Consider the following 144,179-nt stretch of genomic DNA (forward strand, 5'->3'; position numbering starts at 1 on the left):
GCTGTGGGTTCTCCTCGAACAAAAGAGATGCTGATCGCCCGCCAGGATTGGGCAAGAGAACTTTTTTCTGTTTCCTTTGCGGTCATCAAACTTTTGGGGAGCAAGGGGGTGGGGGATTGGGAATCGGCTGGAAAGGGGTTGACTGGGAGGAAAGGGAGGGGCCGGAGTCGTGTGTAGCAAAGGGGTCGCAAGTCCATCCCCCCCCAACCCCGCTTCCTTTTTCTATTTTATTGGGGTTGGCGGCGGGGAGGGGGGGGGGGTGAGGACATTGCGTCTCCTGTGGAAAAAAAATCTCTGCTCACTGGAGTGTAGTTCGAGGGGGAGGGTAAAACCATAAAGTAGGCACCACCTTGCAGCTGTAGGAATGTAGACTTTGCCGTCCCAGGGCGCGGCTGGCTTTCCTTCTGTTCCCTTTCTTTGGTTTACTGGGCACTGAATGGAGACTCACTTTCTTTGCCTTCACAGCTTCCTGTTCAAGACTTCTCCCCTTCTAAACGCTGTGCCTGCCCGGTTCTGAGGACCTTTTTAGCTGGGGGGCAGGAGGGAGAAACGATCCTTTTAATGAGCTTTTACTTAGTACCAGGAGTTCTGCGGGGCGCTTGACGGATCCGGGGGAAATTCAGAGAACGAGGTTTCTTTTGAAAGGACAGAGCAGCAATTTGCTTTTTTCCAAATATGCAAGAAAGTCTTCTTTTCCCGGGGATGGGATGCCTGTTACTACTGAAAGCTGAAAAGTTGGACCGACCTCGGAGAAAGATCGTGGTGTCCTTGCCCATGTTCACCGCGCCTGTTACACAAAGCAGAGATCCTTGAGTCCTTAAAAGCTGAGAAAAGACCATTTCCAGTCTTTCCTTCCTACAGTCCCTTCCTTGATTTTATTTGGCATTTTCGTTTGGTGGACATCGGTCTCATCACAGAATTCCCCTCCCCCAGCCCCGCTGCCAGACTTTTTTTTTTTTTTCCAAATGTTACTTACTCCAAGAATATGGAAAGTTCCCATTTAAGATTTCCCTTTCTTTCCCTCTAAAGGCACAGGGTAGAAAGGGAATCTGGGAAGTCTCTAGCATTTAGCAACTCATCACATCAGTCCTTTTTACAGACAAACACAAGTCCCACGTGCTTTTTCAAGATCTTCAAAAGGAGTCCTCAACTTTCTTCAGTAACTCCTGAGCGATCTAAACTCAAAGCTTTGCCTCCTAGTTAGGTTCCTAGTGCAGACCTCCCGTTTGCTTTGAGAATCTGTGAAAGCTGCTAGCCAAATATGTTTGTTTCTGCGATTACTTTTCTCCAAAAGTTCTGCCTTCAGCCACTGCCATGGAGTAATTTGAACTCTGGTCTATAAAATGCCGAACACATCAAAGACACAAAACTAACATTTGCTTTTATTAACACAGGGAATTAAAGGGGGGGAAAAACACACACAGCAAATATCAGTTTCCTACAAGTAGTGTAAAATAACTTCTTGAGGCATCTTTGTGACCAATTTTGCAAGTTGAAAGAGTGCCACAGATTTCCCCAAATTTAGAGTCCCGTCTGGGTTGGAGGTTTTTTTCTGTTGTTTTTTTCCCCCCTGATTTCTCATCATCACTTGACAAAGCAGTTTTCTTTTTCAAATATAAAAGGGCCCCTTGTAAAATTCTTAGTAAATTTCTGGGAAGCTGGGTGTTCCTTCCAGAGGGACCGGTACCTGGAAATCAGGATGTAAGCAAGATAAACCTGAAGCTAACGCTTTCTTAAAATACGTAGATTCTGTGGAAAGGAAATAAGTGGTTAGAAATGTATTTTGTCAACCAAAACCATGATAGTTTGATATATTTACTGTACTCAAAATACATTAGAATAATATACACAAGAGAGCTTGGAGGAAAAAAGCCCAAGTGACTTACATTTCAGAAGAAACTGATATTACAATCCATTGAAATATGATTTGCTTAAGGATACGGTATATTTCTAATGTCTCATAAGCAAAAATATAACAATATACTGACTGAATTTTATAGAAATGCTTCAGAGTTCACCCTTTTACTTGAAAGTGGCTCTTCTTTTTTCTTAAACTTTGGAGACAGAAACATTTTCTTAGATAGCAAGGCTTGTCACAGTATTCTTTCATTATCAAAGTCCCTTGTAATTGTGTAAGTCTTTATCTCTAACTGGAGAGATAATTAAATCTCTCCACTCTGACCCTGTTCAAACTAGGCATGCCTCGTGTCCAAGATTCCCTTGCACTCCCTTAAGAAATCTGAAGACTATCTTGACAGGATGGGTTCTTCAGCAAATGGTATACTCCTGTTTGTAGGATATATCATTGGATTTCTTTTTCTCATCTCAATTTGGAGAAGGAAATGTGACAAAAGATACAGAAAGTAGATTCCGTAGGTGCCTGGGGCTGGGGCTGGGCATGGGAATTAGCTGTCAATGGGCACAGGGAATCTTACTGGGGTGATGAAAATACACGTGCTAAAACTAGATCGTCACGGTGGCTGCTCAGCTTGGTAAAGTTACTGAAAATCACCGAGTTGTGCACTTAAAATGGGTGAATTTTATGGTATGTAAATTACACTCCAAAAAAGTTTTCAAAACATTGATGGAAGCGTAGGGTTTCTTTATTCTTTTTTTACTTGTACCATCTTCTGATTTTGTTTCAGTGACATGCACTCAAGTGGCTGCAGCATATGCAGGGTGCCCTCATTTCTTCATTTTTCTAAGAGGAAGTTTGCCTTTAAAACAGTAGTGGATTCTTTCTTCTACACCAGTAACCGCTTACGAAACCTACTGTTTGTGTGACGCCACGCATGTGGTAGAGACAGAACAAATCTTCATTTATGACTGTGCCTTGTTTCTTCTTGGACTTGCCATCGAGATAGAATTTTCTCAGAACTTAGGTAAACTTAAACGTTCAGTAACAAAAAGGAGCACATATATTTGTGAGTTTGGGGGTGTTATTTGGATGTTTTGTTATTGGAGAAGGTTAATGAGGCGCATGTGCAATTATGGAAATCTGAAGTGAATTGACTTCATTTGTTGAAATTATGGTTAAGCACAAAACACATTTATCAGAGCCAGTCATTTAGATTGAAATCAAAACAACATAAGAGATAAGTTTTAAAAGCCAGTTTTGTTTCTAAGAATGGCTTTTCTTTAAGAGGAGTACACACATGAGAGACAATACCTGTCCTAGTCAAATCCCTTGCCTATTGAAAAAAAAAATCTTATTCCTGATACAAAGTAACTTCTTGACCCCAAGGGTTACATTTAAATGAAGGTGGGCTGTTTTTCCTGAAAACCTTTGGCTTTTATCCTGTTCTTAATCTCTTTCAGTTCTGTTAGAGGGGAGGCCATTGATTAGGTGACCTTTGGAACTTTCTGCCTTAAGAGCCTGCAGTGTCTTTTTACTATTTCATGGTCTTCTGTGGGTAGGTTGAATGGAGATAAATTACAGTAGTTTTGTTTCTTATCTTGATTTTATTTGGGGGGCATGAAATCCTTCCTATCTTCCCTTGAAAACAGCCGAGCTTGCAAAACTGCTACTCATTAAGCACAGGTGCGAGAAGGAAAAATAAACTGCCCCATGGACAGCCCTCATGGGTGGAATGTCTGAACAGTTGTCTAGAATTGACAGGGCCTTGCAACCAGGGGGAAAAAATACTTGATAAGGGCTTTAAATTATGCCTTGAAAGCTAGCCAGTTTTCACTTAATCAGCATTTCATTTATAGTTTAAGTTACTTTATTATTTAATCAGCACTTTTAAAAGCCTTAATCGGTGTCCTTTGTTTTTTAACAGAAGTGCTCTTTTTTCTCATTAGAGTGATGTAACTCCCAAAAGGCTTTGCAAAGGAATCTTATTCATCCAGCAAAGTGGAACAAACTACTGGGTAGCTGGCCACTCACCCAGAACTGTATTATAGAACATTTCAGCTTTCCAAGATAGGTAGTCGTTTCTTAGAAATTTTTTATTTCTGTGTGCTGTTTCTCCTTTTTCCAATCTGGCTTTATTTTATGTAGGTGGATTTAAAAGTTTATTTTGAAAGGCTGAAAAATTTTTTTTAAAACGTAGAAGATTTTTGGGATTTAAATTATTTTCTATCTTTTTACATTCACATACTTTAAGCATCTTATATGCAGCTAACTTTGAAGGTTGCATCAGGTGCTTAAAAACAACCATAAACATTATCTCTTAAATAAACTTTTATACCAACAATAGACTACTGTGGTATAGATGAGCAATAGACACTCTTTCTGTTGATTAATTAGTTATTAAAAACTAAGGACATATTCAACTGAATTATAGCAATAAAAGCATAATTACAACTATCCCTAAATTTATGCCAAACCATTTTCTTGATAAATTTGATATAGTCTCTCATTAGCTGTGAAAATTTTACTGAGATGGAATGGATATTTCAAATCATTACAATGTTAAACATGAAAAATTAAGGCATGCATAAGCACCTGAACAAGGTCATAAAGGTTTCAGTACCTGCGGAGAAATACATCTAAACAGCTAGATTTTATTAAGCACTTTCTCTGAGCCAGACCCGGTACCAAGTACTTTATATTCAGTTTTTCATTCAACCATCAACCACCCTGTGAGGTAAGTACTATTATCCTCTCACTCTTACAGATGAGGCTACAAGGCTTAGAAAAATAGCTAGAATGAAGCTTTCTGAATCACCAGCCTTGTAGAAATTGTAGTATCACTTAATGATCTCCTTGTGGAATAAAAATATGAGCAAAGCAATTGGCTAAAGGATTTTGTGAATGACTTTTTCAACATGAGACTAATGGATTCAGAAGATGTCACATAGAACTCTGCTAACTGACATGTTACCAGTTTTCCCCAGTTGTATCCAGGGCCATTCTTTTGCGAAACAATGTCCTTCAAACAACCTGTTTTGTTTTGGTACTTTGATTGCTACCACTGACCCTCTACTAGACCACAAGCTTGATGGGGCAGAGTCTCTGTCTTGACACTTTTGAATGAAAGGAAAGAAGGACAGATGATAAACACTCAAATTTACAGTTAATGATTATTTATCCAGCCAGTCATACCACTAAGCGCTCTGCATATGTTATTTTAGTTTATCCTCAAAGCAACTGCCAGAAATAAATATCCATAGCCCCATTTTACTCTTTGAGACTCAGAAAGCTTAAAGATGGTCCTTAAGCTTTTTCAATGAAAGAGGGACAAAGCTGGAACTTAAAGTCTAGACACAAAATTCATGTTCTTTACCAAGACATTCAAGGCTTCCCCCAAAGATTTTGCCCCATTTAAGTTATAAGAAATCTGAACAAATTCTCTGGCGGTTACTATTTTCTTCCCCCAGATCATGCTGTGTCCTTCACGGCCTTGCTCTGCATCCGGGGCTGACCCCTGGACTGTTTGGCAGACTCTTCTCCCTGCTGCAGGGGAAGAGGACAAAGCGGTCAGGGTGTTTCTTCTGAAGCCTGGTTTTAGGGCCACAGTTCTGGTGGCAGCTGCCTCTGTGTGAAACGTGCATGCTCAGTGGGAGCCATATTGCCCCCAAGAGGAGGAAAATTGGTTGTTGGTGGGAGCGGGGGAGTGGGGAGTAAAAAAAAAAAAAAAAGCCTACCAACCCTACCTGATAAAATCTTATTCCTTAGTTGTTAATTTATCTCATCAGGTAGAATTTAAATTAGATTAGTTTTTCTTGGGGGTGGGAATAATAACTAAAAAGAAATGGGGGGGAATACGGTCCTGGACCAACAGCTCTTGCCAGGCTGTTCTCTGAAGCTCCAGTTCTGAAGCTCCAGTTCTGAAAAACTCCAGAACCGAGTTTTTCAACATAGGTACACAATATATCAAATTCAAAAGTATTTTCCTTTACTCATGAAAATCTTTGTCCTTTAATTGTCTCTTCTGTTTAAAATTTGGTTTTTAATTAGAGACTAATGAGAATTGTTTAAAGTTACAACTTAGAGAACTGATTTGAAAATTTTGGTAAATTGTGATTCTGTTTGTTCCCAAATTATAGTAGACAATTTAAAAAATTTTAAAACATAGATATATTGTTTTCTTCCAATTTTTTAAAGCAGCTTCATTGAGGTATAGTTGACATATAATAAACTGCACAAACTTAAAGTATGCAATTTGATACATGTTGATATATATATGTGTATATATATATATATATATATATATATATATATATATATACATATATATATATATATATATATACACTCAAGAAATGATCACCACTATTAAGAAAGTGAACAATTGCCCCCCAAAGTTTCTTTGCACCCTTTGGCAATCCCTCCCTCCTGATTTGCCTATCCCCAGGCAACCACTCATCTGTTTTCTGTCACTATGGATTAGTTTGCATTTTCTACAGCTTTATATAATTGGAACCACACAGTATATACTCATTTGTACTGACTTTCACTCAGAATAATTATTTTAAGATTCACCTACACTGTTGCTAGTATCAATAGTTCATTCTTTTTATTACTGAGTAGTATTCCATTGGCTATACCACAATACGTTTATCCATTCATCTGCTGAATGAGTAGTTTCCAGTTTTTGGTGACTAGAAACAAAGCTACAATAAAAATTGTGTACAAGTCTTTGTATGGACATATACTTTCTTTTCTCTTGGGTAAATGTCTAGGAATGGAATAATTGGATCATAAAATAGTAGGTATATTTTTTAACATTTTTAAGAAAATGCAGAACGGTTTTCCTAAAAAGTTGTACCATTTTACTTCCCCACCAGCAATGTATGAGGAGTCCAGTTACTTAACATCCTGTCAACACTTAGTTTGATCAGTGTTTTTAATTTTAGCCATACTGCTAGGTGTATAGTGACTTCTCTTTGTGGTTTTCAGTTGCCTTTACTTAGTGACTAGTGATGTTAAACATCTTTTCATGTGCATTTTGCTGTTTGTGTATCTCCTTTTGTGAAGTGGCTGTTAAGTCTTTTCCTTGTTTTTTAGTTGGCTGTTTGTTTTATATAGAGTTTTTTGAAAATGCTATATATTCTATTGATAGATACAAGTTGTTTATCAGATACTTGCTTTGAAAATATTTCTCCCAGTGTGTAGCTTGTCTTTTTTCCCCAATGGTGTCTTTTTTTGAAGTACAAAGTTTTCTATTTTGATTAAGTACAGTTTATCAAATTTTTCTTACCTCATTTGTTTTGTGTCTCTCAAAGATCACCGTCCCTTGTTGCCTGATATCCAGTGTCTTGAAGACCATGGTTTTATATACTTTTTCCAGAGGTTTCTCCCCCTCTCTCTCTCTCTTTCTCTCTCTCTCTCCCCCTCTCTTTGGTTGTTTCAAGTGAGATAGTAAGTTTGCTCCCTATTACTCTGTCTTAGCTGGAAGCAAGAATCCCTTTCAGTTTTCAGAGGTTTTAAATATACTAACCAACAATTCGAAAAAATCCTATCCTCTGACCCCTTACTTCAAATACAACTTGGAATTTCTGTATACATTTTAGACAGCCGGTTTTATGTCTCTTATTTTGTGCCCAATAAAAGTATTACTTTTGACAGTTTTGTGTTACATAACTTTTTGACTGTTGTTGTAATATTTCCTTTTAGCTTATTATATCCTTTTCTACCTGTCTGCTCTTTGAGAACACATTTTATTTCTCTTGGAACATGATGTCAAAGAATGAAGCTGGAGGAAAGTTTAAGCTTGAATCCTCAAGGGAAAAAAGACACCACAGGAAACAAATGCTAGAACCACAGCTTCTCCAGGTGTTGAACTAAATGGTTATTAAGTTAATTGGTAGATAATTATGGGAGCTATTATCATTTTACATAAGTAGTACCTAACTAAGGTGATATAAATTGTGTTCTGTGTGAAGTTGTTACTGATGATGAGGGCTATCCCCACATGCAAGTGAGAAAACCAACAGAAAGATGATGGTTATTAGTGACGATAGTAATGATTATAGGTCTCTGATTATTTTGACCCAATCTGATATTTTCTCCTCCTCATTTTGATTACACTTATATTCTTTTCCACAGCGACTGGCATATTATTATAGCCCACTGAAAGAAATTTACACTGATTCTTTTCTCCCCAATAGCACTATATACTCTTTGATAGTAAGCACCGAATTTAGCCCTAGAATGAAGACTTTTTTTTTCTATCCTTTGAAGTTCTTTAAGGAGTATGGTGGAGGCTGCTGGTTGTCCACCAAGATCCATGCTTTTCTTCCACAGTTAGTCCCAGTGTGCATAACTAGACCACATTTTACAGGCCCCCTTGCTGTTAGGCATCGCAGTGGAAACAGTTCTCACCAGTGGAATGTGAGAAGTGATGTCTCCCTACTCTGGGTCTGGGACTTAATTCATTCAGCATGCCTGCTCCAGATTTTTTTTATTCCTTCCCACCAGCTGAAATGCAGACATGGAAAGCACCCAGCTTTTACCAAAAAAATGATAAAAATGTCTTAGAAAAAGCCCGGGTCCTGAATCATCATGAAGAACAGAGCTTCTCCACTGACCTAGACCTTTGACCCTGGGACTGTTGCATGAGAAAGAAATACACTCCTGGACTTCCCTGGTGGCGCAGTGGTTAAGAATCTGCCTGTCAGTGCAGGGGACACGGGTTCGAGCCCTGGTCTGGGAAGATCCCACATGCCATGGAGCAACTAAGCCCGTGTGCCACAACTACTGAGCCTGTGTGCCACAACTACTGAAGCCCGTGAGCCTAGAGCCCGTGCTCCGCAACAAGAGAAGCCACCACAATGAGAAGCCTGTGCACTGCAAGGAAGAGTAGCCCCTGCTTGCGACAACTAGAGAAAGCCCGCGCACAGCAACGAGAAAGCCCGCACAGAGCAATGAAGACCCAATGCAGCCAAAAATGAATAAATTAATTAATTTAAAAAAAGAAAGAAATGAACTCCTTTATTCTTTAAGCCCCTGAGCTATTGATCACCTTTGTGACAGCAAGCCTGTCTGTCACATTAACCAATATACAGGACCTGTCACTGTCTTCCTTAGATGCCCAGTTGTTGAACTACTCTGTTCCTGGTGACTGCATGGGTTTTGTTTATCAGTTTTGCCCTGCTATTTGTAAGTCTGCTTCCATTTTTATTTCTTTTCCTGGCCCTCCATATACACACACAGAATTCAGCTTCTATGCTAAACTCTCCTGATATTTACCATTTATTTAGAAATAATAAATTCAGGTTATCTATCAGATATTTTGAGCATCTGTTAAGAGCTCTGTTATGGGTGGAATTGTGTCCCCCCCGACCAAATTCATATGTTGAAGTCCTAACCCCAGGTTCCTCAGAATGTGCCCTTATTTGAAGATAGAACCTCTACAGAGGCAACCAAGTTAAAACAAGATCATTAGGGTGGGCCGTAATCCAATATGACTGGGGTCTTTGTAAAAAGGTGAAAATTAAGACAGACATGCACAGGAGAATGCCATGTGGAAATAAAGGCAGTGATCAGGGTGATGTATGTACAATCCAAGGAATGCCAACGATTGCCATCAACCTTCCAGAAGCTAGAGGAGGGGCATGGAACAGATCCTTCCCTCACAGCCATCAGAAGGAACCAACCCTGCTGACACCTTTATCTCAGACTTCTATCCTCCAGAACTGTGAGATGATGCATATCTGTTGTTTAAGCCACTCAGTTAGTTGTGCTTTGCTACTGCAGCCCTAGCACACTAATGCATGCAGCTAGAGTATTAATGCTAAGAAGAGTGTAGCAATGAATTCAGATTAATATATGGAGCCCTAGAGCCATAACATAACATGACCAAAGGCAAACTCCTAGTCAGCTGAAGGGCTGAGATGGTTGACTCTTCGGTCCATGCTCTTTCCTGCAGACGTTTCTGCGCCAAACATTGCATGTAGGAAACAAAGACAGGTAAGACAGAGGTCTCACTCTTAAAGAATGTAAAATTGGGCTTCCCTGGTGGCGCAGTGGTTAGGAATCCGCCTGCCAATGCAGGGGACACGGGTTCGTGCCCCGGGCCGGGAAGATCCCACATGCCGCGCAGCGGCTAGGCCCGTGAGCCACAACTACTGAGCCTGCGCGTCTGGAGCCTGTGCTCCGCAACGGGAGAGGCCGCGACAGTGAGAGGCCCGCGCACCGCGATGAAGAGTGGCCCCCGCTTGCCACAACTGGAGAAAGCCCTCGCACAGAAACGAAGACCCAACACAGCCAAAAATAAATAAATAAATAAGTAAATTTATAAAAAATATATATATATTAAAAAAAAAAAAAAAAAAAAGAATGTAAAATTTAGTAGCAAATTGGCAAAGATGGAACGATTTGATTTACATACTATTGGCAAGTGTGTTCATTGCAAAAAGGTATACATGTGCACGGATTTTAGAAATGTAAATTGATGCATTGTTTTCAAAGGGCATTTTGGTAACACTCAAAATGCACATTACTAAAACAAGGAAAACAAAGCACATGCATTTCCTCTACACTCTCCTGAAACCACACTAATATGATAGTTCAGAGATAACAACAGTAAAAACCCACAAGAATAAAGAGAATAAGAAAGAAGACAGAAGATAAGAAATATCAACAAAACTTTGGAAGAAGGAAAGCAGACAGAGAAGTAATAACTGAGGTCACAGAAGAAGCCAATAAGAAGCAAGTTGATTCACATTCTAGAAACCTTAAAAAGCACAACAAACAGACAACCGACCAAACAAAAAAAGCACAACAGTGGGAGGTACCAGGTACCTCTGACGGTGGGAAAGAAAAGTGGGGCTGAGAAGTGTTTGAAAGTCTCTATATAAGAAGGAACCAGACACCATCTTTAATTCCTCCCCTGTTCTACCCAGCCAAGGACTGGTCCACCCCTCCCTCACTTTGTCCAGGTAGGAGCCAGGAATTTTACTGTCTGGATAGATGGAACTAGGCAAATCCTAAATATATTGTAGGAAGGTGTAGAGGTGAAGCACAGCTGAAAACAGGAGGACTGAGTGAAAGTCTACATGTTTAATCTCCATGTGGCAGATTGGAGAATTTCCTTCTGGATTTAGTCTCTTTGGAGAGAATGATCTGTAGTGTAATGAAATAGCTGGATCCCAAACCCAAGCACCTACACTGATGCCACTAAGTCAATAAGCTTCACCAGGTGCACAGAATTTCCAATCAGACCTTGAGATCGGTGCCTCAACTCCAGATATGAATGGACAGCCCACAATCATCGAGCAGTTGAGGAAAGCCTCTGTCTTGAAGAAAGATCAAAATGGACTTATAGAAAACAAAACAGAAAGATTTGAATAAGAGACAATACAAAGAATAGAAGAAAACGAAAAACTAAAGCAAATTAAATCTGGCAAATCAGAAACTATATAGAGAAAAGAAGATACCACAAGGATAAAACAAGAGTAGTCATCTATATGTGTGTGGGTATTCAGAGAGCAAGAAGTAACTCTCAGAAATAAAAAAAAAAAAAGAAGATTACAGGAAGAAATTCTGAATATTGATGTTATTAAAAATTATGGTAGAGGGGCTTCCCTGGTGGAGCAGTTGTTAAGAATCCGCCTGCCAATGCAGGGGACACAGGTTTGATCCCTGGTCTGGGAAGATCCCACATGCCGTGGAGCAGCTAAGCCCATGCACCGCAACTACTGAGCCCACATGCCACAGCTACTGAAGTGTGTGAGCCTAGAGCTCCATTTCTAGATCAGAAATCAGAAAGGAGGACTAGCAGTTATTTCCAGAATGTGCTAATGATCTAATGTCCATCTATTAAAAATGTACAGTTATACCTCAGATATATTACATTAAATAAAATTAAATGGACACTAGAAACAAAATGTGCATGCCTTTCAATGCATCAATTCTAAATTCCTCTATTTTTTAAGATAACCCTAACCCAGAGTTCAGCAAACCTAGGACCCAAATCTAGCCTACATTTTGTTTTGGGGTAGGCTGTGAGAAAGAACTGTTTTTAGATTTTTTTTTTTTAATTGTTGAAACAAGTCAAAAGTATAATATTTTATGATAAGAGAAAATTACATGAAATTCAACTTTCAGCGTTCATAAATGAAATTATTTTGTAATACCTCCATACCCATATTTTCACATATTGTCTATGGCTGCTTCCACTTTCGGCAGAGTTATGTGGTGACAGAGACAATATGGATCACAAAACTGAAAATATTTACTGTTTGTTCCTTTGGGGAAAGGTTTGCTGAACGCCTGGTATAGGGGTTTCAATTTCCATTGAAACTGTAGCCTGCTTGTTTCAGCTGTTTGGTTTTATCTTTCCCGAACTAAAGTATAAGCCTCCTAAGGGCAGGGATCATCCTTACATTTCTTTTGTATTCACCTTCCAAGCATGGAACGCTGCATGGAGCACGTGACAGATGCTCAAACAATACCTGTTGGGAGGTTAGATGATGAAGTACCCACAAGCCAGAGGTGACAATTCCTGGGGTAAGTCAGTTCTCACGGCCACATAGAAGGGTTTGTTCAACCAGGGATTTTAGACCCTCAATCTGTTTTGATTTGTGAAGCTGTATTCTTTTTTGCCATTCTCCCAAATGACTTGTCCATTTTCATGATTCGTTTTTATGCTTTCTATTGGTTCAATATTGGACTTTTGCCTAAGCAGCAAACTTCAAAAAAAGCTCTCCTGTCAGAATTGCTGATATGAAAGAAGACCTTAAGGGTCAAATGACCACTTAGTGCATTAAGCAATATGAGAGAAAATGTGGACACTATTTCGCGTTCACGACAAAAATGAGGATGCAGTGGAAAGTGAGATGGGAGAGCTTACTGCACTGTTCAAAAATCAAGTTACAAGCTGTCATTACCATTACAACAAAAAAGAACTCTTAGAAGGACAATTATTATACACAATTTATAGATTCTTGCTTTAACTATTTTCATTTTTAGCTACACAGGAATATGATTAAGAATGTGTAGTACTGCAGTCTAGTCAACTTTCCTTGTTATTCTAAGAAAAATATGATTTTGTATTGAAAATTAACCCAACATTTTGTAACATCTCAGTGTATAATTACTGTCAAATGCTAAATATGTATAATCTGGTATAGGAAGCACTGATACAAATTAGGTTATTTATTACTTTTATTCTTGATTTGCCTTATAATTGCAGGAAAAGTATTTATTTTTATAACTTAATCATCCTCTTTTATAAAAACTGGATAAAATTCTATCTGCCTATGTCATTAGCATATTGCAAAGATGCATAAGTGGTCTACAGCGTGGCATTTATGACTTTTGGTTTCATGATATTTATCAATTAGCATTTTTATGTAATTACACTCTGGTTATATATTTGTGTGACCCTGATATCTCTTTGTGCCTCAGTTTTCTTATTTGCAAAACAGAAATGTTGAATTAGATTATTCCTTGGGTGAAAACTTTTATGATTATAAAATAGCTCTTGCCAATTTACACTTTTTAAATGTCACTTTAAAATATCTGAATATAAAATAATAATGACAAAATTACACCTGCTAAGTATTCATGCACGTATTTTGCTTATGTCAGAATATTAGAATATACATTTTGGCATGGAATACTATATATCCTCAACTTGCTTTTGCTTCTAAGTAAAAGAAAAGACAAAGAGCTAAAGTTTTACATCTTGCAAGAATAAAAATACTGTTTCTCCTCTCTGTTTAAGTAATCCAAGGATCTTTGTTACTCTACTTCATGATGTCCCACATTTGGAATCCCTGGAGGTGGGAAGTACAGCTCATAAAGTAGCCATCTCTTCCCTGCCTGAGTTCTAAACAAATGACTGATGGGGGCAAAGATGAAGGAAGTGATTCAGTATGAGAGTCAGGTAAGTCTGCTAACTGTGCCCAGAATTAGGGAGTCTCATTTGCCTGTTGTAGGTCCCGTTGGACTGGAGTGACCCACACAGGGCATGTGACAGCCCCAGCAAGGTCAACTGCATGGAAGAGCAGAGAAGCAATGAAGATTTCAATGGCCAGGCTCCATGCCTAGGGGAGCAAAAAGGAACGCAGGCTTGTCTGGTTCTTCTTACCAAATTTACAAATTCAGTAAGTCACTTCATTTCTCCAGAGGAGAGACAAAATGAGAAAAATGTCAAAGAGAGTTACCAAGACTGTGCTTGTGGAAAATCATTAGGTACAGAGTAAAGATGTCCCCTTTCTTAATCTACAGTCATAATCATTACTAGCTATATTCTCTAGACATAAACCTTTGTGAAATTTTTTAGATCTTAGAAAATGCCAAGATATGGCATGTAAAATAATTTGATACAACTTTTCAAGCAGATTTGTCTATAACGAAACCACTCTTGGTTATACATTTGCAGATGTTCTTTGCAAAGAAATGTATGCATGTGTTTAACATTTATCTTTGATATTAACTGTGTTAGTATTACTATTGCTTACTTTGACATTTGAGCTTTAACATTTCTATTTGGAGGAATTAAAAAAACATGACCTCAAAGGAGCTTTAATTCATTGTCATAATATGAGTTCATGTGAGTGTTTTAGAAGACACTTCAGAAATGGATTTGAATGAATTTCAGTAATGAAATGCCTTCTGAGACAAAGTTTAGCACCATGCCACTTGGAACTTAAAATCTGACTTGTGGAAATTGCTTCAGTGGAAATATATACTGATGTACAGTGTAGAATGTTGTTTGATTCAATGAGTATGTTAGCAGAATTTTCACGGTGACCAGATGAAGACCTATAATTAAATAATAACTAGTAAGATAAGAACAGAATAACTACAATCTTAAGTACAGTTTGACTTTTATGGCAATAAATGGAAATTACAGGGAGGTAGATTTTATTTCAACACAAAGACGAACTTTCTAATAGTAAAAGCTATCTAAGACTGAAGTGGGCTGCAGTAATCAAACAAAGGCTGTACAGTCACTTGATTATGGTACTTGTAGGAGACTCATTCATGGTTGTATTGTACTGGGTTTTATTGAACTTGATTTCCAAGTTCTGTTTCAGTTATATTCTATAAGAGCTAAGCCCTTTCAAAGTTTCTTTTTCTTTTATGTTAGTTAATAAAGTACACTAAAACTACTCAGCATATCTCTGCTTATAATAATAGAAAAGAATCAGAAACATTTAAAATAAGGAAGAAGGGGACCATGTGAAATAATTTCTTTGCAAATTAAGGTGTTGAGAACCATATCTATTTTCTAAAGATATTTTAAAAGGATCCTTGTGTGTATGAAGAGTCTTATTCTATTAGTGTTCCTTTGCTTGTTCTGAAAATATTACTCCTGAAGCAATATTAAGTGATCTTGGTAAAATTACTTGGCTCATTCTAAAATTTATAAGAGGAAACTCAGTAAAAAAAGAAAAAAAAAAGCTGCCCATACAATGGACAGTATTGATTTGGAAGCATGGTCCTAAGAATTTGAGGATTTAGAAGCATGGATTCTAGTGAATTGGCCATAATTTATAAATTAATCACAGCTTCTCTTTATCTGGATGGATGAAGCAACATTGAGTTACACAATGGTCAGGATGCGTGCCTAAGTTCTTTATTCCGTCGTAGAGTTGGGCTTCACTAGAAACATACTTCCTGATTCGATAATAAATGCCACACTCAATGACAACTAGGAGGAGCTGTGAGGTCCTTACTCTGTCTCAACACCCTCTGGGTGGAATCAAAACATTGCACCTACTTGCACTGAGTTCACTTTCGTGTCGTTTGGGCTACATATATAAGTGGTAAAGGAAAATACTTGTTTTGTAATGAAAACATGATTGCTGGATTCCTTATGCCGATGAAGAGTCTTCAGCCCATTTTTGTTCTCAAATGCTCTCATGAGCTGTTTTGAAAGGATGGCTCGTTGAATTCTCAGCTCAATCATCAGCTCTCCCCTCGGCATTCTGTTTCTGTACATGGGTGGGAACTTCTGCACTCCTCAACTGCTCTTTTACTTTGAAGAAAAAAAACATTAAAAGTCTCAATCTATGGTGTAAACTGTAAAACATCTTTTCTCCCCAGTGGTCATGCCAAAACAAAACCCTGCATATCACTCTGCATAACTGAATCAGACAATCTTTACATGTCAAAGAGCCATCATTGTAAACCTGAACATTGCATTGTTTATTTGTTAAGAGAGTATGTGCAAAAAATTGTATAGGAAATAAAGACATACTTTCTGACCTCAAACACTTTAGATCACATCTGAGAACAGACACTAGGTATAATATGGCTCATAATTGGTAACAGAAGCAGTTAGAAACAACATGATTAAAGGTAGGAGACATTTTCTCTGGTATAGGACTCATAAAACGATCAACGTATATATTGATACATTTTTTGGTGTGTGCATTTGGGGGAATAAAGAACAAGGGAGTGAGTAAAGTTTGTGAACATTGGTTTTTGCTGTCTTCCTAAGATGTCAAGGCTGTAAGAACCCATCAACCAAATAATATTAAATGGAACACATCCAAATAATATTAGGCTGAACCAAATGAAATCATTATAGAGCAAAAACAGTGAATATTGGCAATTTCATATGGGTCAATCAATAAAAATCTGCGTTAGTTTTCTATTTCTGTGTCACAAACTGCCACAGATTTAGCAGCTTAAAATTACACTTATTTATTATCTCACAGTTCAGTAGATCAGAAGTCTGGGTGGGCTCAACTGGATTCTCTGATTAGGATCTCACAAGCCCCAAATCACCATGGGGTGGGGATCTTTTCTGGATGTTCTGGAGGAGAATCTGCTTCCAAGTCCAGTCAGATTGTTGAAAGAATTCAGTTCCTTGTGGTTGTTACCAGGGGTTGTTCTCAAAAACTAGATGCTCCCCAGTCCTTGGATGTTACCCCCTTCATCTTCAAGCCAGCAATGGTGTGTTGAATCCTTGTGCTTCAAATCTTTCTGACTTCTGCCACCAGCCTGAGAAAGCTCTCTTTTTAAGGACTCATGTGATCAATTTGACCTGCCCAGATATCTTCTTTTTGATTAACTCAAAGTCAATTGATCAATAACCTTAATTACATCTGCAAAATCCCTTTTGCCATCTAAACGTAACTAATCAGGTCTTGATGGCTCATCATATTAGAGTGGGAAATATGGGGGGTGGGGGCATTTTAGAATTCTGTCTGCCACGTATATTAAACATGACCCCAAATGTCTTGGTTGGAAAATCCTCAATTGCCGAATTGTGTTATCCATGACCTGGGACATTTCAAATAATTTTAGGTACAAGATGCCCATGAAAGGATGGGGTGTATTTGCAAAGCCTTAAAGGATTTTTCTATGCATTAAATGTAGTTAATGTTCTAATACACTTCAATTTTAATCTTGGTTTTATTTTAAACTATTAAATAACACCCATTATTTTATGAATTAGTATTAAAAATAGTTGGGAAATGTTATGATAAAATAAAATCAATCTTATTTTGCAATATATACATGTATCAAGTCAGTACACTGTATGCCTTACACTTACACAGTGTTTATCATTGTGCTTACTACGTGGGAGGCACTGTGCTGTGGATAAGTGGTATAGACGAAAAATGCTGTGAAAAGTTGTGTAGTGCCATGGCCAAAGGGGTGGTCTTGAGAATCAAACTGTTTAGGTTCAATGCCATGCTTAATCACGAATTATATGACATTGGACAAAGTTTCTTAGCCTCTCTGTGCTTCTGCAAAACAAGCATTGTCTTCAATAGCCTACCTTATTGAGTGGATTAAATGAGATAATCCATGAAAGACATTTAGCACAGTGCCTGGTGCAAAGTAATTGCTCAATGAGTAACACATTATTATTATTATTATTATTATTGGAGGAAAGGAAGATGGAAGAAAAAGGAAGCGGAAGGAAATTGAACTAGGCAAAGTGATCAAGAAAAGATTTAGAGATGAAGCTTCACTTGGAATGAATTAAATTAAATTTTTACAATTGGTAAAGAGGGGAAGTCTATTCATTCTAAATTATTTCAAATTTGCCAATAAAAAGTTTTTATTTTGTAGAAGTGAGAATCTGATTATATCTGCTTCTTTGAACAGTGACCGGGACTAGAGACAATCTGTATATTCTGCCTGTTGGCAAATACCGCGTCTGTGTAAATTTCACTTTCTTCAAAGATATGTAAACAAGTGTCTAGTCCATTCAGGCTGCTATAACAAAATACCACAGCCTGGATGACTTATAAACAAAAGAATTTATTTCTCACAGTTCTGGAGGCTGGAAGCCAAGATCAGGTGGCAGCATGGTCGGATTCTGTTGAAGGACCCCTTCTGGAATGCAGACTGCTATCTCCTTGTTGTGTCCTTACATGGTAGAAGGGGCTAGGGAGCTCTCTCAGGTTTCATTTATAAGGGCATTAATGACCTAATCACCTCTCAAAGGCCCCATACCATCACATTCGGCATTGGTATGTCAACATATGAGTTTTGGGGGAACATAAACATTCAGACCACAGCAACAAGCAAACAAACCAACAATGTACACTGGACCGCTAGGCCACCATGCTACATTGGAGAAGCAGAATTGTTCCTGATACATGAGGCTCACCCCGGGGAACTTGGTAAACTGAGTTTGAATATTCAGCTTGACTAGGAAGGAACCCTGTGTATGCTTTTTCACCATCATTGGATTGACCCAAGTGCCTTAGTCATTCTTTTCCAAAACAGTCCAAGCTAAGATGAACAACAACAAATGATTAAGGCTCAACCTTCAGTCAAAAGAATGGGAAAACATCACAGTCATCGAGACCAAGAAAGCCTGGGTGTATAGCCACCCAGTCAGTCCATTCTGCAAAGAACTTTCCATTTATGTATTTCCTATCCAAGAGCTGACTAATCCAAGACCAGTCCTAGATGGTCAATCCACAGATCAATTAAGCATCAGCCAATTAACCGATCAATGATCACCTTTTTTTTTCTAATATGACCTTGTAATGAAATAAAGCACCTCGATTTTCCTCTAAAGAACCATTCCTTCTCCACTTTCAGCCCATGGTCTTCAGGCATGGCTGACCTCAAGGGTCGGATTTTGACTTGGGTCTGGGTAATGAGAGCATGGACATATTCTAGCCTTTGCTATTGGTTCATGGACTCACAAACCAAACTAGGCCAATGAAAATCTTTCCTAAGAATTTTTATAAAATTAACTAATAATTGTGCTTCCTTTTGGGACTACTAAAGTGGTAGAACATAGATGTGAAACTACTGGTGGATGACTTCCTCTATAGGGGAAGAGGCTGCCTGGGAATGAGAACAACCCAAAGAAAATGAACTCAGAAATGCTTAGACTCAGCCCTGAAGAAGTCCTTTGAGCACCTATAAACACCCATGCAGTAACGTCATCCCTCTGGACTTCTAAGTTAATGAGCCCAATATATTATTTATATTTTGAGTTTTTTTTTTTTTTTCCTGATGTGGACCAGTTTAAAATTTATTTATTTATTTATTTATGGCTGTGTTGGGTCTTCGTTTCTGTGCGAGGGCTTTCTCTAGTTGTGGCAAGCAGGGGCCTCTCTTCATCACGGTGTGCGGGCCTCTCACTATCGCGGCCTCTCTTGTTGTGGAGCACAGGCTCCAGACGCGCAGGCTCAGTGGTTGTGGCTCACGGGCCTAGTTGGTCCGTGGCATGTGGAATCTTCCCAGACCAGGGCTCGAACCCGTGTCCCCTGCATTGGCAGGCAGATTCTCAACCACTGCGCCGCCAGGGAAGCCCTATTATTTATATTTTGTTTAAGCACATTTAGATTTTCATTTCTGTCACTATCAACAAAAAGAGTTCTAACACAGATTTAAAATTGCCATATTAACCATCCAGGTTGATTATTTAATTTTAGTACCAACTACAGAATCCTGGTGGAGAGAATCTCTACCTCCTGGTCCAATCAACTGTGTTTAGCATCAGACAGGCTCACAGTGCATAAACATGCCTGTCATCGGGGCTTACCCTAGTGGGTGGGTAAGGAGAGGTAGTGCTCACAAAGAGGGGCAGAGGTACATGCCAAAAGGCATTTGGTTTAATCACTAAAGACATTTTGGAAAAGAGTAATTATAAAGGGAATTTGCTCTAATATATTATAAACTACCACAATTAAAATGTGGGTAACTTTTATAATCAGAATAAGAACACTTACTAAAGAAAGAAACAAAATTGCTCTTTTGTTAAATTTGCTGGCTGCTAGGAGTTTTTATTCTTCGAATAATTTTAGGTAATATTTAATAATGGAAATGCATGAAACAAAAATGTTTCCTCCAAGTCATTTTAAATAAGGGGAACAGTGCTCATATGGTACATGGAAAGCCAAACCACTGTAGTCATTCTTCCTTTTTATGTCTCATAGTCTCACACTCTTTAGTCAAATTCCTACAACCAGTTATAAGATCTATTTTCAGTCTCTAACTACCCCTTCTTCCTAAGGCACAACTCGCTCCAAGAAATCATCTAATCTATTGCTGAGTAAAACTTAGAGATTATTTAGAACAGCTTTCTTTTGGGATCATGTTTCCAAGAAGTCAGGAATGGCAAAATACACAAAAGGGGGGAAACTTGATTTTATCAAAATTCCCTCAATAACTTGATCTTGCTGTGCTTAAGTTTCAGCTCAGTCCACGTCTAGTCAAGTCCTCTGCTTATTAGACTTTATTCCTAAGTAGATCTTTTTCCTTAGAAGCGAGTGGTCCACCTAGCTCAATAATTATAGGGTGGGAGAGACCTTGGAAATTATCTAGTCCAACCCCATCATTTTACAGAAGAAGGAACTCGGACTCAGAAAATGGAGTCCAAAAGTAAAGCTAAGAGGGAAGAACACTCCAGGAAGGAAAAACAACTCGAACAAAAGCAGTGATTTAAGAAAAGATATGCCCAGGGACAAAATTTCAACCATGATTTGACGTGGCTTCGGATGCTTGAGAAATTGACTGTAAACCTGAAAGGTAAATCACTAGGCCCAACTTATAGGAGGATCTGAATGCCAATGTTGAGTCTTTTCTTTTTTTTAACTTTATAAAACAAACAAAAGTAGAGAAAATCTGATTACAAACCCCTTGAACCCTTCTTCCACAATGACCAACTCATGGCCAGTCTTATTCCATTTATGCCTCCACTCCCTCCCTCCTTTCCAAGCCCCCAGATTATTTTAAAGCAAAGCTAGGTCATAATATCAATTTATCTATAAGGATTTCAGTATATATCTCTAAAAAAAAGGTTTTAAACTATTTTAATATTTTTAACTTGGGGCTCAACATGTTCATAATTGTGCTTTTTAGGAAGGTGATTCTGGCAATTACCAGTAGGATGGGACAGGATGGGAGAGTTCAGCACAAACACTTAATATTCGCCACTGTCACTGTCACATATGCTACGTGAAAATTATTCTTCCTTTCAAACTTAAAATAGCTGTATGGTTTCCTGTACTGATATTTAGGGTGGAAATAATTTATACATTCTAGGCCAACGGAGCTACTTCCATTTTGGATGTTTTGTCATCTTGACATTTCAGTTTCATGCTCTGTAGTTCTTTTATTCATTAAGGTGTACGGCAATAATGTAAGTGTGAATTTTTATATTTCTACTTATATATTAAATATTCTTCTTTTAATCTATTATATTGCTTATAAGGACATTCTGAGTACTAGCTTGATGTTTATGGGGGAAAACAGCTTTCTTAGCTCTAAAAAATCACCTTCTGAGTTCCTCTTCTCTGTGAGTAGCAAAATATACCGCATAAATTATTCAGGTGGTATGAAAATAAATACATTTCAAGTGGCCATTTAAGAGATCATTTCTCTGAGTACTGAGTCTTCTTTCATACAGACACTGCAAAACCATGAAAGACTGAAATATTTTCTGAATGAAAAATGTTTCAAGATGACGCAGCACACAGGGCATTGCGAATAGAAAAAAAATAAGGCCTGTCTGGACATAGGATTCATGTTGAATATTTAGAGTGGGAAATACCCATTTCAGGGTACATTTTTCTTTAACCTCATCATCTCAAAGTAGAACAACAATATTAGGGAAGAGATAAGAGTGTACGTCTGGCCAGTTGAATATGCTGTCTTCCAACGCTGCTGAAAGATTTATGGAGTACAGTAGAGGTCTTCAGATCCTGAATCCATACAATATATCTTCTGCTTTTAATTTATGCTTTAAAGATTTACACAAAATGGAAAGACCAAATAACTCACTTTCCAGTTAAAGCACTCACATTCTCCATTTGGCATATTGCTATGAATAACATGTCTACATTACATAATAGTAAATTTTTCATACCAAAGCTCATCTTGATCAATTTATAATCAGAAATGTCACATGATGCATTGAAAAGAAATCAGAATTACACATGGCTGCTATATTTGCTTCCTTGTATTTCTTACCAGAAGTGTTTCTCTTCTGCTAGTTACCTCTGTAAATTGTGAGGAATCATTACAGAAAAACCCACGTGGAGAGCCAGCAACTTCACAAAATTGTAAAAATTCTTTGTTTAACCATCACAATAGTAAAGCATCTTTTAACCTTTTCCTTATCTTTTTGGATGTATTTTTTTTCTTTCTTTCTCTCTTTTTTTTTTCTTTTTCCTACCTTCCTTCCTTCTAGCCTTTCCTTTCTTCCTTTTTTCCAAAGAAATTTTTCCAATCACATTTATTTGTTTTTTTTTTTTTTTTAATTTCAGCTTTATTGAGGTATAATTGACAAAATTTTAAGATATTTAAAGTGTGCATCATGGTGATTTGATATCTGTATACATTGTGAAAGAATTCCCCCCCATCTAGTTAATTAACACATTTTGGCATGTGTTTCCAAATCAAAACACAAAAGTTGATAGATGACAGATAATCAAGAATTTTCATAACCAAATCTCTCCTAATGCTTGAAATTTCCAACAGGCCAGCAGGAAGTGATATGAGCATGTGGGGACTGTCAAAATGGGTCAGGCCAATACATCATCCTACCAAAATTCTGTCTTTGACTGTGGCAGTCATGCATGTTTTCTGAAAAAAGAATTCTAGTTGCCCTACAGGATTTCAGTCTTACAAAGTCAAAGATGTGCCCACAGCTTTCTCAAACGTCTTCTAATTAACACAGGAGAAAGGCAGGAAACCTGAGTTCTCACTACTTAGCTCCCACAGGAGGGTTGGGCTGCCTTAGGCATGCTGTTGATTTTCTTGCTTTCAGTGCTTCACTTTTTAAAAATTTCTGAATAAGAAAGGATTTTAATTATAAAAACAGTTTTAAAAGAACACATGCATATAAGATAGTAATTGCTATTATTTGTATTAACTAAATCTGGAAAGTCAAGATTGCTAACAATCATTCAGCCACAGAAATTTATTGAATGTCCATTCAATAAATTGTTCTTGCTGCTGGGGATCTAGTAGTGAACCAGACTGAGTCCCTGCTCCACTGGGCCTCGAGTGGGAGACATTGATGAAAGTAATTTTAAGTGCCACAACTATTTCAAAAGGTGGAGTAGAGAGCTCTGTGGGACTGAATGATGTGGTGTGCTAACCAAATGCTGGCAGTCAGGGGAGGCCTCCTAGAAGAACAGAAGTAAAAGTTGAGTCTCAAAGGCTAGCTGAGTGAAGAGTTGGTGAATAGTATTCCAGGCAATGGAAACATCATGGATAAAAGCCCTGAAGTGGAGGAGAGGTTGATGCATTTGTGGAATTGGAAGGGGAGTAGAGCAGTGCTTCCTGCTATTTTTCACATCATCACACCTAAGAGTCAATTAATGGACCAGCCTGGGCCTTTGGCCATCCCAAAGGGCTCAATATCTTGGTATATCTGCCATCAATCTGCAGAAGTGTTTTGAGCTTTGGCTAGCCAGTTGGGAAGCTCTAGCCTGGCATTCAAGCTACAACTTGGCATGAAAGGATGCTAACGAAGTAGACAGGAGCCAGATTGGAGAGGATTGGGTGGTGAGTGAGAGGTAGGAAAGGGGAAGTTAGAACAGGTGACACATTTAACTTGTCTAAGGTCACAGAGGCCTTGTTGAGGATACTTGATTATATTAAGGACAATGGAGAGCCACAGAAGGAGAGAAGTTTGTCTACAAAGGGGAGGAAGTGATCCTAAGATGCCTTTAAGAAATCTAGTTGTAGGTGATACAGGTCTGGAGCTCAGAAAAGAGTTTGACCCCAAACCCAGTTCTCCAGTTTCATGCTGATTCTAGGAAACTCTGATATTCTTCCAAAACATTCCTTTTTGTCTACAATAGCCAAGTTGATTTCTGTTGCTTACAACGAGAAACTCTAATAAAATAATGGAAATAACAATGAAGATGGCACTGATTTACACAAGATGGACATTCAGTTTAATTTATTGAATAAAGAAACAGAACAAAATGCCTAGTGTTTACTAAATACTGCATCCTTCTTGGGAGTGTGTTGAGCTGCCTGGCCTGCAAGGCCTCTGTGACCAGTGAAAGATTACACTTGCATTTTCTTCAGGGGGAAAGGAAATGTAAAACATTCTCTTTAAAATAGATCATATTAGTTGCAATTAAGAATAAAAGTTGTAGGGGCTTCCCTGGTGGCGCAGTGGTTGAGAATCTGCCTGCCAATGCAGGGGACACGGGTTCGAGCCCTGGTCTGGGAAGATCCCACATGCCACGGAGCAACTGGGCCCGTGAGCCACAATTACTGAGCCTGCGCGTCTGGAGCCTGTGCTCCGCAACAAGGGAGGCCGCGGTAGTGAGAGGCCCGCGCACTGCGATGAAGAGTGGCCCGCGCACCGCGATGAAGAGTGGCCCCCGCTTGCCTTAACTAGAGAAAGCCCTCGCACAGAAACAAAGACCCAACACAGCAATCAGTCAATCAATCAATAAGAATGTGAATTTCTTTAAAAAAAATAAAATAAATAAAAGTTGTAAAATTTAAGGATTGTGTAGGAAAAAAGTTCCAGTGTCAACACTACGCATGAATTTTATTAAAGAAATATCTACTACAACATATCAAGTCACATATATTAGACATAAAGTTAAAAAGCTAAAAAGTTATCAAACTTGTCTCATTTTTACAGTCATTAAAAACCTTTTTTTTTTTCCCCTGAGTATGCTGGGAAGCTAACTTTTAAAGTTATTTAACATTTAAAGTTTTACCTCAGTTAACATTTGGTAAGTATGGATGAGCACAAATTAGCTATAATTTTCCCCAGAAGTAAATTATGTCATTTTATTTAGCTGTTTTTCTGTTTTATCTGAGTTTTTCCAGTTTTTTTTTTTTGATAAGGAATAAGAGATGAATTTCTTCTCAACTTGTATTACTTCAGTAGATTAATTCTCCATTTTGTCCACTTCAAGGTTGAGATGGCATCATTTCTATGAAAAATCTCTTACCACACATATTTATGAAGAGGTTTTGCCAAAATTAATGAAGTGAAGTCATTCATTTTTTCTTTAAATGCAGGCATATTCCACATTTATTAATAAGTAGAGCTATTATTTTTAAGATGGCCATTCTTCTCAACATGGTCTGGAGATTCAAGACAATTTTGTTGAAAATCCCAATATGTTATTATTTGGATATAGACAAACTAATTTTACAGTTTATATGCAAGACCTCAGACTTAAAAAGACAACACAATATTGACGAAGAACATAGTCTGAGGACAAATACTACTCTACTTCCAAACTGTGTATAAAGCCACAGTAATCAATAAAGTATGTATGGTGGTGATGGACCAAATGGAAACAGCCAGTGAGCAGGCAGAATGTGATGGGTAATCCGGAGGCAGGGGTTGTGTCCTGAGGGAATGGTGTTGAAGTACAGGCAGGATTTGAAGTCTGAATGCAGGTGTGGGAAGAGGTCTCTGCAGCCTGACAGAGGAGACAGCAGGCAACATGGCACAGTGGTGAGGCCCACAAGGGCATTTGACTGGTCAGTAGAAAAAGCACCAGGAGCTGGGATTGAAGGAGAAGCCATTCAGTTTTGACAGTGATTTTCAGAGGTAGATTCAACAACGTGTAAATAACATAAGGAATTCATTGGACTTAAAAGAGAGAAAGAAAAGCACATAAAAAAAATTACGCACAGTAGGAGTTGCCTAATTTACACATGGCTTCTTTTCATAAATTCAATCATAAATGTAACCTGTTCCTCACCCCCATTTTTTGGTAAATTCTTCCTGTTCTGCTGCATGATTATGTGTGGATTCAGTCTAGACATACCAACCATTAAGCAACCAGTTTCATAGTGAAGTGAATTGTCTGTGTTTAGATTTCCTTTTGGTCTCTTAAACCCTATTGTCTTCTTCCCTTGTGATTGCCACATTATACACCACAGTGAGTATCCCATTTCAGATATATGATCCAGTGGCTCTGATCCTAGTGGAGAACATTTCTAGTAGAATTCCCACCGTCTGCTGTTCCACATGATTTTTTTTTTTTTTTTTTTTTGCCCTAGAGCAAATTATCTCAGCTTTGCAATTGAGTCTTGATAAGGGAGGCTTGAGGAAATTCTTTTATGATGACAGGCATATTTGTGCTCCTAAAATGTTAATAAGACAAACATGAAATCAGTTTTAAACTCTCAGTGCTGTTAATTTCTAATTAATGTGCCTTTTCTTCTGACACCTTCTTTAAGGAAGCATATTTAATTTATCACATTTCTTTTAATTCCCATTAACATTCCCCAGATGAGAAGTGCCACTCTTTCTAAACTTTCAAGTATGAGCTACTAAAGCTACGGTGAAGAGACATTTTAAAATCAAATATATATTCATGTGTGAAGAAAATTAACTTACTACAAAAGCTAAAAAACAACAAACGAAAAAAACCCACCAAAAACCCCACAACAACAAAAAACCCAAAGAGAAAGTATAACATTATGTAGTTACCCAGCAAGCAGCCCTTTCGTTATTTGGGAAAGGAACATTATATTTCTCAACCACACTGGCCACCCGCGCCCTCCAGGTACCCCATAAGAACATCTCTGAAAGGGGTAGGGCTGGGAGCAGCTACTAACTTTGTCTACCAGGATCTTAAGCTCAAGCTAATGGTTTGCAACTCTGAAATTTACATTTTATCCAGTTCAGAAACAGGTTAAGAAGCAGATGTTTTCATGACTGAGATTCAAGAAAAACAGCCCATCCTTAAACAATATTGGTCAGATCTCTTTCAATGCGAGAGTCCAAAATCTAACTGTAATTGGCCTGAGCAAAAAAGGGAATGTGTTGGCTCTTATAACTGCAAAGTTCACAGGCATCAGATACAGCTGGATACAGTTGATTAATGTGTGTCATCAGGACATAGTCTCTTTCCAATACTCCTGGCTCTTCCTTCTTCTCATTGGCTTGTTTTCAGGAAGGAATCCCCCCGCCCCACTCCACCCCAGATACAGTGATAAGATGTCTACCAGCAGCTCCAGGCTTCTAATCTAATAATTTGGAGACTCCAGAAGAAAGAACGCCTCTTTCCCCATTGATGTGATCTTTCGGAGGCTTAGTAAATATCATTCATTCTTTCATTTTCCGAAACCAATTGAGAAATACGACAAATAATAAGGGAGGCAGCTATCACCTTTATTACTGATGAAGGCTATCAGTTGGCATTAGATGTCAGTTGGCATTAGAGTCAGATGGATTTCCTAAAATGAACCATAGAATCGGGCAGAGTTTTGTACCCAGTCCCGGGTCCGGGCAGTGCTGCACTGGGCTAGGCCTCCCAAAGGGGTCTCTGTGAGTAGCCTGCCCCAGTGAATGTACCCAATTTATTCTTTTCAAATTTACCAATTAGGTAAGTCACTCTTCCCCTGAGGACTTGGGGGAAGAGGAAGAAAGGCCAGGACTGTCATAGCTAGTGGAACAACTTCCATCTGGAAGGAAATGTCATGGATGCGGAAAAAGTTCCTACCTCATGTTTTCTGGTTCTTAGTTCTCTTAACCAACTGAATTAACCATTAAACCCATGGGCAGCCAGGGGTGTGGCTGCTTCCCTCTGGGGACAGTCCTGCTTTCTCCTTTATAGGCCATCCCCAGTACCAATCACCCTTCCATTGAAAAGCCCTTTGGGACCTCCAGTGGGCAGGGTAGTTTGCCCAGAAAGCTCTGAAGTGGGTCAGAACAATGCATTAATTCAGTTAACTCCAAAGCCAGTTTGTATCCAAGGCTGCATGTTCAATTATTCTCCTTCCAAACCCACATGGATATCTGGGGTCATCCAAAATAGTCTTTCAGAGATCAAAGAATATAAATATATTCCACTAATGAAATGCATAGAAATTCTGCTAGTATAATTCCAACCATTTAAAGATTTCCCAAATGTAAATATAATATTCTTTCAATGATCACAATCCTAGGAAGAAGTTTTAAAGCCCATAAACAAAGCTTTCTTTTAAATGAAAATCCTTAGATATTAAATCTAGAGACATTGAATTCTACAATAAATGTCATTATCTTTGTGAACTAAAAGCCCAAATTTCAAGATTCTTACATAAAATTAAAGCTCAAAAGCCATTCTCACTGATTTATTATTCAGCATATTAGTCTTGGTGTGTGGGGCTCCAGGTACCTTGGGAGAGGTGAGGTTCTTTGAGCATGTGCAGCCTGGGCTATTTTTTCAGGAAAGAGTGTGGTTCTTCTAGGACCTCAGAAGTTGTATTAGTTTAATGTCAAATCTCTCACTTTCTAAAAAACCCCAAAAGTCAACAGGACACACAAGATTTCCACAGCACTGGCCTCACATCCATCATTTTTAGAAACAAGATAACACCTCAATCCCTAAAGCACTCATCCCCAGCAAGATAGTATACCCAGAGCTGAGTATTTAGTGTTGCCAAAGAGCATTACAGAGACTTGGATAGTCTGCAGAAAGAGGAGTAGATGAAAATCCTGGTTTTAGCTTTGCCAAATGTTGATCAGTCAATGCTAGTCACCTAGAATCCATGGCCTGTTAAGAATCTTACAATGGGGAGACTTTCCTTGATTATTTGGGTGGACACAATGTAATCCCAAGGGTTGTTTAAAAAGGGAGCAGGAGGGTGTCATTTACCCTTCTCTGACAGAAGGGTAAATGACAGAAGCAGAGGTTGGAGTGACGTGATGGTTGGAGTGACGTGATTGCTGGAGGGGGGCCACAAGCCAAGGAATGTACATGGCCTCTAGGTGCTGGAAAAGGCAAGGAAACAGATTCTCCCCTAGAGCCTTCAGAAGGAAAGACATCTTGATTTTTAGCCCAGTGGAACCCATTTTGGACTTCTGACTTCCAGAACTATAAGATAACCGATTTGTGTTATTTTAAGCCACCTAGTTTATTGTAATGTGTTACAGCAGCTCTGGGAAACTAATACAATCCCCCCTCCACCCCCATCTCTGTATTCTCCATTCCCCCCACCTGTTTAGTTTTCTCCATGTACTTATCACCATATGATAAATATTTTCCTTATTAATTTGTTTACTTTCTGCTCTACCCACTACAATGTTACTCCATGACTGTAGGTAATTTTTTTGTTTATTTATCCCTAACATCTAGAACAGTATCTGTCATATACTAGATCCTTAATAATTATTTGTCAAATGGAAGGATTTTTTTTTCATTAAAAAGAATATCACATCATATCATTCTTAGTCATTTTTATCAAAACAGCCTTTTCAAAAAACTTTTGGTAAGAATGATCTTTTCTTCCGTGTAACAAATAATTTTTTTCTACATTTTCAGCTCTTTCAAATGTAAGACAATTGGCATTACTCTATTATTGATTTTTTTACAGTTACTTTAGACGAATATCAGAAGTTTCATTTACAAAGTCTACTCCTGCATATTAAATGTCTTGAAATAGAAAAAAAAGTTTTCACATTCGAGATTTTTAAAGAGACTCATGCTCCAAAGGCATTAGTAAATTCGGAAATTATGTTCTTACCTAATAAAGAAAGCAATCTTTAAATTCCTGGCAAAAGATCAATTTCCTGAACTTTTACAGCTTCAAATCTAAGGACCTGAAGTCTTTCAGTGAGAATTCCAAAATACATTTCTCATAGATTTAGGGAAATTAAATCATCTTAGAATAATTCCTCCCTCCTTCCCTGCTATGACATAGTCTTTTCTACATTTCAAGTAGAGGAAATTGACAAAATGTGCTATGTTCAGGTTTTTATGAAATCTACTGTGATGTATTTTATCATTATGACCCTGAGTCCCACGTTGGGTTTAATGGTATTCCACTTCCTGCCTAGGTAATTGAAGGATATTACTTTTTCTTCTCACCTTTGGAACGGACATAGTAGTATTACATGTGGTTGTTCTGCTCCCAAGTTTCTTGGTGTTGTCATCAACTCTGCATGTTACCCAATGCTAAAGAAGCAGTTGTCTGCACAGCTTTTCCTTCTATTCATTTAAGAATATTTATTAAGCACCTATTTTATGCAAGGTACTAGAGGAACAAAGACCGCAGTCTCTGATCACCTTGAGCTTTCAGTACAGTGAGTAGGCTTCATCCTGCTTTCGGGGAACAAAGTGTCAGAACTTGGTATATAATGAATTCCAACAGGTAAGGAGGAAAATGTAGGAGAAAATTAAATGAAACCTCCTCTTAGGAGGGAATCTTTATTTTTCAGAGAATATCTTTTTAGTTTGCAAAGCATATTATTTAAGCTTTTTTTCGTAGAAAAAACACAGTGCTTCTGTTTCAGGGTGACACTTTGAGCACATATGTTTGGATCCTCCCTTTCCCTAAATTCCCATGAAAATGCAGAGGAAACTGGATCATCGCTGAGGCCAGGAAAGCATGCCACCCACATGTTCAAATTGAATGGAATTCTCAAGAGATGTTATGCAGATAGATGGGGTTGAATGATGAGCCAAACAACCAGCGCTTGATTGACTGTATAAGAAGAAGGCAGACGTACAAGCAAGTGAAAAAATCTCAGAAGTACTTCATACCTCAGGAGGCATAGGAGTTAGAGGAAAGGAGGGCTATGGGAGGTCTTTGAGGTACAAATATCTGTGACAGCGGCCATAGCCCACACGGAGCACAACTCCTGCCATGGCTCTTAAATTATTTGAGCTCACCCTTGATGGAGACGGCCATTCCTAGGCGAAAAGCCAGGGCTCCCTTAGCTGGCTCCTAATGAGGGTAGTTATGCCAGTTAGGAAAAGGAAACACTGCTTCAACTGGCTGGCTGCCACAACCAAGGAGAAAAAGAATCCACCCTGACTGAAGAGAGCTCTTGGGGATAACGGCTTTTGGCACAGAGTTCCCTTCCTGTCCACAAGCTAATGGGCCACAAATCTGAGAAAGACATGCAAAATTTTCTGAGTTTTTCCTTTTTCTTTTTTTCTTTCTTCCTTCCTCCCATCCTCCTCCCTTCGCTCCTTCCTTCCTTCCTTCCTCTTCCTTCCTTCTTTCTTCCTTTCTTTCTTTCTCTCTCTCTTTGTTTTTCTTTCTGTCTTTCTTTTTCTGATGAATGATTTCAACAGGTACACTTGATTTCTGATGAAAGCCTTTTAACCCATAGCAATGGATAAACCTCTTCCTGCTTTTGTCAGGATGGGTAAACAGAGATAAATCGCAGGTTACATAGGAGAGAGTGTTCAGCCATCCAAAGGAGGGGATGATTCTGAGAAAAGATGTTGTTGTGAAGCAGTGATTATAAAAGATAAGGTCCAAAGGTCTAAAAGCTCATCCTCCACAACTGATTAAATGAATTATAGTGCCCTCTTACCATAAAAAAATGGTAGCCATTAAAAATGATATTATTAGAAACTTTTACTGGCATGGAAAGATTTTCACAACATACATCTAGGTTTAAAGAGAGAGAGAGAGAGAAATCAGGTAACAAAACAGTCAAGTAAATGCACTGTGTTTATGTATTTGGATGAGGAGCAGGAGTGAGCATTGTCAATGACAAGAAGACAAATATTAGAAAATTATAGGCAAAAAAGACTAGGCAAAAAGTTAATACACACTCTGAAATGTGATATTAAAATGATTTTATAAACTTTTTGATGAGCTGTAGTTTTAATTTTTTGACAGCACTAACATAAATGGACATGTTTTCCTTGTGTAATTATAAAAAGTAAATACTGTTTCTTAGAAAGCTTACTTCCCAAAAAAGTGTTGACTAAGACAATCTGATGGATGAGTTCTTAACACTTAACAAAGAGATGGGTAATTTCCATTATGTAAAATATTCTATAATGCAGGAAAAGAGAGAAAAAGTGTACCGATTCATTTTACAAAACCATCATATTTCTGTATGTCAAAGCCTAACAAAGAGCTAAAAAAATCAAACATGAGCCAATTTCACTTGTGAATATGATGCAAAATTTTACAAATGATAGCAATTTGTTTTTAGTATTGCGCTAAAACAATAATATGCCGTAGCCAAGTAGGGGTTATTCTAAAAGTGCAAACATGTTTCAATACTATCAAGGTGAATACATTTTTGATCGGCAGATCAAAGTTAAACTATTTGACATTGAAGCATCAATAGATTTTGAGAATGCATCTGATGACACAATGTCCAACTCATTTAAAACAAATAAAAACAAAAAATTGAGTGCTTAACTTGAGACTAGAGACTAGCTCCTAAACATAAAAGAGAAGGTTTATCTGAAGCAAACGCCCAACATTACATAAAACAATGGAACAGAAAAGGCCCCTCTGTTAAGATTATCATTATTTGTAAAGATAATCTATAAAATCCTAAAGATATCAACTGAAAAACGGTTATACTCTTAAGGTTTGGGCAGTTGGCCAATACCCAAGTAGAACAGGTAGAGTATAACTAAAGGATTGAAGAGAGCAAAAACCTGAGTAACTGGACCCGACTTAGACATTTTAAATACATGAATCTTTTTGGTAGTTTGCTTTGTTAATCCTCTTGGACAAGTAACTTTCTTCCTATTCTGTTCATTTGGTTAAGTTACCATGAGGTAATTGGCCTTCCCAAGTCTGCAGGGGAAAGAGTTGGAGTCAAAGGTCAGCACTGATGCACTTAAAGAAATGTGTTTGTAAGTTAAGCTAAGACCCCAGAGATGAGTATACTTGTGACACACAGAAAATAGGAAATGGCTTTCATTCCAGTCGGGCACTTTTCTGGGATGGTGCATTGTCAGGTTTTTTTCCTCCCGACACCAACTAATTGTGACACCAAATGTATGTCCCACAATTCAATTCAGTTCTGCTGCTAACTACCTACAGGTTTAAGTGCTCTGTCTCACAAGGTGCCCTCCCTTTAGGTGTCAGTCACAGCATTGGTCCCCAGGTTACTCACGCTGTCTGACTTGGCTATAAAACTAGAGATTCTCACAGCTGTTTCTCAGAGAGCTTAATTCCAAAAAAAGTATTGGACGGAGGCAATTTTATGGATGCACTCTTCACACTTAAGAAATGGGTAATTTCCATTTTCTTTAAAATATTCTACAATGCAGGAAAAGATAAAAGTGTTCTGATAATTTGCTAGAATAGCTCACAAAACTCAGGGAAACATTTAACTTAGGTTTACCAGTTTATGAGAAAGGATATAAATGACCAGCCAGGTGAAGAGGTGCACAGGCCGAGGTCTGAAGGGATCCTGAATGCAGGGGCTTCCGTTCCCGTGGAGCGGGGTGCACCACCCTCCCTGTATAGGGATGTGTTTGACAACTTGGAAGCTCCCCCAAACCCATTGCTTAGAGGTTTTTATGGAGGTTTCATTACAGAGGTATAATTGATTAAATCACTGGCCATTAGTGATTTGATTCCATTTATAACCCCTCTCCTCTTCCTGGAGCTATAGGGGTGAGACTGGAAGTTCCATCCCTCTAATCATGCCTTGACTTTTCTGGTGACCAGAAGGTATGTAGGGGTCCCCAGCTACTGATACCTCCCCAGCCACTGATCTTCTCATTAGCATATGAAAGATACTTTTATCATTGGAGATTGCAAGGGTTTTAGGAGCTGTGTGCCAGGAACTAGGGAGGAAGACCAAATATTTATTTTTTATTATATTCAAAGAAGAAGGCGGATTCTGTAATCGCTAACCTTTAAGGATTAGCTATTGCCAGTAGTGGAATGGGGCAATGGTGGGCTACCACAATTACCAAGGAGAAGAGACATCAGCTCAAGAGTGATGCCTTCAAATGTTGTACACACTCTCTATTTCCCTCAAAAGGCTGATCCTCTGAAACAACTAAGAAATCAACAACAACAAAAATCTAAGTTGTACCTTGCTACCCTCTCCTGACTCTGAAAGACTTGTGCAGGGATTTATACAAGCTCTGACAAAATCCCCCTATAAAAGGGACAGTGCAAGAAACAAAAGAAAACTTTAGAAAATATGTAATTAATTTTATTATTAAAAATTGCAAGAGGGAATTCCTTGGTGGTCCAGTGGTTAGGGCTCTGCGCTTCCACTGTGTGGGAATGCGTTCGATCCCTGGTTGGGGAACTAAGATCCCACATGCCGCACTGCGTGGCCAAAAGTATTTTTTAAAAAAATTTTTAAAATTGTGAGGACATTTGATTTATATCAAGGTGTGAGGTCAGGAAACATATCTTAGAGGTGAAACATGATGGTGACAGAAGCAGTAAATAGCAGGTTTAAATGGCAGGAATAAAAACCGGTAAATTGGAAGACAGCTCAGGAATTCTCCCAGCATTGAGAGATTAAAAAAATAAATATGAAGAGAGAAGGGACAACTGACCTGGAAGAGAGATCTGAGTAGTTCGGTATATATGTGGGGACTTTCAGGAGTTGATGACAAAACTCACAGGTCTGAGTCAATAAAGATTTGGTTTTTATAACAAAAGGGCTAATAAAACACCAAGCACACTGATTAATAAACCCCACACGTAGTCATAAGCATAAAATTTCTGAATTTTAAAGACAAAATTTGTTAAGCCAATAGTTAAAGATATCATGACATCAAGATGCAAAGGCAAAGATTTTATCTCCGTGGGAAGAACCTTAACCCCCAAAGTGAGTGAATGGTAAAGAAGCAGAGTTTGAAATGGACAAGCTGAAGTGAGTCTGTGAATATTTCAACTACTCTGCTCTATATGAAAGAAACTAGATGGTGGTTTTCCCAAATATGACAGGGGTTCAAAAAAATTATATCACATTATCAATAACAAGTTGTGAAATTAAAAGTAATTTTTGAAACTATAAGTAATCAGGAGCAAAGTTTGATCTACTATGCTCTAGGAATTCCCTTTTGCTTCTCTGTATAGAAAATGATACTACAAAGCTGTCATGAAGAGGTGTATAAAGAAGATGCAGTAAAAAATGTAGAAAAATATGTACTATAGCAGGCAATTAATATAAATACTATGTTATTTTCTGGATTTTGTAACATTTGTAGTATTTGTTCATACTTTAAGGTTTTGCAATTTATTTCTCATCCTGAATAAAAGTTAATTTTCATACCTAATTTTTTATCAAGTTACAATTTACATACTGTAAAATGAGTAATCATAATTGTGTATTTTTTTTTCTTGAATAGAACTCCTAAAGTTGTATAAGTTTCAGGCCCCCAAAACCTGGATTTCTCCCCTGTATACTACCCAAGTAACCTTCCTGTATTTCTCCATCCAATCAAAAAATGAATCAACACAGAGAAATAAAACATAACTTTAAAAGGGAGGAATATTAAGAATTAAAAAGATTCTGGGTAATACCAAGACCAGAAAACATGTTCGCTATCTAAATAATTAATATACTTATAAAACCTAGTGTAAATGTAAAAAGTGATTCTTTTATTTTAAGATTTTTTTTTAATGAGGTACAATTGACATACGACATTATTATTATTATTTTTTTTGGCCACACTGCGCAGCAGGTGGGATCTTAGTTCCCTGACCAGGGATCCAACCCTCGCCCCCTGCATTGGAAATGCGGAGTCAACCACTGGACAGCCAGGAAGTCCCAAAAGTAATTTTTTTTTTTGGCTGAGTTGGGTCTTCATTGCTGTGCATGGGCTTTCTCTAGTTGCAGAGAGCGGGAGCTACTCTTCGTTGCAGTGCGCAGGCTCTCAGTGCGGTGGCTTCTTTTGTTGCTGAGCACGGGCTTCAGTAGTTGTAGTACGTGGGCTCAGTAGTTGTGGTGCACAGGCTTAGTTGCTCTGTAGCATGTGGGATCTTCCCAGACTAGCGATCAAACCCGTGTCCCCTGCATTGGCAGGCGGATTCTTAACCACTGCGCCACCAGGGAAGTCCCCAAAAGTGATTCTTAAAAGAGAAATATAATATGAAAAATCAGTTACCATTGATCATAAATACCGAAGCATTTCCATAAAATGTGGCGTGGAGTGGGAAGAGACATGAAAAGAAGGTTGTATTTCTCATCTTCCATAAGCTTTGTATTTAGAGTCTATTTATGACGGTATTGGATTTTGTTGTTTGATATAAAATGGACATAAATATTCTAAATACGTAGTAACTGGTGTATCATGAGCCCTTACCAGTCAGAATGACCACCATTCTTAACAACCCATATGCTCATCCTAGTGTATGTAGAAGTAACAGTATCTTGGATATAAGTGGTAATCAGTGGTGGAAAAGTAGGAATTTATAATTCCTAAATCATTAGATTTTTTAAAAAGGGAATTCCTTTACTTTCAATTAACATCCAGTCATTCTTCAGTGAGAACACTGGCTTTGGGGGAATAATAAGTATTCATTGGATGAAAAATTAGCTGTCTTTGCTTTGCTAACATTAAGCAGAGGCAAATAAAGAGATAGAGACTCATTATCTCCTATACTCGATTGTTAGGATACCAGCGCTCAAAACATAGGAGCTACAAAGCCTCTGATGCTTCAACGTCGGCTTCAAAGAAAGCTGTTAGTCAATTTCTGTGAACTGTCGAAGGGCTGATCTCACAGTCATTTTCTTTTCTTCCAAGAATAAAAGCAAAGCCTTTATGGAAAAAACCATACTCGTCATCTAGTATTGCCTTGACTTAGTTCTTTTCATTTCAAGTTCTTTGGTTAAGAAAAAAGCTATTTGCTAAAATAAGCAAAGACTGATAAATAAATAAATAGACAAAACCCCAAGACTCAAAACAACACTATTTCCTGGGAATTGTTAATTAATTTATGCATTTGTTTTATGGAAAATGTTGGAATTGTAATTGGCAAAGTAGTGAACCTCAGAATTGGAACTTTGAAACAGTGATTCTTGCAAGGTATGGATTTTAATTTTTAGGACCTCTAAGTTCTATATTATATTCTTTTATTTGTTGATGGTTATAGAAAACACAACTCTAGAAGTACATCCTATTTTCCACCTGACTTGGAATCTCGTTTCAGCTCTTTATCACCCACAGCTTGTTGGCATACAGCTGTCATCCCAATTGTTCATCTGTCTGTGCATGACAGCAGTGTTTTTTTCTTTTCTTTTTTTCACTTAATTGTGAACTGTGTAGCTACTGAATACCAGTTAGCTTGCTGGCTATAGGGGTGTGTCTGTGTGTTTGTGTGTGTGTGGGTATCCTATGTCTGTCCCTGTGTACAAAATTTTCAAGTAACATTAAGAGTGATACCAAGGCAAATATTTCCAGCTTCCAAAATAATTTTTTCATGAGCCTGTCATTTTTTTGGCTTTGACTTAGAATAGTTTAGTTCAGTTGCTTGGGTACAGTTGATTGAATACAGTTGCAACAACTAAAAAAAAATCTGTTATAAGTTAGGGGCACTTTACATTTGTACTCCATTGATTCCAATATGATGCATTATCTTCAACCCAGAATTTAGTGCCTGTAGAAATTCTGAAGTCTTGACTAACAATGGAGAGGATGAGGAAAGCATGAACTCACTTTGAAATGAAGAATAGTTTATTAAAAATATAATATTCTATAAAAAGTTGACAGAAACAGGTTCTGTCTCTTCCTTGTTGAAAATAGCTTAGGCTCCCTTGCTATTAACAGGACCTTCTGTTAAAGGTTGGGTATGGCCAACAGAGGCTCTAGCAGGAAGTTGGAGGCTGGGAGGAGTGTGAGGTCCATGTGTTTATTCTCCCACCTCCTTGTCTGCCGGGTTGCTGAGGGTTGGCTTTGTTCCTCTACCAAAGGCCACGGCTCACGTCAGGGAACCTCTTCATTCAGTTTTGTATCTGAGTTCTAATACTCTTTCCCACTGTTTGCATTTTCAGACCCATGGCTGGCCACAGTTCCCTTCTGTTGCTAGTTTCAAGGTACTGTACCACGCCCTCTCGCTTCTCCTAAACCCTGCACACACCTTTGCAAAAAATGGTTTTAATTAAACTCTCCTCAAATTTTCCAATGTTTAAGTGTACCTTCTGGTTTTTGCCAGGTCCTTGGGTAAGACAGTAATTTGAAATAAAAAGAGGCATTTTGACTAGTATTAATGATGAGTAAGAGAGAGTAAAGGAGCCATGGAGCACTAAGTGAAATTTCTACATAGCCCCTTCCTACCTTCCAGCTCTATTTGATCGTCCTGATCTCTCTCCCTTCTTCTGGCCCCCAGTCTCCTCATGACTGACCAAAGCTTTTTATTTCCATTCTCCAAGGAATCCTTTCTACTTTGGATTAAGTTCAATACTCTAGAATATAGCACTCTCTCTCATCTCCTGAACTTCTCATCAGTTTTCATCTCGTATGCCTTATTCTCTCAGAACACCAATGTCAACTGGCAATTAAATAGAGAAACAATTTGATATACTAATCTATGCTAAGGTATAAATCTCTAATAATACCTTAACCATATGTAACACTCCACAGAGTAATGATTTTCAACAAAGACTTCTAAGGATAAAAATGTCTTGTCCCAGATTATACAACATAAACAAAGGAGTGACTCTCTAATGGTGAGGATATCAATCACAGAGCCGGGGAGTTCCCTTGGGGAAATATTACTAGACAACAAGTACGACTCTTAGGTCACATGATAAGAGTTGGCAGTTCTACTTGGATGTAAGGTTTACATCAAGAAACTAAGTAGTAGGCTTAGTGTAAAGACTGCCAAAATGAGACCATTTCTCTTCCTGGTAAAATGGGGCATAAAAAAAGTAGAATGGATATTAACAACTTTGATATAATAAATGAACAGATGCTACAATAATTCTTCCTGGACATGAGCAATCTCCATTTAAATATGATTTGGGTGTGATTTAATGTATCAAAACTTAAGCAGAAATATGAAAAGAATATGGAATTTGATGAGTTTTGGATAAAATCAAGAACTTCTGGGTGATTTGGACCATTTTCAGAGCAATATTTCTTTTTATTCCTGATAGGAAAAGCTTGGTGTGTCATTAATATCTATAGCCCAATTTCTGATGGTTTGCACTATTATGTATTTGGTGCCATTAATTTAGCTCCCAGCTGTGTTTTACATACTGTTTCTTAAGAGCTTCTGCTGGTAATACTTTCCAATTCAAACTCAGAGGTGAATGAACAAATCTCACTTTGTCATATTCACTTTAATCCAGTTAAATGAGGGCATGTATATAAATTGCATCACAGAAACATTTTATTAAGATACTACATATCAATTCATCTGCATGGGGGAGGCTCAGTAATATTGCTCCAGGGCCAAAATCTGATCTCTAGTGCCCCAACCCTAAATCTCTCAGCTGGCCTAGAAGCAGGAAGTAAAAAACAGTGAGGTCTCAGCATCAGGGGCAGCGGCCTGGGGGATAGAGCTGGGCATGAGTTGGAGGGTATAAGCTTACAGGAGAGCAGGTTAAAAAAAAACACCACCCTTTGACAACCTTGCCTAAAGGCCTCACATACTGACCATAGATATTTCACTAGAATATTTTGCAATGTTTCTTTTAACATTTACCATTCATTTATTCAGCATATTTTAAAAAATTGCCTACCACGTACCAGGCACTGTTCTATGTGCTGAGGATGCATCAGTGAGGAAAAACAGATATAATTCTGCCTTATAGAGGTAGAGGCAGGGGGGAAAGACCATAAACAATCAATATAATAAATAAGCTATGTAGTGAGCTAGGTTGATGATAAATGTTAATTGAAAAGAAATAGAGCTGCGTAAGGAGGTCAGGAATTTAGGGAGTTGTAATTTACATTGAGTGACCTTGTCAAGTAGAGGACATTTGAGCAACGAAGGAGTTGAGGGAATGAGCCATGCAGCTACCTCTTTAACACAGACCTAACAATGGCTCAATCAACGTGTTAAAGCATCTCTGTCCAATTAAACTATGATGCAAACACATAGGTCATTTAAAATTTTGTAGTATCCACATTTTTTAAAGTTTAAAAAACAGGCAAAATTAATTTGAATAAAATACTTACTATAACCAAATATATCCAAAATATTATTTTAGCATGTAATCAAGATCTAGAAAAAAAATACTAATTAGATGTTTTTCATTCTTTTTTTCATAGTAAGTCTTTGACATAGGATGTGTGCTTTATAACTACAGCACATCTCAAATTGGACCAGCCTATTTCAAGTGCTCAATAACCACACTTGGTCAGTGGCCACCATATTGGACAGTGCAGCCATTAAGAGGGTTGAAAAATTGCCACTTTTAAAGAAAACACTCAAAGGGAGCACTAGGGCATTTTAAAAAAATTATTTATTTATTTATTTATTTATGGCTGTGTTGGGTCTTCGTTTCTGTGCGAGGGCTTTCTCTAGTTGCGGCAAGTGGGGGCCACTCTTCATCACGGTGCGCAGGCCTCTCACTGTCGCGGCCTCTCTTGTTGCGGAGAACACGCTCCAGACGCGCAGGCTCAGTAGTTGTGGCTCACGGGCCCAGTTGCTCCGCGGCACGTGGGATCCTCTCAGACCAAGGCTTGAACCCGTGTCCCCTGCACTGGCAGGCAGATTCTCAACCACTGCGCCACCAGCGAAGCCCCGCACTAGGGCATTTTATTTCTATTTTAGCCTGGTGAGGGTGACCCATATCGTCCCCTTTGAATCAGCAACCCAACATAAAGGGTCACATTTAATCCTTAGATGTTTGTATACATCTTCTACCGAAACTTTCCTCTCTTTTAGGAATTGTCTCACTGGGACACTGTTTTTGCTGGATTATCTATTCGAGATCAAGCCTTTGTGGTATTTTGTATGTTTGTTGTGCTTTTGTGTGTTGCATATTTGTGGTATTTTGTAGGTTTGTTGAAAACGTAGTTGATGATGTTAAACTAGAATTTAAGGATATAATTAGAAGTTTTAAAGATGCAATTGTACTCTAACTGCATGAGTTCTAATACTATGACTGTTTACAAGGTATCAAGTTTAGCAAGAATAAGAAGAAATAAACCTCAAGTCCATTCTCTACATCTGCGTCTTTATTCCTGTCCTGCCCCTAGGTTCATCAGAACCATTTTTTTTTTTTTTTAGATTCCATATATATGTGTTAGCAACTGGTATTTGTTTTTCTCTTTCTGACTTACTTCACTCTGTATGACAGACTGTAGGTCTATCCACCTCACTACAAATAGCTCAATTTCATTTCTTTTTATGGCTGAGTAATATTCCATTGTATATATGTGCCACATCTTCTTTATCCATTCATCTGTCGATGGACGTTTAGGTTGCTTCCATGTCCTGGCTATTGTAAATAGAGCTGCAATGAACATTGTGGTAGATGACTCTTTTTGAATTATGGTTTTCTCAGCGTATATGCCCAGTAGCGGGATTGCTGGGTCATATGGTAGTTCTATATTTAGTTTTTTAAGGAACCTCCATACTGTTCTCCATAGTGGCTGTATCAATTTACATTCCCACCAACAGTGCAAGAGGATTCCCTTTTCTCCACACCCTCTCCAGCATTTATTGTTTGTAGATTTTTTGATGATGGTCATTCTGACTGGTGTGAGGTGATACCTCATTGTAGTTTTGATTTGCATTTCTCTAACGATTAGTGATGTTGAGCATCCTTTCATGTGTTTGTTGGCAATCTGTATATCTTCTTTGGAGAAACGGGGAAGGGGAAGGGTAAGCTGGGACGAAGTGAGAGAGTAGCATTGACATATATACACTACCAAATGTAAAATAGATAGCTAGTGGGAAGCAGCTGCATAGCATGGGGAGATCAGCTTGGTGCTTTGTGACCACTTAGAAGGGTGGGATAGGGAGGGTGGGAGGGAGATGCAAGAGGGAGAGGATATGGGGATATATGTATACATATAGCTGATTCACTTTGTTATACAGTAGAAACTAACACAACATTGTAAAGCAATTATACTCCAATAAAGATGTTAAAAAAAAAGTTATCATACATTCACTACCTATTCAACACCCTGGACCCCCATGGAACCCTGGTAACCACTGATCATTTTAACATCTATATAATTTTGTCCTTTTCAGAATTTAATATTAATCGGATCATATGATATGAAACCGTATTCAGACTGGCTTCTTTACTTAGCCATATGCATTTAAGTTACTTCTGTGTCTTAGGTGGCTTGAAAGTTATTTTTTGTTATTATTAAATAGTATCCCATCCCATGGATGTAGCACAGATTGGTTGCACACTTTCCTATTTTGAAAGTCATTTTGAACCTTTCTTGTTTTGTATGAACATGAGTAAAGTTGATGTTAACATTTGCAAAAAAAAAAAAAAAAATGAAGAAGAAATAAACCATACATGAATACTATTTTTGTAGTTCCTAGAAATCAACTACAAGGGACAACAGTTACCAATTTCCCTTTCCTCAACTAGATTGTAAGTGCCCAAGGATAGAAACCATGTTTTCATTCTTTTCTTTTCTTTTGTATCCTCCATCGAATAGAGGGTAGTGCTGAGTACATAGTTGATATTTGATAAATATTTATAGGGGTCCGCAAACTTTTTCTGTGAGGACCACGTAATAAATATTTTAGTCTTTGAGGGTTATAGTCTCTGTCACAACTACACTACTCTGCCCTTTTAGCACAAGAACACCCTGGACAACATGTAACAATGGACATAGGTGTGTTCCAATAAAACTTTATTTATGAGCACAAGTTTTTATATAATCAATAAAACTTTATGTATGGACATACCCATACCAATTTTATGTATCATAAAATATTGTTCTTTTTTTGATTTTTTTCTAACCATTTAAAAACGTAAAAACCATTCTTGGCTGGTACTGTATACACACAGGCAATGGGCTGGATCTAGTCTGTGGGCCGCAATGGGCTAGTACCTGGCTCATGGTATCCTCATTTTTTGCTTCCTCCTTTTTCCTTTTTTTTTTGTTTCCTTTCCTCTGTATTTCCTAATCTTTCTCTTTTCTTTCTTTTTGGCCTTCCTTCATTTCACTGTTGATTCTCCTGTGTTCTCCCTTTTTCCTTATCTTTCTTTTCTTCCTTTCTTCAAAGATCATAGTTATTTTATTCTCTTAGTTTACCTAAATGCTTAGGTGGAAAGATTTCCTGAAACACTGATTCAATCTCAGGGGGGAAAAAAAATATACGGGATTAAAATAATATTTGAAATGTAGAGTTCTAAATTATTATACTATGGCCTCTCTCTTCTTCTCGCCTTCTACTCCTCCATGGACCAAGTTCAACTGTAAAAGAATGAAAGTGACTTATAGGTAGGTATTGACAGAAGTCTCATTACTAATGTGTGCAAGTATGTGGGTAGGTAATGGTTATTCCAGGCGGGCTATTTATTTTGCATTAATTTGTAATAATTGTGTCCCTGGGTTGTTTATTCTTTCACCCCTTCCTGCAAACTCAGACACCTATTTGCAAAAATTATCTTGACTCACTAACAATTTTGGCTATGTTGAAAGTATTTTTTTTTTTAAATTTCCAACCACTCCAATTCATAGCTGCTACTTTTAAAGATGGCTTTATTCAAGTCTTTTTTATTTTCACAACACTTTCATAAACAATTTGCCTCAAACCTACCAGGTTTGAGCAATAGTCTTTAAAATTCAGTTACCAGGGGAATTTTCGAAAGTACAGACACTACAAAGACAGAAACAAACAAAATAACCTCCACAAAAAAACTCTCCTTTGGGTCTTGTCAACAAATGTTCAGAGCATGTTTCCTTTAAGACAACACTATTTCAGCATTTTTCCCCCTAAAACAAATGCACCAGATTAGGGAAAATCCTGCTTTTTCTTTCTTTCTTTACAAAATTACCAACTTAAAAAATATGACAGAATTTTACTATTGTCAGGAGTTATGCAGAATTATGCCCATAAATCCAAAATGTTCTTGCCTTGCTTCATTTTTTTCTTTAAGATTCTCTGATTAGGTGTTAGAATCAATGACCCTCCTTCTTCGATAGATTTTTTCTTCTTCCACTAAGTAATAGTCTCTGAATTAAGGGTAGGGCAATCAGTTTTTTCAGCTGTGTTTACTCTTGTGTTAGTCACAGAGATCTGATCTTTTTAAAACATTCCATGATTTTTTCCATCTTCATTCAGAATATTTCATAGAATGTGATATAGCACAATTAGCAAAATCTAGATGGAAGCAAAATATTTACAAAAGGCATGGAAGCTTCGTAATCAGCCTATCCTCAAATAAACACACAGTATTGACTTGAAATACAGTTGACCCTCTGTACCAGTGGGTTCCACATCTGCGGATTCGATCCAGGGTTGTTTGAATCCACAGATTCAGAACCCAAGGATATGGAGTGCCAACTGTAAGGAATTTGAGCACCCACGAATTTTGGTATCTGTGGGCGTTCTGGGACCAATGGCCTGGGGATACCTAGGGATGACTGTATTGTTGGAGCTCTTTTCCTCTTTGGGAATCTATGGTCAATGCACTGAATCTCACCAAATCATCTTAGTTGGCATGTATTGCCAACAAATGTTGACCATGACAGAATCTGATTTATTACCTACAAATTCAAAGATAAAATGATTATCCTCTGGTTGCATAGGTTTTTTTCTTTAACTTGATTATGTTTACAACATCCCAAAGATATGAGGAAAATACTAATAGTATTTTCAAACAAGAAAGCATAGGCATCCAGCAAGCGTGTTTTGTAACATAAATTATACAATATTATAAAGCTAATCATAAATATTAAAATGGAATCCATATAACCCTTTATATTTCCCCTTTGGTTCACAAAAATTATTCAATAGACCACAGACGTAAAAAAGATACTGTCTATAATACACAATACACACAACTACCAATCATACAGTCTTTCTGTAGGACATACGATATATGTAAAACTTATATATACTTCATATGGAGTTTTGCCAATGTTAGAGGAACAGAAAAAGACAGTCTTCTCTTTGAATCCAAAAAGGAGTAAGAAAAATACTTTGATGGGCATCCTCAAAGAAATAGGGAGCGTAAGGCAAGCTTCCTAGAGAGTGGCATTGCTTTGTTTGGGCTGACTCAAAAAATGAGCAAAGAAACTTAATAGGCTTTTGTGCCTGATTGTTTTTTCCAACGATTGCAGCCCCGACATATATCCCATCCCATGTGCTCTTCTTACACTGGTGCATCGACATTCCCCCATTCAGAGGTGGGGGTCTGTTTTTTTCCCCTTGAACCTAGGTGCATCTTTCTAACTGTCTCAAACAGTAGAATGTGATGGTTGTGACATTGCATGACTTCCAAGGTTAGGACATAGAGGGAAATCCAGCCTCTGCCTGACTCTCTCTTGCTCAGGGCACTTGCCCTTTTGGAATCAGCCGCCATGTCGTGAGGAAGTCCAGGCCACATGAAGAGGCCACATGTAGGTGTCCTGGCTAAAATCCCAGCTAATAGCTAGGCTGACAGCTGGTATCAATCACCATTTATGTGAGTGAATGAGTCTTCAGATGATTTCAGCCCCCCTCACCTTTGAGGGGGCTGATGTTAAGTGGAGCAGAGATGAGCTACCCTCATTGAGCTCTGCCTATATTGCAGATTTGTGAGCAAAATAAATGTTGTCATTGTTTAAGCCTCTAAATTTTGGAGTAATTTAATATGTAGCCATAGATAACTGGAGGAGCCTTCAGCAAGATAGTTCTTTGACACTAAAAATCGCATTGCTCATGTAATTTGAGTTCCATTGCATCTCGAAAACTAATGCTGAACCATAGCAGTCCCTGGCATACTTAGAATCCCTTTGTTATTAGATATAGAGCTCCCTTTTTGTGATTGCTTTGAGGAGAGAAACAAGTGAGGCCACTTCAGAACAGGAAGAGAATTATTGCTCTATGGTTTTTGTGAGTCCTTAGAACTAGAAGAAAATTAATTGGCTTGTAGTAAAATGCTTCCATTAGTTCTGCTCTTGGATTGAACCCCTTCATAGCTAGTAACATGACGATGTCACCCCTGTGCACCTTTTATGAAGCAAGAATGATCCAGATCTTACCTTGATCTATCTCTATAATTCTTTTTTTTTTTTTAATATTTATTTATTCATTTATTTGGTTGCACCAGGTCTTAGTTGTGGCAAGCAGGCTCCTCAGTTGCAGCTCCCGGGCTCCTTAGTTGTGGCATGTGAACTCAGTTGTGGCATGCATGTGGGATCTAGTTCCCTGACCAGGGATCGAACCCAGGCCCGTCGCATTAGGAGTGCGGAGTCCCATCTACTGCACCACCAGGGAAGTCCCTATCTCTATAATTCTAACAAAAATAAATTTTAGGGTGCAGATGAGTATGCAATATGTACAGACAGAGCAGTAACTAAGTTATATTCTTATTTATTGAGCAAGTCCTCAGGTAGGCCGGAAGCATACGACTGTGGCAAGTTTAGAGTTATTTCCTCATTTGTAATGCAGTAGAATGGCTCTTTTGGTAGACCTTGGAGTCAAAGAATGAGCTAGAGAAGTCTCTCAGGACGTGTGGACTAACTCCTCAGGTAAACATTCAGTTAATTTATAGGTTAGCATCACCATTTCAGCCTGACTTTCTCCAATTTTGGCAGCTTGGATAAGATTCCTGTCCACAAAAAACCTTAAACTTGATTAAGGTAAATTGTTTACAGCAATCCATAGCAACTAGCTGGTATGGCTGAAAGCTTATTCCAGGTGTTTCCAGGACTCTATGTCAACAACATAGTTCTTCCCTGATGTGGTCCTGAGAAATCCGTAACAACTATTGAGCAAATATAATCCTTATAGGATAGAAGGGGGCTTACATGCAGCAACGTAATCTACCATTGTAACGTCTAAATCGATTGCAGTTCACCAGGCAGAGATTCAAGCCAAAGCTTTCATGCAAATACTCTTTAAAGTGCCATGACAAGGTGGCCAAGACAATGTAATAACCATCTAGAAGAAACAGGCAGAGAGTAGAATATTTAATAGAATGGACTCTGGAACGAACCAGTCTGCCTGGGATCATTTCTGTCTCTGACACTGTTTGTGTGATCCTAGGGCAAGTTCTGATTTCCTAGCATTAGAAAATTGGTCTTTTATTGCCTGTTTCCTCACTTCTAAGATGAAAATGATAGAGTTGTTGTGATGTTTACAGGAGTTAAGAGAAGTGCAGTGTGTACAACAGTGCTTGGTATGCCGTAAGTGCTCAGTAAATGTTAACTGTTACTTTGTGAGTGAACGGTGGAGTGTCTTGAATTCCTCAAGAATTTCCCCTCTTTCACCATTATAACATTTTAGGGTTCTGAGAAGTTAATCATCCAACTATTCAGGCAGAAAATATGCTTCAAGCACATTTTTGACATCAGTGCTTTCCCTGGAAGTGTCGATCTCTCCTGCGACTGTCAGCTCTGGACCTCAAGATTCCATACTATTATTCTCATTATACTCTAGGCAATTAGGGAGTGCATCATGACCACCAGGTATGTGGCTTCAACGTTGTGTATATAGTGATAATGGTAGTTAATGAAATTAGGTTGGTATTATATTTGTATTATTTCAAATGTGGTTTGTATTGTATTGGTGAAAATTGAGCAGCTGGGAGATTTTGACTTCAGAAAGAACTCATGATGTAGATGATATTCTTTGAAGCACTTCTCAGAGCCAGCCACTGTTAATTTTTTTTCTGTGTATAGCTCCCTCACCATAAGCTGAAGAATCATTGACAAGAAATTGTGATTTATTCTTAACATAAGAAACCAATTCTGACTGGGAAGTGAATGATGTTACAACATCCCAGAAAGCAACAATTTTCTGAGACCAGCTCCATAGAATGGTATTTCCAATAAGTTATAAAGCAGCCCAGGAATGGCAGACTTTTGACAGTAGAAACTGTGGAGCCCCAGGGAAGTTCAGTCTTGCTTGGCTTTAGATCACATCTGGTATTGCACATACTTATCTCAGTTGGCTACATGCTGATAGCAGGGATAGGGTAACCCAAGAAGCTGCCAGTGGAAGTTCTCGTTCCAAAACTTCCCTCATTATTTGGATGTCCACTCTGTCCTCCTTTTATGAGATTATCAGCATTTTTTCCTCTTTCTTTAAAAGACATTAGAATTTTACCATTATCAGCAGTTATGGGAAACTATGAAGCCAAGATTCTTCTTCTTTATATGTTTCTGAGTTTTTCTGTGAATTCAGGCTTTCTGATTGCGCCCATGATTAACATATTTTTAAAATATTAGTGCTTTTTGCTAGTCATTTGTCTGTTTTGCTCTCAGATACATTCCCTGCCCTTCTACATATTGGAGGGAGCTCCACTTTCCAGGTTCCCTTGCACTCTGGCATTTGGAGAGTTTGGCCAATAGGAGGCATAAGTGAGAGACTGGAAATCAGGAGAAAGGGAGAAGATAAGGTACTTCTTTTCTCTCTCTGCTTTGAGTAACAGCTCTGTCTCTCCTTTGTCTCTTCTGTGCCTCCAGTTCCCACTGAGTTGCCCACTATGGTTCCACTTGGCATTGGGACTTGGCTTTGAAACTTCAGTAGCATTGATTTCTCCCTTCCTCCTTCTAGTAGTTGTGGCTACTAATTTTCTAACCTCTGGTTTTGTCACCATCCTTTACTTGCCTTCTCAGAGCTTCCGTTACCAGTGTAACACATTTCCTGTATTAAACTCCTCTGTTGGAAATGTCTAGAGTAACTTCTGTTTTCTGACTGATACACACATGTAGAGTCTTTATAAGATCTCTGAAAGAAAACTCTAGAATGTGAGGAAATTCAAGGATTTGAAGGATAACAGAAATTCTAAATGACATAAGTGAAACTATTTCTGGATCACTGATTGGGCATCTATAGTCATGTCATTAATGATCAACAATTAATAGGCATAGACAAGGCCAATTTTTGCAAAGATCTTATCTCAAGGATACTGAGAAATTTATTAAGTACAAACACTACATATAGGGACTTCTTAAGGTCTTTCTTCAGTGTCCTTTTATATCTATAGAGTTTAACATAAACCATTAGTAGCAGTATAATTAAATTAGTCCATAGTATGCACAATTTATTCAGTAGTACCTTAGTTGACTAAAACCTCTCTCCTCTATAGTCTTCCTCAGAACAAAAGGTTCATCTCTGATTTGGAGTAAATTACTATGGTGCCTGGATATAGATGGAATGACACAGGTATACTTCTTAGTGCAATTTTTCAAAGATGTCATGAGAAATCTGTTATCATATTATTGAAGCTAGGACTTTTCTACAGTTTCTGCAGTTTAATTCCTAATGTTATGAGATGGCTTCTCCACTCCAGTATATTTTGATGACAAATGGAAATATGTCTATAACCATAACATAGTTTCTGATAATATAAACTGATTATTATGATCTTGAAGTATTATGATGAGTGGTCCTAGCAGTGATATAAAAGGACTCAGAGAAGATATGACATAAGGGTCTCAACCATACTTTCATACCATTTCTATAATGTCACCTCCCATTTACTCTGGCTCCCACCCCTCATCTCCCATCCTATCTTCTGCCTCTCTTCTGGAAGTCTCTTGAGAAGGCCATCAGGTACTTGCCATGTTAAATCTAGTCCCCTTTTCTTGAAAATCTCTTTCCTTTGATTTTGGCTTTTTGAACTCTACTTTATCCTAGAGATAGTTAATTAAGGATCTAATTTTCTTTTCCCTGAACAAGGTAATATCCTCCTAACATGTCTCATTGCCTTTACTGTGTTTCTTTTCCAATTTGTCCTCCACATCATTATAGCATAGAAGGCAATATGGTACAATGAGAAGATCATGGGCTTGAAGCTAGAAAGACCTAGGTTCACATCTTAGCTCTTTCATGCAGGTGACTTGATGCTGACCTCAATTTTGACATACCTTATAAGTGTGAATAATATAGAACTTACTTCGTGGAGTTGTTTTTAGAATCAAAAATGATAATGTCTTTAAAGTGGCTTGTACATGATGCAAAGTCATTTTTATTTCTTAAAAAGCAACTCAGTTATGAACATGTCTGTCTTCTATTAGTTACAGGATAAATTCCAGACTCCTTAGCCTGGCAGGTATAGCCCTTCACAGGCTACAGCTTCTTTTCAGTCTTAGCTTCTGTGCCATCCTCCAAAGTTTTAAAACGACAGATGGGCTTGTTATTTTCCACTCTTGGCCCGTCATTTATGCCTCCATGTATTTGCATATATAGCTCTCCATCTGTAGTGTCCTTTGCCCTCCTATCTGAGTGGCAGGCTCCCAATTTATTCTTCAGAGTCCTATTCAAATATTATCTCCCAGTCCTTTGCCCTCATTCTAATAGATTTTGAACAGCTTATGCTGTTAAAGTGGTCTCCTATTTTTGAAGATTCTGCCTTTCATATGCTGGAATTTGTAAACATAGTGGAATCTGCAGCTCCACTACTTAAGAAGCAGATAATCTATAGAACCCAGCATACACTGTACAACTTATTTTCTTCATAGTCTGTTAACTCTGTTGTCAAAGGCACATTTCCATGTTAAGAACAGAAATTTTAGTTAAAATTACTCATTATTATAATTCTTGATACTACTGAAATTGTGATAAGAGAAGCACTTCTGTATCACTTATGATGGGAATGTAGATTTTAGGAAAAACTGTTTGCCAGTATATATCTGAATCAATACTTAAAATATTCACACTATTTAACCCAGTGATTCTAACAATCTATTTAAAGAAAATGAAAAGATATGTGTACACAAATTTATGCATAAATATGTTTATCATATAGTTGCAGTAAAAAACTGAATAGAACTTATCTGCAAATAAACTTTGGTTATATAAATTGTAATATATACATATGATAGAATACTATGTAGTTATTAAGAGTTACATTTATGAAGCATTTATAATAGAACAGAAAATCCTTCTGAGATAGTATTAAATAAAAATTCAGAATACAAAGGCGTATTTTTAAACGACCACAGCTGTGCTGAATATATACATAGAAAAAAGACTGAAAGGAACCATGAGGAAATGTTAGTGATTGTCTGTATTAGTCAGGGTTGGCTACTTGCTGTAATAAACAACCCCCCCAAGTCTCTGTGGTTTAACACTAAAAGTTTATTACTTGTTATGTCATCATCCAATGCAGGATTGGAGGGTGACTTTTCTGCATTCAATTTGCATTTGGGGAACCAGGCACTTCCCATCTTCTAGAGACTGAATTCCTTTATGCATTCATTTGGCAGGTGAAGAAAGGAGTTGCAAAGGTATAGTCTGGAACTGAGACACATCACTTGCATCTTTATACCACTGACCAGAACTCATTTATGCCCCACCTACTTTGGGGAACTTTATTCTCAAGAGGAAGAAAAAGAACTAGAATATTGGCAACACTGGCATTGCCCTCCTTATCTCTGAAAGGAAATCTAACAAATAATTTCTATTTCTTATATTTTTCTGTATTTTCCAATTTCCCCCCAGTAACTATGTATTACAAGAGAAAAATGTGTGATTAGAAGCCCTCAAACTTTTAAAAGAAGCTACTCCTTTAACTCCTACAACATGAACTTATAGTAACTAAAGTATTTCCTTTGACACTCAAAAGATTAAATTTGGTTCAGACAAGAGTTGCTGTTGCAAGATTTCATTATTAACATCATAAAAAAGAAATCCATGCAGTAAGAACAGTCCTTTGATTGAACGGATGGAATTCAAATATCTAAATAGCATTGAAAGGTACATAGATTATCCTACAAATTCATCAAATATTGTTGAAGATAATGGAGTGTTAAGAAATCTAACTTTAAGTCATCTGAGACCCAAATTCCTGAACCTCAAGCCCTTTCCTTCAGCACATTTTCTACAGTTCTGTCGCCACCAAGTTGTCCTTATCCTTAACCCATCCACATCAGTCCTCCTCTTTTTTTTTTTTTTTTAAAGCTGCTACTGGCACATTTGTGGAAGGACATGCCATGTTATTGCTTCTGACTGTGGAGCTTTGTGAAAGCCCCTGCTCTTAGCCTTTTTTTTTTTTTTTTTAAAGAAGCAGCCTTGTGTGTTTTTTTTTTTAAATTGTATTTATTTATTTATTTATTTATGGTTGTGTTGGGTCTTCGTTTCTGTGCAAGGGCTTTTTCTAGTTGCAGCAAGCAGGGGCCACTCTTCATCGCGGTGCGTGGGCCTCTCACTATCGCGGCCTCTCTTGTTGCGGAGCACAGGCTCCAGACACGCAGGCTCAGTAATTGTGGCTCACGGGCCCAGTTGGTCCGTGGCATGTGGGATGTTCCCGGACCAGGGCTCGAACCCGTGTCCCCTGCATTAGCAGGCAGATTCTCAACCACTGCGCCACCAGGGAAGCCCCAGTCCTCCTCTTACTTGGGGTTAGAGAAGAAGAAGAGAGAGAGGATTTTGGAGTACAGTGGTCCCTTCCTTCAACCTCTCCCTTTGATGTCCAGAGGCAAATATTTACTCTGGATAGTATTGAAAATGTTGACTCCCAAACTGTTGGGGCGATGACAGTCTTTTCTTTCTTCCCTTCCTTCCTTCTTTCCTTCCATTCAACCATCCACCCAACCACCTATCCAGGAAACACTGACTGAGACTCTACAAGTAGCTAGGAACCATGTCATATAACTCTATTTTTGGTCCTCTATTTTTAATTGCTACATGATGCATGAAAGTCCTGCTCTATGTGCATACCAGACAGCTAGTACACTGACAGAAATTCTTTCTATTTGCTCTAGAATGACCATTTAAAACACAGGACCTGCTCAGGTCCCGGAGTGGAGTTCATAGTCTTTGCTTATTACTTTGTAGCACTTGAGGATGGATGTACATCACCCAACGGTCACCTTCATTTTTTTGCACACATCAGTCTCAAACCTCCCCTTCTCAAGTTCTGAAAAATGCAGAATAGCAATTTAAAAAACTCAAGCAAAGCCGAGAGGTCTACCACATGGCAGTTAGTACTCCATACAACACGGTTTGTAAGCAGAAAGTCTCAGACTATCAGCCACAGCCAGTCCATCACTCACAACATATATGGGGATATATGTGGACCCTCAGTGACTACAGGGTGTCTCAGCCACTGACTTTGCCGTCACATGCCTGGCACAGTCTGGGCACAGAGCAGTGGCAGCTGTGATGTTGCTACAATAGAAGATGTGGTTGGTCTCCTCCTTACCGGCTAACCCAAGCACGACCTTTCTACACTCATTAGAATCTGTTTCCACATTCGTTCACGGGCACCCTTCGTTCTCAAGTTTCTTAAGGAAACTATGTCTAGAATAAAAGTCCTAAAGAAGAAATTGGATTCACAACTCATTTTATTCTATAATTATACGGTAGTTAAAATTAGAAAAGTCACATTTATTGCCCTTCTCAGTTTATCAGATTGAGCAACATGGATTTTATTACATAAGACCCCTTGGGTCATTAGCATTTCATAATCATTAACATTTCATTACCCCCTTTTTTTTCCAAAGCACAGAATTTCACTAGAAACACATGTGAAATATTTAGGAATCTTGTATAAAATATACCAAAAAATGAAAAGTATTAGATTTTTCTTTTAAGAGAAAAAAATCTCGTACAATGTCTTACTAGTTTCCAAATAGAATTTTAAACTCTCAAGTCAATCTTGCCTAATTGAATGGAATTTGCCATCTTTTCACTGCCGTCCAGCATTCATCTCCTTTTTATATTCTTGTATTTACATGGTTGGTTGTGTCTGCAGAGCCAGGAGAATCAGGACATAGGATTTTATTGTATGTATTTGAGATTATTTGATCAACCACTGCATATTATATTAAGGCAAAAAACACTGGATTTTCTAAATTGTCTGGTAAAATAGGTCAAATGCTCGAGGCATTTTTTTGCCACACTCGCCTTTTTCCAGGAGACTGATTCAGGGACTTATTCACTCTATAGGCATGCTGATGGCTTCACTACGTACACATCATAAGTTATACACTATACGAAACATCCACTTTATATTCAGACCCAGGCCAGCAGGTTCATAGCCTTTATTTAGCACTGGTGCTTAAAAGGAAACAGAAATCACTGCACTTTTACTGAAACACAATTGCTATTGTATACTGGAAAAGAAATTAACAATTTTTTCTTTCAGTCAGCATTTTCTGGTGGTGATAATTCTGACCAGGGAGTAAGAGAAATAAAAGTTTCCTTATTTCATGGAAGCATTTTAAATAATACAGGTATGGCCATTTTAAGTGAGTGCAATTTGAGACTAGAATTAACCAGATGATATTTGAGGAAAGTATCAAGGCCCACTATCTGAGGTCCAGGGATGTGAGAGACTAATGTCCAGTAGTTTATCCCCAAAGAAATGATCTGATTTTCCTCACAGTATCATTTTCTAATAACAATGAATGTACTATATTTATAAACTGTTCAGAAAACCTAACACAAATCCCCACTGGAGCCGAGAGACTAGAATATAAATAATTGGCACTTTCTGGCAAAGGTTTGTATTAAAGGGCAATGTTAATTCTCTTTCTACATCTTATACATTTTCTGATTATCACCTTGTTCCCCTGAGATGAGAAGAAAGGTCTAGTCATGAGAAGATGTACATTCATCTTTCCCTGTTACCTTTGACTGGTTTAAAAAAATGTATTTGCCGTTCTCCTCAGAACCAAGCTGGCTTACTTTGGCTTATGTCTTTTATTTGCTCGTTTCTCCCCAGCTTTGCCTTCTTTGTGCCTGTTTTTCCCTTTCTGCCTCTTCTGAGTCATATGTTGACATAATTTGGTGCGAAGCCTGGGTTTGAAATGATTTGGACACCGAGGCCAGGTACACAGAGATTTTTGTGTGATAACAAAACACCACAAACACTCCGCCTGCAGTGTTTCCCACCCTTGAGACATAACATTTTCAAACATCAATTTGCCAAGCAGGTTGGCTGTGAATACTCCGGCCTGCCCGTGGTTAGTCAGAGTTGGGATTCCTCTCTCTCTTCCTCTGACTCTTGGGCTTAATTCTCACTTTCGCCACACGAATAAACAGAGCTTCTTTTTGAAGTGGAGAGTCTAGGAGATGTTTCTCCCCCAGGCTGTGGAGAGAAGTTTTAAAAAATGGACTGCTTTATTCCAAACTTTATTTTTGATGAAATACAACTCACGACGCATTTTAGAATAAAAACATCTCAAATGCTGAACTGTTGAAAGTTTGAGTCTGAGGTGCTGTGACAGGTTTTGATCACTCCATAACTTTATTTCCTGTCTTTTCTGTTGCTTCCTAATTACGTGTACCTAATACCATCGTTCCTATTTGATGTTTTCAAATGTGAACTGCGGCGACTTTCTATCCTTAACTAAGTCTCTTCTCCTCCACCCCACCTCACATTTTTACTAGATCTCTTCAGCTCCATTCACAGTTGATGTATGTAGATATTAGATATGATGAATGAGAAGGAAGGAAACAGAACAGGGAAAATAAAGGGATAGAAGGGAAAAACAAAGTGAACGACTAGAAAAGACAATTAAAAGGAGGTGAGCATCAGAGCAATGGGCAGAACATTTAAAAGGAAAATGGAGTAAGGTTCTTGCTTTAAAATATGGGAAATTTGCTAGGTATAGTTAGACACCTTGGCTTCTTTCATGGAATGAAACAAATAAAACTGATACATTTTCACAAAGATACTATCTGCATTTTAAGACTGACAAAGATATGTGAACAAGGAAGAACTATCTGAGTGTCTCTCTCACACACACACACACAAAACCCCTACCCCATCCCCCAACCCCTAATGGAATTAGGTAATTAACCTTTTACCATGTAAGAACAAGTGGTTTCCAAGATAATGATTCTGAGTCAGTAGAATGCCTCTGTCTTTGATTTAGACCAGACATTGTCTGTTATTTGGTTTTAGACATGTCTTAAGGTCCCTTTTAGGTGTGGTCTCACTGAAGCCAAGAACTTAAGGCAAAAACAGACATGCTTTGTCCCTTTTAATGTTCATGCTGCTTTAGCACCAAAATACACCCAACATCTATGGTCTATGGTGGTAGCCCCTCCATGATCACTTAACTGTAAATAGACAGATGGATAAATAGATGGTACTTTTTCTTCCTCAGCGCTAGTCAGAAATTTATAAGGAAGCACTTTCCAGTTTGGGGGCCCACATTTTAAGGGAACTCTGAAATTTGGAGAGGATTCAGAAGAGACCATGAATGTTGATGAAAGGGTTAGAAATGGAACTTACAAGAAAGAGTTAAAGACATCAGAATTGCTTATCTTGGAGAAGGGAAGAAGGTAACCTAATAACACTCTTGCAGCGTTTGAAGGTATATAATATACATAATGGTTACCAGCTGTTTTCTGTTTTCATCAAAGAGAACCAGAGGCCAAGTTCTCACACTGCATAGATCAAATATAGGGAAATGTTTCTTGGTGGTGGCAGTGGTGGTGGTGGCAGTGTTAAAAAGATAAAATGGTAACAGCTGAATTTGTAAAAACTTTCCTGGAGTTATTTAAATATAGGATGGTTTTTTTTTTTTTTTTTAGGTCTTATATTTTCCTGGAATTGGAAGATACAATTTATGTCATGGTTCTTAATGTTGCATTATGATGTATACATCTATAAGAATAGAAACTTATTTTAAGGAAGAAGGATAGATAAGGGCCAAGAATCACAGCATCTATGATCCAACTTTCCATAGAAAGTAAAATTAAGACAAGGAGACATGATTTCCATAAGCACTTTAGATGTAAACTTTTTAGAATGATGCTCTGCTTTCTCCAAAAAATACTGCTGCTACTTGGCATAAGGAAAGGGAATATCAAGAGAGAGCAGAGATGGAAAAAAAATATACAATAGATACTAAAATTATGTAGGCGCTAAGACCCTCAGAATTATACCAGCACACAGAAGAATCGCAGACCTTTTTCTTTTTTATTCCAATTGGCTAATTCTTCTAGTGGATTTACTTGTATGTAGGTTTGCTTCTGTGCAAAAATCTCTGTGTGAACCAATATGATTTAAACATTTATCCTTTTCGCAGGCCATAAGAAGCTAATAAATTCAATAATTAAAAAAATAAAAATGTCTATCTGCTTTATAGTAGCTTGTCATGTTGGTCATTTGATTATCTCAAGGAAGTCGTAAGACTCACCCAATTCTTTGGAAAATTTCTACTTTTTTTGTTGTACTAATATCATAGAAACTTAGTCTCTGTTTATCTGTTTTTCAGACTCTGACAGAATACATCACGCAAGATGGAATAATTTTTACATAATGCTAGCAATAGTGGGATTAATTAGTACACTTATCAAGATAGTATTATACTTTTTCATGGTGCAATGCTATATTTTTATGTTCTGGTTTTTATCATACAAATCCATTGTGTCTGGTTTCTCCCGTTCTGTTTTCATCACTAGGAGCATTTCTTTATGCTAATAGAACCAAAAATGTTCACATAATTCTCTGAGTAGGCACAGAGAACTTTGTTTTCAAACTTAGGCAGAAAACAAATCATCTGCTATGAAAATGTGGTAGTTATCATCTCCAGTGGAAATATAACAATACCAAAGGATTCATATTAAATCACAAGAGAAAATGTTTTGATTTTTGTCTTTCGTATTTCATTCTAGGAAAAGAAATAGAGAGTATTTGTTTAATATAGTACTGGTTTGCTTAAAGGGCCCCTCTTGAAAGTTATTTAATTGGAGGGAGGTGTAAAAATGTTTTTAAACTTGGTTTTGAACATGTTTAAACATTCAGTAAAAGCATGTAAAATGGTATAATGAACCCCATGTACCCATCACCCACCATTCAACAATTATCAATGGTCTACATCCTGTTTCATTGTTTCAGCTACTGTCCCTCTTCCCTCCTTTTAAAATCTTTAATGGCATTTAAATACACTAAACTTCCCTTGGGAATCAACAATACTTCTGTCAGTATCTAAAAATATAAGTATCTTTATTAGTCAATATACCCAGACTTTTATACTCATTAACATTTTGCTTCAGAATACAGTCGGCCCTCCTTATCCACAGATACAGAGGGCTGACTATACTACCCCGTTTAATATAAGGGACTTGAGCATCCTTGAATTCTGGAATGCTCTGGGGGTCCTGGAACCAATCCTGCCTGGATACAGAGGGAAGACTGTAGTAGGTGTATTAGTTTCCTATTGCTGATGTAACAAATGACTGCAACCTTAGTCACTTGCAAAAATGCAAATTTATTACCTTACAGCTCTGGAGGTCAGACATCTGAAATTGGTCTCACTGGGCTAAAAACAGGCTGTGTTATCTTCTGGAGACTCTAGGGAGAATCTGTTGTTTTTCCTTTTCCAGCTTTTAGAGGCTGCCCACATTCCTTGGCTCATGGCTCCTTTCCATCTTCAAAACCAGCAATTATCAATCGAGTCTTTCTCATATCAACTCACTCTGACCTTCTCTATTCTGTTTCCCTTTTTCTCTTTCAAGGACCCTTGAGATTACATTGGGCCACCTGGATAATCGCCCCATCTCAAGGCCAGCTAATTAGCAACCTTAATTCCCCTGGCCTATGCAACCTGATAACATTTACCAATTCCAGGTATTAGGAAATGAGCATCTTTAGGGGCCATTATTTTGCCTTCCACACTGGACATATTTTATATTGATTCATAAATGTATATTTAAAACTTAAATATACATTTCATGTTAAATATATAACGTAGATTTAACAGTCATAGAGAAATAATAGAGGCATTTTGCCCAATCCAGTGGGTTGGGTCTATCTCTAATTCTGTGGACTGGTGATTTAACTCACTGTTGAATCTGAATAAACACAGTAGTAATTATCATTTCACAGTTTGTAGACTAAAGTTAAAAAACAACAATAAAAACAACCATTTGGTGGGCAACAGATCAATTACAGATAGAACAGTTTACAGACAGACTGGGCTTTCTAACTTGGAATCTTAACATTACAATCTATAACTGTACTTATTCCAGAGTATGTCTATAGCTCTGTTGCCTAGAATACCTCAACCATCTGAAATGTTAGGTACTGTCTCTCTGGATTCTCAATTTTTCTTCTACAGACTGCTCCTGACCCCCATGCCATATGCCCAAACATTCATTTTCCTTCCATTTTGTTCCCTAACACTATGCTCAGTGGGGAGGCCTCTTAGATTTGTCTAACAGTGGAGATGGTGTGATTTCATTGTTGCCACCAGCAGTAAAGTTGTAGACAGAAAGACTACAGATGTGGAGCAGATGCGTAGAATGATCATTTTTAAAAGTCTGTGTAGAGCTCTAATAAAAAATGACTGTGTTAAATGTTTATATGTTTGGTGCTCATATTATTTAAACAAAATCATTGACTTATTGCTTTTACAATCTACATTATATATTTCACTAAAAGCAATTTATTACTACATTTTTTTCTTTTGAGCTTGGGAGAATGATAGCTTTGCACCCCCCCTCCAAATTCGAGGTGAATTGGTTTACCTTTTTCCTTTCCTGTTCTAGGTAGATTTTTTTTTTCCGAAAGGAAGGGAAAACACCTTCTTTGAAAGGGACGTGACCCATGAAGTCAGGCTGAGCATTAGAATTAGATGAAATCCCAGCTCAGCCACTTGAGCTAGTTGATATCTCTGAAACTTTGTTTCTCATATGCAAGATGGGAGTTAATATCATTCATAAGATTGCTGTGAAGAAAAGTTGGGATAATGTATACAAAGCACCTAATGCAGTGTCTGGTGCATCAACGGTCTGTTCTTTTCCTCTTCCTGTGGTGGTGGGGGCTATGTCACTAGAAAAACACTTTTAGGACCACATAACTTTATTTTCAAATAAAATTAGTTTTCTGTTTGTGAGTATCATGTGAAAACGCCTGCATAAGACTTTCACAAAAGTTGTAGGGTATTGTTTAGAAAGGTCTGATTTAAAACTTAGAATATGTGGCATATCATAAAAATCATTTTAGACTGTCTTGGGGCAACTCAAATAGGAAGTCATCATCCAGGAGCTGAAAGTAGGGTTCAGGGGGGTTCTGAATAAGCATCATTTAGGAGAGCTCTGTCACAGTTATAAACAATAGATGAAAAATAATGAAACATTGGTTCCAAATAGGTCCCTAAATGGAAAATGACAGGATAGGTGTTCTGCAAAGCAGATGTGATTTGTGACTAAAAAGCCATTCACATGGGCATTCACATGGGCAGCTCTTTTGTAGATTTCTCTGGATAGAAGTATAGCCTGAACCTGCTTTTTCGTGGATGATGGTTTATGAATGACTGAGTCTTTCAAACAACCCAGAATAACCAGCATGAGTTGTACGTTCTCTCTTCAATTTCTCCACTATCCGTAAGTAATAACATCTGTGGTTATGGGCCATCGGGACCTTCCGCTGCATGTGGGAAGAAATGTAGTCTTTCGGTGTAGAGGAGATACAGAAACAGAAACTAACTGAGAAAAATCTGATGACTAAGCCAGAAGACAGAGAAGAAAACATTTTCGAATAGGGTAAAGATAGTAACTTGGTAACAATCACAAAGTAGTTAAATAGCTGTTTCCAAGGCTAGGAAAAGATAGCCATTCTATGTGTTGGAGGGAATGGGGAGTTTCAGATTTACTAACATGGATTTGACAGTTTAGGGTTATTTGTGTTTATGGCAAAGAGCTCAGACAGGAAGTCTTTGTTTACTGCCCGAAGATTTTTTTTTTTTGTATTAATATGTTCTTTTTTTATTTTTATTTAATATTGGAGTACAGTTGATTAACAATGTTGTGTTAGTTTCAGGTGTACAGCAAAGTGATTCAGCTATACATGTACATGTATCTATTCTTTTTAAAATTCTTTTCCCATGTAGGTTATTACAGAGTATTGAGCAGAGTTCCCTGTGCTATACAATAGGTCCTTGTTGATTATCTATTTTAAATATAGCAGTGTGTACATGTCAATCCCAAACTCCCAATCTACCCCTCCCCCCATCCTTCCCCCTCTGGTAACCGTAAGTTCGTTCTCTATGTCTATGAGTCTGTTTCTGTTTTGTAAATGAGTTCAATTGTATCATTTTTTTTAGATTCTGCATATAAGCGATGTTATATATGTCTTTCTCTGTCTGACTTCACTTAGTATGATCATCTCCAGGTCCATCCATGTTGCTGCAAATGGCATCATTTCATTCTTTTTTATGGCTGAGTAATATTCCATTGTATATATGTACCACATCTTCTTTATCCATTCATCTGTCGATGGACATTTAGGTTGCTTCCATGTCTTGGCTATTGTAAACAGCGCTGCAGTGAACACTGGGGTACATGTATCCTTTCAAACCATGTTTTTCACCGGATATATGTCCAGGAGTGGGCTAGATCATGTGGTAGCTCTAGTTTTAGTTTCTTAAGGAACCTCCATACTGTTCTCCATGGTGGCTGTATGAATTTACATTCCCACCAGCAGTGTAGGAGGGTTCCCTTTTTTCCACACCCTCTCCAGCATTTATTATTTGTAGACTTTTTGATGATGGCCATTCTGACTGGTGAGAGGTGATATCTCATTGTAGTTTTGATTTGCATTTCTCTAATAATTAGTGACATTGAGCATCTTTTCATGTGCCTCTTGGCCATCTGTATTTCTTCTTTGGAGAAATGTCTATTTAGGTCTTCTGCCCATTTATTGATCGGGTTGTTTGTTTTTTTGATATTGAGCTGCATGAGCTGTTTGTAAATTTTGGAGATTAATCCCTTGTCAGTAGCATCATTTGCAAGTATTTTCTCCCATTCTGTGGGTTGTCTTTTCGTTTTGTTTATGGTTTCCTTTTCTGTGCAAAAGCTTTTGAGTTTAATTCGGTCCCATTTGTTTATTTATTTTTTTTATTTCCATTACTCTAGGAGACGAATCGTAAAAGATATTGCTGCGATTATGTCAAAGAGTGTTCTCTCTAAGAGTTTTATAATATCCAGTCCTACATTTAGGTCTTTAATCCATTTTGAGTTTATTTTTGTGTATGGTGTTAAAGAGTGTTCTAATTTCATTAAAAATCACGATTACTGGCTTCACTGGAAAACAGTAAGATCTGGCCACACAGGGCCCAAATTGCAACATGACAGCAGTTAGCTGAGGAGCGGCCCTCCCCGTTAGGACACGTGCCCATGATTTGCCTCTGTCTGCACCTGCACCACCTGCCCAGATCCTGTGGACACCTCAGTTAGTGATTGTGCTGTGGGCTCCAACAAAGGAAGATGGAAGGATTGGAATACACTTTCCACTCATTGCAGCAGGTGGAAGCTGGCTAGACTCTGGGGTCTAGATCTGAGGAACTGAGACTGTGCCCTGCCCCAATCGGGGGCCACAGGCTGTGGCCCTAAGACCAGCCAGTTTACAAGCTGTGCCCACCTCACTGGAGTGTGTGAGTGGCGGGTCCCTCTGGACTCCTGATGGAAAAATGCCAAGAGGGGCTTTCTGGTGACCAACACAGCAGCGCCCCTTTCCCAGCTGTGTAACTAGGGCCTCGGTCTCCCCATCTGTAAAATGGGGGTATCACAGCAGCCAACTCAAAAGGTCATTATCAGGAATAATGATGCATGTAAAACACATAAGACAGTGTGTGGCACATAAGGGCTCAGTATTATGTACTGTTTTCATGAGTGGGGGTTGGGTTCCTTCAACCCATGATGGTGAGTCTCTCCGTGTATCAAGCTGCAGGAGGTTTGTTTTTTCTTGACCAATAATGTCAAGAGAGTTCCCTAAGGCATTAAACATTATTCACCCGTGAGCCGAGTGCACGTGGCACCCCAAGACAGACCTTTCCTCTTTGTCTGGAAACTTTCCGATCACCCCAGTTTTTCCACACGTCCTTGCGGTGGGAATGAAATGATGAGTGACCTCCTCCTTGGTTAGGATAACTAATTGCTCCCAAAGTAAAGCCAAAGACAGGCCCTTTGGACACTCGGTTTGCAGCTCCGGAGGTCAGAAGTCAAAAATCCTCAGGATGTGGCCGCGGGTTGTAGGTGGGGGCAGGAGTGGAGGAGGAAGCCTCATCTGACACACACAAGCCACCTAAGAACCTGTAGAAGTAGGTGCCCCCTGGGCTCTGGGAACCAGCGCTCCCTCTGGACCATTAGCTTTGGTGTTGACATTGTGTCTGCAGTCGCTGCCCATCTGGAGTGGAAAATGCAGCAAAAACACAGACATGTGGAATTCTGAACTAGGGACCATGGGAGAACAAGAGTGGAGAGACCAGAGAGGAATGAGAAGGCAGGGAAGGCCTTACAGGCAGAGGCAGGTTTAGATCAGGGAACAGAGGAGAGGAGAGAGCTGAGCTGGGGGCAATTTGGCGACTGTTCATCCAGGTAATAAGTATAGATTGAGTACCTGCTGTGTGCTCAGTGCTTCAATGGTGGAAACACCATGAGAGCGTGAATAGGGGGATCCCAGAAGGCTTCCTGGAGGAGGAGGCATCTCAGCTGACACCTCTCAGGCCACTGCTCACTTCCCTGCCCTCTGCTCAGTTCTGGTTTCGGCTTGCTCTTTTCTGGGTTCAAATGTCAGCTCTGTAGTGTCCAGGCTGTGTGACCCCAGGCAAGCTTTAAGCCTCTCTGGGCCTCTGCTTCCACATCTGGGTCATTTTTGCCTGCTCTGGGAGGGCCGAGGTTCTTTGTCTGAATTCCAGTCCCTGGCATGTAGTTCGTGCTCAAAAACCTCACGGCGCGGCCTAGGGCGACGGCAGCAGTGGCGGGACGGGAGACGCGGAGCCGGGGAGCGGCCCGCCCATGGCCCGGGACCTGCTCGGTTGCGGCGGCGGCGGCGTTGCTTTGTCTCCCGGGCAGCCGAGCCGGCGCAGCCGCTGGAGAGCGCGGATCCAACGGAAGGAGGCGGGGGCAGCCAGAAAGTCCGCGACCCACAGACTCGCCTCTTTCCTGCCCTAAGATTTAATAAATCAATTTTCTTCCTGTCTTCTATCTCATCCACAGACAATATCCTCTTAAATAGGATATTAGATTGCATGCATGAAGTTAAGCCCATGTGGAGTAGGAAAACTGCCTCATTGAAACAGATCTTAAGATGTCCTTAATTCACAGGAACATTAGGAAATTTTCAGAGTGCATCACCAACCGACGAGATAAATATTTAAGGCAAGAGTTCACGCTTTTCAAACCTTTGAGGCTGAAATAAATATTTTGAATTTATGGCAAGTCCAGTAGAAGACCACCTCCCAACTCAAATCTGTATTGAGTGATAGAAAAAGAAAATGGCTTGAATGAACCCAATAAATAGCAAATATTACAGAGACATCCTCGTGTACAGTCCAAATTTAGAAACAGAGGTTGGTTCTGAATCAGACTTGGCTTTCAATAAAATATGAAACAAGGAAGAATGGGAAGCCTCTGTTTTAGAAAGGTAGGCTGGTTACAATTTGGTGGGTAAGACAATTTTCACCGGCAAAGATTTTGAAAGAATATATGAGAGGAAACTGCAGTAGTCAAAGAGGAAGTGATTAAGGCATTTCCCAAGAATTTCAGAAAAACCAGGTCAAAACACGGTCACACTCTGACAGCGTTCAGGAGGAGGTGCGGAGCAGACATAAGGATCAAGTGGTGGGAAGAGAAAAAGGTCCAAGTCCAAGGTTCCCATCTGCTGAATAGACAAACCTTCCTTCTGGGTTGAGGACGGGCTCCAGATAGGCGCCGTGAAGAGGGAGCATTTGTGTGAAAATATTTTTAATTTCTAAGGCCTAAAGCTGGATTTTGGATGTAACTCAAGTCTGAGAGAATTCAGATAGAAAACAAAAAGCAGCAATGACTAGTTCACCTCTTGTTTTAATCTGGCTTTAAAAATAAAATCTTATATTTGTCATTATTCTAAATGTATCCAAACCTTTCATGATTATTATATCCTTAATTCCTATGTGTCAGTGATACACTCTAACAGGTTGTGGACGGGATAGAAAGTGAGATGAGAGAAAGGGAATGAATATTCTTAGCCTGTGGTTCTATGGAGCAGTTACATTCGGACCGAGCCTGGTGGGCAGGGTCAAAAGGGACGCTGGGCTGAGACAACTCTCTGTGGAGAATAGTGACCATTTGTTGCCTAGTCATAAATTATCTGCTGATGAGTATATATTATGTCTTTCGTCCTGGAATGAGGTAGTGTAACTGCCATTTGTGATTGAGGGAACTACGTTTTGGAGACATGAAGTAACTAACCATAGTGCCAGTATTGATGAAGCTAGAATTTGTGTTCAGTTCTGTGTGATCCAAAAGCCACATTTTCCAACTACGTACCCTACCGACGATTGCATTTCCATCATCTTCAAAGTGGTGTGTGTTATTGAATACTTACTTCATCCAAATCAAGTGTAAGACAAAAATAGACTTCAGCTTTATTTTTAGCTCTTCTACCATTTCACCTTACTTATATCACTGCTCCTTTCTACTTCCAAAAGGAGGTAAGTATCAATCACAGCTCCATATATTTTGTTGTCTTGCATCAGTTCTGCAGTTCTATTAGTGTATCAATAGAGTGCCCTTTCATAGAGTTTGACAGAGGTGAGCAGTATTGGGGAAAATCCAGTTGCCAGGAATGTGTCCCTTCTCCCCATACTTTAGTGACTCTCAAAAATAATTTTCTCATGTCTGATAGTAAATGGTGAAGCACTCCCTTTCTCCCAATTCCTGGATCTGATATTAAATTGGAAAAATTCCATGATAGAGCAAACTTTGAAAAATCAGAAACACTGAATATTTTAAAAATCAAAGAATAAAACCTTCAGAGTCTGTGATGAACCCATTCATTGGATGTGATTTGGTCACACGTGTTTCCAGCTGGGACAGATTTTTTGCCCTTTGAATGGAGACTGCTTTCTACTTTCTTGACTTGGATCACCTTGGTGTCCGGGTCCATGTGATTTAAGCTCAGTGGTCATCTCTCAGCCTTTTCATAAGTCAGTTCCTCAAATCCATTGGGTGAATGGCACAAAGTTTTGGTTTTAGGCCATTACACACTTGACTCAAAAACCCATGGGGTCTAGTGGAAGAGGGAAAATCTTCATTAAGTACTTTTACCTCTTTTGATTAATTTTCCATCAGAGTGCTTACATTTTTTTTTGGTATGTAATGAGAAATGAGGGCAAAGAAGGTGAGAGACCTTTCAGTAATCTTTATACTCTCCTGAAATATGCATGACAAGCGCTAGAATAAAGAGAGAAGAGGTTTGTCCTTTGCACCTTCATCTGTCTTTTCCTCAGTCCGTCCCACCCAACTGTGTTGCTTTCTTGCTGTTCAGAGCCCCACCTATTGGCTTGGCCACCAGAACTGCTGTTTCTTTTGGGTAAACATCCCACACTCCAGAATTTGATCTGCCAGTTCTTAACTGTCCTGTTTTCTCAAGACCCAGTTAAGTGACTAATCTGTTAAACCATTCAATCTGTTAAACTAATTGTATAAACCTGTTAATGAGTAACAGGGACTATCAAGGGATCCTCCTTCCAGAAACCACACATAAATGAATGACTCTTCAGCTAGAAGCCACCAGGAGAGAAGTTAGTGTATTTTCTTGGCACCATTTAAATCACAAATCCTTTGTGCCCATTACTCAGCCTGAGTATAGATGAGAGAAACCATTCATAGCCCACAAAAACAGTAAATAAGCAACAGTGAAATTCGGGATAGGACTAAAGGATGGAGGACACAAAGGAGCCCTTTGGCCCCAAATCTAGTTAGCACATGGAAGTGACCACTGATGCAGACACCTAGAGAAGAAAGTAGAGGCTCATAGCTTTCTCAGCCGTCAGGAGTATTGTCAGATGATCTGACTTCCAGAGTCAGTTTACCCATTTGTTCATTCTTTTATTCCTTCATTATTTGACATTTCCTGTGCAACTATTATGGGTCAGTCACCTACAGTTAAATGAATGAACAGCTCTGTCATTTCCACAGTTGAAAAGATTAGTTGATTTGCAACAGAGGAAAACAAAACTAGGGATTTAGTTTTGTCTTAGATAAAGACATTTTAAGATGCATTTCCATGCAGGTACAAATAATCTTATATATATATTTTCCTAAAACTAATATAAAAGAGAAAAAACAAATTTTAAAAAGTATATTTTTATAAATATGCACCATTTCATTACCAGTTAAATGATAGTCTTATTTCATGAAGAGCTATCACAGGTTTTGGGGTAATTGCAATAATCAGTATTAACATTTATTGAGTACTAACTATATATCAAGCAACTGTGCCGTGTGCTTAGCACGCATTTTTCACACTTACAACTCAAGGAAAAAAAATCCTATGAGGCAGGTTCATTATTGCCTTCTTTTCCCAGATGAGAAACAGATCTAAAAATGCTGGTCTTGGAACTAGTATTTAGAGCCTGGATTTGAACCCAGGAAGTCTAACTGCAGACTCTGCAGTCTTTGGTCTGTGTTACACTTCTTTACCCCAATTTTTTATTTTAAAAAGTTGTAAACCATAGAATTTTGAAAAAATAGTGCAATGAGCATTCATTTATCATTTACCTAAATTCACTGAATGTTAATATTTTGTTATATTCTCTTTCTGTATGTACATATTATATATATATGTGTGTCTGTGTATATTTATACATACATACATATATGTGTGTGTATTTTGGAAAAATCATTTGAAAATAACTTGCAGAAAAACTGTGTCTTTAAGAAAAATTGTATTCCTCTATCCAGGATCAGACATTGCATTTTGTTGCCATATTGCTTTAGTTCCTATAATCTAAAAAAGGCATCCTATCTTTGTTTGTTTTTTGAGACATTGATATTTTTGAAGACACTGAGCCAGTTATCATACAATATAAATTTGTCTGGTTGTCTCCTTATGATTAAAATCAAGTTAAACATTTTTATCAAGAATACTGCATAAGAAATAGAGACACAGATGTAGAGAACAAACATATGGACACCAAGTGGGGAAGGCCGGTGGGGGAGGGGGTGGTGGTGGGGGAGGGATGAATTGGGAGATTGGGATTGACATGTATACACTAATATGTATAAAATAGAGAACTAACAAGAACCTGCTGTATACAAAAAATAAATAAAATAAAATTCAAAAAAAAAAATACTGCACAGATAACACGTACCTCCTGTTACTTTTCTTTTAAAAGTAACGTAATGTCAACTTATCTGGTTAACCTCAAGATCGCTCTGTTGTAAAGATACCCCTTTCCCTCTTTCTTTGATGCTCAAATTGCACCAAATTTGGACAATGAAAACTCTTCCAAACCAGTTTCTATGTTCATTTGAAACATAATTATTAGTGTTTGAGCATTTCCTTGCTTTTTTTCCTCAACAATTATTTTCTACTTTTCCTACCCTGGACCTGGAATTGGCCATTTCTCCAAGGAGCTTTCGTTTAGTTTAATGAGGAACGATATTAGAAACCAAGATCTGGGCTCTATTGTATTCTTTGATAAAAGACAGCCATCGTTTTTTTTCTTTCCTTTTTAAAAATTAATTAATTAAAAAGCACAGAACATAAAGTTTGCTATCTTAACCATTTTTAAGTGCACAATTAGGGTTGTCATTGATTTTAGGACCTTTAAGAAGACCTAGAATATATATGAATATAAATAGAAATATGTGTGTATGTGTATTATTCATATTATCTTAATAAATTTATAGGGCTTTTCCTCACCTTTTTCCATCCATCCATATTTGTAACTTCCTTTTCTCACAATGAGAAGCTTGATTCTCAACAATTTATTAATTGCTTTCTTCTATATTACACACAAAATAGATTGAGTTACCACATGCATACCATTACCAACAAAAAACCTACTAAGTTCAAGATTTTTTTTGTTTTTAGAATACATTTCACTAAGGATGTGTAAAAATTCATCTCACTAAGAGTATATTGTCAGAGTACTCTGTTCAAAAGTTATTTAAATGATAATCTCTGACTTTTATAATTTTCAGCTATTCATTTCCTTCTTTTACTTAACTTCATTTTCTGAACTGAAAAATATTTTCATGATTCAAAAGTCACTCCCACAGAACCTGTATTCTTAACCTATATTGTGTAATTCATTCATTTATTCTTTCATTCATAATGAGAACCAGGCTTAGTTCTAGGTATTGAAATATAGCAGTGAGCTGGAAAGCAAGATCTCTGCCTAGTTAGGGAAGATCACCACGAAACAAATAAAGAAAGAAGATAATTTCAGATGTTCTTAAATTCAATGGAGAAAATCTAGATAAGTTGATAAGACAGAAACTAAGAATCGGGACAGAAAGAGCTACTTTGGATTAGGAAATTCAAAGATACCCTTTCTGAAGTGGCCTTTGGACCAAGACCTAAGTACAAAGAAGACAGGAATCAGGCTTCCCCGGCAGAGTAAGCCAAAACGCCCTGAGGCAACACCAGTGAATGAGAGAAAGAGTAGTGGGAGGGGAGAGCAAGGAGACTGTCCTGAGGCTCCAGGGAGGGATGTAAAGGCTGTGGTAAAGATTTAAGATTTTATTCTAAGAGTTACAGGAAGCCTAGATGAGCTGTGTAAGGAGAGAGGTATAAGATCTGGCTATTTTTGGAAGGTCACTCTAGTTGCTATGTGGAGACCTGGTCATAAGCGTGCAGAGGAGGAAGTAGGCAGGCCCATGTTCAACAGCAGGAGGTTCCTGGCTCAGACAGAGGCAGTAACAGAAAAGACTGAGAAAAGTGGGTAGATCCAGGATATCTTTATCACAAAGCCTCCTGAAAAAAACATTATTTTGACAATTTAATCAGAATGTTCTAGTTGTAATAAAATGAATTCTTTTTGTATTAAAATTTATGAGAGACTTAAAACCTTTTGCGCAGCAAAGGAAACCATAAACAAGATGAAAAGACAGCCCTCAGAATGGGAGAAAATATTTGCAAATGAAACAACTGACAAAGGATTAATCTCCAAAATATAAAAGTAGCTCATAGAGCTCAATATCAAAAAAACAAACAATCCAATCAAAAAATGGATGGAAGACCTAAATAGACATTTCTCCAACAAACACGTGAAAAGATGGTCAAAGTCACTAATTATTAGAGAAATGCAAATCAAAACTACAGTGAGGTATCACCTCACACTGGTCAGAAAGGCCATCATCAAAAAATCTACAAACAATAAATGCTGGAGAGGGTGTGGAGAAAAGGGAACCCTCATACACTGTTAGTGGGAATGCAAATTGATACAGCCACTGTGGAAAACTGTATGGAGGTTCCTTAAAAAACTAAAAATAGAACTACCATATGACCCAGCAATCCCACTACTGGGCATATACCCAGAGAAAACCATAATTCAAAAAAACACATGTACCCCAATGTTCATACCAGCACTATTTACAATAGCCAGGACATGGAAGCAACCTAAATGTCTATCAAGAGAGGAATGGATAAAGAAGATGTGGTACATATTTACAGTGGAATATTACTCAGCCATAAAAAGGAACGTAACTGGGTCATTTGTAGAGACATGGATGGACATAGAGAGTGTCATACACAGTGAAGTAAGTCAGAAAGAGAAAAGCAAATATCATATAATAATGCATATATGTGGAATCTAGAAAAATGGTATAGATGATCTTATTTGCAAAGCAGAAATAGAGACATAGACATAGAGAACAAATGTATGGATACCAAGGGGGAAAGGGGTGGGGAGGGAGGAATTGGGAGACTGGGATTGACACATATACATTATTGATACTATGTATAAAATAGACAACTGATGGGAACATACTGTATAGCACAGGGAACTCTACCTAATACACTTCTGTAACCTAAATGGGAGAGTAGTCCAAAAGGGAGGGGATATCTGTATGTGTATGGCTGATTCATTTTGTTGTGCAGTGGAGGCTAACACAACATTGTAAAGCAACCATACTCCAATAAAAATTAATTTAAAAAAAAGACAAAAAAATAAAATTTATGAGAGATAAATTTAAAAAAATGTTCTCACTCTAAAACAATTATAAAGATTTTTTTTTCCTGTCCTGTGCCATTTGGGAGGAAGTTGGTGCCATGATGCTCCATTGCACTCAAAAAACATTATTGTGTGTTTCCTACAAACAAAAACATTCCCTTACATAACTGTAATGTAATCATCAAATTAGGAAACTAATTTGCTTTACTATGCTCTAATTCTCAGACTCCATTCAAGTTTTGCCAATTGTCCTGATAACTTTCTGTACAGAAAATCCAAGTCAGAATCCCATGTTGGATTTAGTTTTCATGTATCCATAGGCTATGTCAAATCAGAACAGTTCTTTGGTCTTTCCTTGACTTCCATGATCCACACACCTTTTTCCCCAGCTTTATTGATATATCATTGATATACAACATTGTGTGAGTTTAAACTGTACAATGTGATGATTTGACACATGTATATATTGTGAAATGATTACTACAAGAAAAGAAAACCAAAGGCCAATATCTCTGATGAATATAGATGCAGGAATTCTCAACAAAATACTAGCAAACTGAATTCAACAACTAAAACAATCATACCCCATGATCAAGTGGGATTTATCCCAAGAATGCAAGGATGATTTAAAACATACAAATTAATAGATGTAATATGCCACATTAATAGAATGAAAGATAAAAATCATATGATCACCTCAATAGATGCACAAAAATCATTTGACAAAACACAACATCCTTTCATGATAAAAATTCTCAATGAATTGAGTATAGAAAGAATACACCTCAACATAATAAAGGCCATATATGACAAATACACAGCTAACATTATATTCGATGGTGAATGGTTGAAAACTTTTCTTCTAAGATCAGGAACAAGACAGGGGTGCGCACTCTCACCATTCCTATTCAACATCGTATTGGAAGTCCCAGCTGGAGCAATTAGTCAAGAAAAATAAATAAGTCATCCAGTTGGAAAGGAAGAAGTAAAATTGTCTCTGTTTACACATGACACGATCTTGTACACAGAAAATCCTAAAGACTCCACAAAAAAACCTGTTAGAACTAATCCAGAATTTAGTAAAGTTGCAAGATACAAAATCAACACGTAGAAATCAGTTGTGTTTCTGTACACTAACAACAAACTATCTGAAAAAGAAACGAAGTAAAGAATCCTGTTTACAATAGGATACTTCTTCTGTTGTATATCATCAATCACAACAAAATAGGACAAAATTTAACCCAGGAGCTAAAAGATCTGTACACTGAAAACTGTAAGATATTAATGAAAAAATTGAAGAAAATACAAATAAATGGAAAGATACCCTGTATTCATGCATTAGAAGAACTGATATTATTAAAATGTCCATGCTATCCAAAGCTATCTATAGATTCAATGCAATCCCTATCAAAATTCCAATGACATTTTTCACAGAAATAGAAAAAACAATTCTAAAATTTGTATGGAACCACAAAAAACCTGAATAGCCAAAGCAATCTTGAGAAAGAGACCAAAACTGGAGGCATCAGATTTCATGAATTCAAACTATATTACATGGTATAGTGGTGAACATAGCTGCCTTCCAAACTATATTACAAAGTTGTAGTAATCGAGACAGTGTGGCATTAAAAATAGACATATAGGCCAATGGAACAGAATCAAGAGCCCAGAAATAAACTCTCATATATATGGTCAACTTATATTTGAAAAGGGTGCCAAGAATGCTCAATGGAAAATGGATAGTCTCTTCCATAAATGATGCTGGTAAAACTGGACAATCACCTACAAAATAATGAAATTGAACACCTGTGTTACACCATTCACAAAAATTAACTCAAAATGGATTTAAGACTTAAATGTAAGACATGAAATTATAAAACTTGTAGAAGAAAACAGGGGAAAATTCCTTAATATTGGTTTTAGCCACAATTTTTTGTATATAACACCAAAACACAAGCAACTAAAGCAAAAGTAAACAAACAGAATTACGTCAAACCAAAGCTGTTTCTGCACAGCAAAAGAAACAATAAAAAGGAAACCTATGAAATGGGAGAAAATATTTGCAAATCATCTATCTGATGAGGGGTTAAATAGTCAAAATATGTAAGGAACTCATACAACTTAATAGCAAGAAAACAAATCAATTTAAAAAATGGCCAAAGCACCTGAATAGACATTTTTCCAAAGACATACAAATGACCAACAGGTACATGAAGAGATCTTCAACATCACTAATCATCAGGGAAATGAAAATCAAAACCACAAGGAGACATCACCTCAATGTTAGAATGGCTATCAACAAAAAGCTAAGAGATAAATGTTAGCTAGGATGAGGGGAAAAGAGAAACTTGTGCACTGTTTGTGAGAATGACTTAGACACTTTTGATGACTATAAGCTAAGTATTTTGTAAAATATCCGTCAACATAGGTTCATCTGGTGTTCCCTCATGATTAGATTTTCGGGTTGTGCATCTGTGACATTAATATCATGAAGAAGATGTCATTTTCTTCTCATTGCATTCTATCAGATGGTTCATAATTTTTATTTATCTCATTTCTAGTGCTATTTACATTAAGCCCTCATTTAAGGTAGTGTCTGCCAGACTTCTTTACTGTAAATGTAACCCAAGCAGATAACTCCCTCGGCCCACTTGGATTCTACCACCCGGCTCCAGACAACACCCCACTCACCATGTGGTTGCCCTCCTCCTCACTTATTTGGATTCCAACACCCTGTAATGGGTTACTCCTGCGTGGACACCAACTCAGACTTTGATAGTCCAGACCAAGCTAGTGATGTTAACCCCTCCAACTCCCTCAGCTGTGGACACCATTTCCAACTTGCCCAGGCTCCAACACTATGTGTCAGTCATTCCCACCCTCCAAATCGTGTAGACACTATCCTCCCTTGGTGCTCCATATTAGGTCGACCCCTGAATGGACATCCTTCTGACTCAGCTCAGGGCTTACTACCCAACTCTGGACCACCGTTCCCCAAGAAAATGCCCTGTTCACACTGTTAAGGCTCCTCTAACATCCCCTGGAGGGCCCTGCATTTACACAGGTGCCCCTCACCCCACTCAGGCTCCAGCATCCCGTTGTGGGTAGCTGTACATGTGGATGTCCTCCTCTCCGTCTTGGGCTTCAGCTAGCTGCTCTGGGCCATCGTGGCTGCCACCTCCCCCAGAACACATGACTCCCTTGTTCAGCTTCACCTAACAGTGTTCAGATAAAATTGGTCAGGAAGGAAAAAGGAGAGGGAAGGGAAGGGGGAAGAGTAAGACAGGGAGAAAGAGAGGTTTTGAAAAAAATATTCTGAAGCTGGGTAATATCACACAGGGGAAAAGGTGATTTAAAAAAAATCATATCATAGAACAATCAAATTGAGTTCACAATACTTTCAAGGCTAACAATATAAAGCAAAATGTATGAAATTGAGTACCATGACTTAACTGAGAAAAACCTCTAAAATGAAACAAAAATTTTGGAGACAGTATACTTAATGTTTTCAACTAAACTTTAAAGAGATTTTGTATAGTTTTAAAAACTCAATTTACAAACTTTTTCAAAACAGTGAATATTAAGCATTGAAAATCTTTATTTTCCAAGTAATGTGCTATGATTTTAAGAAAAAGTAGAAACACTTTTGGAATGCTTGCATTTTTCCAGAGGAAATCTAAGAGGAAAATAAATGTCACTCTGATATAAAAACTGAGTAGTTCGGGCAACTGTTATGGAGAAAAACACCACCACCTATTACTTTTATTACCAGTAAAATAAAGAATCATTTTTAGAATTAGAATTTTTCCCCTCTCCATAATTGTAGATGTCACTGTTTTCTTTGTTGTGTGCTTTGTGCTTATACAAAGTCATTTGTAATGGCAGAAAGTGTCATTTCCAAATGTCCTAGCAATTCTAGACACAAACGTAACAAGATATATTTAAGAAAAGAGTTTCTCTCTGTATTCCAAAGTTTTCTCTCACTCAAAGAAATAATTAAGATTTGGGACATGACTAAAATGTGAAAGAAAAGAAAAAATACCACAATTTGGAAGTTATTTGTAAGCTGGCATAGAAAGGAGTTAAACTAATAGTTATTACTTGGAAAATTCTTACTTAGAAATTAAATTCACATTCTTCAGGTCTGTCATGCTCTGAAATTTAAAAAAAAGAGAAAAAGACGAGTATGCAGAGTGTTACCACAAATTTCAAAAGTTTCTGATTTCAGATCTATGTAAGCTGTATGAAGTAGAGAACCTAAGAAGTGATTTGAGGGAATTCACTAGTGGTCTAGTGGTTAGGACTTGGCACTTTCCCTGGGGCCTGGGTTCAATCCCTGGTCAGGGAACTGAGATCCCAAAAGCCTCACAGCGTGGCCAAAAAAAGAAAAAAAAAAAAAAAAAAAGAAGTGATTTGGGTAATTTAACTTTAAAACACATGTACCTCAGATCTTTGGTATTTGTTTAGAATACATTCGGAATTCTGGATAATTAGCTAAACTACCTTATTAATTTTGCTTGCATTAGGAGTAAACTCTGTTCCTAAAGCTCGATAGGCCTTCAGGGTCTTCAAAATATACAGATGCCTCAGGGCTCATGTGCAAAATGCTCAGTGGCATGAAGTGAACCTTTCTTTCCTCTAGATGCCTGTAAGATCATACTCTCAGCAAACTCGCATAATCCCCCTTAAAGTGTTAGCTGAGAGATGGGCAGTTGCAATATAGTATCAGGGAGAGGAACACTAATTTTGGGTAAAATATTATCTTAGGATAAGCTAGAAAAAGGGCCTGAGATGAGGATCCTTGTGCAGTGGGAAACTATAGAAGATCCAAACCTTCCTTCCTAAGGGTCTTGAGCCTCTGGACTCCAAGACTTACTAGGTCATGGTCATGGCGGCTAGCCACAGTAAAACTGGGTCTGGGAGCACCAGAGATGGTGAAGTGAATTCCCGAAGTGCTACTACCCATATTCCTTTTTTCCCCATTATGTAGTGACAGTCTTACCTTCTTGCAGTGATCAGGGTCAACTTTCCTCACCAGTGTGTGAGCTCCTTTGTTGCCTACTGAGCTTCTGGCCCAAGAAGTGACCAGGTGGCCACCAAAGCTTTAGGTTTAGAGTGAATCTTACAGTGGCCTCTTGGGGGGAAGCATTTCCCTTCCAGGAACCAGAGACTAAGATTGCTCAAGTTGATCACTGGGAGTGATGGTGAATGGGGTCATTCCTACTTCTACAGCTTGGGTACTGGACCCATATTTTTTTAGTTATTAAAGACACAGGACAAATGCAATAGCCAAAAATAGATTATAGGTTAAAATTCTATGCTGCGCCCTAAAGGGTAGTGACTCATTCTCACAAAATGTCATCTCTAGGCTGGTGTTTCAGCTGTGTCTTTAAGAAGTTGTTCTACCGCTTTGTCATGCCAGTAGCTTCTGGGTGGTGTGGTATGTGGCATGACCTGTAGACCCCATGGTCATGTGCTCGTCATTGCACCTCTTTGACCATAAAGTGGGTCCCTTGATTCAAAGTAAGGTTATGCAGGATACTTGCTCAATGAACCAGACTGAGGCTGGCTGAGGCACTGTGGGTAGTAAAGGCAAGCCCGTCTCTGGAAGACATATCAATCCTGGTCAGGACAAATAATTGCTCCTTCCAGAATGGAGGTGTCCATATTAGAATTTATTGCTGGTCTTGTCTTGGGAAGGAGGCAAATTCCTAGGGATTCCCAAGCCAAGTGGTTTCAATCACCCCAAGGACAATACTCCAGAAAAGGGTGTGAGCTGTTACCAGCAACACCTACAGCAGCCAGTAAAAGAGATTTCCAAGCATCTGGACTTTATAGCTCTTCACATTATCTCATGAGAAATAGGGATAGTATTCTCAGATAGCCACAGAGGCCAACCTGGTAAAGTAATTGAGTGAAGCACGGCCAACTTGAGAGCTAACACCCAGTCGAAAAGTGAAGTGCCAGTGTATTACTGCCAACACTGTTGCCAGATCTAACTTTCTCATGAGAATCTGAAAATCCGGATTTATTTTCATGCAAAATCTCTCAATTTTTAAAATGTTGATAATCATATCATCAGTTTTGCTAATAGAAAACAGATGGAATATCCAAATTAGCATAAATGGAGGAGGAAGGAGAAAGGTGGAGAGTAGATCTACAGGAGCAAATGGAAGATATCAAGCACAATGACCAATCCAGAGTTTAAAAAAGCACTCTGGGTCAATAGGATGCAAGCACTGTCTTAGTCTGCTTGGGCTGCCATAACAAAATACCATAGACTGTGTGGCTTAAACAACAGAAATGTATTTTCTCATGGCCCTGGAGGACAGAAGTCTGAGACTGGGATGCCCGCATGGTTGATTTCTGGTGAGGGCTGTCTTCCTGGTTTGCAGTCAGACACCTTCTCACTTTACAGGGTCTTTCCTTAGTGCATGCATATGGAGAAAGAGAGCCAGAAAGAGAAAGGAAGAGGAGGTGGGGGGGTGGGGGGGACTTTCCCATGTCTCTTTTTATAAGAACATTAGGGGGCTTCCCTGGTGGCGCAGTGGTTGAGAATCCGCCTACCAATGCAGGGGACACGGGTTCGAGCCCTGGTCTGGGAAGATTCCACATGCCGCGGAGCAACTAGGCCCGTGAGCCACAACCACTGAGCCTGCGCGTCTGGAGCCTGTGCTCCGCAACAAGAGAGGCCGCGATAGTGAGAGGCCCGCGCACCGCGATGAAGAGTGGCCCCCGCTTGCCGCAACTGGAGAAAGCCCTTGCACAGAAACGAAGACCCAACACAGCCATAAATAAATTAATTAATTTAAAAAATATATATATAAGAACATTAATCCTATAGGATCAGAGCCCCAGCCTTATGACCTCATTTAATCTGAGTTACTTCTTTAGAGGCCCCATCTCCAAATACAGGCACACGGGAGGTTAGAGCTTCAATACATGAATTTGGAGATTTGGGGGGCAGGGGGTGCAGAAACATTCAGTCCATAACAGTCATCAAATAGAAAACTCAGATAAAACAAAACAAAACAAACAAAATATGTCCTCCAGCTAGCACTGGAGCACCAGTGTTTGACCGCTGATATAAACAGCAACTAACTGCTTACATACAATGTTGGCCCTAAGTCTGCTGCATTTGTGTGTGTCCCAAGCTGTGAGTCAGACGGTGTTTGGATCACAATATTTGATATACCGTTTAATTGATTACCCCAAGTTTTCACCTGTAAAAAGGAATGAGAAATCTGGGAAAATTAGAGAACTGGAAAATATGTTGCTGTGCTTTTCTCTTGAGATGAATTGTCTGGTTCAGCAAGTGCTGACCTAGTCACTTTCTTGTTCTTTTTGATTTCAAACCGAGCTCTGCATTCCAAAGCAGTAAGCGGAGGAACAGAGAATTAAAACAAGATAGAACTGAGAATAGAAATCAAGCATGTTTTCACGATCAGCATCAGAGTAAGTTAAGCTGTCTCAGTTAATGTACTTTAATAGAGCTTTCAATCAAAAACCAAAAAGAGGCCCAAAATCCTGAAGACTTTGTCCTCCAGCACTCAAAACTATCTGTTCTATATCTACATCGATATCAAAGTGTGGTCCACAGGCAAACAAATTCAGCATCATCTGAGAACTTGTTAGAAACACAAAATTTGGCCCCACACAGACACACTGAATCAGAAACTCTGGGGCTGGGTCTCAGCGGTCTGTTTTAACTAGTCCTCCAGGTGATTCTGTTGCACACAGCATTTGGAGAGATTTAGCTCTATATTCACAAGTTGATGGAAGGAGGTAGACCTGGGCAGAGAAAGGGAAGAAATTGGCATTTCACTGAGCATCTACAGTGTCCCAGGCACCGTATTAGGAGAACCAGTGACAGCATCAGGAAATGAGCCCAAGTCCATCCAACTCCAAAGACCATGTGTTCGCTCCATTCACTCAAATTCCCTCCTTAAAATATGTATTAAGTATCTCTATTGGGCCAAGTGCTTCGTATGTGTTATCCTATTTAATCTTTACAAGGGTTCCTGAGAGGTAGGCTAGATGATTCCCATTTTACGAGTCAAGAAAATCAGGCTTCTAGAAGTTAAATCATTTTCTCACTGTGACATAGCTTGTCAGTGGCATAGATGGGATTTACACTCAATTCAGAATGTCATAAAGTCCATGCTCTTGCCTTGCCTTTCTACACCACGCTGTTTCCTTAGTTTGTTCAATCTTCTACCTCGGTTTGCCACTCCCTACCTGTTGCTCATCTGTTTTGTGTGTTAGAAAATTCAATCTTTCTCAACTGGCATGCTGCATCTGAAGCACAGAACACAGGAAATAATTTAAGTGGCTATTCTCTCAATTATCCCAAGGATGGTCCTTAACTAGCGCCTGGGGAGATGCATGGGCGGGGGCGGAGTAGAGAATCCATTACATACAATGGAAGCCTTTGGCATTACTGCTCAATTCTCTCACAGAACTCCTTGGAGCAAGCCTAGAAGACAGATGGAAAACCATTCTTATTAACCCATCTGGCAGTTCACTTTATTCTCTTTTTCCCAAGCTCCTCTTTGAATATCTTCCTTCAGTCAGAAAATTTGCCAGGAGAAAGCATGGTATAGTTGAGAAGAATTTTAAACCCAACACGTCTGGTGGGTAGATGTACCTCACATGATAATTCACTTCCATTTCCTTGGCTTCTGTTTCTTCACAGGAAAATGTTGTCTGGATTTGTGAATGTTGAGGACCATTCTGTCCGGCTCTAGCATTCTATAGTTTATGAAAAGAAATTAAGCACTACTGTCAAATCATCCTTTTTTATTCCAAAGAGGAAAAAAGAAGCTGAAGAAGGGTTTACATGTCTCATTATTGTAAGTATGTGTGTATCTTTATTGGTAATCTCCTGGGACCCTTTGGATATTACTGCACGTGGTTTTCTTCTTGACAGTGATGGAGTTCAGGACACACTACCCCCCAAATATGGGCACCCTTGGCATATTGAATATTTTAAGCTGAAGGCATATGAGAAAATGACAGAAGCAAGAAGGTCACTCTGACTTCCCTTCCCTTCCCTTCTTCCCTGAAACAGTTCGTAAAACCCTCACGTGAATGGTGATCTCCCGGTACCCAGAGGAAAGAAGCATCCTTATCTCTGAAGACAAGGGAACACTATGAAAAATTCTAACAACCTCGCTCTAACTGAGACCTCGCTCAGTTTCCCTCAGTTCACTACATTCTCCTCATACTTCTTAACCTATCTTACTCCTCTGTGACTGTCCACTTTTTATCAAACCCAGCATAAAATACACAGGTTTAACTTTCTCTGGATCTTCAGTTCCTTTTGAAGGCTCCCAGGCCACATAAAACTTATATTAAATAAACCTGTATGCTTTTCTCTTATTCATCTATCTTTGTCAGTTTAATTTTCAGACCCAGCCAGCAACTCTAAGAGGGTCAAGAAAAACTTTTATCTCTCCTACAATATTCATAATTATTTCCTTGGATATGTTTTTGTAAAGATCTTTGTTCATGAAACATCTTCATTTAGAATTCAAGTTAGGATTAGGGGTGAAGGATATGGTTACCCTAATAGTTCCTAAGAAGCCTTTATGATGTGGTGAATCTAACCTATTTATGGTGCCTCATTTGATTCAGTTCAATTCAATTTGACCAGTTTTACTCTTCAGTATTTTCCCATGTCCATCCCTTGGAAACATTGCATTAACTCACGGAAAACTGGCTAGAAATTCTCTTCCAGTGGAAAAGGTAATGCCATGAGTGACTAGGCCTGCTAATTAATAATTTTAGAGGTTGTGATGGAATGTTCTTTAGTAGGAAATTCGATTTTGAAAGAGTTAAGTCCATTTTTATTGTCTTGAGCAATATGCATGTATAAAGATTCTCATATCTCTAAAACCTTAAATTAGAAGCATTATTGGCTGACTTTTTAAAAAGTATCTCTCCCAGAAGGAGAACAGTAAAAAGTGTTGCCTTTTATAATCATCCGTCATTTATCCAGTCCATACATCCATCAAATTAAAAAAATTCTTTATAAAGAAAATCCAAAATATACTAATCAAGCAAAACTAAGCAAGGGTTGTAGAAAATTAGATTAGTCAAAATAAGACTTGGAGAATGTTCCAAATCTCTATCAACTGGGTTGTTTGTAGGTTCATCAGAAGAGAATTTAAATGGCCAAAGGGAGGGGGCAGGGAAGAGTCCACTAATGCTTAACTACTTACAGCTGTTATTTTAGCGTCCAGCCAATAAAGATTTATAAACAGTACATTCTTTGCTTCATGCTGAGTTCCCTCAGTATGCAAAAAAAAAAAAAGGATAAAATTCAGCATGGTTGCTTTCAGCCTAAGACTAATACTTTATGGAAAATGAAGAATGAGAAAGTAGCACTCTGAGAAAGAATTGGTATCAAGAATTAAATGGAGTGATCTCTTATAACCATCCCCAGGTGAACCAGCTGTAATCTGCATATGCTAACAAATACTTCTGCTAAAGCATTAAATCTGTACCCATATAAGGTCAATAAAAGTATGCTTTTTTTTGCCAAAGTTGCAAATGTACAAATTTGCCAAAATTTTCTAAAGCTCTCCCAAATAAAATCAATGTTCCTTCCCTTTTTAAGAATTGGGAGCCAACAATCTTCAGACATGATTAACTGTGAGGGTTAGACTATACAGATATGAATACTAAGCATATGTATGTCATATGTGTATAGTGTTCCGTTGGAATTAAGTAAAATTAACAAAGTTTATTTAGCATGTTGAAAATTAAGCTTAATTATAATTGGGTTAAATGATAGCTGGACATAAACAGTTACCTTTTAACTTTAATTACCACTTTTAGTTTTTACTACTGTTCTACATAAATCTATTGTATAATTTTGGCACTCATTCTTTAATTTATCCACTCAATAGTACTTACCAAATACTTCCATGTGTCATGCACCATTCTAGGCAATGAGAATACAAGTAATAGGGCAGTCAAGATCCCTGACCTTTGCATTTCAGTGGGGGAGACAAACAGTAAGACGAACACACAATTAACTAAAACTACTGAATTTTAAACAGAGACTCAGAGGATGAAAAGGAGTCAGCCCTGTGATGAATTAAGGAAAGAACCTTTCAAGCAACCAGAAATGACAATGGCTGGTGTGACTGGACTTAGGTAAAGGAGAGAGGTAGGAGGAGCAGGGCCATGGGGAGCTTTGTAAGATATGGAAAAAAGTTTAAATTTTGCTCCAAAACAATAGGAGGCCGCTGAAAGGTTTTTAATCAAGAGAGTAACAGGAGATAACCTCTGTTTAACAGGGATTGTCTGGCAGCTATGCAGAAAATAGATTTGAGGGGTACCTTATTTGAAAAAGTAATGATACAGATTAGGTGAATATTTCAATAATTCAGGTGGGAAATGTTGAACCAAGATATATTTTGTAGGTAGGAAGATCAGTATTTGCTCAGCATGACCCCCAGATTTCTGACTTTAGTAACTGGATAGAAAATGATCGTGCCAGGTCCCAAGGTTGGGACTGCTGGGTGAAGGTAAGGCAGATGGGAGTGGAGATACAGGAAAGTATCTAGAATTCCATTTTGGATGAGTTAGCTAACTGCAGATAACAGTAGACAATTGGCTATTCAAGTTTGAGGCTGAGAATCAAAGTCCGGACTAGAGATGTAAATGTAGGAGTTGTCAGTATATATATAATACTTAAATTTATGTGAGTAGAAGAGATGAGCTAGGGTTGAAAATACAGCAAAGGGGAAAGAGGGAACAGAAAGGGGTCCTAATAAATGTCAATATTTTTAGGCTGAAAGAAGGCGGAGGGACCAGAGAATTAGACCAAGCAGGCTGGACAAAGCTAGAACAGTAGGAGTTGTGAAGAAGTAGATTTTAGGAAGAAGAGGGTTCACTTATTTAATATTAAACATGCTAGAAATTCTAATGTAGCAGATATAGTTCATGCCAACTAGGCCCAATCAAAATTTTAAGTTTTTTTGTCCCACTTATCCATTATTTATGATCAATATTCATCTTAATAGCTTTCCCTGTTTACATAGACTAATAAATTACCTGTGTTGTCACACTTACCCATATTCATACATAATTCACACAGATTCTGGACCCTGCCATAATTCAGATTCTTTTGCCTCCTTTTCACATACCTTCTCCAAAATTCAAATTCTTTGCTGTACTCATATGTTCCACCCAGCCAGTCTATCCGTTGTTTCAATCATACCCCCAAGTTTCGAGAACTCTAAGCCCTATGATGGTAGATTGCTTGGGGAAGAAAATGGCATGGCCATTTTTGCTGGCTGAGGAGACCTCACAAGATGAGGACCATGTCAAGATTGATGGCACCAAAGGTGAACAAGGACCCACAATTCCAATAGGCTTTATATCTCAGGCATGTTAAGACAGAGGGATGAGAGGGAAGAGGCATGAGTTAAGGAAAGAGGCTGGCTGAATTCCCTCCAAGTGTTTAAAGCAGATTTTATCTTTTTGGGTCAACTAAATCTAAATCGTAAGAAGAGAGCATAATATACTGTGATCAAGAATCAGTTTAACAGCAACTTCCCTAGAAAAACGGCAAACACAAATATTTCCAGAGAACAGTGGGAAAGACCATTTCAGGGAGTATTTTAGCTTGGACATTGTTTTCTCCCCAGCATGGATTACAGGAGTCTGTAAAACTCCACCCAGTGCAGCAGAAAAGATAAAGAAGGCATTTTCACAAATTAGAGGAATGTAAAAGCTTCAGCTTTTGCAAGGATATGTGAAGCAGCAAATGGGTGGGGAGAAGGACTAGCACTTATAGAAACACAGCTGATGAAAACTCTGTATGTTTATGTCTGAATTTTGAACAACTGGTTACAGACTGAGAATTCACATCTGTAACATGTCCACTGTTGGGCAGGGGAGTGATCATTTTTCAATGGATTAGCATAAGAAATGCAAAAAACCGACAGATGACCCACAACTGGAGCGACCTTGGAAGAAGGTGACCTGAATAGGAGCCAGCATGGTCCCACACTGCCTTGACCACACACTGCCAAGGGTTTCATCAATACCTCAGTGAGAAAGGACAGGCATTGAACTCCAAAAATAATGGGAAAGAGTTATAAAACAGTAATTCCCTGGGAACCAAAAGAATGGTAGAAGAGAAAGGAGAAGCAGAAAAGGGAGGCTGAAGATGCAAATGACAAAGTTCAGAACCAGCTTCATAATTTTACGTCTTAAAATTGTGCTTGGGACTTCCCTGATGGTCCATTGGTAAAGAATCTGCCTTCCAATGCAGGGGAAGCGGGTTCGATCCCTGTTTGGGCAACTAAGATCCTACATGCTGCAGGGCAACTAAGCCCACTCGCCACAACTACTGAACCCGTGCACCTCAACTAGAGAGCCCACGTGCTGCAACTACAGAACCCACGCGCTCTGGAGCCCGTGAGCGCCACAACTAGAGAGAAGTCCACGTGCCGCAACAAAAAGATCCTGCATGCTGCAATGAAGACCCGACGCAGCCAAAAATAAAAATAAATGAATGAATAAATAAATGAATAAAGAAATAAATAAAATATTTTAAAAATCGTGCTTATATTATACCATTTTAAAAATTCTTTAATTAATTAATTAATTATTTATTTTGGCTGCATTGGGTCTTTGTTGCTGCACGCAAGCTTCCTCTAGTTGCAGCGAGGCGGGGGCTACTCTTTGTTGGGTGCGCGGGCTTCTCATTGCAGTGGCTTCTCCTGTTGTGGAGCATGGGCTCTAGGTGCGCGGGCTTCAGTAGTTGTGGCACAGAATGACAATGGCTGGTGTGACTAGACTTAGGTGAAGGAGAGAGGTAGGAGGAGCAGGGCCATGGGGAGCTTTGTAAGATATGGAAAAAAGTTTAAATTTTGCTCCAAAACAATAGGAGGCCGCTGAAAGGTTTTTAATCAAGAGAGTAACAGGAGATAACCTCTGTTTAACAGGGATTGTCTGGCAGCTATGCAGAAAATAGATTTGAGGGGTACCTTATTTGAAAAAGTAATGATACAGATTAGGTGAATATTTCAGTAATTCAGGTGGGAAATGTTGAACCAAGATATATTTTGTAGGTAGAACAATCAGTATTTGCTCAGCATGACCCCCAGATTTCTGACTTTAGTAACTGGATAGAAAATGATCGTGCCAGGTCCCAAGGTTGGGACTACTGGGTGAAGGTAAGGCAGATGGGAGTGGAGATACAGGAAAGTATCTAGAATTCCATTTTGGATGAGTTAGCCAACTGCAGATAACAGTAGACAATTGGCTATTCAAGTTTGAGGCTGAGAATCAAAGTCTGGACTAGAGATATAAATGTAGGAGTTATCAGTATATATATAATACTTAAATTTATGTGAGTAGAAGAGATGAGCTAGGGTTGAAAATACAACAAAGGGGAAAAAGGGAACAGAAAGGGGTCCTAATAAATGTCAATATTTTTAGGCTGAAAGAAGGGGGAGGGACCAGAGAATTAGACCAAGCAGGCTGGACAAAGCTAGAACAGTAGGAGTTGTGAAGAAGTAGGTTTTAGGAAGAAGAGGGTTCACTTATTTAATATTAAACATGCTAGAAATTCTAATGTAGCAGATATAGTTCATGCCAACTAGGCCCAATCAAAATTTTAAGCTTTTTCATCCCACTTTTACCATTGTTTTGTGCACTACCTTTGTTCTAGTTCCAAAGAGATGTGTAGCTATTTCCAAATTGGGGGTAATGCTTCCCACTTCTTTCCTTCTCCCCCATATAATCTATCCCTTAAATCCTCTGAGGTCAAGGAGACCTAGAGAAACTATGGGACTAAATACGTGACTCAGGGAAAAAAATATAATTTAGCATTACAGTTAAAAGTTTATCATTCAGGCAGCCATGCTAATTACATAACTTGTTGATACTAATGGACTGGCCGAGGCTTCTTCTCTCCAAGCTTATGTGGCCACCATTATGACCAACAACAGACATCTATGTCCTGGCTGGTTAGGGTGTCCTGTTTGAGGGCTTTGTCACTGGGTTTTGGCTCCACCTCGTCAGCTGTTACGATGCTGGAGGTATTAAGCCTCCCACTGGATTCTTCCTCAGTCTTTTTCCCTAAAAGAGGAATCAAAAATATGCATACAAGAGGATGAGGAGACCCTAGAATCCGAGGCTAAAATGTGATAACCTGAGTGAATGACCCAAACCATGAATTCTCTTATTATGTCCCTAGCTTCATAGAAGGGAAGTGGCTGCCATGTCTACCTTAAAAACTAGATCAGTGCAGGACTGAGAACAATGATTTGTTGGCATAAGATCATGTACTTAACAAAAGAAAGCTTGTCTTGAGTAAAAAGTGGAGAGTGACATCAACTATTTGGATTATCTAGCTACGTTGCTTCAAGTTGAGCTTTTTTTTCCCGAAATCTTTTCCAAATCCTTTTGAATTAATTTGTATTATATTAACAAATATTCTAACGGTAAGCCAGTTTAGTAAAACAATTACATTGGGCTATTAGGACAAATACAAACAAATAGAAAACATGCTGACTTTTTTGTTATCTACATAATTTTGTGGACATTACGATTGGTTTCAGAAGACTGTTAATAATTTATGTCTTAAATGAAGTCCACACTGAGCAAATGGAAAAAGAATGGGACCACGTCTTATGAAGTGAAGTGGTGTTGATAGTTTAGATTTCAAAACAGGTTTCTGAATTCATTCTGTGTCTGTACTATCTGAACACGTTGCTCATTGACTAGTTTTATACCTTGTTTTGTGATGTGTATATGTGTTTTTGTGTGTGTGTGTGTGTGTGTGTGTGTGTGTGTGTATCTCTGTATCTCTCTTTTTCTCTGTATCTCTCTCTCTCCCCCTCCCTCCCTCTCTTTCCTGAGTTGAATTCCTGTGATCTTTCTGTTTCTGCCAAAAGTATAAGAAGGGAAATGCCCTAAAAGTATATATATTTTTATATACAAAAAAACCTCTTTTCCTAATGACTCAAAAAGTATGTAGGTGGAATATTTGGCTTTATCTTGAATGAATCATATCTTTAGAATCAGCTGGTTCAGGGTGAAAATGATTGTGGGGATTATTCTCATTTTTACATGTTGAACCTACTATTCCAGAAGCTCTGGGTTAATTCCCAACTTAGCCACTGACTCATTCAGCCGTGTTTTCCCCCCACAGGATGTGAGGAGGTGGTATGTCTGAGGGCCATGGACATCCCTAAGGCATCACCCCACCTAACCCTAGGGCAGAGATTGAGTTTTTGCAAAACAGTCTAAGGATCAGCCCTTGTATTTCTGCTATTCCCTGGAGAAGCTGAAACAATAAACCATTGCAAGAATGGGCGGAATCTCTTCCTTTTCTACATAGTTATATAGTTTGCTGCTAAGTAGTCTATCCTCCTGCTTGTAGTTTGGTCCATTTAATCACTCTTTCTACAATGAGTGTATTTCTAAACTTTTATATATTAGAATTATGCACACTCACAGATTAAGAAGTTTTCAGTCCTTGGAACAGGTAAAAACCTGAGCTGAAGAAAGTATGTAAAATATCTGTTTTATGATCTTACTGTGTGCCTGTTATGGGCTAAACTGTGTCCACCCTACCCCACCCTCGCCGCCCTGCCAATTAATATGTTCATGTCCTAACACCCAGTACCTCAGAATGTGACTGTATTTGGAAATAGGGCCTTTAAAGAGGCCATTAAGGTCCTATGGGTGGACACTAATCCAATCTGAATGATGTCCTTATAAGAAGAGGAAATTTGAACACACAGAGAGACACCAGAGACTTGCCCACAGAGGAGAGACCAGGTGGAAACAGTGTGAAGATGGCCATTTGTAAGCCAAGGAGAGAGGCCTCAGAGGAAACCAAACCTGCCAGCACCTTGATCCTGGACCTCCAGCTTCCAGAATTGTGAGAAGCTTAATTTCTGTTGTTTAAGCCACCCAGGCTGTAGAATTTGGTTATGACAGCCCTAGCAAACTTATACGGTAGTAGGAAAATCTCAGCTTTGAAGAGCTAAAATCTGAGTATGCCTTGTAGCACTAGTGTAACCTTGGGGAAATTGTTCAAACTCTCTTAACACCAGTTCCCACATTTGTAAATTGGGGATAACAATGACTACCCATTGAGGTTATCCTGAGGGTCAAATGAATGTATGTAAAGTGTCAGACATAAAGTAGATGGGCAAGAAATATTTTAGGGAGGTTGCTACCTATTGGAGGAAAGGTGTGGGGTTTCAGTCAATTAGACTTAGGTTTCAGTCTAAGCTCTGCCATTTAGCTAGGCAACCTTAGGCACATTACTTAAGATCTCTAATCTACAGATCATGCATATGAAACACTTGGTATATATTACCATATACATGTTAGTATACATGTTATACATGTCAATATATGTTAGTCCTCGTTGGAGATTCTCTTAGGGACTCCTGTAGTTCTAATTCTTTCTGATTATCAAAGTCATATATTGACAGTATATTTGCCATGGAGAGATGAAAAGTGGGGAGTCTAATTGGAAGAAAGAAGCTGTGATTAAAATATTTATATTTTGACCCTTCACTTACACTCACCACATGATGAATAAATGCCTATGGAATGGCCTTTCTGAAAGAAGAGCTATCATACTAGGAAGTGGAAGATAAGGCTTTACCACCAGGATGATAAAACGACTATTAATATCCTATCGTCAAAGCAGCCATGTGAAATCTTGTTGCCAAACTCAATTTCTACATGGAAAAATGAGTAAAAGTTGGGCTGAAATAAATAACTGTACTTCTGTAAGTTACATAAACTCTCTCCAAAAGTGATAAAAATTATTATTAATTTCACCACTAAGAGATAATCACCATCATTTTGCTCTAACTTTCCAGATCTCCATATCTCTGTATGTGTATTTCTACTTATAACTGTATAAATACTTTTTAAGCATAGTATTTGGTAACTTTTTTTTCCCCACCTAACACTAAATCATGAACCTATTTCCATGTCATTAAATAGTGTACTCAATATTAGTTTTTAAAAAATGAATGGTATTCCATTGCTGAGTGTACCAGAATTTTAAAACAAATCCTTTTCATTTATCATTTAGGTCCCACAAACTTCTTTTTAAAAATTAAGATGTTTCTTTTCTGGATGCCCATCTGATTGATAACTCAGAAGTGTGTACAAGTGAGCTGAAATAGCCTGAGTGTGCAACTGTGAACTTGGGGGTGTGGGGGAAGACGTAATGTCTACTATGCCTCTGGGTACTGGGGGAAAAAAGCAAGGAGAGTGAAGCACTGTGAGAAATGCATCTCTACCTTAAATTTATTGGGATAAATAATTTTTTAGAGCATTACGAAGCATCACTTACCTACAGAAGGATCTATGTACCACTTGGAATAATTGTGTTTTCAGTATCAACTAAAGACAACAATCTTGTACTGTAGTTCACTGGAAATGAAGCAGAGTTTCAAGAAACCCTTTTTAGCCTTAGCAATTGGAAAGAGAAATGACTTGTATACTTATGACCCTTCATTGATAATTGTTAGAAAAATGATTACAATTCTAAATAAGCATGTTACTTCTTCTTAGAATCATAGTGATCGTTTCTAAAGATGATCTATATTTTTAGATATAGTAATTATCTATTCATTAGATATAAGGTATCCATTTTGTCTCTCGCTCTCACTCATTTTTTATGCTCATGAAACAAAAGTACCTTCATGGAATCATGTATGTACCCAGCTAGGAAAATGTGTCACACTTACCAGTTCAGCTCAGGTATGAACTGGTAATATGTAAAAGGTGAAGTGTGTTTACCTTCTCAGAACTTTTCCTTTCCCTTATCCCCAGATCTGTGAGTCACCATTTTGTGTAAAAAGTCTTTGGAGTGAGAATTATTCCTTAGCAAGTCATACTATTAGACAAACTTCCCTGTCACTCAAATAGATGACCCTTATCTCTTTCTTTGCTGGAATAACGCCTTGTAGAGGCACTTAATCTATTCCAGAATAATTCTTTATGCTTCTCAGGGATTGACTAAGCCTCTCTCAAGTGGTTGTATAAATCCCACTACTTCATTTTCAAGAAAAGGACTGCTGTTTATTTTCTTGGTTAGTTGATATTGGTAAATCCCATCAGTTTGGTTTTATAAAGAGAGACTCTGACAAACAATTTTATTAAGAGAACTGATTTAATATAACGATTCAGGAAGAAAAATGCCTATCTTGAAATATAAAAAAATAATTAAGTGATTAGATAATATGCCATTTCACTGGGGAGCATAAGTGCAGAATATCATAATAACATCTTTTGAATCCATTGAGAATATTAAAGCCATCAGCGTGAGAACTTAATAGACTTCCTAATGATATGAAATGTTTTCTTTAAAAATATATTCATGGGCTTCCCTGGTGGCGCAGTGGTTGAGAATCTGCCTGCCAATGCAGGGGACACGGGTTCGAGCCCTGGTCTGGGAGGATCCCACATGCCGCGGAGCAACTGGGCCCGTGAGCCACAACTACTGAGCCTGCGCGTCTGGAGCCTGTGCTCCGCAACAAAAGAGGCCGCGATAGTGAGAGGCACGCGCACCGCGATGAAGAGTGGCCCCCGCTCGCCGCATCTAGAGAAAGCCCTCGCACAGAAACAAAGACTCAACACAGCCATAAATAAATTTATTTTGGAAAAAAAAAAATTCATTATAAATATGCCTTGTGCCCACTCACCTTTTCCCATCCACACCCCCCTTTCCCCTACCCTCCAGTGAACAATCACTTTTTAACTAATGTCAAGCCTCAAGAGATATTTGTGTTTAAAATCTATTTGACTTTAAGGTAAGAACAGAGATTTTTAGTAGTCGCTGAACTGGTGAAATCACTCTCACTCTTTCTCCAAGAATTAATGCTTTTATTGCCACCATGAACTAGCATAATACTGGGGGAATTTTATTCTCTCTTTAAGCACCATCTTTATTCCATTTCTCCCCAGTTCTTAATGTGGAGGATAGTTTTTATTTTCATTTGGTCTGATTTATTCAGTAGATGTGTTTCATAGTTGTTTTGCATTTTGTAGCATTTCAACAACAAATCTCTGTAGAAACTATTTCATTTCCCATGACGCTTCCAGATGATAGGATGATAATAAAATGATCATAGGTGCCCATAGCATCTGTTAACAATACATTTCATTGACTTGTTTGGGCAAACTGACCTGGATTCCTCTAATTAACAATGGTGACTAGTTAAGAAGCAGACGAGGGAGGGTAAATAGTTTTATGTCCACACGCTTGCCTGAGGAAGTGGCCGAAGGGTGGAGTGTGTATTTTGGTCAAGAGAATGTTTTAGTGATGTTTTCTTTTCCATGTTGATTATAATTCAGCCATCCCAGAAATCTAAATATATTCAAGTTTTAAGTATTGTTGGCTTTGAAAGACTGATTTTTTTATTTTTTTGGCTTATATAGCTGATAAACAGTACCTGGGTCTTCTTTTCTATTAAAAAAAGAAATCAAGCTTTATGCCGAAAAGATCTCCACTTGGGATTATTTATGTGTACTCAATATCAGGAATAAAGGATTCATTTGTTTTAGGTAGTAAAATTATTTTGCATTTTGGGAAATTATTTTTCAAAATGCTTAATTTTCTAAACACATTGCCAAAAAATTCCAGGGGTGGATTACTGAGATATCACTAATTACCATTGTATTTTCCTACTTTGGCTAAGTGAAACCAAAATTAGTACAGAGAAAACTATAGGGGTACTTGAGAGCTTAAAGCCAATTGCTACAGTTCACGATGATTTCATTTTTGGCATTGCACTAGGAATACCTCTGCCTCTTCTCTGAAAATTTGCACGTGAGACTCATAGAATGTCCCTATGGGTGTTGACCCACACCCCTTGGCTGATGATCCCTACGTGTCTACACTTATATCCACATAGCAGCGAGATGTGTGGGTGCCTCATGTACTGTAGAACAATTTGAAGAATCGTCAGGGGTATAGCTGAAAAAGGAAAAAGTCACTCGTTTTATTAATTAATTAATTATTTTATTTTTGGCTGCGTTGGGTCTTCATTGCTGTGCACGGGCTTTCTCTAGTTGCGGCGAGCGGGGGCTACTCTTCGTTGCGGTGCATGGGCTTCTCATTGCAGTGGCTTCTCTTGTTGCGGAGCACAGGCTCTAGGCGCATGGGCTTCGGTAGTTGTGGCGCACGAGCTCAGTAGCTGTGGCTCACGGGCTCTAGAGCGCAGGCTCAGCAATTGTGGCACATGGGCTTAGTTGCTCCGTGGCATGTGGGATCTTCCTGGACAAGGGTTTGAACCTGTGTCCCCTGCATTGGCAGGCGGATTCTCAACCACTGTGCCACCAGGGAAGTCCCCAAAATCACTCATTTTAGATGACACACATGAAAGCATTGCCAATCCTGATGTCACATGCTTTTGTTGAGAAGAAAAAGGGGACACTAACAGACTGCTTTGTTAAAAATATAAAGAGAACAGATGTTCATCAATTCAAACACATTTGAAATCTGTAAAGTCGAAAGTGCAAATCCCCATTTTCCTTTGATCAACTTCATTTCCCAAAGGAAATCACTTTCAGAATTTGGCAAATACATTTCTAGATGTTTTGTTTGACCTACGAAAAAAATATACAGTTTTTTTTTTTTTTTACAAATATGGGATTTAAAATGTATGTTTTTCTGTAATTTAGTTTTTTTTCAATGATTTTAAGTGATATAGAAGTTTTGTGTCATGACACAAAGACCAGCCTCATTCTCCCCATCACTCACTATGCTTCACCCTGTGGCCTTCTTTCAGTCCCCAGAAAGCTCAAGATCATTTCTTATTTATTAATTTATTTGTTTAGGCCATGCCACAAGGTTTGGGGGATCTTAGTTCCCCTACCAGGGATGAACCCATGCCCTAGACAATGAAATCACAGAGTCCTAACCACTGGACCACTGGGGAATTCCCTCAAGTTCATTTCAAACTCAGACCTTTGCATGTGCTCTGCCTGATACACTCTTCCCCTCCCTCTTTGGCTATCACCAAGCTTCAGCTTAAGTTCGTTTTTTCACCAGTTCCCCAAATCAGAGTATATGCCCCTATTATGCACTATAATAGTACTTTATTTTTCTCCCACTTTTATGACCCTCATTGTCATTTAAATGGATATTTATATAATTATTTGTTTAACGTTAGTCTCTGACATTAGACTATAAACTCCATGAGGGAAGGGATGATTTTTGTCTTGTTTCTGCCAGTACCTCCAGTACTCAGTTCAGTGCCTGACACATAGAAGGGACTCAATAACTATTTGCTAAATAAAATGACTGAGAAAATTCTTATATGGGAATCATATCAGAAAGGGTTCATGAGAGTGTATCCCTAAGTTAAGGACATAAAATAGTACTTCCTTCTGTCTCCGAGGAAAGCCAACTTTATTTTGAGCCTGTAAATCTGCCCTAAATGGTAGGACTCAGATATTAAAAGGGTACCCAACATAGAGATAATATTGTTTCCACCATTAACTTAGGATAAGCAAAGACCTACCCATCTACATCTAAGGTCCAGCAGAGATATTGGGTTGCTTCTACCTTAAGCATCAATTAAGGGATGAAGGTGGGGAAAAGCATTTTAACATCATTATTTTTTAAAAGGTCCCCATATGTTTTAAACTCTAATATATGGTTACATTAAAATGAACTTGTTTACTTAATGGGTATCAAATATATGGTGATTTAACTTTGTATATAGAAAAAAAATTTGCTTCAAATTTTCAACGTCTAGACCCAGTCTAGAAGCTTATAATAGAACCACTACAGTCCTTGCCCAAATATGGTGATATAGCACTTTAGGTTGAGGAAACTGGCTTGAGTTTATAGTCCTTGTCTAAAATCCAGACTGGATGTAACAAGACCCCAGTGAGTCAACATGTGTCATTGTTCTAATGGTTTGGATGAAAGACAGTTGTTCATAGCTTGCCATTTCCAATGAGATTTCAAAACATGAATAATTTTAGCCTCATCATTAAATAACAACAGTAAAAAAAAAAAATCTAAAACAGCAGTAACAAATTCCAGTTAAAGATATAAAATATACATTCAGATGGCTTAAAATGTAATATCGTCTATGTCCACCCAGATTAGTTTTAATAACAAAGTCCCCATATTGTAAAATCTGACAAGACAGGAATTTAAGACAAAGTGTTGACTGTTCAAAACAGGATACAAAGGACTTCCCTGGTGGCACAGTGGTTAAGAATCCGCCTGCCAATGCAGGGGACACGGGTTCAATCCCTGGTCCGGGAAGATCCCACATGCTGCGGAGCAACTAAGCCCGTGCGCCACAACTACTGAGCCCACGTGCCACAACTACTGAAGCCCGTGCACCTAGATTCCGTGCTCTGCAACAAGAGAAGCCACCGCAATGAGAAGCCCCCTCTCGCCGCGACTAGAGAAAGCCCGTGTACAGCAATGAAGACCCAATGCAGCCAAAAATAAATAAACAAAAAATAAAAAAATTATTGAAAAGAAATAGGATATAGAGTCACAGAAACTTGTCAACACACTTAAAATTAGAATTTATATAATCACCGTTTATTTTTGGATTTTTTCTCCAATGCCAGGCCAATATTTATAGAACCTGGACTGAGCTGAGTGGCAGCCAATACTGTGTGGTGTGTGGCTGCCTTAGAAGGTGTTTCCAGGATGCTCTCCGCTCCAGCCCTTCCCTGCTAGCCGAAAGTCCAGGGTCTGGAATTTTACCATTAGATATCTGTATCTTTAAATTCCTTAGGATTAGAGTATCTTGCCGTCTGTGAAAATCCAGACATGGCTAGGAAAGGCAGTAACACATCAGCTTATTAGCAATCGCTGCCAACATACCTGGAAATAAAAGAGCAGAAGACTCATTCTCAATAATTCCTTCCTACCTACTCCAATTAAATTTTCTATTATTTAAAAATAATGAATATTTATTTTAGCCTACTTAATATTGATCACTGTAGGTAATGAAAAAGGCCTTGTAAAGTGACTTGCAGTTTGTAAAGCACTTACGCACAGTGTCTCTTGCGACAGAGCACAGGATATTCTGAATGAAGGAAAGGAAGGAGACATGCCTGAAATAAGTTGGCAGAAGTGGGGAACAGTGGTACAAGGACCTTGTGTGGCGGTCAGGCGGGGACAAGTAATGAGGAAGGGAAAAGGAAAGGGAACGTACAGAGGCCTTGAAATGGCCTTTGTCTACACTGCAGTTTTTCCTAAGAATTTTTTTTTTAACTGAAGTATAGTTGATTTACAGTGTTTTGTTAGTTTCTGGTGTATAGTAAAGTGATTCAGTTATACATATATATACATATTTTTTTCATATTCTTTTCCTTTATGGTCTATTATAGGATTTTGAATATAGTTCCCTGTGCTAAACAGTAGGTCCTTATTGTTTATCTATTTTATATATATATATGCTAGTTTGTATCTGCTAATCTCCAACTCCTAATTTATCCCTCCCTCCCCGCTCTTTCCCCTTTGGTAACCGTTAAGTTTGTTTTCTATGTCTGTGAGTTTGTTTCTGTTCTAAGAATGGTTTTGATGTTGGGTTTGCATATGCTTACTGGTTTGAGAGAAGTAGAATTAAAGTGATTTTGAAGAGCCAGGGGGATAATCTATATTTAGTCCTGTCTTTCTATATTATGCCACTGAAACCAATGGAAAAGTGAAAATTTAGTAACAAATTAAAAGATCTATACCATATTTCTAAAATATAAAGTAAGATAAAATAAATAAAGTAAAATACCATTTTGCTGTTTTTCATGCTTGCATTGATAAAAGTTGTGGCTTGTTCTCACATCTAAGATATTCAGCTTTAATCAAAAAGCCTTAGTTCCTAAATAATTTTTTCAAGAGTTTGTATCATTGACCACAAAGTTCAAAAATTTCACTAAGGCACACATTAGAGACTGGCCAGTTTAATCATCCTTCAGTTGGCTTATGCTCCCTTTAGCAGCAACTGGTGGTGTTTTCACTTTGAATTATTCTTGCAGAGAATAAAAAATATTATATCTATATTTTGATCAAGCAATAATTTTCCAAATTGAAACTGACAACTTAGCCTCTCGAGTTTCTGCTTATAAACTTTTATGTGATCTATGTTATCTAAAGAAGCCTTATGCGATGATGTCATGGTGTGTGTCTGGTTGAATCATGCTTTGTTGCATGTGGTGTGTGTTTTGATACCCTGCACCACATCTGGACAGCTCATTACAGCAGCAGATTTAAAGACATTTGCATCACGAAATGGGCTAATGTCAGGCTTCTTTAGTAAACTCTAGAAAATTTCATTTGTAGTAGAATAATTTAATAATGAGATGAACAAAAGTTTATGCTATATAACTGAAAAAGATCTAAATAGTTCAAATTTCCATTGTTATGTAACCTCAATTTTGTTAAATTTTCTTTTTGCTTTTTATTTATTTATTTATTTATTTATTTTTAACATCTTTATTGGAGTATAATTGCTTTACAATGGTGTGTTAGTTTCTGTTTTATAACAGAGTGAATCAGTTATACATATACATATGTTCTCATATCTCTTCCTTCTTGGGTCTTGTTAAATTTTTAAACATCATGATTGGCAAATAGTTATTTGCTTCACCCATTTTAGTGGCACATATGATTTGCAGCCTTGTATTATGTCTTTTCTACTTCAAAAAAACATTTTTAAGTACAGAGAATTGAGTTAATCATGATGGCTTACTATCATCATTGATCTGGTAAGTTTCTTCTCTTATTTTGTTGATATTCTTTTTCTTTTTTTTCCCACCCTCCACTCCAAAGGCCCCCACTTTAGTGTGTTCGGTTTATGAACCAGAATTTTTATATCTTTGAAAAACACTGTTGTTTTTATTATTGAATGAGTTTTAAATTACACAAATGGTATTACATCACAGAGCGTGTTTGGTTTCTTACCTTTGGCACTTCCAGCACTGGGTGTTTGAGATTCACTCATGCTGCCGTATGGATCTGAAATTCATGGCTTTTGATGCTGCCTAGCATGGAAAAGTAGTCTATAGTATGCATCTGCCACATCTTACCTAGCCATTGCCATGGCCGTGTAGGTTGCCTCTAATTCTCAGGTCTTCAGCTTGGATAGCTGTGTAGATGGGAGGGCCATTCTTTATACAGAAAGTCCACAATGAGGGGTAGGTCTTCTGAGGAAAACAATGGCTTTTGAGTTGAGTTTGAGTTGCCCACGGAATATCTAAGTGGAAATACAGAGGAGGCAATTGGCATGATAAGAAAAGCCTTCAGGCTATAAGAGCCTGCTTTATGCTAGAGATCCTGATTTTAGAGTCCTCAGCCTAAAAGGTGAAATGGATCCAATTACCTTGGAGGAGTTGTAAGAAGACTCAGATCTGTTGACAGATCTCAAGGCCTCACCAGCATAGGACGGTGGGTGGAGGCAGGGACTTTCAAGGCAGATGAGTTGTGTGGTCACACATAGAAATGATGCACTATGGTGCTTCCTAGGTGGCACAGTGGTTAAGAATCCGCCTGCCAATGCAGGGGACACGGGTTTGAGCCCTGGTCCGGGAAGATCCCACATGCCGCGGACCAACAAAGCCCGTGCGCCACAACTACTGAGCCTGCGCTCCAGAGCCCGCAAGCCACAACTACTGAGCCTGTGCTCTAGAGCCTGCAAGCCACAACTACTGGAAGCCCACAGACCTAGAGCCTGTGCTCCACAACAAAGAGAAGCCACCACAATGAGAAACCCGCGCACTGCAACGAAGAGTAGCCCCCGCTTGCCTCAACTAGAGAAAGCCCGCGCACAGCAACGAAGACCCAATGCAGCCAAAAAAAAAAATAAATAAATAAAAATAAATTAATTAATTAATTTAAAGAAAAAAAGAAATGATGCACTAGACCAGCGTGCAGCCATGCCTGCCCTATGAGCCAGGGCTGGCCAGCTGCTTGTTTTTGTAAAATGTGTTTTACTGGAACCCAACCTCACTGATATTGTCTGTGGTTGCTTCTGTTCCACAGTGGCAGAGTTGTGTAGTATCAACACAGACGGTATGATCTGCAAAGCAGAAAATATTTGCTATGTGCCTCTTTACAGAAAATGCTTGCTGACCCCTGACTAGGCAGTGAAATTAAGGGCTATGGCGAATAACTCTGGGATTCTTTATATTTCTCCTTTGTACCACAAACCGGCTATATAATCATGAGTATCCTGTATGCTCAATAAGCATAAATCTTGAACTTCCACAGAAATGCTTTGTGTTCCTTCATTTCTTTTAAATGTGTCAGTTTCCTAATATAAATCCACTGGAGTCAGACTTGCTCTTCTATGGAAAACATGACTTTGTTTCTGCTGGCTTGTGCTTCCCTGCATCGTATGATCAAGGTTGAAGTTTCTGCATTTTATATATTTGAGTTCCTCTGGACATGATTACCCAGGATTTTATGCAATGTAAATACATTGGTAAGAATGAAAGCTCTTTTCCATTATATTTTTAAAAATTGCATCTTAAGAGTGACTGAAGCCTTAGTAGAAATGTCAGAAAGTAGATATCTGTTAACTCTCAGATAAGCAGCTGCTGCTTCCTACTTCAAGTCTGAGATTGTATTCTCACATAGCTTATGGCTCCCCATTTTCTCTTACATTCTTAGGAGGGATGTACTCACATGGTAGCACTCAGCTTTCGAGACCTTCTTTTGAAGCTAATCTGCATCAGAAACAAGTTGTAAATATAAGAAAAGAGTCCAAAATTTTGTTTCTATTAATGAGTTTTTATTTCTCCTCTTTTAATACTGGCCTTTACTACAAATATCATATTTTCCGTAGACTACTATCACTGCCCTAAGTAAGGCATTGTCAACTTTTGTTGATATTGAATTCCAAGAAGAACGTATTCTGTTTAGTCATTTTCTTTGCCTGCATATGTATATGGAGTTTTTTTATGTGATTAATGGATTAAAAAGGGTATTTGATACATGGGTGTTCGTATAACCAGATCCTGAATTAAATTTCCAAGATTAATAAAGAAACATGTTAAAATAGGTTGCATATATATTCTATAACATAGTGGTTCTGAATTCAGGCTGCACAATTAAGAGCTTGAAAAAAAAAAACGTACTGATGTCTAGATCCTACTCCCAGATATTTCAATTTAATTAGTTTGGAGTACATTCCAGCATTGGGATTTTTTTTGAAAAGCTTCCCTATGTGATTCTAATATGACGTCAAAATTGAGAACTATTGCTGTAAATAAGTATTTAATAAAATAAGTATTTAATGTAGTGGGAGAAAACTTTAGAGATGGTAATAGAAATTCTAAGAACTTGTTAATTGGAAACTACTGGAAAGAAGTAGACAAAATCTTATTGAATTGGAGAAGGGGAAATTATCAGACCTTCTTATAAAATATAGAACGTGTGGAGCCTAAGAATTCAGGAAAGCGCCTACATGCCATCGAAATCGTGTGGAGAAATCAAGAAAATAAGGATAGAGAAACAGCAGAACGTTTACATTTTGCAACCCTTAGCATCCCAAAGTGGTTGGATTGTAGGTCCCTTCTCTCATTCACCTAGACCCCTGTTCCCCTTATGCTACTTATAAAATGAGAAAATCTTAAATGCAAATAAAACAAATTGTAATTAAGGTCAGTGTGACACATGGCTTGGGCCTGTAGTTCTTAAATTTTAGTGAACATCAAAATCACCTCGAGGACTCTTTTAAACACAGGTTGCCAAGCTTTTATCCTGGAGTTTCTGGTTCAGTGGGTCTAGGGTGGGACTTGAAATTTTATATTTCTCATAAATTCTCAGGAGCTACTACTGATGCCACTGGCATAGGGCTCACATTTTAACAACCTCTGGTGTAGCAAGCCGTCACCAAGGATGAAGGTCTGGGAGGGAAACTGGGAAAGGGTTTTGGGGAGGGAAAGGGAGAATATATGCTTTAATTAGCTGCAGGTGACAAAACAATGAAAACTGTTGGTTCACTTTGCGTTGTGTCCAGCTGTGAAGTGCTAATTTGGGTCTGTTACCATCTCAACATTTTAAGGTTGTGTCCTTATTTTTGAATTTAAAGTCATGAGAAAAAGAAGTGCTAAATCATTCAGATGTTTACATGAGTTTTTCTTATTTCATGTTGTAGCACAAATTCTAAGTACTTTTTCCCGTTTTCTATTAGAAAAGAAGTGGACACTTGACCTGACCATTTCATCCTCTCTAAGGTGGATTAACGATCCATCTACAGACATGTCCTTGGTTTTCAACAGTGACTACCATCTGGTACTGGGTAATTTTGCTGTGACAGCTGGCTTCGTTTACCCCTATTCAACCTGGAAAATGTCTTCATTCTAATCAAGTTCCCTTTGCCAGGTTTGACACCTGATTGGGAGGCAGAGATGTATTAATATAACTAAGGCTCTGTCCACACTTTCAAGAAGGTGCTATCTATGGCTGGCACCTATTCTATGCACAATACTTCCAGAAAAAAAGGAGATTTCTCATTCCAAGTATTCATGGGGCTGGGAAACTAGGCAGTCCCATGGGGGCTGTATTTCCAACAAAACAAAAGCTCTTGCTAGAGGGTTCAGAAGAGTTACCGGAAGGGAGACTCTTAGAAAATTCAAATATGCTTGACGGGTAATGGTGAGATAGTTCAGAACTATAAATTTTACAAAAGGTTACACTGCTTTTTTAGTGCTGATGAATGGCAATGTTTAAACCCACCCTAATTACAACAGACATTTGGATGAATTTGACTTTGAGGTTCATTTTTTGCCACCCCTTTTGAAACATTAAGACACAACATGTTCCTCTAAGATAAAGAATTCATTAAAATGTAAAGAGTTCGCCCACGCAATCATAATCGATTGCTTCGTTTAAGATCTGAGAAGAAAATACAAAAATTGTTTTAGTTTTTACATAAGGGAGAACATGATGGATGGAAACAACCTTTTCCAAAAAAAAGCAGACATGCTCTTGAAGTATAGCAAAACAGGTAAAGGAGAATGGAAGACAGCATTAGGTTTACTCTGTGAACCCAGCCCTGCTGGAAATTCACTGCTAGCAAGTGGGAACAAAGTGTTATTTGACTTGGTCTGGCTATTAACCAGCATTTCGGGAGCACAAATTATAAGCAATATAGTTATTTTTCTTTTTTGAAATGCTCCCACCTTTCATAATTCAAATTCAGGAAACAAAACACTTTCCCCCTCTCCAGATGTCTTACAAAATGAGTCAACATTTTGCCCATTACAGCTACCTGATTGAGAAGTGTCTGGCTTACAATCTGACAAAAATAAACAAATACACCAAATTAGGGAAAGAAGGTCAAAGACAAAATTAGTATGAATCCTTTGTGCCTGGAAAACAGGTGAGAATGGTCCTTCAATCATTCTTGCCGTAATTCTGGGGAAAGTGTTCCAGCCGGGAACAAGACGATTAGTTAGAGGTGTGCTTTTCACATCAAATGTACACATTTGGCTTGGAAATGTTTGTCCCCAGTGCTTCTTGACTGATGAGAAGAATTGCATGTCTGTCCCCAGAGACTGAGAATTCCAGAATCTCAAGCACAGCTTTTTGTTAGAACTCATGCTATCTTAAAGTAAAGCAGATGAGTAGAAGTAACACACATGGCGAAGGCAAGTCTACAGTGCAATCAGTGTTGAGTGAACTCTTGACTTTCTCTGGTGGCATTTGCCTTCGATATATGGGTGCCGGATAACATTGGGGCTCTAAATCTCAGACTGAAAATGGAAATCTTCCCTTTGAAGTGCATGATACTATCAAATAAAAGAACTGAGTAGCAGTGGGTTTTCAAGTTTTAGTATGTCTGAGATTATCTGGAGTCTGTAATTAAAGGGTAGATTGCCATGCCACTATCCCTAGAGATTCTGATTCAAAGCCCAAGACTCTGCTTTTTATTAACCATCTCCAGTGATTCTGATTCTGTTGGTTTAGGGCTATGTTTGGAGCCAAGTTATGAACTACCGCTGTTCATCCTTCTTCTAGGAAACAGACCCTGTCCAGTTATAAATGTAGAATCATTCATTTTATCCACGGAGAAACATTTATTGAATACTTAAGCCCTGTGCTAGGCTATGGGGATGTAATAGTGAACCAAACAATCAACCAATAATAACAGCTTAGAGTCAGACATCTGATAGTCTTGTAAGGGGAGGTAGCCATTCATCACAGCATCATACAAATAACTGTGAAATTACACCTTTGGTAAGTTCTATCAGAAGTGATACAGGGTGTTATGAGAGTGGAAGAATCAATGTGATAGGATGCATCTGATTAACTCTGCAAGGGTAAACAAAACTAGCTCTTAAGTTTAAATTCTGCAAGGTTTTGTTTCATATCTTGCTCCTAGGAAAGCTTATTTGTCAGCAAGCTACTCATGCCCTGCTGTGTTGCACAGTGCTGGAAATGGCATTTATGTTCTACATGCCCATGCTGAGATAGTATCTAGGGCTCTAAGCCACAGGCTGAAATCAGAAATCTTTCCTTTGAAATGAATCATGCAGTCAAATGAAAAAGCCCAGTGTTAGAATCCGTGAGGCATCCAGCAAAGACTCGTCCATTTTGACCTAGAAGTATAATCTTCATGAAAAAATGATACACTTTAAAAGAACTGAATTGTGAAGACTTCGAAATCTATTGCTAACTCCTTCTGTCTCGGAATGCCCAGAGTTGTTGGGTATGCTGATGAGGAAGCATGGCTTCCATGGATACTCATTACATCGATCATGGGATGCAAGTTCTGGAAATAGAAAGGTAGATTGCAGATGAAGATGTTTTCAATTTAAGCATAGTTGTAACATTATTAAAAATCTGAAAAGTCGCCATGCTAGACTCTTCCACTAGACAGTTATCATCTTGAAAATGGACGACAAAAAATGATTAAGAATTGAAAGAACCTGCAGACTAGATACTGGTGATCTGAGAACTCATTCTTCCAACGTTTGCTTGGCACCTCTTCTGTGTCAGGTCCTGGGCTAAGCGCTAAGAATGCAGTGGAAGGCAGAACAGCAGGACAACCCTGCCCTCAGGAAGCTCACAGTCTAGGGCCACCATAAAACATCTACACCTATCATCAGTGACAAATGCTTTACTGAACATTTATGATGTTCCAGGCGCTGTTAGGCTTTGGGAAGCAGATGAATTAATCTTAAGAGCTCGGTCTAGGGGACAATGTCTCTCAGTGGATAGGAAATAATCAGCAGAAAGAACATGGAGAGAAGCTGGAGGGAACTTGATTCAAATCTCAACTCTGCTGCTTGACCAGAAGGTGACCCTGAGAATCCCATGGAGTTTTTCAGAGCCCCAGATCGTCTTCTACGATATGGGGTCAATACTTGGCTTCAGAGGTGTGGTAGTGTAGTCCAGAAGCAGCAGTCCTGTACATCATCTGTTTGTTCTCAGAGTGCCAATTCAACCCCTCTTCACATTCACGATGAAGACTCCACTCTGACCATAACATTTTAGTAGAGTGGTTTTACTCAGAATTTGTATGGGAAATGGGAGGAGGGGCTTACATCGCACCCTCCACTGTATTTTATTCCCATATTTTCCAAAATAATTTTTCTCCTCTCTTGTTTCTTGCCAAGTACGGTTTGTAAATCTTCCCAGCTCTTTACCATAGCTCTCAATCTCCCTCTTTTTAATGCAGATTTATTTAACTTGGCCTGAGTCCCTCCAAGCTTGCCTACCCACATCCTTCCATCACCATATTCCACCATCCTTAGAAGAAAAGAGAGATAAATATACATGTGGATATAAATAACAATTTTTCCTGTCCCAGAATAATTAGAAATAATGTACACAAAATACCAGAGCCCACAGATGGTGGAAAAATGGTCCAGAAACTATCAGGACTTCAATTGTCTCTCCTTGTTCTGAGGTTGTATGATAATGTATTTAGGAAATTGTTCCATGTGAACAGTTCAAAGAAATTTGTAACCTTTATTGTTTATGATATAAAATAGATTCAGAAATAATTGTTTTATGGGCAAAAAGATTGTAGCACAGAAATATTTAAATGTTTAAAATCTAGTGGTTAACTAGCTCCAAGAGGAGGAATAAAGCACTGTTTTGGTATCTGAGGAGGGCCATGAATAATGAATGGTATACTTTTGAATGAAAAATGAAATTTGTATTAATTTTCAGGTGTTTATTCTACATGATGTTAATCAGGCAGATATTTGGCTTTCTGAAGCCACAGACCAGATCTTTAACTTAAACAGTTATTAAAATGATTTAATATTTTGAGGAGACCAATTACCTTCTTACTACCTGAAAAATAAGTTTTTAAATTGATTACTACACAGCATGTACTTAACATTCTGTTTGTAAAAATTTCAGCAGTATAGTCCTTATACTCTCAGTGTATTCAGTACCAAATCCACTTTGAAAAAGTAATTAAAACTGTCCTTTCTGTAAAAACTATTTGTGATAAAAGAGAACAAATTTCTTCAATATCTTTTTGAAGTGATCTGCTTGAGTGGTTCAAAATGTATATGCTTGGTAAAGCAGATGAAAAAAGAAAAAAAGAAAGAAAGAAGTTGTTCAAGTTGAACCTTTCATCCTATAACTGTTTTTAAAGGCCCCTGATTAGCAACAAATTCTAGAATCTTATTTAATAAAAATAAGTCCTCTTTGATTTGATTCCCCTCTTGGATGGACTTTAAAATAATAAATATGCAGAGTGTGGTTTCTCTAATTTTATGAATCAGGGTTTTCCTAACTGTATTTCCCCAAAGTTGGTGTTTTAGTCAATAGCCTCAGCCCCAGACAGTCTTTCCAAGGAAGTTCCTTTGCAGTGGCTGGTTTCATGAAATTCAGCTTTGAGAAGCTACTGTGCCCCAGCATCTGTGGAGGTGTAGTTTGAGGTTATTATGTAAATGGTCCCCTGGAGACTGTTGGCTACTGATAAACGCTATCCTTAATTGCCTTTATTACCTTGACTCTTTCTCTACCCAGCTCTCCCTGTGTTAAAACCCCAATAATGCTACCCTGCATAATTTTTGCAAAATAAATATCATCGGGAAGGCCAGATGTAGAATATTAGACCGTTATATACTATTTCAATCCATAGTCTCTGGAGGATAATTTGTAATCAGTATATAAATAATTTCACATTAGTGCAATAAGAAAAATAACAAGATAGTAAGATTCCTCATTAAACCTCAAATGTAAGACTGACCATTAAATTACTTATATCAATTAACTTTGTGTATATGTAGTGCTTACCATGTGTTAGAAACTGTTCTAAGCGCTATCCATGTATTAATTCAGTTAGTCCTCGCACCAACAAAAAAGAGGGTGATAGGATTATCTCCATTTTACAAATGAAAAAATTGAGACACAGAGAAGTTAGATCAGCAAATAAGTGGCAGGGCATATCCCTAGGTGGTCTGCATACAGAGACCACACTCTTCTTTCCTACAAGATGTCACCTTTATGGTTATTTTGTAAATTGTAGAAAAGGGTAACTGGGCTGTATAATGTTTAAAAAATATTTCAAAAGAAAGAACGTTAGTAGGTGAATCAGGAGGTGAATCAGGCTCATCTTGCTTTATGTTTTCATTGTAGTAAACCTTTCCCCTTGTATTACGCTTACACTTTTCAGTATAGACACATTCTTTAGACTTAACTCCTAGCCAGTAGAGTATAATTCACAACCTTTTACAGATGGAAAAAGCACAGCAAAGCAAAGTTGCCTGGACAGAGTACCTCCCATCCAGTGGAGCTTCCTCTGCTCTGCCACTGACTCTGAGCCTGAGCTGGGACATTGCTGTTTCTCATAATCAGTGGAAAAGTCAAAAAACGGTACAAGAGAGTTTGCAGTGATATGTGTTACTATTAGTCACTTGAATTTCTTATTCTCACAATGTCTTTTTTATGCCAAAAACTCAGTCCTTGAAAAATAACCAAAACAAATGTCTGCCTGGCTTTTAAGAGAAATTTAGTTAGATTACCACTTCGGGGCTAATTGAAGTAAGCCAGCCTCAAATCTAGATGTTTAGATCTAAACCCATGTTTAGATCTTCTGGAGGTTGGTTTCATGATTCTAATGTTTCAGTATAGCATAGCTTGCACTAAAACCAAATTTGGCTTTCAGCATGATGAAAATAAAATAATGTCTGTGTAAAACACAAAACTGAACTAGCTGACTTTTCAAACAGATGAACTATGAATTAATTAGGGCATTTATACTTGGCAGGGATTGTGTGTTACATTTATCCAATGACTTTATGTTCACAGTTCTCAGCTTGTGTTGAATACTTGGTTGTTCGATGAAACCAAAGGAGAGAGGACCCAGAGGATAATTGTTGGGTTGGGTTCATTGGGTTGGGAGGAACTGGGATAGTGATTTAAATGAAAAAGGAAAAAATAAAAATAGCAAGAATGGAAAACTAAAACTAAGACATATTGTTATCCGTTTTTTTTTTTTTTTTTTTTTGGCTTGGAAAATGTTACTCAGGATTAAAGAACATAAAGGAGAAGTGTCTTTAGCCAGAATTCCTTGACTTCCTCCTGTGTGCTATAGTGATTTATTATAAAGTTGCCTCAGATCAGATTTTTGTATCACAGCAAGATTACAGGATAATGCACGTAGGAAGACAGGGCCCCAGGTAAAAACCAGGTCAGAAGCCCAGGGAAATATAAAAACACCAGGAGGACACACCTGAGTTTGGGGAAGTAGGGGATTCAAGTACAGGCAAACAATTAGGAACCAGATCATCTGTAGAAGCTGAGAAACAGAGAAAGCAGAGGAGAACACATGCAAAGCATTATGGATGAGAAAAGACCTTGACAAGGGAGTCAAGCGTGGTTTTCTTAGAGCTACAGGGGGAACACTGTGGGATTGTCCAGCAAAAGAGGTTGGTGGGGGTGATGACGGAGAGTTAATGAGGAGCCAGAGGGGACACTGCTGAGCAGTTGCCCTGAGAGAGTCAGAGCTGATGAACTAGTGGCATTATATGTACAACACAAAATATATACACAATATAAAACAATTGTATTAGTGTGTTACGTAATATATGTTATATAGTATACTATACTTATATGTTAATATACATAAAATATAAAGAGGGCAGTGTATATATTATTGTCTATAGTATATATAATTGGGTTATACAGTATTAAAATATATATAAATATATACGTTGTAAGGAGGGCAATATACTGGTGGTTTGACAACAAAAACACCTCCAGAAACAGCCATCAAAGAATTTCAGAGCAAGAGGAAATATGATGTGGTGAAAAAGGCACTGTCATGAAGCTGTGAGTCCAAATTGTAGCCTTGACTGTGTTACATGCTTTTGATCTTGGGCAAGCTTTTCCTCCAAGGGTCTCAGCTTCCTCACCTGTAGGATTAATCAGGCTGGACTGATGGGTTCTCAGGTCCTTTCTGGTTCCAAGGAAGAATGGGTCTCAGGGTACTTGGATGGGTATGAGAAGTAAAGAAGCCCTGTCCCTGCCTGGTGCTCAATTTTCCGACCATGTGACCTCCTCTTTGTACATATAATCGTCCCCCCTTCTCCAAGGGAGATATAGTCCAAGACCCCAGTGGATGCCTGAAACTGCAGATAGTATTAAACCCTATATATACTATGTTTTTTCCTATACATACATGTTTTTTCCTATACATGCCTATGATAAAGTTTAATTTCTAAGTTAGGTACAGTAAGAGATTAACAGCAATAACTAATAATAAAGTGGAATGATTATAACAATACACTGTATTAAAAGTTATGTGAATGTGGTCTTTTTTTCTCTCTCAAAAGATCTTATTGTACTGTTCTTACCCTTATTCTTGTGACGTATGATGATAAAATGCCTACCTGATGAGATGAAGTGAGATAAATGACACAGGAATTGCGACATAGCATTAGGCTACTATTGCCCTTCTGACTGTATGTGTGCTTCAGGTGATCCTGGGTCATTGAGCCACAGCGGAGGTGATGGTTGGGTGTCAGGAGCAGAGGATGCCAATGGTTGGGGATCCCAGGCGGGATGGAGCAAGATGGCTTGGGATTTCATCATGCTCAGAACAGCACATAATTTTTAAAAAATGGTACAAATGAACTTATTTACAAAACAGAAATAGAGTTACAGATGTATTATAGAAAACAATCTTATGGTTACCGGGAGAAGGGGGGCGGATAAATTGGGAGATTGGGATTGACATATGCACACTACTATATATAAAATAGATAACTAGTAAGGACCTACTGTATAGCACAGGGAACTCTACTCAATACTCTGTAGTGACCTGTAAGGGAAAAGAATCTAAAAATGAGTGTATATATGTATATGCATAACGGATTCACTGTGCTGTACAGAAGAAAGTGACACAACATTGTAAATCAACTATACTCCAATCAAAATTTTTTGAAAAAGCAAAAAAAAATTATGAATCGTTTATTTCTGGAATTTTCCATTTAATACTTTCAGACTACCATTGATCATGGGTAACTGAAACCTCGGAGAGTGAAACCGAAACCAAACCGCAGGTAAGGGGAACTATTGTATACAAAATAACTACATTTCAATCCAGTGTTTCCAAATTCTCTTAAATTGTTGAATGATCAAGAGTGCACATGGGGGACTTCCCTGGTGGCGCAGTGGTTGAGAATCTGCCTGCCAATGCAGGGCACACGGGTTCGAGCCCTGGTCTGGGAAGATCCCACATGCCGCGGAGCAGCTGGGCCCGTGAGCCACAACTACTGAGCCTGCACGTCTGGAGCCTGTGCTCCGCAACAAGAGAGGCCGCGATAGTGAGAGGCCCGCGCACCGCGATGAAGAGTGGCCCCCGCTTGCCGCAACTAGAGAAAGCCCTTGCACAGAAACAAAGACCCAACACAGCCATAAATAAATAAATAAATAAATAAATAAATAAATAAATAAATAAAGAGTGCACATGGGGAGGTTTCACATTTTCTTCTTTGGTCTTTATTTTACTGAATGCAGCTGCCATTGATACATATTATCCAAACAAAAACCTTGTTCTTCTAGCTTCACCGTTCCTTCTTAATAGAGAACCTCCAGTTGCCTTCTGAAACATCTTCTTTGCCTAAGGAAGGGTTACAGGATGTGACTGTACTTGGAGATAGGACCTTTAAAGATGTACTTAAGGTTAAATGAAGTCATATGTGTGGGCCCTCACCCAATATAACTGGTGCCCTTATATGCAGCAGAAGTTAGAACACACACACAGAGCACATGAGGACACAGAGAGAAGGCACCATCTGCAAGCCAAGGAGAGAGGCCTCAGAGGAAACCCAACCAGCCCACACCTTGATCTTGGACTTCTGGCCTCCAGAAATGTGAGAAAATAAATTTCGGTTGTCTAAGCCACCCAGTCTGTGGTATTTTGTTACGGCAACCCCAGCAGACAGTACCCAAAGTATCCAAATTCAAATACAGTATCCAAAGTAATTCTCACCAATTCAAGAATAGTCATCTTTTTATGTATCTCTATATCACCTCTACTACCTAGTTATACCTTTAATAAATGTTTCTTATAAAAATATTTTATTTCTAATCTAATGCCTTTAGGGAGGAAATGTAAAATATTGCCATTTAACAGGATTGTATTTTAATTGCATTGTACTTTTAGGAGTCACATTTCCTTTGAATCTTGGAAAAGCTGATGGGAAAAAGACATAAATGAACTGGACGCTCTTGTCATTTGTGTTGGTGGAATATCACCTTGCTGATGTGTTATTATTTAAAATATCTGGATAGATTGATTTCTTTTCTTTTCTGAAGAGTGTGTGGATTAATAACAGACCCCCTCAATTTAGCAGCACAGCAAGGAGGAACGAATACTCAGGCTTTGTCCCACCAGCAGGGAGCAGAGTGCTGAGTGAGAAGAATGCGGTCTAATGAAGGGACCATCTTTCTGGCCTGGACATGTTCCCAAGAGCAGTCAGACTGAGGGGACTAACCAGTTTTGTCAGTAGCAATTAACTAGAAAAGAGATGTGAGGGGCCAGCAGCTGTTCTACTCCATTTAATGTTCACCCAGCACCTTTCTAAGAGCTTTAAAATCATGTGATGTTGAGTTCAAATTCCATTTTTAATAGCAGAGTTATGGCCAGGATTTGAGGGCACGACTGCGTTCAATTTATTTATCTCCTCTCCACTCAGAAGCATGAGAGAAATTTGCCGACAGTTAGTACCCACGTGTCTGTGGAATTCAATCAAATATGAACGGGGAAATCTTCCCATTGCCATGGTACTTCTTACTGATAGGTAGATGTGAGTAAGTATGTGTGTAAATGCATAAATATGAGTATTCTAGGTGTATTATTTTAAAACTTCCCATAAATAATTTGTTAGGCATACATTTTCTTCTTAGTGAACTAAGCATTACCATTATTATTTTGATCAGAAAAAAAGGAAAGATGGAAACAAGTCTTCAGAGCTGAGTCACGTGGTAAAGTGTTTGCTCTGAGGCTCTTAATATAGGAGCTCACCAACGACCCCTTCCTTCCAGAGACACTAAACAATGGTGCATTTCCAACTAACTGCTTTCCAGGGTCTAGAGAATTAGGGCTACATCATTGCCCTAGAATATAAATGAATGTTGTTTCACCAAAGGATACCATAAACAGATGTTCTTCCTTCCCCTTCTTTAACTATAAAACACTTTAGCTGTTGTTGTTTTTAAAAAGGATCTGTAGTCATATTTCAAAGAGATTTTAATTCCCTTTGGGGCAAGAAGATTAATATTTATCATGTGGTACTACTTGCCATGAACCTGGCATATGTTATCTCATTTAACTCTCCAAGTAACCCTTTGAGGTAGGGACTAGTAACCCTAATGTAAAGCTGAGGAAACAGAGACTCAGGAGGATTAAAAACTTCCCTGAGGCCACCGAGGGAATAAGTACACAGTCAAATTTCAACCTGGGTCCATAATCCTGCACAGGCCTTGCTCCTTCTACCCCGTTCACTGCTTTTTAAATTCTCTAAGGCTGACTGTTATTAGAATCTAAGCATGATCTATAAAAATTAAATGGCTTCTCTATTTTAATTAACCCATCATGAAAAACTGGCTAGGGGAATTTTCATCAAATATGGAGGCAATGTATGGGATGGTCTGACTTTAAAAAGTAGACAATCTGGCACATATAAGCTTCACTTTGGAGGAAACTGAGGAGCACCACAGGGCTAATGTCTTAGGGCAAATGGAGAAACATCTTCCTTCAAGGACAAATAAAAGTGACATCCAACAAAAAGGCATTTGATGGTTGTCTAGAGAAGGGACGCTTAACCAAGGGCAACTGAGAAAGATGCTGTGTTAATCTGCTCAGGCTGCCATAACAAAAGACCACACACTAGGGGGGTTAAACAACAGAAATTTATTTTCTCAGTCCTGGAGGCTGGAAGTCCAAGATCAAGGTGTCGGTGAGTTGGGTTTCTTCTGAGATCTCTTTCTTTGACTTGCAGATGGCCACCTTCTCACTGTGTCTTCATAAGGTCTTCTCTCTGTGTGCGCACGTGTAAGTGTCCTAATCTCCTCTTCTTATTAGGACACCAGTCATATTGGATCAGGCCTCACTTGCATGACCAGATTTTACCTTAACTACATCTTTAATAAAGACCCTGTCTTCAGGCTTCCCTGGTGGCACAGTGGTTGAGAATCTGCCTGCTAAAGCAGGGCACACGGGTTCAAGCCCATGTGGTCTGGGAAGATCCCACATGCTGTGGAGCAGCTGGGCCGTGAGCCACAACTACTGAGCCTGCGCATCTGGAGCCTGTGCTCCGCAACAAGAGAGGCCACGATAGTGAGAGGCCCGCGCACCGCGATGAAGAGTGGCCCCTGCTCGCCACAATTAGAGAAAGCCCTCGCACAGAAGCTAAGACCCAACACAGCCAAAAATAAATAAATAAATTAATTAATTGAAAAAAAAAAAAAAGAAGAACCTCTGCTTTAAAAAAAAAAAAGACCCTGTCTTCAAATACAGTCACATTCTGAGCTACCAGGTGTTAAGACTTCAACAAATGGATTCTGGGGGGACACAATTCAGCCCATAATAGATATTCAAAGGACATATCTGAGTGTTAAAAATGGAAGGCAGTCGAGACACTGTTCAGAGCATCTGAAATGGAGGTTCATGATATACCCATGGGATGGCATGGCATGTCAAAGGGAGCCTACTCTTTCCCAGAAAGGGGAACCAAAGCCTAGGAGAAACATTTGACCGCCAATTAGGAGGGACATGCCATATGTCTAAGATGTCATGGGCAACAAACACAGTGGTTTCAGTTACGAGCCCCAAATAAAATTATGCTAAGAAACCTGATATCAGTTCCATGTCTGAAGTTTGTTACAACTACTCAGACTGAAAGTGGGAGGTAGCATTAAGGGATATATTATTCAAGAGAAAGGTCCTATTGGAGCCTCAGAGTGTCCACAATATTCATCAATGAAGCATCCAGGGCTCAGACACTATTGAAAATATAATACCTTCAGGATTTATGATTTCAATGTGATGTGATAAGAGGGAAGCAACATAAATCCCCTGTATATCAATGATTTCCTTCAACTACTTTTTAACTCTCAAATCCCCAAGATTTTCTACAGGTGTCTATTTCACCAGGAATAAATCACAAAGCCAACATCCCAAATTGCAGGTGTTCATTTCTAATTGATATGTTTCAGAAACTGGCATAGAAGGATCCAAAGTGAGTAGCAGCAGAAGTTTGTTCATATGTGTCCCTACAAGAGCTATTTAGATACACTTCATTACAAATTTGAAAAAAACTTGAGGTTCTCTATCAGCCCCATCCAACAGAAATATAATGAGGGCTGTACATGTAACTTAAAATTTTCTAGTAGCCACATTGAAAAAGTAAAAAGAAACAGTGAAATTAATTGCAATAACATTTAATTTAACCTAATTATCCCAAAATCTTACCTTTTCTACATATAATCAATACTGAAATTATTAATGAAGCATTTTATGTTCTTTTTTGTGTACTAAGTCTTTGAAATCCTGTATATATTTTTTTACAGAGTATGTCTGAATTTTCATTGAAAATAATACTTGCTCTTCATTTAGGTTTCATAAAATTTACAGTTAGAAAAGTAGATTCGCATATCCATATTGTTCTAAACCTAACTTAAAAGTTCTTAATAATTTAATCAAGCACATTTTAAATTTAAAATTTAAATTAATTAAAATTAAATCTTAAAAATTTAGTTCCTCAGTAATACTAGACACATTTCAAGTGCATATTAGCCATATGTAACAGGTGGCTACAGATTTTGACAGCATAGCTTTGAATGCAATTACATGAATACATTTAAAGAAATAACTATAATTAAGGAAAATTGTTAGGTTCAACCTCATTTTTTCTTGTCTCTATTATACTTTAATGATGGCTAATGATTTTTCTGACCCAAACAAGTCATAAGTAAGAAGGGAGGGTGACATGGTGACATAGTAAGATCACACAGAGGGTCTGGATGACAGTCTTGCCTTTGTCCCCACCCATTGGGGTGACCTTGAGCAAATCACCTCACTTCTCATACCCTCAGCTTCCTCACCTGTGAAAAGAGAGAGTTGGTCTAAAATCTCTTCTAGCTGTGACTTTTTATAATCTAAAGTCACTGAAGAATTGAAGTTGGCTTGTGTGAGAGTGAATTATATTATGAGAAAAATATTTTGCTAACATTATGAAAATCTGTTTTCCTCTTATTCATTACACTCACAACACACAGGGTAATATCAATGTACTAAACTAAAATTTGTCAAGCTATCAATAGTCAAGCAACTGAAGACCAAATCACCTGGACGTGTCACACCCCCTGAGTCAGTAAGATAACAACCTTGTGAGTGGTGACTCCTTCCAGGGGAAACAAGCTAAGTTCTAGCCCCTCCTAAGTCCCTTCTGGAAGAGCCAACTGGAAGTCTGCTGTTTGGCTTGTCCTGAGTCAGGTGAGGCTTACCAAGTGTCGAGATTCATTGTTCATGTGATGATGAATGACACTTTTTAATCTAATGCTTGATTTAGCTGATAGCAGCTTTTATAATAAGAGGTATCAATTAACCAAATAAGTGGCAACTTATTCTTTATTAATCTTATGTTCTTGAGTATTATTTAATTTCGTGACTTTTAAAAATTCTCTATTTTTCTGACTAAAATAGCAATATTGGATGTTTTTTAAATTTCTGAGAAAGGCATTCTTATTCACAGTCATATAGGGTTCATCTCATAGAACTCTCAATAACTTTGAGCAATATCATAATTTTTAACCTTGCTTATTTGTTAGGCAAAAAAGGTATCTTTTATTGTTTTAATCTGTACTATGTGTGGGTATTTATGTATGTATGTATATGTGTACACATATATCTATGAAACACGTATATGCACATATATACATACATATAAAATCACGAACTTTTTAAAATTTCAGGTGAAAATTTTCATAATAAGTATATCAGTCTGAGTTCCATCACAGAAACAGAGCCAGTAGGAAGAATTCATTTATTTACAGCTGGCCCTCCATATCCGTGGGTTTCACAATTGTGAATTCAACAATCTTATACATCATTTTATATAAGGGACTTGAGCATCCATGGATTTTAATATTTGTGAGGGCTCCTGGAACCAATCCCCCATGAATACTAAAGGATGACTGGTATTTGCTTGCTTATTTATTTATTGCAAAGAACTGGTTTTTACAGTTGTGGGAGCTGACCAGGCAAATCCCATATCCATAGGGCATCTGTCAGAAAAGACAGGAAGGAACTCAGAGGCATGAGCTGAAACTGTTCTCTCTCTCCACAGGTGGAATTTCTTCTTCGGAGGAACCTCATTTCTGCTCTTAAGATCTTTCAACTGATTGTATCAGGCCCACCTATATTATGGAAGGTAAGTAATCTCCTTTACTTAAAATCAACTGGTTAGAGACAGTAACCACATCTATTAAATATAGTTACACCAAGATTAGCGTTTGAACAATTGATTGGATAATAGTCTAGCCAAGCTGATACAGAAAACTAACAATGGGTTACGTAAAAGAACTTCCTTACTGCCCACACAACATACTACATTCTTCATTGTAATTTTCAGTTTGATTGCCAGTTATAACACTTTATTCTTCCAAATCTCAACTACCAAAAAGGAATGACCTCAGTAGATAAATATAAAGCTATTGTAGATGCAGAGCACCTGAATCTTGCAGTAATATTTTACTTGCAGCCTTCATTCCATCAAAATATGAGGAGCATCTACTTTGCCAAAAGCACCATGCTAGTAGGCTTTATGGGGGATACCAAGATAAGAAAGCCATAAAGGAGATGTATGGGTTATTATGAAAGAGAGGAAAATGTTAAAAGTACTCTAATGAAACACCATAACTTTAGTAGGTATTCCAAAAGGGGAGTTGGTATTTTTGACTGCGGGGGTGAGGTCAGGCTTCATGAAAGAGGGGATATTTCAAAAATAAGAGATATTTGGAGTTGGACACTCAGATGGAGGAAATATTAGTAAAAAACACACAGAACTAGAAACTTATAAGATATAGAAGCACATGGTATTGGAAGAGAAATAGTGAGGAAAAATTAGAAAAGATGTCAAGACCAGATATCAGTGTTTCAGATAGTGCCAGGCTAAAGGAGGGGCTTCATTCTACAATCCATTGGGGAACCCCTTGGGGAAGGGGGTAGTGGGTGGGCACTGGGGTAGGACTGGAGCCTGGGTTTACTGGGCCAACCAAGTGCTGGGGACCACTGGAGTGGGCCCAGTGAATGCATCCTCAGAGTCCAGTGTGGTACTGGAACTGGCTGGGAACCTGGTTTTGTGGAAGCCAGCCTGGACACTAGCCTAGTGCTAGGGTGAGCCTGGAGCCTGGGGCTTCGAGAATCAGCCTGTAACCTCAGTCCACAGAGCCAGTCTGGAGTCTAGGTCCATGGCTAGCCTGGTGCTGGGGTGGGCCCAGGGCCTGGGGATGTGGGAGCCGTCCTGGCAGCTCTAGAATTCCTGAGGTCTGTAAGGAATAAACAAAGTGCAAGTGTCCTGTAGAATATTGATGGACTCTCGCCTCTTGGCCTTCCCTAGAAGAAAAGCTCTATTACAGTCCAGGGTCTTTTCAGGGCAAGATCCCTCATGGGAGGTTATACTCTCTAGAACTGTGCTTTTCTATCTGATGTGCAGGCCCTGCTCTTGGAGATTCTGAATCAGTGGGTGTGCAGTGAGGTCAGATGTACCACCAGCAGGACAACTTCTCACCCAGGATCAGCCTAGTCCTGAATTATAAACCTATTCCAGAATAGAAGGCCAGAATATGTTTCTTGAGTCAGCTTACTAAAGGACCCTACCTTGACACAGCTTTGGAAATTCACTCAAAGCAATGTGGAATTTCAGGAGTGTGGCCTGAGGTCTGGGCGTATTTAGTCTGGGGCTTTGGACACATACCTGTCTGGGAAAAAGGACAGAGTAGACTTGTGCCTGGAAATCTTGGGTGTACTTTGAGTTCATATTCTCAATCTTTGTTGAGTTAAGATTTGGGGTATATCTTTTCTGGTATATTATTTGGTATATTTTTTTCTGAAAACCAGGTTTCCTGGGCTAGAGAGTGGTTTTTCTTTAAGTATAATAGAAATTCATTGTTTACCATCTAACAGGCTATAGACTAGACTCAAAGATACCATGACAGAGTTGACATAAAAGATTAAGAAACTTAGAACTCAAGAGACATAGTAAAATCTGATTAAATATGTCAGCAACTTGTAAGTGTCTTTTTGGGGCGAGCATAGAGGAATGGAAAGTGTATCTTGCATTGTAAATTAATGTGATCTTTTTTGTTTTTGTTAAATCTCTCATCACCTACATAATAAATTCCCTCAATTCTCTCTGTTTGAAATACCTAGAGTGGTTCAGTTTTCCTTAGTGAACACTAACTATACAACAGTATAGAATAAGTACATAAATAATTTTAATAAAAGGCAGGCTAAATGCGATGCAATGAAAGAAAAATTGTGTTGAGTTTTTAAGAGGAGGAGTGAGTATGTCTAGACATGGTGAGAAGCTCCTAGGAAAGACTTCCTGAAAGAGCTGGCCTTTGAGATGGTCCTGAAAGGATGGAGAAAAAATTGACAGTAGACCTAAGGGGTGAGGGAGGGGAGAGGAAAAGCACAATTCCATGCTAAGGGAACAAAATAAGAAAAGGGATACAAACAGAAAACCAAAACTATTTTGTGGGGAGACAAGAATAATATAGGTTTGTTAAATTAAAAGAAATATGTAATGGGACTGTACTGAGGAGTTTCTAAATACCAGGGGAATGAGAATGTACTTTCTAAGTTCAGTAAGCCCTGGATATTGAATAAAAGATGAAATGTTTTGAATTATGTCAACATTTTTTGGTCAACATTTGTTTGTTCATTGTTTCAATGACTATTTATTGAGTGTCTAGGTTCTGGAGCACACAGTGAAAGAAAAACAGATAAAAATCCCTTACTGAGCTTGTATACTAGTAGATTTGTTTAATATCTGTGAACAATTTTGATCACCTATGGCTTGGATTTAAACTTAGGTTAGGAAAGGCATGAGGCGATATTGGATGGTTGCTAGCTCCATGCCAGCTGAGCAGGGAAGAAAGGCAGGACAGTACAGCACATTTACCATAGATGTATCCCTCTTTTGGAAACCCACTCTGAAATAATTACTAGGCCGAACTGGACCACTTTGTTTTAAATTACAGATGTTGCCTCCTGTAATATTCAAATCCTCTCGTGAAAGAAAGGTTCTGACAGGAGTCAGATCAAACACAAGACTGAAATAAAACGAAAAGTTGTTCAAAATAAATGCAGCTTTCTTTAACCAAAAACGTTGGTTGCAATTTTTGTCAAGTAGCACGTTCTTCTTTTTTTTCAGTAGGGTGATAGTGACAGTGCCAACTTCAGCCAAAACTGAAAAATAGGCAAGGTTTTTCCAAACACCCCAACTTCCAAATGTTATGACTTTGCCTGTGGGTTGGTATTTCTGTTTCCTTACTCTTTCACCTCTGCTCAATGTCCCCAAGCTCTAAGTTAGCTCAGAGAAAATTCAAGCCTTTCTAAATGTCTCTGGATGGAATTTTATGCATCTAGACTAAGCCATGAGCATCTCTCATTGAGACTCTTACAAAAGCCTTCTCACTGATTTTTCCATATCTAATGAACTTCATTCCCTTTCTGTATTTTCCTCAGCTTTAAATATACTTATAATCATATCATACCCACTGCCCCCTTAAATCCCCTTTACGGTTTCCAACAGCCCCCTCCTGTGCTTCCAGCATCATCCTGCCCCCTCTCCAGCTCTCTCTCAACCCTTTTCACTGATTGATTCAAACCTCAGCTCTCACTTAGAGTTCTTTCCTCAAGGGAGTCCTTGGGGACACCTACTTTCCCCAACCTTTTGCTGGTTTAGGTCTCCTGACCCATTGCACTTTCCCATCACCCCTGTATGTCTCCATCATTCCAGATATGGCACCAAGAGTTAATCAGTTATTGTATGTTATCTCCCATTAAAACCTGTGCTCCATGACAGCTGTGATTGTATTTGTTTGATTCAAATCTATATTTGAATGCCTAGTAGAGCTGATGGTGCATGGTAAATTTCCAATTAAAATATACTTAATTAATAATTACTACCTAATGAAAAATTAGATTTTGTTTTAGGAATAGGGTTTGTGGGCCTCTTCCCCATATCTTGTATATTTCACACACTAGGAGGTCTCCTACCAGGTTATAAAACAAGTTCAGGGAATAAAGATGGAACCTCAAACCACGAGCTGAGAATTCTATGTCTCTGAGCATCTTTCTGAGCTGCGTTAGGATTGCACACTTTCAGAGAAAATTGTGCAAATAATGTACAGTATTTTGAAAAATAAATGTTTCACATTCCAAATAGAAAAATTTCCTTTAAACTAGACATTAATGGAGTCTTCTGTAATTTTTTTTTTCTTAAAATGGCTGCATACAGGCCAAATGGAAGATACTGTTTCATTAGCAAGCCAGTCATCTCAGCAGGGGGTGGTTAGCCAGAAATTTCTGCCATGTCCTCATAATCTAACTAGTGCAGGTATGCTATAAAGGCTCTGTGTCTGACAATTTTCCCCACCTCCCCTAAAGGGTCTGGAAGTTACCAGTGCAGGCAACATAACAACAGTTAATATTGCCCTAATAACTCAGCATTCTTTTTTTAAAAAATTAATTAATTAATTAATTAATTTTTGGTTGCATTGGGTCTTCGTTGCTGTGTGAGGGCTTTCTCTAGTTGCAGCGAGCGGGGGCTGCTCTTCGTTGCGGAGCTCTGGCTCTAGGCGCATGGGTTTCAGTAGTTGCAGTGCACAGGCTCAGTAGTTGTGGCGCACGGGCTTAGTTGCTCCGTGGCATGTGACATCTTCCCAGACCAGGGCTCGAACCCGTGTCCCCTGCATTGGCAGGTGGATTCTTAACCACTGCACCACCAGGGAAGGACCTAACTCAGCATTCTTATGTCCTGCTTTCTCGAAGGAGGCCTAAATTTTATTTCACCTCACAAAAAGCATGTCAGAGGTTTTAATAAATCAGGAGTAAAATAAGATAATAATAAGGTTCCTTCTTTGAATCCCATACCATGCAGGTACTGAAATCAGAACAAAATATTCCAGAATAGGAGTCATGCCTATAACATGTAAACTGGATCTAAAACATAATATTGTTAATATCTTTCCTCGGGGATGGGGCTAGCCAATCAGTCATGGTGCTCAAAATTGTTTAAGAATCCCTTCGCTTCACATATCCTAAGGTGCAGTCCTGTCACAGAGGGACATTATACTCTGCAAGGCACACATAAGTAAAACACTATTCTGAGTTGTGAAATCTTGCACGGGGGAAATTTACAGGTTGAATGTGGTCAGACGTAGAGTTTGGGAATAAAACCCCAGGAATCTCTGGTTTTGGTGCCAGACATCACTCTCCCCTTTCCTATAAGGAAATCAGCCTGGGGAAAATCCAACAAGAAGGCCAGTGTGGCATCTCACTGTGGTTTTCAGAAGGATCCTCTTAAGTGGCATTTACAAAAGTGGCATTCATTTAAAGGTTACATCCTCAAGTGAATAGGTCTGCTAAAGAGGCCTTCACTTCATTTCATAGTGAATGGAAGCTTTGGGCTTTGCTCAAAGATCATGGAATTTGAGCTGATTAGAACACTCCCAGCTGATCAAAATTGAACTGTGTTATTTATGATTTTTTTATGGTTTTCACAGAGGGAAGTTCACACTGAAATTACTTTAGAGGTTGAATTTCACAGCCATTATTGTTTTAATTATGGGTCCACTATCCACTGTCTCTCCATTAAGTCTTTTCTGGAATTCACATCAAAGGGATATAAAAATGGCACATTGGCAATATTTTGACTGAGAAGTGGATAGTTTTAAATTGTAAGACCTGGTAAGTTTACTGTATTATTTTATTCCCTCTTATTTCCTAAATGACTCAAATGTTCAACTAAAAATTTTGAGACATACTTAAATTCAGACCAAAAATTGATTTTTTACTCTTTGTTCCTGCTTCTAAGACATTTTAATACCAGGGCTTGTTTTTTTTTCTCCCAGTAGCTTTACATCTTTAATTTACTTTATTATAATGTTAGTGCTAAGAAAACTTACTTTAAAGACATAATGAAATCAACCCTGAGGATGGGATTTGATCTCATCATAGAAATATTAACATCAGAGTGAAAGCAAAAAAACAACTAAAACTAATTGTATTACTTTTTCACTTTTCTACATGATTTAAGATACATGTTTTACAGAATGAGGTAGTGTATAGCATAGGGCCTGGCAAACTTAAAAATATAACTACTGTGATAAAAATATAATTACTGTGATTATTATTATTATGCTTTGTGATTTCTTTTATAATATTAGATTATAACATAATATTGGTTTAACCATTAATTTTAATGTAACATATTTAATAGACTAAATTTAACTGAGTATGTCTTTTAGAATATATACATATTAATATGTATAATTTGCTCAGCTTTGAGACCTGTCTTCACAATGAAGGGGGAGCAAAAAGATATTCTAATTTTAATATTGCCAGACCTAAAACTATATTTTAAAAATTCCTTGCACAGTTTCACAAAATTCTCCTCAGATCTAGAGAAGCACTTTGTGAATTTATTGAGCATCAGTGTGAACCAAATAGTAATGAGCTCATTTTCATAGAAAGAAGCTTGTTATGATTCCAGCTGTTGAGAACTTGCAAAGCTGGATACTGGCTGCAGCACAGAGCTCTCATCTGTTAGTGAAAAAAAAATTTCCAATTTAAATTTAAAACAAAAGGCCCTTTCTATGACTTTGAGGAAACCATTTTCCACCGAAATCCATGTGTGTGACTTAGTATAAAGCTAAAACATGTCTAACCCTTCTTTTAATAATTTGTACCCATTTATTTTAAGAAAGTTAAGGTTAAAAAACAGCTTGACAACACAGCTTATTCTGGTTAGAATAAGATGGGGCTGTCTGAAGGGTTCTTCAGAAGGAAACCATATTTCAAAGTCAAATCCTAGATATGGCAAATTTGGAGTAAATCATCCCACACAAGGCACTGGAAAGGGGCTTTGGGTTGCTATTTCAAGGATATCTGATGCTCAGGAAAATTGAAGCAGGGAAAAGAAGATGTTATGGGCACTTATTAAAGAAAAGATTCTTTCATTCAATAGTGTAAGACATATCCTTACAATTAAGGTGCATGTAGCATATCATGTCTTGCCTTCACACTGCTTTTTATGTTTTTATCCACCGTCAATGATAAGCACTCACTCTGGAGGTCATCCTTGCTTCCTTTTTCTCCCACACTCTGTAACTAACACAACACCCAGTCCTGTCAATCAGGCCTTTCTGCAACCTCCACCAGTACCTCCTGGTCCAAGCCACCAACCATCATGTTCCATGGGGAATACTATAATAGCCCTACCTGGTGTCCCTACTCACCCTGCCTGTTGCTAATTCTCTACAGAGTAGAGGCAGTGATGCTTCCAAAAACTTAATATGATCATCTCAATTCATTGTCCAAAACTCTCCAATGGCTTTCTCAAACACAAATGTGTACAATTCAAAATTCTTATGGAGCCTTCTCTGGTCCTGCGTACTTTGGCCCTTGACCTCATCTCTTGCCTCTCTGCCTTTCATTCTCGATGGTCCAGTCACACTGTATTCCTTGGCATTCCTCCAATAGATCAAGCACGTTCCTGCCCTGAAGCATTTGTATGTGCTGTTCCTTCAGCCAAGAATGTGCTTTCTCCATATCCCCTACCTCACATAGCCTCTCTCTGCTGTCTTCTAGCTAAACTTTTGACTTAGCTGATGTCCTTTTGTGATATTTTTCCCCATTTTTTTCATTGCCCTTTCACTCTTCAATCCATCCTCTACCTATTGCCACCAGCATGACCTGTCTAAGGCAGAATTCTGATTGGGCCCCTCCTCTGCTATACAGTCTTTCAGTGGCTACCACTGTCTATAAGAGAACTTAAGACGTTTACGTCCTTAACAATCTGATCCTGACTCTTTTTTTGGCCTACTCCTCCTTCACTTCTCAACTTCCACTTTATAATCCAGCCACACAACCCCATTCATTCTCCCCCTTACCTTCCACATGCTCCTGCCTCTTTTCCTTGATTCATGCTGTGTATCCTGCCCTTCATGCTTTTAGTTCTCTCTCACGGAAGTTCTACACCAGGAATTCATAGCAAAAAGACAAGTAGAATAGTATTCATGGAAGAAGAAAGACTTAAACCAGATGTTGAAGGAGAAGACATTGGATAAGTAAGAGGGAGGAAGGAAGGTCCAGACAGAGTGACACGTGACAAGGCAGAATATTTTCAGTGTATTTCCTGAAGACATCACTCCTTGAAATTTGCTAAGGCGATTGGGGAATGCAAAGTAGAGAGATGTGAAAGTAAAAATAAGAAAGTGGTAGGGATGAAGTCCAATTAGAGAAGCCAGGCAGAGGCGTGGGACAGGGGCTTGAACTGCTCAGAATTCTACAGAATAGTATAAGAATTAAATAAAATGGTGTATATAAAATCCCTGGCACAGTGTTGGGCTCATAAAGGTCCCTCAGTTTGCAGGAGTTGTAACGAGCAATAGAGATTTATTGTAAGTTTGTGATCAAGGTAACAGTGCAAGCAGGGTTTTCCCACTGGAGCAGGTGGGAAATGTCTGCCCCAAGGCAACTACCTACAATCTCAAACCCAAGGCATGTTTACGGATTGATGAAAATGGTTCTGAAATCTACTTTTTCAAGTATATCTGGTTGTAGTTTTAATTAAACTAAAACACTTTTAGGGATAGTCTTATGGGCTTTTTTCTTTCTGTGATAGTTTTAGGTTTGCAAACATACCATGTAAATGATGATATTGAACATGATTTATCATTTGCTTGAAATAGATCCATGACCCAATGAGTGAGTTTAACTCTGTCATGTGCCCTTTCACTACAAACCAAAATAGATTATTAGTCCAACCTTACATCTTGTGACAGAAGAGTAAAGATGGATATTTAACTCCAAACTACTACATTGTAAATGTCTTTAAGATTTAAATGTAAGAAGTGGTAATATTCCTTTAGCAATATAATCTTAAGTATAAAGAGCTCAAGTCATGGCAAATGGTCTGTCTCAATGGATTGAAGGACATTTTCTGTGGACCATGTAGTATACAGGAAGTATAATACAAGTGCTGGTGATGTGTCTGGAATGTCGACATTACATTAGAGTCCCACTACAGCCTTCAGATTTTAGAGACTTGTAAAACCCTAGTATGTGACTTTCATTTTTTTAAAGAAGCTGACTTTACAGTTCTCTTGAGTACTATGATTTCTGAATTACAAAGAGTGACCTACCAAGTAAAATTAGAATCTTTTAAAATGTTTAGTGGGGTGGGCGCAGGGTTCTTGAGAGCTGCAAAAGTAAAACTTACCTGCTTCAGAGAGTTACTGGGACTTTGGAACTTAATTATGATTTTGTCAGCTAAAAAGTCAAAGCTGATAAATGCACGGTGATAACTCAAGTCCTTATATAGATTTTTTTTAGGCACAATGGAAACCTAAAGAAAAAGGACAAGTTGATATTATTTGGAGCTTTCTCTTATTAAAGACCTTTGGAGTGTATAGGTTCTCATTTAGTCCCTCCTAATCTGTCTTCAATGTGTTGGATTGTTGGTCATCCATACAGCATCTTTCTCTTGCTGACTCAATCTTTGTAGAAACTCTCTGCAGCAGGACTGGCTGCATAATTTCAGGACCCTGTATAGTACAAAAGTGTAGGTCCCATTGTTCATAAGATAGGCATTTCAAAAAGCAACAGTAGAGCATTAAACCAAGCATGGGGGTCCTTCTAAGCATGGGGCCCTGCACAACTGCATAGGTTGCATGCCAGGAAGCTGGCTCTGATCTACAGTCAAACAGCAGTAGGAGAGGACCCAGCCTCACTGTTTCACACACTATCTGCGAAAGCATATTCAGTAGTTTAATTAAGCTGCACAGTAGTACTTAATCAACATCACTTCCTGAATTCCTTAAACCTCATTCCAATTTCTTCCAGCCAATAAACACTATTTTTTCCTGATTATAAAGATTAACTAAATTATATTTGGGAAAAAAATGAGCTCTTTATTACTTCTGTTCAAGGGAGGACTACCATAAATGCTTTATATTTGTTGAAAACTGTTTTAGATGTTGGCGATACAGCCGTGAACAAAGTAATGGCTTTGCTTTTATGGAACATATATTCTAATGAATATGTTTCATACTTCAGCAAAGACCTCCACAATTTTTTTTTTCATGTATCTGTAACTGAAGAATTTTTTTCTTGAAATAACTGTGCTTTTTGTTTCAATGAGCTTAAATTTGGGTGGGCAAAAATAAAAAAAGTTTTTTGAAGGAAAAGAAGTGTGATGATTTAAAGTAATATGACTTAGCAAAATATCCTTTAATTACTTTATATCACTTAATGAGTTTATTTATAAAAAAAGCAGGAAGTTGTTGATCAGAAAATGCATGAGGACAAGAAAAATTCATTATCATTTCCATTTAAATGTGTCAATCACTTTTTTTTTTTGTTGCATTTTTTAACATCTTTCTTGGAGTATAATTGCTTTACAATGGTGTGTTAGTTTCTGCTTTATAACAAAGTGAATCAGCTATACATATACATATATCCCCATATCTCCTCCCTCTTGTGTCTCCCTCCCACCCTCCCTATCCCACCCCTCTAGGTGGTCACAAAGCACTGAGCTGATCTCTCTGTGCTATTAGGCTGCTTCCCACTAGCTATCTATTTTACATTTGGTATTTTATATATGTCCATGCCATTCTCTCACTTCGTCCCAACTTACCCTTCCCCCTCCCTGTGTCCTCAAGTTCATTCTCTATGTCTGCATCTTTATTCCTGTCCTGCCCCTAGGTTCTTCAGAACCATTTTTTTTTTTTTAGATTCCATATATATGTGTTAGCATATGGTATTTGCTTTTCTCTTTCTGCTTACTTCACTCTGTATGACAAACTCTAGTTCCATCCACCTCACTACAAGTAACTCAATTTTGTTTCTTTTTATGGCTGAGTAATATTCAATTGTACATATGTGCCACATTTTCTTTATCCATTCATCTGTCCATGGACACTTAGGTTGCTTCCATGTCCTGGCTATTGTACATAGAGCTGCAGTGAACATTGTGGTACATTACTCTTTTTGAATTATGGTTCTCTCAGGGTATATGCCCAGTAGTGGGATTGCTGGGTCGTATGGTAGTTCTATTTTTAGTTTTTTAAAGAACCTCCGTACTGTCCTACATAGTGGCGGTATCAATTCACATTCCCACCAACAGTGCAAGAGGGTTCCCTTTTCTCCACACCCTCTCCAGCATTTATTGTTTGTAGATTTTCTGATGATGGCCCTTCTGACCGGTGTGAGGTGATACCTCATTGTAGTTTTGATTTGCATTTCTCTAATGATTAGTGATGTTGAGCATCCTTTCATGTGTTTGTTCGCAATCTGTATATCTTCTTTGGAGAAATGTCTATTTAGGTCTTCTGCCCATTTTTGGATTGGGTTCTTTGTTTTTTTGATATTGACTGCAAGAGCTGCTTGTATATTTTGGAGATTAATCCTTGTCAGTTGCTTCATTTACAAATATTTTCTCCCATTCTGAGGGTTGCCTTTTCATCCTGTTTAAGTTTTCCTTTGCTGTGCAAAAGTTTTTAAGTTTCATTAGGTCCCATTTTTTAATTTTTGTTTTTATTTCTATTTCTCTAGGAGGTGGGTCAAAAAGGATCTTGCTGTGATTTATGTCATAGAGTTTTCTTCCTGTGTTTTCCTCTAAGAGTCTTATAGTGTCCAGTGTTCATTTAGGTCTCTAATCCATTTTGAGTTTATTTTTGTTTATGGTGTTAGGGAGTGTTCTAATTTCATTCTTTTACATGTAGCTGTCCAGTTTTCCCAGCACCACTTATTGAAGAGGCTGGCTTTTCTCCATTGTATATTCTTGCCCCCTTTATCAAAGATAAGGTGATCATATGTGTATGGGTTTATCTCTGTGCTCTCCATCCTGTTCCATTGATCTATATTTCTGTTTTTGTGCCACTATCATACTGTCTTGATTAGTGTAGCTTTGTAGCATAGTCTGAAGTCAGGGAGCCTGATTCCTCCAGCTCCGTTTTTCTTTCTCAAGATTGCTTTGGGTATTCGGGGTCTTTTGTGTTTCCATAAAAATTGTGAAAATTTCTTGTTCTAGTTCTGTGAAAAACGCCAGTGGTAGTTTGATAGGGATTGCATTGAATCTGTAGATTGCTTTGGGTATTATAGTCACTTTCACAATGTTGATTCTTCCAATCCAAGAACATGGTATATCTCTCCATCTGTTTGTATCATCTTTAATTTCTTTCATCAGTGTCTTATAGTTTTCTGCATACGGGTCTTTTGTCTCCTCAGGTAGGTTTATTCCTAGGTATTTTATTCTTTTTGTTACAATGGTAAATGGGAGTGTTTTTTTAATTTCACTTTCAGATTTTTCATCATTAGTGTATAGGAATGCAAGAGATTTCTGTGCATTAGTTTTGTATCCTGCTACTTTACCAGATTCATTGATTAGCTCTAGTAGTTTTCTGGTAACACCTTTAGGATTCTCTATGTATAGTATCATGTCATTGGCAAACAGTGACAGCTTTACTTCTTTTCGATTTGGATTCCTTTTATTTCTTTTTCGTCTCTTGATTGCTGTGGCTAAAACTTCCAAAACTATGTTGAATAATAGTGGTGAGAGTGGGCAACCTTGTCTTGTTCCTGATCTTAGTGGAAATGGTTTCAGTTTTTCACCATTGAGGACGATGTTGGCTGTGGGTTTGTCATATATGGCCTTTATTATGTTGAGGTAAGTTTCCTCTCTGCCTACTTTCTGGAGGGTTTTTATCATAAATGGGTGTTGAATTTTGTCAAAAGCTTTCTCTCCAACTATTGAGATGATCATATGGTTTTAATCCTTCAGTTTGTTAATATGGTGTATCACATTGATTGATTTGCATATATTGAAGAATCCTTGCATTCCTGGGACAAACCCCACTTGATCATGGTGTATGATCCTTTTAATGTACTGTTGGATTCTGTTTGCTAGTATTTTGTTGAGGATTTTGGCATCTGTGTTCATCCATGATATTGGCCTGTAGTTTCCTTTCTTTGTGACATCTTTGTCTGGTTTTGGTATCAGGGTGATGGTGGCCTCGTAGAAAGAGTTTGGGAGTGTTCCTCCCTCTGCTATATTTTGGAAGAGTTTGAGAAGGGTAGGTGTTAGCTCTTCTCTAAATGTTTGATAGAATTCGCCTGTGAAGACATCCAGTCCTGGGCTTTTGTTTGTTCGAAGATTTTTAATCACATTTTCAATTTCAGTGCTTGTGATTGGTCTGCTCATATTTTCTATTTCTTCCTGGTTCAGTCTCGGAAGGTTGTGCATTTCTAAGAATTTGTCCATTTCTTCCAGGTTGTCCGTTCTTTTGGCATATATGTTGCTTGTACTAATCTCTCATGATCCTTTGTATTTCTACAGTGTCAGTTGTTTGTTCTCCTTTTTCATTTCTAATTGTATTGATTTGAGTCTTCTCCCTTTTTTTCTTGATGAGTCTGGCTAATGGTTTATCAATTTTGTTTATCTTCTCAAAGAACCAGCTTTTAGTTTTATTGATCTTAGCTATCGTTTCCTTCATTTCTTTTTTATTTATTTCTGATCTGATCTTTATGCTTTCTTTCCTTCTGCTATGATTGGGGGTTTTTTGTTCTTCTTTCTCTAATTGCTTTAGGTGTAAGGTTAGGTTTTTTATTTGAGATATTTCTTGTTTCCTGAGGTAGGATTGTATTGCTATAAACTTCCCTCTTAGAACTGCTTTTGCTGCATCCCATAGGTTTTGGGTCATTGTGTTTTCATTGTCATTTGTTTCTAGGTATTTTTTGATTTCCTCTTTGATTTCTTCAGTGATATCTTGGTTATTTAGTAGTGTATTGTTTAGCTTCCATGTGTTTGTATTTTTTACAGATTTTTTTCTGGTAATTGATATCTAGTCTCATAGCGTTGTGGTCAGAAAAGATACTTGATACAATTTTAATTTTCTTAAATTTACCAAGGCTTGATTTGTGACCCAAGATATGATCTATCTCGGAGAGTGCTCCATGAGCACTTGAGAAGAAAGTGTATTCTGTTGTTTTTGGATGGAATGTTCTATAAATATCAGTTAAGTCCATCTTGTTTAATGTGTCATTTAAAGGTTGTGTTTCCTTATTTATTTTCATTTTTGATGATTGGTCCATTGGTGAAAGTGGGGTGTTAAACTCCCCTACTATGACTGTATTAGTGTCGATTTCCACTTTTACGGCTGTTAGCATTTGCCTTATGTATTGAAGTGCTCCTATGTTGGGTACATACATATTTACAATTGTTAGATCTTCTTCTTGGATTGATCCCTTGATCATTATGTAGTGTCCTTCCTTTTCTCTTGTAATAGTCTTCATTTTAAAGTCTATTTTGTCTGATGTGAGAATTGCTACTCCAGCTTTCTTTTGATTTCCATTTGCATGGAATATCTTTTTCCATCCCCTCATGTTCAGTCTGTATGTCTCCCTGGTCTGAAGTGGTTCTCTTGTAGACAGCATATATATGGGTCTTGTTTCTGTATCCATTCAGCCAGTCTATGTGTTTTTGTTGGAGCCTTTAATCCATTTACATTTAAGGTAGTTATCAATATGCATGTTCCTATTACCATTTTCTTAATTGTTTTGGGTTTGTTATTGTAGGTCCTTTCCTTCTCTTGTGTTTCCTGCCTAGAGAAGTTCCTTTGGCATTGGTGCTTAATTCTCTTAGGTTTTGTGTGTCTGTAAAGGTTTTAATTTCTCTGTCAAATCTGAATGAGATCCTTGCTGGGTAGAGTAATCGAGGTTGTAGGTTTTTCCCTTTCATCACTTCAAATATGTCCTGCCACTCCCTTCTGGCTTGCAGCGTTTCTGCTGAAAGATCAGCTGTTCACCTTATGGCGATTCCCTTGTACGTTATTTGTTATTTTTCTCTTGCTATTTAATTTTTGATAGTTTGATTAATATGTGTCTTGGCATGTTTCTCCTTGGATTTATCCTGTGTGGGACTCTCTGCACTTCCTGGACTTGATTAACTATTTCCTTCCCCATATTAGGGAGGTTTTCAACTATAATCTCTTCAAATATTTTCTCAGACCCTTTCTTTTTCTCTTCTTCTGGGACCCCTATAATTCGAATGCTGGTGCATGTAATGTTGTCTCAGACGTCTCTGAGACAGTCCTCAATTTTTTTCATTCTTTTTTAAAATTCTGATCTGCAGTAATTATTTCCATTATTTTTTCTTCCAGGTCACTTATCCGTTCTTCTGCCTCAGTTATTCTGCTATTGCTTCCTTCTAGAGAATTTTTACTTTCATTTATTGTGTTGTTCATTATTGTTTGCTCTTTAGTTCTTCTAGGTCTTTGTTAAATTTTTTTTGTATTTTCTCCATTCTATTTCCAAGATTTTGGATCATCTTTACTCTCATTATTCTGAATTCTTTTTCAGGTAGACTGCCTATTTCCTTTTCATTTGTTTGGTTTGGTGGGTCTTTACCTTGCTCCTTCATCTGCTGTTTCTTTCTCTGTCTTCTCTTTTTGCTTAACTTACTGTGTTTGGGGTCTCCTTTTCACAGGTTGCAGGTTCTTAGTTCCTGTTGTTTTTGGTGTTTGCCCCCAGTGACTAAAGTTGGTTCAGTGAGTTTTGTAGGCTTCCTGATGGAGGGGACTGGTGCCTGTGTTCTGGTGGATGAGTCTGGATCTTGTCTTTCTGGTAGGCTGGACCACATCTGGTGGTGCGTTTGGGGGTATCTGTGACCTTATTTTGATTTTAGGCCACCTCTCTGCTAATGAATGGCGTTGTGTTCCTGTCTTGCTAGTTGTTTGCATAGGGTGCCCAGCACTGTAGCTTGCTCGTCGTTGAGTGGAGCTGGGTCTTAGCGATTAGATTGAGATCTCTGGGAGAGCTTTTGCAGTTTGATATTACATGGAGCTAGGAAGTCTCTGGTGGACCAATGACTTGAACTCAGCTCTGCCACCTCATAGGCACAGGCCTGACTCCTGGCTGGAGCATGAAGACCCTGTCAGCCACACGGCTCAGAAGAAAAGGAAGAAAAAAGAAAGCAATAAAGAATAAAATAAAATAAAGTTTTTAAAATAAAAAGAATTATATAACATGAAAAAAGTTAAAAAGTAATAAAATAAAGAAAGCAATAAATAAGAGAGCAACCAAGCCAAAAAACAAATCCACCAATGATAACAAGAGCTAAAAAGTATACAAAAAAACTAAAAAACCAAAAAAAAATGGACAGACAGAACCCTAGGACAAATGGTAAAAGCAAAGTTATAGAGACAAAATCACACAAAGAAGCATACACATGCACACTGACAAAAGGAGAAAAAGGAAAAAAAATATATATCTATATATATAAAAAAAAGGAAGAGAGCAACCAAACAAATAAACAAATCTACCAATGATAATAAACTCTAAATACTAAACTAAGATAAACGTTAAACCAGAAACAGATTAGATGCAGAAAGCAAACCCCAAGTCTACAGTTGCTCCCAATGTCCACTGCCTCAATTTTTGGATGATTCGGTGTGTATTCAGATATTCCACAGATGCAGGGTACATAAAGTTGATTGTGGAGATTTAATCCACTGCTCCTGAGGCTGCTGGGAGAGATTTCCCTTTCTCTTCTTTGTTTGTACAGCTCCCCGCGTTCAGCTTTGGATTTGGCCCCGCCTCTGCGTGTAGGTTGCCTGAGGGTGTCTGTTCCCCACCCAGACAGGAGGGAGTTAAAGGACGAGCTGATTAGCGGACTCTGGCTCACTCAGGCTGGGGTGGGGGGAGGGAGGGGTACGGAATGCAGGGGGAGCCTGCGGTGGCAGAGGCCAGCGTGACGTTGTTGCAACAGCCTGAGGTGTGCCATGTGTTCTCCCAGTGAAGTTGTCCCTGGATCATGGGACCCTGGCAGTGGCGGGCTGCAGAGGCTCTCGGGAGGGGTGGTGTGGATAGTGACCTGTGCTTGCACACAGGCTTCTTGGTGGCCTCAACAGCAACCTTAGCATTTCCTGCCTGTCTCTGGGGTCCGCGCTGATAGCCGCTGCTCACACTTATCTCTGGAGCTCATTTAGGCGGTGCTCTGAATCACCTCTCCTCACGCACCCCGAAACAATGGTCTCTTGCCTCTTAGGCAGGTCCAGACTTTTTCCCGGGCTCCCTTCTGGCTAGCTGTGGTGCACTAGCCCACTTCAGGCTCTGTTCACGCAGCCAACCCCAGTCCTCTCCCTGGGATCTTACCTCCGAAGCCCGAGCCTCAGGTCCCAGCCCCCACCTGCCCCGGTGGGTGAGCAGACAAGCCTCTCGGGCTGGTGAGTGCTGGTCGGCACCGATCCTCTGTGCAGGAATCTCTCTGCTTTGCCCTCTGCACCCCTGTTGCTGCGCTCTCCTTCATGGCTCTGAAGCTTCCCCCCAGCCACCCACTGTCCCTGCCAGTGAAGGGGCTTCCTAGTGTGTGGAAACTTTTCCTCCTTCACAGCTCCCTCCCTGAGGTGCAGGTCCCATCCCTATTCTTTTGTTTCTGTTTTTCCTTCTTTCTTTTGCTCTACCCAGGTACGTGGGGAGTTTCTTGCCTTTTGGGAAGTCTGAGTTCTTCTGCCAGTGTTCAGTAGGTGTTCTGTGGGAGTTGTTCCACATGTAGATGTATTTTTGATGTATTTGTGGGAAGGAAGGTGATCTCCACATCTTACTCCTCTGCCATTTTGAAGGTCTCCTCGTCAATCACTTTTAAAAAATTATCAACCTTTGGTAGTTTTCTTCCTACGCTTTATGTCTAAGTGTGGAGTAATTCTTCCAAGGTTTTCATTATGTCCCTCTTCCATAATGACCATATACAAGGAAAAAAGAATCAGACAACAAAGGGATAAATGTATAATACTTCTTTTTATGGCAATTTCAATTTTTTCTTCTCTTTTCTCTTGTCTCTCTTCATTATTTCTTCCTTTTCATAGAACATTACTTCACTATTTTACTTAGAACTTGATTTGGGAGTATGTCCACCCATAATTTTACATTTAGGATGTTCATTATGTACATAGCATAATTCTTATGAATCACAATGGCTTTATAAATATTTTATAATACAGAAAGGCTCTTCCGGAGTCGAGTGGTATTTCTTTTCCTATTGTATGTTTGTGGCAATCTCTTGCAGGATATTTGGTTCTGTACAAAATCTCCATAAGACATTTGGTCCGTAAGACATTTGGATTATGCCAAAAGGTCCTTGATATTTGAAAGACCATTTGGTCCTGTCCAAAATGTCCATAAAACATTTGGTCCACACCAAAAGGTCCTTGATATTTGGTCTTGTATAAAATGCCCATAAAACATTTGGTTCATAGGACATTTGGTTTATGCCAAAAGGTCCTTGATATTTGCAGGAACATTTGGTCCTGTCCTAAATGCCCATAAAACATTTGGTTTATGCCAAAAGGAACTTGGGATTTGTTCCTGTCCAAAACAATTTGACATGGACCAAACATGTTCATGGACATTCTGGGAAGAACCAAATTTCAAGGACCTTTTGGCATGGACCAAATGTTTTATGAATGTTTTGGACAGTACCAAATGTCTGCTAATTGTGGTAGTCCTATTGATTCCTGTCAACAGAAAAGTACTGAATCTGTCTAAAATAGTAATTTTTATTTCAGGTGTTCGTTCTGCATTTAAACTTTACTCTCTTAGAAATATTGTATCTTTTTTCTCATTATCAAACTCTATATTTTATGTTGCTGCTGTGAGCATTACTTGAATATCAAGATTTGACAGAAATTTTACAGTTTTATTTTTGACTCCTAAAAGTGGTTTGGAGGCTTGAAGTCTGTAAAAGCAAAGAAATAGCTGTCTGGCTATTTATATGCTCATTTCAGTAAATAATCTGTTCTTATAATTTGCAGCATTTCCTATCAGGAAAGGTGAGAAACAACCTCAATTTCTATACCATTTTACTTCAAAATTGACCTTGTGGCTTATGGCCATCTTGTTTCCAGCAAGGATAATCCAGGAATTCATTTTTAATAAAGGATCTATTTAACTTTTAGTTAAGAAACTACAAATAGTCCCCCATAAGCCTGCTGACCACAGTCTGAAAATATGAAATGTTCTTTAGAGGGTTTTGGGTGTGGATTGAGAGACACGTTTTTGTAATATTCAGTGTGTAATCATCAAGTAATGTTTACAAACCCCAGCACCCTGGGGATGAGTGCAAGGGTTAGCAAGCAGATGTTAGCAGTCAAGGAAAAATTATGACTGCTGCCTGAAAGTATTCCCTCTTGTCTATCAGTTACATACAAGATTGTCAAGATCTCTTATTATTGGTGTGTGTAATTTGCCTGGTTTACAGCACAGTTAATCTAAAAACAAATGTGAAAATTACTGAAAGAAATCCTCCATAAATGGCCATTCAGGAACTTCTTGTCAGACTTCCCTGGTGGCACAGTGGTTAAGAATCCGCCTGCCAATGCAGGGGACATGGGCTCAAACCCTGGTCCAGGAAGATCCCACATGCCGTGGAGCAAATAAGCCCGTGCACCACAACTACTGAGCCTGTGCTGTAGAGCCCACGAGCCACAGCTCCTAAGCCCGTGTTCCACAGTTACTGAAGCCTGCGCACCTAGAGCCCGTGCTCCGCAACAAGAGAAGCCACAGCAGTGAGAAGCCCACGCACCACCACAAGGAAAAGTAGCTGCCGCTTGCCGCAATAAGAGAAAGCCTGCACACAACAACGAAGACCCAATGCAGCCAAAAACAAATAAATAATTAAATAAATTTATTTAAAAAAAAAAGAACCTAGTCAATTTTTTTAATGTGAACAATGTACATTATTTTATTTTATTTTATATATTTATTTTTTTTTAACATCTTTATTGGAGTATAATTGCTTTACAATGGTGTGTTACTTTCTGCTGTATAACAAAGTGAATCAGCTATATGTATACATATATCCCCATATCCCCTCCCTTTTGCATCTTCCTCCCACCCTCCCTATCACAGTGCTCTAGGGGGACACAAAGCACCAAGCTGATCTTCCTGTGCTATGCAGCTGCTTCCCACTAGCTATCTATTTTACATTTGGTAATGCTATATATGTCAATGCTACTCTCTCACTTCATCCCAGCTTACACTTCCCTTTCCCTGTGTCCTCAAGTCTATTCTCTACGTCTGAATCTTTATTCCTGTTCTGCCCCTAGGTTCTTCAGAACCATTTTTTTAAAAATTCCATATATATGTGTTAACATATGGTATTTGCTTTTCTCTTTCTGCTTACTTCACTCTGTATGACAGACTCTAGGTCCATCCACCTTACTACAAATAACTCAATTTCATTTCTTTTTATGGCTGAGTAATATTCGATTGTATATATGTGCCACAACTTCTTTATCCATTCATCTGTCTGTGGACACTTAGGTTGCTTCCATGTCCTGGCTATTGTAAATAGAGCTACAGTGAACATTGTGGTACATTACTCTTTTTGAATTATGACTTTCTCAGGGTATATGCCCAGTAGTGGGATTGCTGGGTCGTATGGTAGTTTTATTTTTAGTTTAAGGAACTTCCATACTGTTCTCCATAGTGGCGGTATCAATTTACATTCCCACCAACAGTGCAAGAGGGTTCCCTTTTCTCCACACCCTCTCCAGCATTTATTGTTTGTAGATTTTTTGATGATGGCCATTCTGACCGGTGTGAGGTGATACCTCATTGTAGTTTTGATTTGCATTTCTTTAATGATTAGTGATGTTGAGCATCCTTTCATGTGTTTGCTGGCAATCTGTATATCTTCTTTGGAGAAATGTCTATTTAGGTCTTCTGCCTATCTATGGATTGGGTTCTGTGTTTTTTTGATATTGACCTGCATGAGCTGCTTGTATATTTTGGAGATTAATCCTTTGTCAGTTGCTTCATTTGCAAATATTTTCTCCCATTCAGAGAGTTGTCTTTTCATCTTGTTTATGTTTTCCTTTGCTGTGCAAAAGCTTTTAAGTTTCATTAGTTCCCATTTTTTAATTTTTGTTTTTATTTCCATTTCTCTAGGAGGTGGGTCAAAAAGGATCTTGCTGTGATTTATGTCATAGAGTGTTCTGCCTGTGTTTTCCTCTAAGAGTTTTATAGTGTCCGGCCTTACATTTAGGTCTTTAATCCAATTTGAGCTTATTTTTGTGTATGGTGTTAGGGAGTGTTCTAATTTCATTCTTTTACATGTAGCTGTCCAGTTTTCCCAGCACCACTTATTGAAGAAGCTGTCTTTTCTCCATTGTATATTCTTGCCTCCTTTGTCAAAGATAAGGTGACCATATGTGTATGGGTTTATCTCTGGGCTCTCTATCCTGTTCCATTGATCTATATTTCTGTTTTTGTGCCAGTACCATACTGTCTTGATTACTGTAGCTTTGCAATATAGTCTGAAGTCTGGGAGCCTGATTCCTCCAGCTCCGTTTTTCTTTCTCAAGATTGCTTTGGCTATTCAGGGTCTTTTGTGTTTCCACACAAACTGTGAAATTTTTGTTCTAGTTCTGTGAAAAATGCCAGTGGTATTTTGATAGGGATTGCATTGAATCTGTAGATTGCTTTTGGTAGTAGAGTCATTTTCACAATGTTGATTCTTCCAATCCAAGAACATGGTATATCTCTCCATCTGTTTGTATCATCTTTAATTTCTTTCATCAGTGTCTTATAATTTTCTGCATATGGGTCTTTTGTCTCCTCAGGTAGGTTTATTCCTAGGTATTTTATTCTTTTTGTTGCAATGGTAAATGGGAGTGTTTCCTTAATTTCTCTTTCAGATTTTTCATCATTAGTGTATAGGAATGCAAGAGATTTCTGTGCATTAATTTTGTATCCTGCTACTTTACCAGATTCATTGATTAGCTCTAGTAGTTTTCTGGTAGCACCTTTAGGATTCTCTTTGTATAGTATCATGTCATCTCGAAACAGTGACAGTTTTACTTCTTTTCTGATTTGGATTCCTTTTATTTCTTTTTCTTCTCTGATTGCTGTGGCTAAAACTTCCAAAACTATGTTGAATAATAGTGGTGAGAGTGGGCAACCTTGTCTTGTTCCTGATCTTAGTGAAAATGGTTTCAGTTTTTCACCATTGAGAACAATGCTGGCTGTGGGTTTGTCATATATGGCCTTTATTATGTTGAGGTAAGTTTCCTCTCTGCCTACTTTCTGGAGGATTTTTATCATAAATGAGTGTTGAACTTTGTCAGAAGCTTTTTCTGCATCTATTGAGATGATCATACGGTTTTAATCCTTCAGTTTGTTAATATGGTGTATCACATTGATTGATTTGCATATATTGAAGGATTCTTCCATCCCTGGGACAAACCACACTTGATCATGGTGTATGATCCTTTTAATGTACTGTTGGATTCTGTTTGCTAGTATTTTGTTTAGGATTTTGGCATCTGTGTTCATCCATGATATTGGCCTGTAGTCTCCTTTCTTTGTGACATCTTTGTCTGGTTTTGGTATCAGGGTGATGGTGGCCTCGTAGAATGAGTTTGGGAGTGTTCCTCCCTCTGCTATATTTTGGAAGTGTTTGAGAAGGGTAGGTGTTAGCTCTACTCTAAATGTTTGATAGAATTCGCCTGTGAAGACATCTGGTCCTGGGCTTTTGTTTGTTGGAAGATTTTCAATCACAGTTTCAATTTCAGTGCTTATGATTGGTCTGTTTATACTTTCTGTTTCTTCCTGGTGCAGTCTTGGAAGTTTGTGCTTTTCTAAGAATTTGTCCATTTCTTCCAGATTGTCCATTTTATTGGCATATAGTTGCTTGTACTAATCTCTCATGATCCTTTGTATTTCTACAGTGTCAGTTGTTTGTTCTCCTTTTTCATTTCTAATTGTATTGATTTGAGTCTTCTCCCTTTTTTTCTTGATGAGTCTGGCTAATGGTTTATCAATTTTGTTTATCTTCTCAAAGAACCAGCTTTTAGTTTTACTGATCTTAGCTATCGTTTCCTTCATTTCTTTTTCATTTATTTATGATCTGATCTTTATGCTTTCTTTCCTTCTGCTAGGATGGGGGTTTTTTTGTTCTTCTTTCTCTAATTGCTTTAGGTGTAAGGTTAGGTTTTTTATTTGAGATATTTCTGGTTTCTTGAGGTAGGATTGTATTGCTATAAACTTCCCTCTTAGAACTGCTTTTGCTGCATCCCATAGGTTTTGGTTCGTTCTGTTTTCATTGTCCTTTGTTTCTAGGTATTTTTTGATTTCCTCTTTGATTTCTTCAGTGATATCTTGGTTATTTAGTAGTGTATTGTTTAGCTTCCATGTGTTTGTATTTTTTACAGATTTTTTTCCTGTACTTGATATCTAGTCTCATAGCATTGTGATCAGAAAAGATACTTGATATGATTTCAATTTTCTTAAATTTACCAAGGCTTGATTTGTGATCCAAGATATGATCTATCTCGGAGAGTGTTCCATGAGCACTTGAGAAGAATGTGTATTCTGTTGTTTTTGGATGGAATGTCCTATAAATATCAATTAAGTCCATCTTGTTTAATGTGTCATTTAAAGATTGTGTTTCCTTATTTATTTTCATTTTTGATGATCGGTCCATTGGTGAAAGTGGGGTGTTAAACTCCCCTACTATGACTGTATTAGTGTCGATTTCCACTTTTATGTCTGTTAGCACTTGCCTTATGTATTGAGGTGCTCCTATGTTGGGTGCATACATATTTACAATTGTTAGAATTTCTTCTTGGATTGATCCCTTGATAATTATGTAGTGTCCTTCTTTGTCTCTTGCAATAGTTTTTATTTTAAAGTCTATTTTGTCTGATATGAGAATTGCTACTCCAGCTCTTGTGATTTCCATTTGCATGGAATATCTTTTTTCATCCCCTCACTTTCAGTCTGTATGTGTTCCTAGGTCTGAAGTGGGTCTCTTGTAGACAGCATATATACGGGTCTTGTTTTTGTATCCATTCAGCCAGTCTATGTCTTTTCGTTGGAGCATTTAATCCATTTACATTTAAGGTAATTATTGATATGTATGCTCCTATTACCATTTTCTTAATTGTTTTGGGTTTGTTATTGTAGGTGTTTTCTCTCTCTTGTGTTTCCTGCCTAGTGAATTTCCTTTAGCATTTGTTTTAAAGCCGGTTTGGTGGTGCTGAATTCTCTTAGCTTTTGCTTGTCTGTAAAGGTTTTAATTTTTCTATTGAATCTGAATGAGATCCTTGCTGGGTAGAGTAGAGTAATCTTGGTTGTAGGTTTTTCCCTCTCATCACTTTAAATATGTCCTGCCACTCCCTTTTGGCTTGGAGAGTTTCTGCTGAAAGATCAGCTGTTAACCTTATGGGGATTCCCTTCTATGTTATTTGTTGCTTTCTGCTTTTAATACTTTTCCTTTTTATTTAATTTTTGATAGTTTGATTAATATGTGTCTTGGTATGTTTCTCCTCGTATTTATCCTGTATGGTGCTCTCTGTGCTTCCTGGACTTGATTGACTATTTCCTTTCCCATCTTAGGGAAGTTTTCAACTATAATCTCTTCAAATATTTTCTCAGACCCTTTCTTTTTCTCTTCTTCTTCTGGGACTCCTATAATTCGAAGTCACATGTAGTGTTGCCCCAGAGGTCTCTGAGACTGTCCTCGATTCTCTTCATTCTTTATTTTGCTCTGCAGTAGTTATTTCCACTATTTTATCTTCCAGGTCACTTATCCGTTCTTCTGCCTCAGTTATTCTGCTATTGATTCCTTCCAGAGAATTTTTAATTTCATTTATTGTATTGTTCATCATTGTTTGTTTTCTCTTTAGTTCTTCTAGGTCCTTGTTAAACGTTTCTTGTTTTTCCTCCATTCTATTTCCAAGATTCTGGATCATCTTTACCATTATTACTCTGAATTCTTTTTAAGGTAGACTGCCTATTTCCTCTTCATTTGTTTGGTCTAGTGGGTTTTTACCTTGCTCATTCATCTGCTGCATATTTCTCTGTCTTCTCATTTTGCTTAACTTACTGGGTTTGGGGTCCCCTTTTCACAGACTGCAAGTTCGTAGTTCCTGTTGTTTTTGGTGTTTGCCCCAGTGACTAAAGTTGGTTCAGTGAGTTTTGTAGGCTTCCTGATGGAGGGACTGGTGCCAGTGTTCTGGTGGATGAGGCTGGATTTTGTCTTTCTGGTGGGCAGAACCGCACCTGGTGGTGTGTTTGGGGGTGTCTGTGACCTTATTTTGATTTTAGGCAGCCTCTCTGCTAATGGGTGTGGTTGTGTTCCTGTCTTGCTAGTTGTTTGCACAGGGTGTCCAGCACTGTATTTGAGTGGAGCTGGGTCTTAGCATTGAGATGGAGATTTCTCTCGCCAACTGAGATTACATGGGGCAAGAGGTCTCTGGTGGTCCAATGTCCTGAACTCAGCTCTCCCACTCCGAGGCTCAGGCCTGACATCTGGCTGGAGCACCAAGACCCTGTCATCTACTCAGCTCAGAAGAAAAGGGAGAAACGAAAAGAAAAAGAAAAAGAAAAAAATAAAATAAAGTTATTAAAGTAAAAAAAATTATTAAAGATAAAAAAATTAAAAAGTATTTTAAAAAAAGAAAGAAAGAACAACCAAACCAAAAAAGAAATCCACCAATGATAAGAAGAGCTAAAAAGTATACAAAAAAAAAAGGACAGAAAAAACCCTAAGACAAATGGTAAAAGCAAAGTTATACAGACAAAATCACACAAAGAAGCATACACATACACACTCATTAAAAAAAGCAAAAGAAAAAAAAATATTTTTTTTAAAAAAGGAAGAGAGCAACCCAATCAATAAAGAAATCTATTAATGATAATAAGCTCTAAATACTAAACTGAAATAAACATAAAACCAGAAACAAATTAGATGCAGAAAGCAAACCCTAAGTCCACAGTTGCTCCCAAAATCCACCGCCTCAATTTTGGGATGATTCATTGTCTATTCAGGTATTCCACAGATGCAGGGTACATCAAGGTGACTGTGGAGATTTAATTCGCTGCTCCTGAGCCTGCTGGGAGAAATTTCTCTTTCTCTTCTTTGTTTGCACAGCTCCTGGGGTTCAGCTTTGGATTTGTACCCACCTCTGTGTGTAGGTCACCTGAGGGTGTCTGTTCCCCGCCCAGACAGGAGGGGGTTAAAGGAGCAGCAGATTAGGGGGCTCTGGCTCATTCAGGTGGGGGGAAGGAGGGCTATGGAATGTGGGACGAGCCTGTGGCATCAGAGACTGATGTGACGTTGCAACAGCCTGAGGTGTGCTGTGTGTTCTCCCAGAGAAGTTGTCCCTGGATCACAGGACCCTGGCAGTGGCGGGCTGCACAGATTCTTGGGAGGGGAGATGTGGATAGTGACCTGTGCTTGCACACAGGCTTCTTGGTGGCTGCAGCAGCTGCCTTAGCGTTTCATGCCCATCTCTGGGGTCTGCGCTGATAGCCGCGGCTCGTGCCCATCTCTGGAGCTCATTTAGGTGGTGCTCTGAGTCCCCTCTCCTCACACACCCCAAAACAATGGTCTCTTGCCTCCTAGGCAAGTCCAGAATTTTCCCCCAACTCCCTCCTGGCTAGCTGTGGCGCACTAGCCCCCTTAAGGCTGTGTTCACGCAGCCAACCCCAGTCCTCTCCCTAGGATCTGAGCTCTGGAGCCTGAGCTCCAGCTCCCAGCTCCCACCTGCCCTGGCGGGTGAGCAGACAAGCCTCTCAGGCTGGTGAGTGCTGGTCTGCACTGATCCTCTGTGAAGGAATTTCTCCATTTTGCTCTCTGCACTGCTGTTGCTGTGCTCTCCTCCGTGGCTCCAAAGCTTCCCCCCTGCCACCCCCCGTCTCTGCCAGTGAAGGGCTTCCTAGTGTGTGGAAACTTTTCCTCCACAGCTCCCTCTCAGAGGTGCAGGTCCTGTCCCTATTCTTTTGTCTCTGCTTTTCCTTTTTTCTTTTGCCCTACTTAGGTACGTGGGGAGTTTCTTGCCTTTGGGGAAGTCTGAGGTCTTCTCCCAGCGTTCAGTAGGTGTTCTGTGGGAGTTGTTCCACATGTATATGTATTTTTGATGTATTTGTAAGAAGGAAGTTGATGTCCACATCTTACTTCTCCGCCATGTTGGAGGTCCCCCACCTCTTGTCCATTCTTACGAGTTTTTTTCTATTGAAAAAAAACCTAGCTGTGGGCACTCTAATTGTACTATTTTAAATGATTACTTTATACTTAATTTTATATACATTAACCTAGAGTTTCCATCCTGCCTCTCCACTTCTCTGAATATTAAGTTACTGAAAACACTAATTGTATTACACAGCAACTTCAAAAAGATATTAACTTCAAATTCTTAGAACTAACAAATCTTTCATTGGAAAAAGATGAAATAAGGTGAGTGTTTTGTCTTAATGTATTGATATTTAGAGAGCAAATCTTTCCTTCTCTAGATAAAGTATAAGAGTTTTTGAGACAAGTTGAGGTGATCTTTCCTGAAAGACTAGTTAAAGCTATTAGCCTAATTTTAAGTAGGCAAACAAATTTTTAAAAATAACTTTAGTGATATTACTTATGAACTTAGCTTGCCTTAATAGAAAATCAGACTCAATAAAAATAAGTAGACAACAAATGGGTACTTTAGTTTTGCTGTAATTTTGATTTAATCTTAATAATTGATTTTCTTGGGTCTTTATTTATATATGAGAAAATCTCAGGGATAGAATAATTATCAGTAGATCTAAGGATTTGAATAAGAATAATTCCATGCTGAAAAATCACCATTGCTTTCAATGGTGGGATTCGTATTGAGGCAACATGTGAATGGTAATGGCTTTTATTTTTTTATACTTCCTGCCTTAAAAAATTGTGAATCTTTAGTTTCTGTAACAGAAAAGGAAGTTAAGGAAGAGAGAAATCAAATTCAATGTAGTCAGCTATACCAATAGACTAGGATAAGAAATCTAGAAATATACTTGATTGCATATGGACATTTAGTATATTATAGTATTTAGTATATGAGACTACATGATAAAAGTGACATTTCAAATAAATGAGAGAAAGAAGAACTTTTTGGTAGATGACTGGGTAGCCAAATCTAAAGGATAAAATTGAATCCATTCCTCACACCAAACATAAGGGTAAATTCCTTAGTAATCTAAATGTAAAAAATGAAATCATACATATCTTTGGAAGACTTAAAGATATGTATGATTTTAAAAAATTTTTTATTATGGTTTAAAAACACATAAAATTTTTTCTATGATTTAAAAATTAAAAAATTTTTACTATGATTTTAAAACACATCAAAATTTTTACTATGATTTAAAAACACATAAACAATAAAAACTAATGGAAAATTTGACTGCATTAAAAAATTATTGGCTAAAAATACCACAAGTAAGAAGACAAATTGCAAAAATTATATTTGTAATTTATATCACAGACAAAGATTTAATGCCCCTAACATATTCAGATCACTTAAGTTTTGAGGTAAAGAAGACCAACCACTTGGTTGAAAATAAGTTAAAGATATAAACAGAACTTTCACTGATAAAGAAACACACATGACCCATAAACATATAAAGGACGCTCAGTCATGCTTTTGGTGGGAGAAATCAAAATTTAAAATACACAGATGTACCATTTCTCACCTATCAGATTAAGCAAAACATAAAAAATATGACAAAGCACACTATTGATGGTGGTAGGAAAACAGTTGCTCCCATGCATTGGTAAGGGAAATGTAAAATGGTGCAAACTTTATGGATAGAAATTTGATAATAACTAGAAACACTACATTTTCTATATTCTTTGACCCACTATTGTTACTTCTAGGAAACTATCCCAAAGGTACACTGGAAAAAACATGAAATGAAGTATGGACAAGTCTTTTATTGCATAAGAGCTTGTATGAGGAAAAAAAGGCTTAGCAACAATCCAAATGTCCATCAGCAGTGTACTGGTTGAATAAACTCTGGTACTTTCATACAATACAGTCCTCTGTAAATATAAAAAAAAAGAGAAAGATCTCTATATACTGCTGTAGATCATTCTCCAGGATGTTTACATTAAGAAAGCTGGGTATAGAAGAGTGTAAATAGTATGTTTCCTTTTGTAGTAGAAAAGGGTATATAAATGTGTATATATTTTTAAGATTTCAAAAAGAAGCAATTGAACAACAAACCAAAAATGAATAAAAGTGGTTACTGATAGGGGAGGAAGAAAATGAGCGGGCTTAATGTCTCTGGATGTGTAGTCTTATTATAGTAATACGATGTATTGTAATGTCATAATTTTGACTTTGAAATTATATAAATATTTTGTAAAATTAAACAAAAAAGTAATTTCTGTAAAAATAAAAAAGCAAATAGAAACAAACTTGAGTTCATGTCAAGTTGGTAGCATAATTATACAGATAAAGAATATTTCAAATCAGTTTAAAACATGGTTTCTGACTGTCCATCCTAGGTAGAGTATACGTAAGGACAAAAAGAACTGCATTCAGGAGTCCTATTATTAGTAATAACACTGGTATGTTTTTTTGAAACTTGTATGATAAAGTGAATAAGCAAATAAATAAATGTTGTTCAGCATAGGTGAAAAGAGATATAAATATAAAATAAAAGTCTTAAGAGCAAACCTTGTGATGTCCAATTTGGTTG

The 144,179-nt window shown here is 38.2% G+C and overlaps 1 long non-coding RNA gene across 1 annotated transcript; it reads right to left on the minus strand.

Moving 5' to 3' along the window:
- Positions 1 to 49,165: 49,165 nt before the first annotated feature.
- On the minus strand, positions 49,166 to 101,496 carry LOC309663507. Its single transcript, XR_014265323.1, has 2 exons — positions 63,378 to 101,496; positions 49,166 to 63,164 (listed from the first exon to the last, which is right to left on the minus strand). It is a non-coding gene; the product is annotated as an uncharacterized lncRNA (long non-coding RNA).
- Between the last annotated feature and the right edge of the window lie 42,683 nt (positions 101,497 to 144,179).

Source organism: Balaenoptera physalus, assembly GCF_965194825.1.
Source record: "Balaenoptera physalus genome assembly, chromosome: 6".
NCBI classification, from domain to species: Eukaryota; Metazoa; Chordata; class Mammalia; order Artiodactyla; family Balaenopteridae; genus Balaenoptera; species Balaenoptera physalus.